Genomic DNA, 144,179 nt, shown 5'->3' on the forward strand with positions numbered 1-144,179 from the left:
TTTAAGCGTTTTGCAGCATGACTTGCGCTTGGAGTGACTGCAATGCCAGTTGCATCTTTCCCAAGCTAGGGTCAAAGTGATATAAGTTGTTCAGATAGGGACATGTTAGGAACGTGACACAAATACTCAAATGCATGATTCAAGAAAAAGGGAACAAATCTAAAGTGTAGTACAACAAAATAACTATTTTAGAGGCAAAACGTAGCAAAAGCAAACTGCCAAAACTTAAGACTAAATAAACTTGACAATGTGAAATAACAACAAGGGTTCTTGGCTTCAAACGCTTGCTCTCTTGAGTACACATTGAAAGAAGAAAAATTGGCACAGGACAAAGGGAGATGAGGACTTTATATACAAAAGGTAATGGGACTCAGGTGGCAACAATCATGTGTGGGGTTGACAATCTCAATGGTGGGAAATCACACAATGGCAGAAAGTCAAAGGCTCTGAAACGAGAAGGAAAGGTAAGTACAATATAAAACAGGAAGCACAATGACACAGAGCAAAACAAGACTAGACATAAGTGACTCTAACTTAAAGAGTGAACAATGAGACATGACTAAACTTAAAAACCTAATTCTACACATGGGCTATAAACTAAACATGAGAAAGAGCTAGGTCGATGCGGAAGTGGGCGTGGTCGAATCTAAACTGGGTTGAAAAAAAGATAGACGCGTCCCTGATCTTATGTTTCTTACTTGGTGTGTGAGGCTACTGTAGAGTAGATGTGTGTATGATGCTTTTATTCTCCTGTGATTGGCCCAGCGATCGTCCCCCACAGCTGGCCAACTCTGTCTCTGTTTCTTTCTGATGATGTGACTATGTCTCTCATCCCGCAGTTTGGCACGTCCTTCGCTACCTTCCGCCCTGCTCTCTCTCACTCTGGCTCCCCCAGGCCACTCTCTGTCATTCTTCCTGCCTCGTCCCCACCCTATAGTTGCCCCCCCGGATCCAGCTCCTCCTCTCCCACATCAAAGGTTCCGATGTGGAAGGTTTGTTCTCCATTCGCTTCCATTTTTTCAGTTGCACTGTTTTTTCTGTTTCTGATTCATACGTTTCAGTTAATGCCTTTTATTTTCACTTTCATCACCTTTTTAACTAATTCGTAACCACATTGCTTTGCTTCCTGTGTTCATCCCAACTTCTTGTGTGTACTTTGTTTTGGCCTCCCCTGTCAATGGTTTTGCAATCTGGGATCTGGAGATTTTCCAAAACTAAACAGGGTGTTGAAAGCTGGCCATTCCAACTCATCAAGATAAAAACACGGAAATACTCAAAAAGCCCCCTGCCCACATGCACCCACGCACACACACTCTTCCAAGCACTCCCACACAATCCACCCGTAAAGGCCCCCTCTCTCTGCACTCAGATGAAGGGCTTCAAACTGCTGGATAGTGGACAAGTCTCTCGTGCTAACCCTACCTACTACTTCCTGTTTCTTAAATTTGACTCACCTCTTCAGGATTGGTCCAAAGCAGGTCAGTACGAGCATGCGGGGGCAGCAGCGGTAGTTCAGAGAAGAAAGGAACCGCTTGATAGACTGAGGGAGAACGAGATGTCGCCGGTCCCCCAGGGATACGCCACACCTACACAGCCCGAGGACGCGCAGAGACACAGGATGACACCGGCCAACATGGCTGCCAAGGTAACGCCGAAACGCAAGGATATACGTGTATTAAATGTATTCATACACTATATTTATATGCAATATTATCAAGAGTAATGTGTAGCAAAGCCAAGACCTGTTGGCCCCCAGTAGAAGCAACATCTTGCAAGAAACAGCGTCTCAGGACATCTTAACATTTAACAACCTATATTTGATGCATACCCACTTAACAGGAAGAAACTCAGCTAACAGACGATATTAACCATTTTTACCTAAACGGAACACATTCCAACACCAAGCATCTAAATCGTCTAAACGGAAAACAAGCTAACGCTACATAAGCACATAACTGGCAAAAGTGATCTTTTCTACTTCATGCTATCTGCACAAACGAGATATCATATGAAAGCTGAGGTTCCACTGGTATAAGTCTCATCACTGTACGACCAAACTCACTGAACTAGCAGCAAGGGCGCCGGAAGCGGGGGGGCCAGGGGGCCATTGGCCCCCCCACTTTTCAGCCCTGCCCCACATTTTCGCAGCAGCAGATGCCGCGGAAAACTGTACAAATCCCTTTTCAATAATTCCCCTCTACTCTAAAGTCACATCTAAAACGCGATCTGATCTAGCTGTGTATATTTTGTTATTTTTTATAGTTATATTCAATCTCACTAGCTACAGGCATGTTTGAAGCTTGTAAAGGGAAGATGACAGCTCTCACTCGCCACTCTGCTGTTCCTCAGCGCCGCTCCCCCTCCCTCCTGCTGAAATTATGAATGTAAGGTGTATAGTAATCATAGATAACACGGCAGGGTCTGTTACAGTTTGTTTTTTATCTGATTTCAAATAAGCAAATTCTTGGCTTTCAGAATATTAAACTTGTTTCGGCAAATTCAGATGATAAATAGGCCTACAAATTTGAAGCTTGTAACAACATAATTACAAGCGGAGGAAAGGAGTAATTTAACGTCACTGCAGGCATAACAACAGCCGGTGTTTCTCGTGAGTGTTTTCCCCGGGAAACAAACACAATACACACAAACGCAAAAATACACAAAACACACGCGGCGCGGAACACTGTACAAATCCCGTTTCAATAATTCCCCTCTACTCTAAAGTCACATCTACAACGCGATCTGATCTAGCTGTGTATATTTTGTTCTTTTTTATTGTTATATATATTCAATCTCATTAGCTACTCATTTAAGCTTGTAAAGGGAAGACCACAGCTCGCCTCTCACTGGCCACTCTGATCTTCCGCAGCGCCGCTCCCCCTCCCTCCCGCTGAAATTATGAATGTAAGGCATATAGTAATCATATATAACACGGCAGGGTCCTTTACAGTTTGTTTTCATCTGATTTCAAATAAACAAAGTCTTGGCTTTCAGAATATTAAACTTGTTTCGGCAAATTCAGATGATAAATACGTTTGAAGCTTGTAACAGCATAACAAGCGGAGAACGGAGTAACTTAACGTCACAACAGGAACAACAGCCGGTGCTTCCCGTGCAGTAATCCAAACGAAAATATCTTTCCTCCGTAGTATTTTGATCATTTGCTCCGCTAATAATCAATCAGATCGATGGATTCCAGAGAAGAGAAAACTTTAAAGACCTTTTTCTCAAAATGATGACTCTGTAATAGTCATTATATAATATGACATATTTTGCTTAATATTTGGAGTAGACTACAAAAACAATCCTGATATCATTAGAAAGCTAGGAATCAAAATGTGTTTCGGGTCAATGCGACTGATTTCGATGGAGCAGGTCACTTTGCATTAGGTAAAATAAAGCAGGCAGACCTAACAGGAAGAATATGTACATTTTAACGCAATCAAATAGGACATTGTCACACCATTCAAATGTATCCATGTAAATTACAACCAATAAAAAAGCTTAGATTTGTTTATTTGTTACGTTGTTTACTTTATTTGTTACGTTGTTATTACATTACATTACATTGCATTTAGCTGACGCTTTTATCCAAAGCGACTTACAATAAGTGCATTCGACCAGGAAGATACAACCTTGAAGAAAACAGAATCATATAAGTACATCAGGTTTCATAGAGCCAAACATTTCAAGTTGTTCTGTGTGTCAGCCGTTAACCTAGATAGAAAGAATATATAGCCTACGCTTGCAAACATGTCAGAAGAACCAACGCAGAAGAAGACTAAATACAGTCAATCTAAACTTAAATTTAACAACTGGAAGGTCACATCCCTGACATCCACATCTCCGGAGCGTGGACCTTCTTCAAACAGCAAAGCCAGATGAACCCAAAAGCAGCAGCTCTGCGGCCGCAGAAACTGTCAAAACCGCCGCCGCCCCCACACAATTAAAGATGTTTGGAGTTTTATTTGAGTTATTCATTTAAACATTTTTTCAAACAGATGCTGATTTGAAGCCGTTGTTAGGCCTACATATTACGGTATTTCCTGTTTCTGCCGGAGAGAGGGGAGTTTGTCCCAAAGCTTGCCGCTCTATTTACTCCCTCCATCCGACAGGAGGGAGCCTCATGTGTCACTCCACGGAGTTCACTCCGTCACGGAAGGGGAGTGTGTAGGGGTAGGGTGTAAGGCGTGGTTTGGGATTGGGCCATAAAAACGCAATTTTTTTGGCCCCCCCACTTCTAAAATGAATCCGGCGCGCCTGACTAGCAGCCAGGAAAGAGCAAGAAAACAACTTCCGTTTACAGAGCCATATATATAAATACGTCTTACCTCAGAAAATGATGCTAGTACATCATTTTAATTCAAAAATAAAAAATGTTATAGATGCCATTGCTCCCACTAAGATAAAGGAAGTGACTGGCAAGAAAGTATCTCCATGTAGAAAGGCCAGGACCTTGAAAACTGAAAACTGAGAGTGTCGAAAAGCTGAACGCAGGTGGCGAAAAACAAATCTCCAGGCTCATTTTGAAATCTATAAAGAGAGATTGGTCTTTAGAATTTGGAATTGAAAATTGCACGATAGTCTTCCTTCGCTGACATCATTGCCAAAAACAAAAACAACACACGTGCCTTGTTTGCTACCGTTTAACAGGCCACTGTACACTTAACACTGTGCCTTGTCTTTTTCTTTTTTAGTGTAGGGGAGCCTCACTTTAGAGCGTTTACCGCAATCCGTCTTTGGTGTTATGAAGTGACTGAGCTCGTGAAGTGTCTACGGGAGGGCGGGGGGAAGCTCGCTGCGGGGCAACTGTGGACCTCTGTTGCCTGTCAGCGCAACTTACATGATGCCGTTTAAAAAGATTAAGGGCGTTGACGACCGGCCGTTCTGTGAGTCTCCAGAACACACATATGGCCAGTCGGCCCTTACCCTATATTCCACCGGGTCACTGCGGCGCAGACGGACCCGGTGGAATACAGGGTCTACCGTGTTTAGGTACCGTTAAGCAGAACCGAAATTGTGTATTTTGTATGGGTACCCGGTACTCGGCATATTTCTCATCGGTTCTCATCTGGAACCGAGTTTCGGTTCCCAACCCTAGTCAATTCAGACTGAAACACATTCACTAATGGGGATGGGGGATATTTATCAGCGACTGTTATGAGTCCTGAAAAATAGGCTCAGGGCTTAACAGGTTAAAGAGGCCCTATTTAGCTTTTTAGAGCCGTTCCTTTGCTGTAGTGTGTTATATAGGTTTCTGTGCATGTAAATGGTCTGCAGAGGCTTAAATCCCTGTTTTCCCTCCAGAGGGAGTTTCTCTCCCACACACGCTGACACACTGTCTGAAACGTCTTAATTGGACTCCTTTTTTTACTCCCGTAACACATGATATGCTAAGAGTCGGGACATTTCCTACACATTCCTAAGCGGTTGAACAATCGCAACAGCTAACCAATCAGAGAACATTGGGCTTCCGTTTCAAAGAGCTGTAGGGGATGTTGGATGGATGGGAGTGAATAAAAGAGGATCACATTGAATACATTTGTGTGATTTAGTAGAGAGATACAGTTGTTTTAGGGAATTATACTGTTTTTCAACTTTCACCAAAGTCGGGAGAGTAGTTTTTCCGTTATATAATTTAGGGACATAATGTTTGTTACCTCTAGTCTAGCTGACAAGCGTTATACTAAACTTCATTAATTAATGAGGATGACTAAATATAAAATATTTAAGTTTTAACAATATGCGAACATTTGTTCAAACTTTCAATTTCATTATAAATGTAAGTTTGGGAAAAAGGTATAACTAAGCATTAGAAGAGGTTTTACCGACATAAATTACATTTGTCATTTTATTGTTTGTGTTTGAGTATTATCTGTAACTTTGAACTATCATCACATGAATTGCCTGCTTGGATTGTGATCCACCAGTTGGTGACCACTGGCCTAAGCCAAACTGACTTGCTTATCTGATATTTGATCGGGACAAAGTTTGTGTTTAAACACCATTCTAATATTTCCTCTTTCTGCCCTCAGCATGGAGATGAGGTTTCTCCAGCAGCCAGTGACCTGGCCATGGTTCTGACCAGAGGACTGAGTATGGAGCAGCAGAAGAGCAACAGGGACTCTCTGCAGTACTCGAGTGGCTACAGCACAGAGACTACAACACCATCCTGCTCTGAGGACACAATCCCCTCCCAAGGTGAAACTCTAATCTACTATACACCTTTTGCCTGACAGTGCAAGTTTACCCATGATTAATCCTGATATTGCCTGCAACTATTGCTGTAAAAGCCGAGTTGTAGTGCAAATGGCCAACAATTAGAGATGGATACACAGTATGGATGTCTCAAAATGTGTTGGGAAGAAATTGAAAAATCAAAACCAAAACCTCTTAACAGGTTCAGGATAAATAGCTGGAGGCAGTTGGAGCCTGATGAGATAGAAATGTATTCACAAAAAAGAACGATACACCAACCTGCAAATTACATAATGCAGTGGTCAGTTCAATCAGCACAATACAGAACAACTACAGTATACAACATGAACTGTCGGCTGTGAAAACAAACCACGTCATCTGTCAGTCTTTCAAAAAAATATATAAACCTCTTTTTGTACACGAGATTACACTTTTAGGAAAGTGCTACCATGCTTTACACTCATAAGTACAGCAACTTTGACAGCTTTGAGTTATGAAAGACATTCTACCAGGCATATTTTGAAGTTTGTGAAGGAAAAGCAGCACAACTAGGATTGGAAAAGTGTTGGCAAAGTGCATCCTATTCATGGTACAATTGTAGGAAAATCACTAACATCTAGCTGCAAAAAAGGTTCAAGTACATGTAGCCACAATTTCAGCAACGACGGATTTCTTAGTGAGTACACACACACCCCTTTTTTATGGTAAAAGAAAGAAGTTACATATTGCCACCAAGAGGGACTGAACACTACTTTCAATTGCACAGTTGTGTCCGAGAGCCATGGCTCTTTGCAAGTCCTAATGGGGTCATTGATTCTTATTTGATTTTAAACATAAAATGTCCTGCGCCAAGTCCACACTCACTGACCAGCTTTCTCACAAATGCAAGGAAATCAAACCTCTAGATTAATTCTTACACCTGCAATTGGTCTGTTACATGTAACCCGCTCCTCAGATTCCTGTCCATGTTTGCTCTTACCTGTGAAAGAGGGCATTACCAATTTCTTTCAAAAAGCAATATATGTTTTGCTAAAGTCTCAAGTCATGGACCAACCTTCCTAGAGTTCATCAATCCAATAACAGATTATTTTGCTAGCCATGCTCTGTGATTTACAAAACTGCCTTCTCAGATCACGTATACTAGGTTGGTAAACAAATTTCACAAGATTCATGAGAACTTCTCGCATTTCTTGCAGAAACATGGTAATTGCATTGCTAGCATATCCATCTGGTGTTAAATGCTTCTAGTGCTAAATCAATGTAGAGGAAAACATTTGTTGAAGCATCATGTTCCCAACCTCTTCAAGGAAATTGATGCCAACATATGTTGTGCTGCATAAAACAGCAAGATAGAGTATTTAACTTTAATTTAGTAGGTCCATCTTAAATGTCTTGGTTCACGTTACCGTTAGTGTAGGCATAAGCCTGCTGGGTCACCGCTACCGTCTTTAGCTACCAAAATCCATCCATTTAATTATTCAAGCAGCTGGCACAGTATGACAGTTCTGACACTTTCCTTGACAGTAGCTGGGAGATGACAATTTATGTCAGGACTAAATTGAATATTATTAAATGTTTGTGCATTTCAAGACTGGCTGTCAGTTTCAGGCATCTTTTATCAAAATAGCACGCCATTATAATGTTGCTATTTCTGTTCTTATCCAATAATGTAACAACAATAAATTGTCTTTCTTGTCTTTTCTTTGTGATCCTCAATCACTTTGTGATCCTCAATCACTTGTCTCTCTTTTCTCCCTTACCCCCCCACATTAGGTTCTGATTATGACTGCTACTCAGTGAATGGTGATGCTGAAGGTGCAGATGGCCAGACAGAGTTTGACAAGTCCTCCACAATTCCTCGCCACTCTAACATCGCTCAGAACTACCGGCGCATGATCCAGACCAAAAGACCAGCGAGCACAGCCGGACTACCCAGTGGGGTTCTAGGTCCTGGGGGTCATCTTATATCCGGGGGAGGTGGTTCAGGTACTCCAGGCACTGCCACCATCCGCCGAACCCCGTCTACGAAACCGGGCGTGAGGCGCACACTGTCCAGCGCGGGGCCTATTCCAATCCGACCACCCATTGTGCCTGTCAAGACACCAACTGTTCCAGGAGACTCACATTCACCTGGGGCAAGTGGTGGGTACGCAGGTGGAGCACACTCAGGTGGGGTGCCTGTACGTGTGGGTAGTGAGGAGTGTGTCTTCTTTACTGGAGTTGAGGATGCACAGGGAGCGCTTGATTATGTGAAGGCATCACCGAAGCGCCTCAGTCTGCCTAATACCGCCTGGGGATCAGGGGCGGCATTAGAAATCTACACCCAGCAGCATGGAGGCCTTGCCATGGGAACAGGCTCAGGGGCCGGGTCAGAGGAGGATCAGATGATCGCGGCCAATCGGCACAGCCTAGTGGAAAAGATCGGCGAGTTAGTTGCCAGTGCACACGCCCTTGGAGAAGGGCAGTTTCCTTTCCCCGCCCTCCCTGATGACCCGGCCCTGCAGCCAACCGGCCCCACCGATAGTGAGATAGAGAGGGCAGAAGGGTCCGGCGACATGTTGACCACCATCAGGAGAGGGGTCCGTCTCCGCAAGACCGTATCCAATGACCGCTCAGCACCACGTATCTTGTGATTCGAGAAGAAGCAGGAATAAGATGATACTTGTCAGCCAATAGGGAGTCAGGTGTTGGTGTGGTGCAACCCAACAGCCTAGTACATACACAAACACTTAACTATGTAGGGAAAGCTATAATATAACAGATGATAAATAAAAACATACACAAAAAAAGTTTAATGACACCATTAGAGTAAATGATATATAATATAATGATAATAATAACATTAATGATGTTAACTCATGGTGACAAATAAAAGTGAAATACTGAATATTGACAGGCTCCTAGCAGGCCACTATAACTAGTGTATGTTGGATGCATGTTTGTCTTCTTTACACCTTCACCCAGGGACGAAAAACAGATACGTAAAAAAACATGCAAAGAAAGAGAGAAAGACTGGGTTCTGTTTGTCAATTACACCTTTCCCCATCCTCTTCTCCAACTAACCCAACTGTCTACTCCTAGATGAAAGACTAATGACTGATGGAGGTCCCTGTGGGGGTTGATTAAGAGGGGGGGTCAGAGTGCCATGTGACTCAGCAGCGACATACTGTATTTATTAGCCCACTGAACTTTAGCTTTGGTATTAGCACGGGGAGCTAACAGGCCAGAGGTCCCCTCTGGTTCATCCTAATGTAAAAGAGTGTTTAAAAAATACTGTTGGCATTGAACCGTGCTAGTTGCCCCTTCCCCTCTCTTGTGTGTGTGGTGCATTCATGTGTATGCATGTGGGCAAAGGCGAGTGTGTGTGCACGTGATTGATTGTTTGTGTGTGCGCGAGGGGGGTGGGTAGAGCTCTGCTGCAGGACAGCTGGTTACCCAATGAGGGCAGGGCTTTTCTCCTGTGTGTTGTACCTGTATTTTCTTGTTTATATCGTGACGTAATTTACCTTGTTACAACTGTACGAGAAGTAATCCAGGCGTATAGATATATTCATATATATTTTCTAGAACCAGAGAGAAAATGTTAAATCAGAAATGGAGCAATAAATGTGTTTTATTTTCTTGTTTCTAAGAAGAGGATAAATGGAGGACTGTGGGTTCTCCTTTATCACATTCAGGCAATCATCAGGAATGCTAAATTACATGTTGACTGTGAATTCATGCCTCACCACTTTGGTGTGTCTCTCTCTCTGTCGCTTTTTCTTTCTAGTGGAGGAAATGGATTTCATAAATGTTGAAAAACGCTCAAACTGTAAAGCACTTTGAAAGGTAGAGTATGTACAATAGCTGCTAGATGTTGCTGTAGTCATACCTTATGCAAGGGAGAGAAAAAGTGAAAGAGATGGTTGCCAATAATAGGGAGGGATATTATTTATAGTGTTATAGAAGACAGGGAGGGACAAAGAGGAAGTGATAAAGACCGGTGGAATTGAAGTAATTGGTGGAAGAAGGGCAGGGATGAGAAAGTTGGGCACAAATATTTATCTAAAACGTTGATTGAACGTCAGAGCTCTTCAGGGTTCTACAAGCTTCTGTGGATGGTGAATTAAGTGGTTGCACTCAACACATATTGCAAAATATACACAGCACAGATAGTTGAGAGTACTTTGGGATATAGGCTTTAGAAGGTCACTCGACCCGAATGACAAAAATAGTCAGCCCATAAAATTGATTATGGAAATTTCTAATGTCCAAAGTAAGGTAAATTACAAAATAGCATTCACTCAAGTTCATGTGCAAATAGATATCAGTACATTGGCTTATCCGCAAATGTATTCTTACCTGTAAATACTGTATATCTTTGCATTATGAAAAAGCTGAGCAGCAGCCTTTTGCCCAAGATTGGCTCCTCAAGTTTTATTTATAAGGACACCATACAACAAATGTAATATATCATACAGAGGATTATATTTGCAATAATGTTACCATAGGAGACAACAAATGACTTTGAGGGACAGCACGCACAGTTAGTTGCACAGTGTTGGGCAGTGGTTAGCTGAAAGCTAGCAGTTAGCAGCTCTGGCTTTGGCCAGGCCTTTAGTTGAAGATAGGCTTTATCTTTAGGTAAACAGAATGTAAAAGTCAGTGCTTATGATGATCGGTAATGTGTAGTTGAACAAAAATAAAACTTGCCCAACACTGTTTATTTAATTGAGGGATTTACCCTGTTTGTGTATGTAATGCTAAGCTAAACGTTAACATTTAGATTAGCATGTTTTCAGTCACAAACAGTACATACAGTTCCACTAATTATGTCCTTTAACTGAACCTGTGTCTCAATTTGGATACTTCCATTAGTGCCATGTACTTGTGTAGTGCTTGAATTTCAACAGTGTTGTGTTGCTTTAAAGCTAACAGCTGTTGTGAAGTAACCTAAATTGACTCACATTTGAACATCCCTTTTTATTTATTTTTATTTGAATCGTATATTGCAACAGGAAAGATATCTAGCCACCATATTGGCAAGTCTGGTGGTAACTGCCCTTTGACTAGATAGCCACAATAGCGACCAGTGCTCCTAGTACCAGACTCCTGCTACTTGGATGGGTTAAATGCAGAGAACACATTTCACTGTGTGTGCTGTATGCTCTGCATGTGTGACCATTAAAGAGGGTTTCATCCCTCCAATTCTATTATATTCTATTATTGAGGGTAATAATTATCCAGTGTTCCACACGTCACTTTTTGACAGTTATAAGTACAACAACCAGGCATTCATAGTGCACTTCTGCCACACTTTCAAAATATGGAAGTCCACAAATTGAGACACAGCACAAGTGTTTCTATCACAGTTTAGCTTAGCTTAGTGCTAATAACCCAGTTCAGCTCAGGACACGACTGCATGAAAGGATTATTTATGGACGATGTGGTGAAGAAAAAGGTGAAGCCTGTTTGATACGCTCTCTGATGACAAATAAGCAGGAGTGTTAAATTAGACTTTAGAAACTGACGGAGAGAGGACGAGAGCAATGAGCATTGCACTGCCTGTTCATACAATGTGTTGTACTTGTAAATGAGAATCAGGCGCGCATATTTGGCATTAATGGTTTGTTAAACACAAATGTACATTGAATTTTCAGTTTCAGTATATTATTCTTTTTTCATTTCGCAGTATTGTTTAAATATTTTTATCTTTCTTATTTTATGTAAAAGAATAAGAAATCACTCCACATCTAACACAAACTATTAAGCTGTGTCATATGTGGATGTAGGATGGGTGGGCCGAGTGTGAGTGTGTCCTTGTTTGGTCGGTGAACTCTTTACATCTGTACACTCTTCTAACAGAAGGCATCAGCACTCTTACAGTAAATGTCCTATTTTTAACTTATTTCTTAACTGTTTTAAATATAGTTGTGGCCCTTAAAAATAATATAATGATGATTCAATTTAAAGAGTGAGAGAGGATAATGTTTGAAATTTGTAAACACAATGTGTGTGTGTTGTCACATGTGGACGATGTGTGTTGTATCAGCTGGATGAGAGGGTAGAAGGGGAGAGGACCTCCCTCTTGAAAAAGAGAAATTGTTCTTCTGTAAGACCACCAATGGAAGTCAAAGTGCACATGAATATAGATATGGATACTGAATGTACTGCAATGTATAGGGGGGACATTTAACTGTTTGTGTTTGACTTGCTTGAACGATTGCAATGTCATGACTTTGTTATTGTACAACTGAATGAAGTTTAAACAGTAGGAAAGCAATACAGAGGTGGTGTGCATGTGCATACATTCAAGTGTGGGTATGTTAAAGGAAAATAGCTCTGTTTTTGGTTTTTGGTTCACCATCTTAAAGATTAAAGCTATATCACATTGTCATCTCTGAATGGGATGATATAGAGTTACCCTTCACTATATTTCCAAGGACACTGTTAGAGCCAATTCCAAGAGTCTGAATGCGTATGTGCTGTATGTTTATTAATTCTAGTGCACATTGAGTTCACTGCCAGTTATCTATATTAGTCATTGCTTCATTAAAGCGTTTATAATTCCCTGCAAAACAGACATGCTGCTTTATTCCAAATGATGGATTACAACTCAGGATAAGAGCAGGATTTCACATTGAGTCAGATGAGAAAAAGTCAGATCATATTGAACACACTGGCCTTTGATGAGTGTGAGATGAGTGTACAACACTGCTATTTTCCTTTAAAATGCCAAATTAACAGCACAAAAAGTTATCTAAACTAAAACAATGTCTTTTTTTAACATGCTGAATTAACTGTGTACTGAACTAACTGTCTGATCAAGCTGAAACTACTACTCTGCTACACATATCATTATGCCCATTTTTACGAGTATGTGTTTGTGGGTAGAAATAGGTCTACTGGCTACAATGAAACAGACATACATAAAAACATATCGGCAGATTTACATGCGTGCAGGCATGCGTGCGTACAACACAAACAAACACGTCATAGGATATACACAAACTACACAAACTAGGCCTGTGTATACACAAGTTACACAGGCCTAACTGCTGTACATCATGTTCAAAAGGAACTAGCACTGTAAAAATACATTTATTTACATTTCATAACTTTTAAATCAGTTAAAAAGTTGAAAATATCCCATCTCGACATTCAGTGATATTGCAACATTGTAAATTCTTATCTTGACAACATCTAGATAAGTACACACATGAAACATGATAGTTACATGCCATGTGCACACTTGAATAAAATGACTTCAGAAAATACTGTGTTTCTGAACAGACTGTAGTGCTGTTGAGTTATTATGCAAGTACCTACGACTACAACTGTCAAACTGATAAAGGAATAGTTTGAGCTACCTACAACGGCATGGTTAGCTTAGCCTACGATCAATAAGTAAGCACAGTTAGCCTGTTTAGCCCAATGATTACTAATACATCAACCAGGATCTAAAGTGAACTAATTAACATGCTATGTGTTGTTTGCTGAATCCACACGGAAAAACAATTATATTCAACTCATTTTTTGGCCAAGTGCCAAAAAATACCCAGTTGAAAACCAATTACTCCAAAGGAATACTTCTAAAACAAAATGACAATTTGTGACAATTTGTAACCCAATGTTACTATTGAGTTTTGAGAAAAATGCCTGCCTTTACGTTCTTAAACTAAAAGGCTTGGATAATACTGCAAGAGTTTTTATGGTGATATATTTTTGCTTTTGTTAAAAGCTGCCCCCATTTACTTAAATTCGTTTTTTGATTTTCCATTCACATGGTGACATGTGAGGAGTTTTCTTTAAGAACTCAAAGTAACACATGGTTTGTAATTTGTATACAAGTTGCAATTGTTGGCGTTTATTACTCTTCATATGATTAGTATATTGCCATTGTAGGAACGCAGTAGGGTTAAAAACTCAGCAGCACCATTGTCTGAAAGCCTGGAGGTGTACAGAATCTACTAATTACTATCAAATTAGTTTGAACACTCACGTTATGTACGGAGACCGTTTTCACACTCATGTATCCCTCTTTCTCTTTTCCTCTCTATGATCTTCCTCTTGTCTTACCTCCATCCACTGGCACAGTAATCCCAGGGATGCCGTCTGACTGATAGGTTAGAAAACAACATTTGTTGAGTCCCATCAGCGGCTGTACTCTTTGTCCCTCGCAGCCCATCAAAGCTAATGAAACATAATTCTGATGAAGTCTTTATTCACACCACAGCCAACATGAGCTCAGTTTCTCTCTCTGTTATATCCCATTCACTCTGGTCCTTCCTCTTTCTCCATGTCTGTGTGTTTGTAGGTTGGTAAGTATGTGTGCTACAGTTCAAATGTGGATGTATGTGGCTAACTGGTGGTTTCTGCGTGTGCTGTGTTAAGAGCCAGAAGCATTAGCTAGGGTAAACTACCCCGCTGTACAGGACTAGCTTCAAGGCACTCAGCTGACACTCAATCATAGCACTAGATTACATTTTAATAAATTTTTGTCTTTTAAGACATCTTATTGGGACCATATTACAGGCAGCTTATATTACTTTGATGGTTTCTTGGTGAGCTTCTGTCTCTAAAACCTACAAGACGCAAGGGGGAGCAGTATAATAACATGCAGTAGGAATTTTTACCCACATTGCCAAAATAAATTGTTTGCAGCACAAGTACAGTATATTAGTATTTGTGTTAAATAGGGCTAAAAATCAAACCAAAATGGACACAAGTGACAATTACAGCATAATGTTAAAATGTCACGGAACAGTAGCACATGAAAGGGAGGATTCTAAAGTCTTAATTCAAAACCAAACATCACCAAATCACTCAAAGTAAATGTTAAAAAATAAGAGGGTTTTTAAAAAGCATTGGTTTTTCAACTTGTCCATCCACAACTTAGTTACCCTGGTTACTTACTAGGACATTGGCAGATTTCCATTGTGGACATTTTCTTGCAGCGGGAACACATGCAAATCTATGTGGAAATTTAGCTGAGAACGGACTTATTTTGCGGTCTGAAATGCAACTTTGATTTCCTTCAAGAAAACACAGGAAACATACTGTCTGTCAAACATTCTTAAAAACAAAAACACATTTTTAAGGCTCCTTATGGCTGATTCAAATAGGAATCACCTTGTGGTGACCATTAAAAGGACAGATTGAGCTGCATTTATAATGAGAAGTATTGCACATAGGCAAATCCCTAGTGTATGGAACTGAGCTAGGGTTAGGGTTAGGCTTAAGCAAAAGACAAAACATATAAAGTGTTCCTACTCTAAGTAGGTATTTAAATACTAATATCAGTCTTAATTTAAATTATACCTTACCGAATACATTTAAAATTCTTTAGAAGGTACCAACATATGGGGTATTTAAAAGGGTCCTTAGGCTCAAATGCTGCATTACAACATACTCCCAAAGCCATCTGCCCAGGTTATACTGAATGTGTATGTGAGTGTGCATGAATGTGTGTTGCACTAGGACACTTGGTTAAGACCCCTACTGTTCCTCCCTCCCACCTCCCACGCACAATCTGCCAATCGTCTTTGCTGTCTATAACTGAAGAAACCCAACACACACATACACCAACAAGCACACACACAGTTGTCTGAAGCATACGTGACTAAGCTCCATTTTGGTCTTCTGAGCGATCATGATGAAACACGTTGTAACTTCCTGTCATATAGCCATGCAGAACAGAGGGGCCACAGTGGCCCCCGGTGCCACAGTGACTGAACTTAATGTCTCTGTCAGTTCTCCAGTTCTCAGTGGTGTCTCTCGCTTGCTCTCTCTCCCTTCTTCCTCTATAGCCTCCAAATGAAATCTCTCCACAACTCACCTTTGAGACATTGATATCATTTTCTATGGGGCTATTTTGTTCCAAGGATACCAATTTGGCCCAGTCAACATCTGCTTTATGTTTCTGTACAAACCAATCTTTTGCTCCTCTCTTCACCCCCGCCCCCCTCGTAGACCTGCAGGCACCGTGGTCTTTGTCTTTCTCTCTTCTTTCTGTCCCCTCTTCTTCTCTAATTTATTGTGAATTGATTTCTAAGGTTGTTTCGCCTCTGTCGCTGATGATAAGGTTTTCTTTTTCTGTCTTCCACTGTAAAATTGACCTTTTTTTGTTAACTTTAGTCACTGCTAATGTAACAAAACGCACTGTGATGATTCCAGTATTAATAAAAGTTGTACTTAAACTGTGCACTGTTGTGTGAAGCGATTATTTTTAATCAAGAATGAAACAAAGGTCAAGATTTTTTTTAAGTGAATGAATATGGATCTTCTTAAGCAAACTAGGGGTTAGCTAACTGTAATTAATGTACCAAAGTCATAATAACAGCCTTAGACTTTCACAATAAAGGTTCTTTATGACAAAATGTGAGCACATAAACAAGGAAGCTGTATTTTCATAAGCAACCATATTAACTTAGACTAGATATTGTTGATGTGAAAAGCTACAGTGTTCTTAATGTAAAGCTAAATGAAGATAGGGCTCAACATAACTCCCAGTAATTGATCTGAATCATCTGTATTTACAAAAGGCATACATGGCTTTATGTATTACTAACTCATTGAGCAAGAATACATTTAATGGATGATATCTTGATCTTTAAGGGAACAGACACCAGTTGAGGCAATTCTAACATTTTCAGAATGAAATATACACAACTGTGAGCCCTGGAGCGGTCACGTAGAGCAGGGTGGACCCAGGAGCAGGAAACAAAATCACTTGAAGAAAATACCTTTAATACCAGATGTACCTAATCCGGCAAAACTGAACAGAGCAAGACATACAAGCGGAACAGAGCGCTCCATTGTTCGACAAACAAGGATCTGACAAAGGTGACTGAAAACCAGAACTTAAATACATGCAGAGCTAATCACAAGGTCAACACACACCTGGAGAGGACACTAAAAACACAGGGGCTGCAGGTGACAATGATCTGACAATCAGACAGGATAGAAAACACAAGGAAGCTCACACAGAGATAACACAGGGGGCGACCACATTTCAAAATAAAACAAGAATCACTGACAGATCGTGACAGAAGATCACACCTGTCTGCACAATTAGATCTGTTGTCCATTACATTAATACTTACAACAACATTGTTTTATTGATTTACATTGTATAAGTTTGATAAAGGACATTTTATATATATAAAAAAAACGTTTTGCAACTTTAGTGATTTCTTAGTTGTATTTCATAACGTCAAACGTTGTTTTTTTGAATGTGTAGATTCCTTAAGGAATCAAAACATTAGAAAATCGGCATTATTTACTGTAAAAGTTTGTTTCCACGTGTTGATAGCACACCACTGTTGTATTCCTTTATATATATTTCCCACAAAAAAAATGTTTGAGCTGCTCACAGGGTACACACTTTGAGGAATATTGACTATACGGCATTTTTTATTCCAACATCTTTGGTAAATTAACAAAACATTAAAACATGGCAACTACAATTGGTTGTCTTATTAACTTTTAGTTTGCAAGTCAAAAATTCAGAGCAGCCTTATATCTGGGACTCAGAGGCCTTACATTTGAGGGGCCACAAGATGATGAACACGATAGAAGATGGGGGGGGGAAATATTTCTGCTCTCCAAAGCTTTTCTGACTAGCTAAAACTGTTTTGTGTTATTTATCTTTGGCATACTTGAACAGTTTACATCTCCAGGTCAGTCAATACTAACGATGCAATAAGTGAACATGACTCTAGTTGGACTGGTCACAACTTAAAAATTCATTATACAATTGTGTGAATTGTTTACAGGATGAAAAGGTTAGCAGCACTGCTGATAAAAGTGCTTTACTACAACTATACTATTGCAATAGTTGGTTTCTTGATAACTTAAATAGTGTAAAAAAAAGACACATGGCCTCGTTGTTGTCTTCAGGTCAAATTTGAAGAGTTTCTAAATAATTTGACATTGGAATAAGGGGTGATAGAAGATAAAAACTAAAACATGTATGGTTTCGTCCAGTTTTGCAAGAAAAAATAATGATCTCTACTTTGAATTAGGGATGTTTTACTCAAATGTATAGCATCCCGTGTAAATGTTGAAAAACCATACAAAATGTGTGCCTAATATTAGCTTTAAAATGTGTTATAGTATAGTTATATTGACCATACATTTCAACAAACAAGTAAAACTTGTGGTAATAATTCAGAATTAAGTCGGCTTCCAATAAGAAACAGGTTGAAGTTATGATTTATACTATATGCTTATAAGCAGCCAAACTGGGAGGACAAAAGTTGCATAATCGCAAAATCTTGGAAAACCCTTTTCAATTAGACCCTTGGAGGAACCTACTAAACGGAGATTCATCATGGTCTGGAGAAAAGAGAAAGTATCTCAGTCTGCTCAGACCTTATACAGTACATTACACTCTCAGTAAGTAAAGGCTGAGTGTGCGGTCTCCACTTCCATTTGTTTGCCTTTTTTCCAGGTCATTGCCCATGACAGAGTTGGAGAGCACTCACAAAGGTGAAATTGAGGAGAGGGTGAAGAGAGATGAGATGTGTTCTGTGCTGGTAGGGGGCGCCCAAGATCTTTCCTACCTTGCACATGGGAGGTTAGTCTGAGGCAGATGGAGCAGTGATGATACACTAATTACTGTGTATAGGCCGTTTCAATGCAGATATGTCAGGATCAGTGTTGTTCTAGTTACCGAAAACCAGTAACTAGTTATCATTACTAGTTACTTCATTTCAAAAGTAACTCAGTTACTTTACTGATTACTTACACCCAAAAGTAACGCGTTACTGTGAACAGTAACGCATTAGTTACTTAAAAAAGGGCTGCCATTAATGCCCTTATAGCCTTCATTTCAGTACTGTTATTGCATTGGAGAATAATACAATCTGTTGATCAAGAAATAGCAATAGAAATAGTAGAAATAGCCTGCATGTGTTACAACATACCGTGCAATGGCTTTATCAACTTTTCCTTCGGTTAAAATCCAGCCGCTGTTGCTTAGGTGGAGGTGGAGTGGCTTCGGATGAGTCTGGGTCTGTGGTCTTAGCTACTAGCTTCGTCCCAGCATGTTGTTTCTGCAGATGTTTCAACCTATTTGAATTGCTGTTTTGGGCAGTAGATAGGATCTTTGACCCGCCAAGACACAACTTACATTGAACTAAAACGTTCTTTTCTTTGTGCTCGACAAAAGTGAAATAGTGAGAATATCTCCAGGCGGAGAAACTCGACTTGAGCTCCGCTGCCGCCATGATAGTCTTGTTAGTAAACACAAACACGCCCACAGCGCGTCTCCGGCTCTGCATGTGACACAGGAAGTATCTAAGTACATTTACTCATGTACTGAAAAAATAACGGAGTAATGCACCATGTAGTAACGGTAACTGAGTTACTGAATTTAAAAAATAACGCGTTAGTCACAACACTGGTCAGGATACAGTCTGACAAGCATTATACATGTGCTTAGTGAGATGTAGCATTAGATCAGGTACATGTTTAAAATAAAGACCATTAAAAGGAGTTAAAAAGCCAATAGGATTCCTATTTTCAAGCCGTAAATAGTGCTAAATCCAGGAAAACTGATTCTGATATTCAGATTCATTATCTTTATTTGTATGTGCTCCTGGAGATGTATCTACAGTTAACAATGCAAGGCTTCATCTGCTGAATGTCAGTAAGTTAACTGAACCACATCTTGTCAGCCTGTCTTTATAAACCACAGAGCGAAGACAGTCGTCTTCTACTTAACACCTTGTCCCATGCTACCAGCATGGAACCACACAAAGAAACTTTAATTAAAAATAAGTGGGCCACAATTAATAGGAGGGAGGCACGCTTCATTCAAAGTCGCAGCAGCTTGAGACTGTAAGCCTGATGTACTGTCTTTGTTGTGTGTGTGTGTGTGTGTGTGTGTGTGTGTGTGTGTGTGTGTGTGTGTGTGTGTGTGTGTGTGTGTGTGTGTGTGTGTGTGTGTGTGTGTGTGTGTGTGTGTGTGTGTGTGTGTGCGTGCGTGCGTGTGAATGCTCAAGAAGAGAGTGGGATTGTGTCTCTGCCTCGCTGTCCTTCTCATGTTGGTGCTCTAATTAAAGGTTTAAATGGTGTGTCTCAGTAGTAGCAGTTCTAGTTTGGCACACTGAGTGACATACTGAAAAGACTGAGGCCAGAACACTTATTATAAAGAAGCAACACACAGACAAAGCAGGACATAAAGTTGAAATTCTGGGCCCATGCTGGTTTTTAAACAACAACTTCATAAACTCCTATACAATTGTTACAGTAGATGTACTATACTTGCTACACTCAGTACAACTACCTTTAAGCCTTTTCTTTTTGGTGTCTCACGTTCAACATTACACATGCTGTTGAAAGCAGTGTTAGTAACTGTTACGACCACAAGACAACATAAAGCATTAGTGGCTCAGTTGTGACCTGCAGCATGTATGTGATGCCTTACCGGAGACAGTTTACAACAATACTTTTATTCATACCAAAATATAACTTAAACTAAATCAAGCTATGCAAGTCTGGATGAACGTACAAAGAGAACAAAAAGATGAGGGTAGTCTGGGCCAGCCATACTAGGGGCCGTAGGACCCAGAACTTCCCGAAACTAAAAGGTGAATGCATAAAGTAACCTAAGAAACAAAGCTGCAAAACTTAAGAGGAACAACAGAAAGACATAAGGAGAAACTAAATTCATAAACTAAAGTTGACTGAGCGCTGCTGTGTGTGGCAGCTAAGAGACTGAAGGTGAGTCTCACTTCTCTTAATTTGCATCCCTGCTTCCCTCACTTGCCTCATAGTCCCTCCCCCCAGGGATGCATGGAGAGCCTGCATTGAACCCATCTGCTGTCACAAGGTTATGCACCTTGGTCACAAGAAGTTGTATATCCTTGTTTTCAGTGACACAGATGTAATGGAGGACAGAAAATGTGGATGCTATGTAGAGAGGGAAATGTACGAGTGTTCCATGGCGCTTATTTGTGCCGGAGGAGCGATAACCGAGGAACCACCAGACCATCCTTCGGTGAAATCCTCAGCCACTCGCCCCGCCCCCTTACTTTGTATCGCTTATTGATTGGAAGCTGCTGCGCATACCTAATCTGATGCTTCTTAAAATGAGAACACGTAACACATTTCACATCTCTCCATGCATCCCTGGTGGGAGGGACTAAGATGCAAGGAAACCCCGAGAAGAGAGAGGAAGCAAGGAAATGTGTTATGTGTTTTCATTTGAAGACGCTTCAGTTTAGGTATGCGCTGCAGCGTCCAATCAGTAAGCGATACACAGTAAGGAGGCGGGGCGAGTGGCTGAGGATTTCACCGAAGGATGGGCTGGTGGTTCCTTGGTTATCGTTCCTTAACTGAAAAAAAAAGTTCTTTGGATTTACTCGATTTGAATGTATACATTGGTCCCACACCATGAGAATGTGTAAAACTGACACATTTTTGCTTGTTAAACCATCATATACTGTACTATTCACATCAGACCGCTAGAAATAATCATGTTGATTCAACATGATATTTTTCAGTTACTGCAATCCCATTTTATTGAGAAATGTTAAAGCAATTTCATCACGTTCTGTTTATTACATTTTGACCTGTAATTCTAACATGATTTTTTCATGCTATTAATCAAATATATTGTCTATGTTTTAAGCTATTTCATCATGTTCTGGTTGCTAGATTTTGATCAGTAAATGTACCTTGAATTTTTCATGCTAATATTATTAAAACGTATTATGCGTGTTTAAAGCAATTTCAAATATGACTTGCTAAGTCTATCTCATTCAAATACATTGCACACATAGCTTCTAATGGAGGCAAATACAAACTCAAGCAATTCTGTATCAAAACACTTTATTGAGCTTTAAATAAGCAACAAGAATACCACTATACACACACGTATGTACATTCAAACTAGTTCTCCATTATGTGGTTTAAATCGGGGTTTTACCCTTTTCACAGTAACAATAGAATTTATCAAATATATATTTTTTAAAACTTTAAAAGAGGTGCTACAGCACAGGCAATATAGAAAAATACTGCAGCATGGAACATTTAATAATTAAAGCATGGAACTATGCTTTAACCTGAGCATTTGTGACATAAAATTACCTGTGGTGGCTAGACCAACATCAGTCTAGAACAGTGGTCACCAACCTTTTTAAGCCCAAGATCACCGACCTCGGCCTAGGTGAAAGGCGAGATCTACCTATTGCAGAATTGAGTGAAAAAGACGGCCCAGACAGTGCTTCCAATTTGAGGCCTTTTATATAGGCTAATTGCATCTGAATTACTGTTACAATGAAGGCTCCATAATCAGCTCACAGCATATAGGCAGGGGTAAAGTTCTATGTGCGAGTGGGGGGCGGACCTCACCTCCTCTAGGGGGGTCCTCACCTCCTCTAGGTCCTCACCTCCTCTAGGGGGGTCCGGGGGGATGGTCCCCCGGGAAGATTTTTTTTAAATATTGAAGATGAAAGCATCAATCTGGTGCACTTTGAGAGCAACATGAAGAGATCTATGGATACCTCTCTCAGCACACATATGAAACAGAACTGTAAACAGATTTTCTTTTTCTTTATGGATATTTTACAAATCACTCTTCCTTTTAAACTGTATTCTAGTTTTACTGCCATATAGTATTTCATACCTGTGTTTTATTTATTCTCTTATTGTTTGTATAACTATAATTATCATATGAAGGTGTACCGCGGAAATAATCTTTTGAATAATTTGTGACAAAACCGTTCTAAACACTCCGAGACTCCTTTAGCTCACCTGAGCCCCTCAGTCTGACAGGAGAGGACTCTCCTCCAGCTTGTTGTGGAAACAGCTCCTTATGTCCGTTAGTGCAGCTAGCTAACCAGATGCTAACATCACGGTCCCCGCTAGCACCGGTCCCTCTCTCTCTCTCTCCCTCTCTCCCTCTCGCCCTCTCTCTCTATCACACTAAATGCGCTATTGCCACACAAACACACACACACACACACACACACACACACACACACACACACACACACACACACACACACACACACACACACACACACACACACACACACACACACACACACACACACACACACACACACACACACACACACACACACACACACACACACACACACACACACACACACACACACACACACACACACACACACACACACACACACACACACACACACACACACACACACACACACAGAAAGATTGCCGAGCTTGAATGACACAAGCACACGTGTATTTCCATGCAACTCTCTGATTGGTCTGGGGACTTGCGTCTGTTGCATTCGAGAACACGGGAAATTGCAGTCCTGCCGTCGTCTCTTGTGTCATGATGAGGTTCACCTAAAGCACGGTTAATGTATTATATTATTGAGGTGTCTCAAATTTACGTCAATCAAGTGGCACCTGCTAACGGGGTGGTGGATGATATGTTTGCATCTAAAAACATATTTTTCAAACATTATTATTTTAATTTTATTTTTGTTTCTCTTTTTACTTTTTTTTGTTAACGGTCCGCGATCTACTCTCACCACACTCGCGATCGCGATCGACTGGTTGGTGACCACTGGTCTAGAAGTAATATATGAAGGAACAATAAGAGAGAACAGGCTGAACAGTTGCACAGTTCCTTAAATTCTCAGCAGGGGGAGGATGCTCGATAAAAGATTTCAGACACATGCAGGATTGAAAGGTTTCTTATATTAGAGTCTCAAACCTAAATACTAAAGACAGCAATGGCCTTTAAAATTGTCTCAGGTTAAAAACACAAGGTGTAACGAAGCATACAACAACAAATCCTAAAATGGTATTTCAATACCAAACATAACAGAGAAAAAATAACAGATTCAATTGTTTGGGGTTCCTTGCATGCAGCAGTCTCTGAAACGTTTTACTGAAGGAGCATGTTTTTCAGAGCAGCTGCTTTGTTTGAGAGCTTACCGCAGTCCAGTTCCATAATAATGCTTTGGACTACTTCAAAGGTGTAGCGGAGGTTAGCAGGCAGGGGCGGACTGGCCATCGGGACGTTCGGGACGAATCCCGATGGGCCGGTACTGAAGTGGGCCGGTCGGACGATGTGGGCCGGCCGGTAACCGGCCAGGGCTCGACATTATAAATGGCCCGCTGGCCCGGAAGCACTATTTAGACACCCTGGGCCAACATAACGTACTTTCCACTTGCCCGCTCGGGCCACTAAAAATATTGCTTTAAAAAAATTGTCCTGTGGTATTGGTATTTCGACTAGCAATTTAGTTTAATTGTTTCGTTTATCAACGCTACAACATAGCGTTCCGTGAGTCGGTTGTCGTTGTTGGGTGAAAAGCAAACAGCTGTTTGCTGCGGAGCACAGCTCGAGCAGGCTCCCGTGAGCGGGAGCGCGTTCCTTCCCTACAGACTATCGCGCCACCTAACCATTCGCCAAATTGTTTTTAATACCAGCGGTAACCGGCCAAGCGCCGGGCAAAAAACAATCTTCAAATAAAAGAAAGTCACCGGAGGAGTTAAAGGAGAGTGACAGGGAGCATGAGAAGAGGGAGAGAAAGTTTCAGCCAGCTTGATCGATGGAGTTAGCTTCTAGTGGTGCAGTGACGCGTACTAAAACCCTTAATCTATCGATTAGATTTATGATTCGAAAATTATAAAAGTAGGGTAGACATGTGGAGATTATCCGGCTGAACAAAACGTGCATTTATCAAACAGGTTTGTTTTCCACAGACCTTATTTCCAGCTATATTCCAAAACCCTGTGGAGAAATCCCATTGCTTTTTGTCGAGGGAACCAGCAGCTTACTTCTTGGTTTTAGGACGCGTCACTGCACCTCTCAATATGATGCCAATATAAACAAGTTCTTCTGTCGGCTCTGTACATCAATGCCGACCTATGCTGACAAGTAAGTGAAGAGTAGACAATATAAAGGTATTGGCTATAGGGAAATGTCCCAGCAGTTTAGGATAATGAAGGTTCTAATCAAATCAATTACATAGCCATTACATGTCTAACTCCTAATGACAGGAAGGCAGAAAGTGCATTATACAAATAATAATACTCATACTAATAGCCGACATTTTTTAACAATGACCACAATATCATTATTTTAATAAACCAAATATGAACAATTGAGGGAAATGAGGAAGAACTGATGATTCAAATGTTGTAGTACAAGTAGTAATGTAGTTAGTGCATAAATTACTATTGCAACAAATGTGTTAATTTTCTTCATTATTAGTCGATTTTTCTTTTTGGACGAATGCTCCGGGCCAGTGGTTACAATGGTGGGGCCAGTGATAATACAAGTCCAAGGGCCGTTGGACTTACCCTTAATGTCTACCTCTGCGGTAAGTCACGGCGGTACCGAAGTGGGCCGGTCGGGAGTCCCGGGCTGATTTGTAGTCCCAGTCCGCCCCTGTTAGCAGGGTAGCTGAAATTGCCTTCTAGAACGATCCCGATGTCCTCCGGTTCATCAGTGGAAGCATCTTTAAGAACATAAATCCCCACAGTCGTGTCCTCGATGGCACCTTCATCTGTGTCCTGTAAAAAAAAAACGGCAACATTTAAGCAAATAAGACCTAAAACCAAGCCCCATCAAGAAAAAAATAAATAAATACGGGAAGGCATAATATAGATCTAGCCAAGGCAAGTTGAACATTATAAATGAAAGTAAATTAAAGATATCAAATTAAATGTAGATAAAATAATCAAGTAATTACAGCAGAACATGAATCAATCTGGTGTTCTTTAAGCTGGATATGCCTTAGCCTACTGAGTATAAAAACTGGGACACGTCCTTGTGTGGCACTAGTTGCCGTGTTCACTTACTAGTTTGTTAAAATGCTCCAAGGATGTATGGAACTACTCCACAAGTATAAAAGGAAAAATTGCAATTGAATGAAAGAAAAAGAGACATGAAAGATTTAATTGAAAAATGACCTTGACCAAATGAATGTTTACACAAGTGGTAGATGTACAGGTGCATCTTAATACATTAGAATATCGTGGAAAAGTTGATTGATTTCTGTAACTCTTTAAAAAGTTAAACGCATATTACATGGATTCATTACACACACAGTTAATTATTCCAAGTGTTTATTTGTTTGAATCTGGATGATTACAATTTAGCTACAATAGCTAATAAAAACAAAAAATTCAGTAGGTGTTTGTGTTCCGTCTGAGTTGGATCACCAGAACCATAGAAAATAGATTTTTTTCCCTGAGATCCTGGGAGTCTCTTAACACATTGGGGACACATACATGTAAAATACATGAACATTGAAATTTATCAAAGAGTGTTGCATAATAGGGGACCTATTTCAAACAAAATTACTGAAATTAATCAACTTTTCCACGATATTCTAATTTATTGAGTTATACCTGTAATTGAAACAGTGGCTATGACAGAGACAAATAGAATGATAACAGAACAGTTATTGAGTTTGTGAAGATTGAGCATTTACATAGAGCTAAAACACTGATTGTTTTGTTATTATTCAAACAATCAATGATTTAGTTAAAGGTGGGGTAGGTAATTTTGAAGAAACCGGCTCGAGTGCGCTAGAATTTGAAAATACACAGCCGGAAGAAATATGCTACTTCCTTACAGAGCCCCTCCTCCAACACACACGAACGCGCACATGACCAATGAGGGCACGAGATAAGTTTGTGCACAGATGGAAGGCTGACAGGCAGGTAGGCCGTCCAGTTATTTTAGCCGGGCCGGCTCAGATGATTGGTCGTGCTTTTTACAGTACCACGGCTTCCACAGATGACATTTTTTTATGGATTTTTTGTCAAAGCACTTAAGATATTCATTGCTATCGGGATGTTAAGAGCATTCCATTGAATATAACAAACAGTGTATCTCGAGCCGGTTTCTCAAACTTACCTACCCCACCTTTAAGTCACGTTGTAAATGTATTAAGTTAATTCAAGCAGCAACGATGAAATATTGAATTTAATATTTCATAATATGAAACAAAGGAAACAAAAACCACCCACTATATTTTCAATGAACAATTTCAGCCCAAGAGATCATGTATGAAAACAAAAGTGAAGAGAAGTATAAAAGAAGCAGGCAGATTCATGTACATACCACATATTCTCGCACAAGGTCTTTTGGATCCTCCCCCAAAGTAGATGCATAGCCCCCTGATTATTGAGTCGCGTCCAGCATCTACATCATCACACTGAAAGTAAATGTACTTGATTAGTGTCTTGTTACAGGTCTTGTGCTTTAATTCAAGTCAACTACTGGTGTGAACTGTCATTTGGATACACGTTACTTTGAGAATACAACATCACAGTTCCTAAGAAAGTGCAAGCCCTGCTGTGAGCTCCACATCCCCTGGACATCTTTCTCAAATTGTGGTCAGTGGATATACGAGTTGAATTATTATATATCACATTTAAAATTGAGATGGATAGATGGCTCAAGACAGGGTCAATTAAAGCTACAATGTGTAGAATTAGGGTGTTTTAGCTAAAGGTGTGGTTAGAGAGGGAATGGCAACGCTCTACTCAATCAGAGAAGCTACGGTGGCACTGAAGGACCAAAAAGTAGCAGTGTGTTAGAGCTGCTGTCAGCCTGCACTCTGGTCACTTTCACTGCGGAGCTACTACACTACTGAAAGGAGAAAGATAAAAAAAAAAAAAAAAGCAAAAGCACTAATGGTCTCCTTGGCGATGAGTACTTTTTGTGTGCCATTTTTGCAAATAAATTATGTAATAACTAAAATGTAAAATATTGTAGCATCACTTTTCACAATTCTAAAATTCGTGATTCTCAAAAAACATTTTCAAAATCATTTATGTTTATAGGTTATTCATAATTGTGAGGATACTGTATCACTTACATTAGCCATTTGCGAAATTATTGTTTCCAGCCTTCCCCCAAGCTGTCCTCCTCGCTTTTGGAACAGCTTCATTAGGGTGCCAGAGTGAAGGTCCAGCTGAGACAGGAATTTGGATTATAGTGGCGTATGAGCCTCCCCTGTCATACTCCAATGTAACTCCAATGTAACGAAAAAAAACGAAACAAAAAACGAAATAGTAATAATAATAATAAAATGTCTCCACTGATCTGTGTTGTACATTTGCTTTATGTATGATTCCAATCGCTTTTTAAAGTCAAAATCAGCAAATTTGCCAAGCTCCGCTACAGCTACGGGTAGCGATGAGAAGTGAGGCAGGGACGAGCTCTGCCTCTCGTAAGCCCATAGTAATTTGCTGGAGCGCGGGCACTAATTTAAAGCGGGCACTTATTTTGTGAGCGCGCTCAAGCCAGTTATTGTGGGGTGAGGTGAGGTACAGATGAGCTCTGCCTCACCTCAGAATGCGTCACCCCACAGAAACTGGCTGGAGCGCGGGCACTAAGCGCATGCCTGTTACGATCTCACTCTATGTCACCAATGTAATGTTTGTAGATCCCTTTATTACATTTATCCTCGCCATCCATAGTCTCTAAATAACTTATTTCACGTACAGTATATATGATATTTAGGCTCGCTGGTCTCATCATACAACGGCAATGAAAAAAGCACCAGGGGAGGCAGCCATAACCTCTGCCGCACTGAAGGGGGCGCACATGAGCCCACAGGTTATTGTTGCTACTGTTATTCTACGCAGAGACGGTAGACACAAACAACAAGCTAGACTTTTCAAATTACAGGAAGATAAGGAGGACTTTTACAAAAAAGTAATAGAGATTGTTGTCCAGAAGGATAACATGGACTTCATTTTCAAGTCAAGGTAAGACCACAATTGTAATGAAAATGGGATCTTACTAAGAAAGAACAATCCAATATTTAGACGCTGGGTATCCTTTTGTTGAACGGTCTGTTTAAAATGAATTGAAGCATCAGACTAAAAAAGCTTTTGAAAATAGCCGAATATTTCGATTAAGGTCAAAATATAATATTTGTAAATCTGACTCTGAAAGAGTCAGTGCCTCACCAGCCATGAACCTCACCGCACGTCACTGATTAGCAGATTGCCAGTGTGCCCATAGATTTCCTTTTATCAACTTCAAAATTCAGGATGAAAAACCGAGCATGGGATAAGCCTTACCTCAGAGACTTCAAACAGAGCAGGCCACCTTCCCATGAAATCCTCCACCATTGGACCATCACGAACAACGTCGTGTCTTCTGAGTGCAAAGGTCTTTTCCATCTTTCCATCTCAACCAACACGAGTGAAGCCGTGCAGCCTGTCCGTCGTCACTGACTTTATGTTAAATCGGCAAAACAAAACTTCAGCCGTTGGCAGCACACATATCCCCACATTATCTCATATTTGTTCAGAACATGAATAATAATCCTTTTCACAGACGGTCCTTGGCATGCGGAAAACAGTCGATGTTTTTTAAAAGTTTATATGACGTTATTTTAAGTGTGGAAAGGGCACCAACAACTATAGCTTAGCCCGATCCGATCTCCATTCAGAAAATGGCTGCTTTAAAGTGTTTTGCCTGCAGTTTTGTAACTACACTTCCCACAGTAGTCAATTATGATTTAAATTAATCGGTGTCAGTATGTTGTTGATTCGGCCTCATTGTTATACGTTTATTACAATGAAATCACGGCAAATAAGCATGTGCGCCATGCCCGACACAGGCATGGCGCAAGTGATCACACAAACGCCACAGCAGTAACCGCAAAAGTGAAGCAGACTGAATACTTTCTCCACCTCTGCCGGTAACAATGGCCCGAAACCATAGCCTGTATATATTAGCCCAATTAGCGGGTATGGTGATAACGAAATTATTCTTAATACATCTATCATCAATGCTAATGTCAGCGGTAGCTTGATAGCTAACATTAGCAATACATGGTGTCATGTATATACACACGTCCCCGTAATTGTAACATACCGAACGAACACAGCACTATATTGGAAAGGGGTACAAACATGTATTGAGCAGAAACATTACATTTAATTAACTTATTTTTGGAGTCTCTCACAGAGGTTGGCTTTGTGTAACCAACTGATACTTTTCGCGGTTGTCGACACCTCTTCTTCTGTACTTTTTTTCGGCAGTTCCTGAGGACCAATAACAGCTCCGGACGCCATTTGAAAATATACTTCATTTCCGGTTCTAACCACACTCGATTACATTGATTAAAATGTTTCAATGAAATCACGTTCAGTCAAAGCGATTTAAATACGTAGATTTAACATTCTCAATAAATAAATGAAGTCTGCTTAATGAAATCACATTCAGAGACAAAACATGAACTAATTCCGTTGCATTTACTGTTTTTATTTGTGTAAATTCAAAGAACCCCTATGTCCATTTTTTTCAGTGTTGATCCTCGCTCCTCCGGCACAAATAAGCGCCAAAAACAACTTCCGGTGAGACAGAGGACCGAGGAGCTAGGAAATTACAAATAAGAGACTTGAGAGAGCTCCTTCTTGTTTTAGTTTTTAACGCCAGCTTACATTCTTAATTTTGCATTACTGCCTTCTTCTTCAGCTTTTCTTTTTATATGAGTTGTTTTGGAGATCAGGAACACCTGAGCAGAGGCGGAGCCAGGAGCAGATCAAAAACACCTCAGGAAAAGAGAGAGCAAAAGGGGGAGCGCAGAAAAATGTTTACTTATTAAAGTATATTTTCATTTCTGCAACTAATTCAGTGTCTCTTTCAAAGTCTCTAACCAGATTTGGGGATCCCTGGAACAGTGGAAAGACTAACAACTAACACGTTTTATTTGGTTAGTGTTGTTTTTCTATGATTGGTTACGATGACTTTTCTCTTACTGAGTGGTATGTGAATCAGTCCTTAAATCCAGAATTGAGTTAGCATTTACCACTCTCTATTCCCTGACATTAGAGCCTTTAGCTTAGCGTTGTTGACGTGAAGTAATTCGACCATGATGTAGTTTGTTTATGGCCTGACGTTAGCTTTTTACTGCTGAATATTGCATTTACGCTTACAAAAATCCCAAAGTGCAATTAATATGTGGAGATTATTTTACTTAACAAAACGTTCATTTATCATAAATGTGTTTTTGGCAAATATCTTGTTTTCTGCAATATTCTGAAATCCAATGGAAAAATCCCAGTGCTTTCTTTCAAAGGCAGCCCTTGCGATAGCCTAACTCCTGGTTCGGATTACAAAAACCTGTCATCACCAGACCTTATAGACAGATATCTGTGAGTCGTTTTTTGATGTGTTTTGTTTTGTTTTTCAGTTTACAGCAAAGGAAGAAATGTGTGACTTAAGGTGCAGAACATGTCCTCCAGTTAAGACAGTAGAACCTGTGATATCAGACCTTTTTTCCCAGGTGATATTTTCAATCCTCATATAAGCACAGATGTCTTTAAAAATGGTAAATCCTGCACAAATGTGAGTTGGGCTAATCGATGGTGACAGTTAAATGCTGAGTGAAATTTTCGTAACTCCAGCTGGCCAGTTTGGTTTTCATCAATGTTTTCTTAGCACTGACTTTGTAAGTAATTGGGACGGCCCAATTACACACAAAGTCAAAACAATGTAACCTGATCACTTTGTGTTACTTTGGATTACCTACATATCAAATGCAATGGAAATAAATACAAGAGAAAATAAATATCATTGAGATGTGTTTAACTTAAGTGTATTATGTAAGACAACCGGAAAATGCTCCGTTTTAGTTTAATACACACAGTTAAGCTCACACACACTATTTTATGAACGTAAAGGTTCACCTACTGAATAAAAAACAGAACAAATGAACCAAAGAAAGTGAAAACCATAAAGCAAACTCAGTGTATAGATTCACACTTTATTATGCAACGATAAAGGACTAAAGTTAACAAAAATATTGTATCCTGATAACATAATCTCGTTTCATGTATTACATTACATTACATTGCATTTAGCTGACGCTTTTATCCAAAGCGACTGACAATAAGTGCGTTCGACCAACAAAGTACAAACTTGAAGAACACAGAATCATATAAGTACATCAGGTTTCATAGAGCTAAAACATTTCAAGTGCTACTCAACTGGCTTTAGATAACTCAGTCCTTTATTAGTATACAAGTGCTTTGTTAATAGTTCTATTGCTCGAAGTGGAGTCGAAAGAGATGAGTTTTCAGTCTGCGCCGGAAGATGTGTAAGCTTTCTGCTGTCCTGATGTCAATGGGGAGCTCATTCCACCATTTTGGAGCCAGGATAGCAAACCCAGGTGTTTTTGCTGGTGGGAACTTGGGTCCCCCTCGCAGTGCGGGTGCAGCGAGCTGTTTGGCTGATGCAGAGCGGAGTGCACGTGCTGGGGTGAACAGTTTAACCATGTCCTTGATGTAGGAAGGGCCAGATCCATTCGCAGCATGGTACGCAACTACCATTGTCTTGAAGTGGATTCTAGCAGTTACCGGAAGCCAGTGAAGGGAGCGGAGGAGCGGCGTGGTGTGGGAGAATTTAGGAAGGTTGAAAGCCAAACGAGCCGCTGCATTCTGGATGAGCTGCATAGGTCGGATGGCACATGCAGGCAGACCAGCCAGGAGGGAGTTGCAGTAGTCTAGGCGTGAGATGACGAAAGCCTGGACCAGAACCTGCGTTGCTTTCTGGGTCAGCTGGGGACGTATCCTCCTGATGTTGTAAAGCGTGTATCTGCCGCAGCGGGTTGTAGCAGCGATGTTTGCAGTGAAGGACAGTTTGTTATCTAGGATCACACCCAGATTCCTTGCAGTCTGATGTAATCCGTGACTCCACAAGCCTGTATGTAGTCAGAGGTGAAATGTAACTAAATACATTTACTCAACAGCTGTACTTGGGTACAAATATGACGTTCTTGTACTTTAATATGAGATACTTGTAAATGGAGTTTTTCCATTTTATGAAACTTCAGTAAAATGCAGCATACATGTACACATTCATGCACAGGTACAGTATATGAATGCAAAAACGTCATATTATAGAAAAACACTGGACATTTTACACAACAATGAGTAATTCTTCCATTAAGAAAATGTTGCTCATACTATTACATCCTCTGACAGAGGTTAAGTTTAAAGGACTTTTACTGCAGTTGAGTATGTTAAATGAATTTGAGTAATATGAGTCTTACTTCAGATAGTTGTAGCAAACTTCCATCAAACACTCAGTTAGTTGGTACTTTTAAATTAAGGCAGAACGATACGCTACATATTCTTTAAAACAGTGGTTCTCAACTGGTGGGTCGCGAACCAAAAGTGGGTCGCGGACCCGTTTCAAGTGGGTCGTGGACCCGTTTCGAGTGGGTCGCAGATGTGTGAGTGAAAAATAAAAATAAAACGTTTATTTTGAAGGCCCGATTTTCTAACGCTGTGCATGTAGTAGTAGGCGTTGGACTGGAAGTACCGAAGACCATAAATGGTTTTGATGTTTTTTCGAGTCTTCTGGCCAATCATAATCAAGATTGTTGCCGGAAGTCCCCACGGAGAATAACTTTGCGGTAGATCTATTCTTTATACATCCATGGGTACAACTTCAGATAAAAATGAACACATAATGAAATATGACCCCCGGTTTTATGATTGACAGGTCACAGAACAATGGGAGCTATCTACCCTTACCCACAATTTAAAGTAATTCACACAAACTCTTCTCTCTGTGTGGAGCAGCAAGTTCAGCTGTCAGAACAAAGTGAAAAACAAACAATGGCATAAAATGTTATTAATATGTCGGGTTGTAATACATTTATTTATTTTCTTCTCAGAGTGTACCAGAATGCGTAGTTTATATGTTAGTATTTCTAAAAATCTCCTCGGGAGAATCCCCCCAGACCCCCCTTCTGGGGTTGGGTTTTCAGCATGTGTGCCTTTTTGTGTTACAGTTCAGCTTTAATTCCATCATCTCATTAAACCTTTTTAAAAGCATACTTTAGTCCTGTGAAGGGATACAAGGGATATGCCCTGTACTTCACTTTAATTAATATTGTATGCTGAAAAGCGTATATATTACAGCACCATTTTTTTGTTGAATAGATTTGAGTGGTTCAAAATTTCGGGTCGCGATTTATTGACAAAGGAAAAAGTGGGTCCCGAGGCCTGACCAGTTGAGAAACACTGCTTTAAAATATATCTTAATTATTTATTTATTTTTTCTTTCTATCCTGCAATTAGCAATTCCCATAAGTGTGTGAAATATGTACACACTTAATAAACGCCTCATATTTCAAGAGATGCCGTGCAGTAGGTGTGTGTGATGTCCATTGTGTCTCACTGAAGATCAAAGAAGGTTTAAAAGATCCCCTTTATCTGCCACAACACCCAGTGATAATGAGGATAAAAAGGGAGACAATTACTCATGAATAATGCATTGGAGGTTTCTGGCTTTTAACATGTACACACACCATGTGAAGCCTGTAAACCTGCTGACATCGTTTAACATGATTACTGTCATTACTTCATACTCTGAACCTTTCCAGCTTTCTTTGTTCTGGTGAACAAAGTAGCATCTGCTGTGTATAATTTCATGCACTAAGATATTGGAAGCCCAAAAAAAAAGCCCAATTCCACATCACACATCATTAGTCACACTGAAGATTTTACAATTTTAAAGCAGCACCTTCTTTCCAGGCTGTTGAGCATAAGAGTTTTACTGAAAGCTGTACCACAAACTGACATAAAGTTATGTATTTTTATAGGGAAAAGTAAAATATCGGAAAGAGAAGGCTCTATCCCCCCAGGTCTAAACTGTATTCACAAAAGTACAGAAAGGAGTGGGAATCAAACCCTGAGTTTAAAGGATGGTTGAAGCCATTTATTGGAGATGACGGGCATACTATAGCCTACTGCCTTTATTGTAAGGGCTATTTCTACTAAAAACTATTTCTACTTTTTCTAATAGAGACATTTCTGATCTACTGTTGTCTGGATTTATTCTGGTGGTTTCAAGTTTTGATCCTTGAAGGGGGTGGAACGTTATTTTACCACCATTACATGATATGCAAATTAGGCAATGAGGTCATTTAGGGACTTCTGGCGACTTTTCGGACAGCCAATAGTTACTTTCCTTACTATGGAGTTGGCAACACTGCATTTGAAAAAAGGCGCATTTGCGTACCAACATTGAGAGAGAGAGAGGGAGAGAAAGAGAAAAGAGAAAAGAGAAAAGAGAGGAGAGAGAAGAGAGAGAAGAGAGAGAGAAAGATATGAGTTGCATATGAACTCAGGGCCGGCCCGTAGCACTGACGTTGATGGTCGCCTAGGGCGCCAGATCTGGGGGGAGGGGTGCTGCGCTGGTTGTTCTTGGAGGGAAACATTTTTTTTTTACCGTTGGGGCTCATCCTAATTTTTGGCCTTGATGTAACAATATTCATAATTAAGTAAATGTAACACCCTTTTCACGATGGGCGCTGTAAGTGATGGAAATGGGGGATGTTGGTTTATCTGGCGCCCGCAGCGAACAGCCAAAGTGCGAGTGAGCGAGGGAGAGAGGGAGGTGTTTCAGTCTGCAGCTTTATTTCCGTAACTCACAACTCCATCACATGTATAATTCCCGCGCTTACGGATATAGTACATCACAGTGTAAGCCTTTGTCAGCATGCAGTTTACTAAAGCGCCAACAGGCGTCACTATATAACAGGCATGAACAGATGCCCATATCTGTAACATCTCCTTTCCCTTAGCTGTAAACAACATCAGCATGTCACTTTAAAGTGCAGGTAAGTGCTACAGTGTGTAAAGCTAACACTTTAACATTGTCAACCTCCAAGACATGAAAACAATTACAATACTGTTTAACCATGCAAGTACCGATACAAAACTATAATAATATCCAACAATACTATCCAACATTTCTTTTTCTTTTTCTTAACAGTCCAACAGACTTAGTGACAATGTTCCCAGTTGTATCACAAGTTAAGTCTCTGCGGCGGCCGTAACAGGCGACCACACCGCAAGTATACAGCTTGGCTCTCTGTACTCACTGGCTTCCCTGGTGTCAAACCCCGCCCTTGCGCCGGGACCCCTGGAGAGTGAGGAGGCTCCCCCAAACCTGTGTCATCCTGGACCGGGTCGGTTCTGGCTCCACCTGCAGCCCTCTCTGCGTTGACATGGCCCCGGTCCCTGTGGCTGCACTGCTCCGGCGCTACCAGCTGTCGCATCTGGGCTGAGCGCTCCGCAACCCGCAGATCCCCCCGGTTTCTCCTGTAGAGCGTGCCTTCCACCTCCACTACGAATGAGCGAGGAGCGACTTTCTGGAGGCATTGACCCAGTTGCCAACGGCCTGTGCGATCTCCTGGAAGAGGCTTCATCCTTATGTGTTCCCCAACATTCAGTTCTGGTAAGTCCCTTCCTGATATGTCGTAGGCGGATTTTGCAAGCCGCCGTTTCAACCGCAGCTTCTCCGTCACTCCAGTCACTAACCACGGTTGCAGCAAGCTGTCCGCAACCGGCAGCAAAGTCTTCAGCCTTCGTGACATTAAGCGTTGGGCTGGACTGCTGTCCAACCCCTCTGTGGGCATGTTGCGCCAATGGAGAATGGCCTGCCATTTTTGTGGTACTGACCGTTGAGCGGCCCGACCAAGCTAGGAGGCAGAGTCAGAAGATCCAAAAATATAACCTGATGGGGCATTTATTAAATGATCACACATAATGACACAGCCTCAATAAGTGGTTCCTGTTGTAAGGCGTTGGTCCGCCCCTACTCCAACCCAGGCTCCGTCGCCTCCTCGTGGGTCCGTTAGCTAGTCCGTTAGCTCGTCCGTTAGCTCGTTCGTTAGCTCGTCCGTTAGCTCGTCCGTTAGCTCGTCCTCTTTGTCTCACGTCTCCTGCGGCCTCAGCAGCCGTGGCCCGCTGGTCAGTTCCAGGCATAGCCACCCCCAGCCGCGGTTCCTCTCTTTGGTCCCTCTTCTTTCCTCTCGTCAATTTTACCTCCTCACTTGGTCGAATCCCACCACTGCCACCATTTGTGGTACTGACCGTTGAGCGGCCCGATCAAGCAAGGAGGCAGAGGCAGAAGATCCAAAAATATAACCCGACGGGGAATTTATTAAATGATCACACATAATGACACAGCCTCAATAAGTGGTTCCCGTGCCCAGCCTGCGGCCACCAGCAGCTCACACAGACTGACCCTCAGCACAACAAGAAACAGCACTTAAATATACAGACTAATTATACACAGGTGAGGGGGAGCAATTAAACACAGGTGAGGGGGGAGGAGACAACCCAGGGCCCCAGGGGCACACAATCATCAGCCAGACATTCAACATATTATTTGCACCCTGATTACCCTCAAACGCTGTCACCCTTATACCAGCGTCCAGACGACATTTCAATAAATACGGTTTATGTAATACATTATGTGCAAATACCAATCCAATGTTAACTGTCCTGTGCAATCCCGCTAATAAAGTGCAATATTACCCGGCCCGAAGCCGTCAGTCCATAGTGGCGAAGTGACCTTCTTCACACCGTGCCATCCAACTTTGCCCACTTGCAGAGTGATTTCACTATCTTGACAGCTGACTCAGCTTTGCCGTTTGATTTTGGATGTCTGGGTGAGGATGTGACATGGTTAAATCCCCACTTTGCTGCAAACTTCCTGAACTGTTCACAGGCAAACTGTGGGCCATTATCTGTGAGCACTTTGTCTGGCTGTCCTTAGCGTGCAAATTGAGATTTACAGCGTGTGATGAGAGTGTCAGCTGATAGATCCGGCAGAAGATCAATCTCCCAGAAGTCTGAATAGTGGTCCACGAGGACGATGAAATCTTGGCCAGCATAAGAGAAGATATCCATACTCACTGTTTGCCATGGACGTGTTGGGATTTCATGCGACATCAATGATTCCTTCTGCTGGGCTCGTGCATATTCATTGCATGCATAGCAGTTCGACACATAGTCTTTTATCTCTGCTCTCATGTTTGGCCAGAACAGCGTATCCCTGGCGCGTCTGTAACATGCCTCCCCCCCCGATGTGGCTGGTATGCGTCTTAACAACTCTGCCCTCAAGGCCTTAGGGATAACAACGCACTGCCCTCTGTATAACACACTGTTTTGCACGTTGAGCTCATCCCTGAAGGGCCAGTATTCTCGCACCAAAAGGGGGGTGTCCTCTTTGAAATCAGGCCATCCCCTGAGGATTACTGATGTCAAAGCTTGTAATACATCGTCCATCTCTGTGTGCTGGGCAATTTGGCGAAACCTGAAGTCAGTAACATCCAGACGCTGTGCCTGATCCAGCTCTGAGTCCTCCGCCTGAAAGCTGTCCATGGAACACACCGCCTGTCGTACATAGGGGGTGTCGGAACCACGACACGGTGGAGTGGCCCTGCTTAGAGTGTCACTGACATACATCTCCGTGCCTGGTTTGTAAACAACATCCAGATTGTACCCCTGGAGCTGCAGTAACATGCCCTGAAGGCGTTTAGGCGCACTCATTAGGGGCTTCTTAAAGATGGTGATCAGTGGTTTGTGGTCTGTTTCTGTGGTGATTGTGTCCCTGCCGTATAGGTACTGGTGAAATCTCTGGCATGCAAAAACTATGCTTAAGCACTCTTTCTCTATTTGAGCGTAGTTTTGCTCAGTCTGTGTCAGTGCGCGTGAGGCAAAGGCTATGGGCTGCCCCTTTTGCAGCAAGCAGCACCCCAGTCCATTCATGCTGGCATCACTCTGGATCGTTACAGGCTTTGTGACGTCATAATATTTGAGAACCGGCGTGTTGGTGACCATCCGCTTTATCTCGTGTATTGCATCATCGTGTTTTGGCAGCCAGTGCCATGCCGTGTCCTTATCCAGGAGTCTCCGAAGAGGCTCACAGATCTCCGATAGCCTTGGCAGGAACTTAGCCAGATATGTCACAAACCCGATCATGCGTTGCACTGCCTTAGCATCCTTGGGCATCGGCATGTCCAAAACTGCTTGAGTTTTCTCTGGGTCGATTTTCAGTCCTTCTGTAGACAGTACATGGCCGTGGAAATGTACAGCTTTGAGCTTGAACTGCAGCTTGCGTTCACTCAATCTGAGCTCCACAGCCCTGCACCGTTGCATGAGAGCTCTGAAGTTGGTGTTGTGGTCCTCTTCAGCCTCTGCGTCCGTATCGCCACACCCGACCACCAGGATGTCATCCGCAATAGGCCTTATGCCAGCCAGGCCTGATAGCAGCTCATGTTGCTTGCGCTGATAGATCTCTGGCGCCACTGAGACTCCAAACGGGAGTTTGAGCCATCTCATCCAACCCCATGGGGTCCAGAATGTCGTCAAGCGGCTGCTTTCCTCATCAAGCTTGCAATGTAGAAAGGCGTCACGAGCATCAACCAGTGTGAAGACAAGAGCCTTGGGCAGTTTGTACAAGACGTCTTCTAGCGTTGGCATGTGGTAATGGGACCTGAGAAGTGCCTGATTGAGAGGCTTTGGGTCAATGCAGATTCTTATCTTGTCCGGTTTAGTTACTGTCACCATGTTGCTTATCCACGCTGTTGGCTCAGTCACTGGCGTAAGGTTGCCTGCTTTCACATGTTTGTCCAGCTCTTCCTTAACCCGGGCTTTTAGCGCTACAGGGACATTTCGTGGTGAGCACTGGACTGGTGTCATTTCAGATCGAAATGAATATCACCGGGGACTGAAGTATTATTTGAATTATTTGAAGGATTAAAGTAACGTGTTATGGCAGGAAAGTTCAATCTGGTATATTCATTTTAATGTCACCTTATATAGAATGTGTGTTAAACTTGTGATTTCTGCATTGAGTGACTTCTGCCTAGCAGATACCAAGAAGAGGCCCCTAGGGTCTCTCTGTTAATTATCAATAGTCCTTGCAATCAACAGGGGAATTCCCAGATACATTTTCAGATATAAGGCAGTTAAAGTCTTGTAGAATTAATGATTTATCTCCTACACATCCTGCAGGCCTTGAGACTTGGGCCACCCAGCAGTAAACGAGATAAACGTCCTTTTGAGCTTATCAATCAAATGTATTCATTCCTAGTAAGCTGACTTTGGGGTGAAGGAAAGTTCAGGGAAGCCATTAAGCCACAAGAACAATTAACTTATGTTGGTTGACTGATGTTGCCATTGACGATGGCGTTTGGATATTTACAAATATGGCTTTCATAGAGAAAAACAGTTGGCTGTTGTGTGAAAAGATACATGATAGGATGTTTGTATGTGTTGAAGATGTTTAGGGGGAATGAGTATGTGTCCTCTCAAAGAGTCCTCTGTCATGACTCCAAATCATTGATTGGGGGATCTGCCTGAGGGCAGAGGGACAAACACACACACACACACGCGCACAGAAGCAACAGATGGAATCAACAAACTGCTGACTCACTACCTGGGGTCCCGCCCAGAAGGGAAACCGACCAATGGAACACTGCCAACTCACTTGCTAGCTCGCTCAGAAGTGAACTCGCCAATAACAAATAGCTTGGGAAGAGCAAGCGATAAAACTCCTTCCCACCTGTGTATAAATGTTGTGATCATTTTGAAGATCGGCGCTCTTGTTTTTGACTTGCCGTTCCTGAGACGTGTCTCACACGGTGGTAGAACCTGAGCCCGGAGTACTCTGCAGAGTGCTTCGTGATTAGGTGATTGGGTGATGTATTGTATTTTTTTGCCATTAAAGCAGATTATTGTTTAACCCTTATCCTGGCTGCTTTGACTTTTCCTTCTTTTGAGAACCCGCTCATATAGGAACGGCGCGGAGCAGAGATTCTGCCCCAACAAATGGTGTTTCCCCGACGTGATGGTGTCATGACGTGGCGACGTACCGACGTGGTGACGTCATGAGTAGGGTTTTTGAGAGGAAAATCAGCAGCCAGCGGACGAATGGTCCGAAGAAGAGGCCTAGAATAATCTCTGACTACTAAAACGAGGATCCTACAATTGAAAGGTGAGCAGACGAGCCTGTTTCTATCGCAGGTCTGTAATTGGCTAAACTACATTTTAGAGTTGTCAGAGACATATTCCGGTATCATAGTTGTTGCGGTGGAATATACAAATACATATTTTAGATAGGTAGGAAAGTTATATAACATAAAAGTGAATCAACGAGGTATGTAAGACGAAGGTGAAAGGCCCCGTACTTTTTGCAAAAAGGAGACGGCTGAAGACTCGTTGGGGGATGTTCAGTGGCTGTTTTCAGACGCCATCCGGAACAAATCAGAATAACAATTCTTAGGTTCATAGGAATCAAAGTTGAGTTATAAGTAAATCCAAAGGAGAGTAACGCAACCTTCAAAATGCAATTTTGAAGTGACCGGACCTCATTAATCCTTTGTTCTGTGGGGTTGAATCTATAAGGCCAAACGTCACGATAAAGAGTTCTGTAAGCCTGGGTTAAGACTCCATGTCAGCGTCACATCATTGAAAGACGGTGTTGAAGCACGCTGAGAGGCTTGCTAAACTTGTTGGAATAAACATCGGACAATAAAAGCTGAATAGACTGTACGGGGAATTTTTTCTGTGAATATTTATACATATAAAAGTGAATCAGCAAGTATGTCAGCGTAGGGTATTGAGTCTCTAACGGCTGGAAGGGTATAGAGTCCCTGGCCTAGTGGAGGTATGGGAGTCCTCACAGGCTATACTTGCTGGGGAAGCCAAGTAGAGTATCGAGTCTCTATCCATGGCTAAAGTGAATAACAAATCTGAGGTTCATAGGAACCAAAAGTTGCGTTATAAGTCAGTGTAGTGTTGGTTGCGGGTATAGAGTGCCGCACGGCAGCTAGCTGAAGGTGCTAGTATTGAGTCTGCATCTAAGACTAAATTAAATAACAGATCCGACGCTCATGGGGCGGGAGGTGCGTTATAAGTCTGTTGGGTTTTAACTCCCATTCTGTTGAAAGAAATATCGCATCTTAAAAGCTGGACAGATAGTAAGGAGGATATATTTATTGTGAATAACTTGCTAGCTCGCTCAGAAGTGAACTCGCCAATAACAAATAGCTAGGGAAGAGCAAGCGATAAAACTCCTCCCCACCTGTGTATAAATGTTGTGATCATTTTGAAGATCGGCGCTCTTGTTTTTGACTTGCCGTTCCTGAGACGCGTCTCACACGGTGGTAGAACCTGAGCCCGGAGTACTCTGCAGAGTGCTTCGTGATTAGGTGATTGGGTGATGTATTGTATGTTTTTGCCATTAAAGCAGACTATTATTTAACCCATATCCTGGCTGCTTTGACTTTTCCTTCTTTTGAGAACCCGCTCATATAGGAACGGCGCGGAGCAGAGATTCTGCCCCAACCGGACTGACTCGATCGGGTCATGGAAAACATCATGAAAGTCTTTCAGTAGCATTTCTTTTGTGAGTGGCATAGACTGGCTTGCATCAATAGTGTTCACCTCCGCTGGCAGTAGTTCTCTTGGAATAGTGAATTTCACAAGGCCCAGATCAGTGCGTGCAGCACCACCTAGCAGGGGCTTTTGTTTGGTGTTCACTATCTCAAACACAAGGCTGTGTGTTTTCCCCCTGACCACATAGTCAGTGCGAAATTTCCCCAGGGATGGCATGTATGTGTCAGAGTACAGCTTTAGCCTTGTTCTGGTCGGCTGTAAGGCTGTCTTTGGTGACAGTTTCTCTTTAAACTGGCGGCCCATAACATTGCAAGTGGCCCCTGTATCTAGCTGGCATAACTGTCTTCTCTTATTCAGGTGTAGGTGCACAAACAATTTGCGTCCTGGTGCTTTCACATTCCCCACATATTCAGTGACATTGTATAGGTTTTCACTTGTATCTGAGTCCCCTTCAGTTTGCCGGACATCGTCAACAACATTAACTTTTCTTGTTTTCTCTGCTCTGCTGCTGGCCTGACATACTTTTGCAAAGTGATTTGAAACGCCACATGCTTGGCAGGTCTTACCATAGGCTGGGCACTGCTCTCTGCCCTGTTTGTGTCCATTTCCACAGTATTTGCAGGTCCACTGCTGCTCTCTCTCAGCCGCTGTGTTTCTTTCCGCTGTTTTCCACTGTGTTTTGCGTCGTCCGCCTTGCCTGTCCACCATAGCATTAATACTGTCCACCTGTGCCTGCGGGCTCTCAATAAGCCTCATGCGTGACTCCGTCAATTCTGCAAGGCGGCAAATCTCCACAGCTGTTGGCAGCGTTAGGTCCCGTTCATGCAGCAGTCGCCGTCTGGTGCTCTCGCTGGCAATACCGAGTACCAGCCTGTCCCTAATCAGTTCACCTTTCAGGTCACGGTACTCACATGATGATGCTTTTTCCCTCAGCTTTGTTATAAAGCTATCGATCGGCTCGTCCGGTCCTTGTTTGCAGCATCCGAACGTGTATCTCTCATAAATCACATTTTTTGCCGGCTTGAAATAATCCCCCAACGCATACAAAATTGTTTTGGGGTCTTTCTTTTGTTCCTCGGTCAGCGTGAAGTTGTGCATATATACAGGACTGTCTCAGAAAATTAGAATATTGTGATAAAGTTCTTTATTTTCTGTAATGCAATTAAAAAAACAAAAATGTCATACATTCTGGATTCATTACAAATCAACTGAAATATTGCAAGCCTTTTATTATTTTAATATTGCTGATTATGGCATACAGCTTAAGAAAACTCAAATATCCTATCTCTAAATATTAGAATATCATGAAAAAGTATACTAGTAGGGTGTTCAACGAATCACTTGAATCGTCTAATTAACTCGAAACACCTGCAAGGGTTTCCTGAGCCTTGAAAAACACTCAGCTTGGTTCAGTAAACTAAATCACAAGTATGGGGAAGACTGCTGATCTGACTGCTGTCCAGAGGACCGTCATTGACACCCTCCATCAGGAGGGTAAGACACAAAAAGAAATTTCTCAAAGAGCAAGCTGTTCACAGAGTGCAGTTTCAAAGCACATCCACAAAAAGTCTGTTGGAAGGGGGAAATGTGGCAGGAAACGCTGCACAACCAAGAGAGATGACCGCAGCCTTAACAGCATTGTGAAGAAGAGTCGCTTCCAGAATTTGGGGGAGCTTCAAAGACAGTGGACTGAAGCTGGAGTCCAGGTATCAAAAGTCACTGTTCACAGACGTGTCCGGGAAATGGGCTACAATAGCCGTATTCCCATGGTCAAGCCACTTCTGAACTCAAGACAACGGAAGAGGCGTCTGACTTGGGCTAAGGAAAAGAAGCACTGGACAGTTGCACAGTGGTCCAAAGTCCTCTTTTCAGACGAAAGCAAGTTTTGTATTTCATTTGGAAGTCAAGGCGCCAGAGTCTGGAGAAAGGCTGGAGAGGAGCAAAATCCAAGTTGCTTGAAATCCAGTGTGAAGTTCCCACAGTCAGCGATGGTTTGGGGAGCCATGTCAGCTGCTGGTGTTGGTCCAATGTGTTTCATCAAGCCCAGAGTAAATGCAGCTGTGTACCAAGAGATTTTAGAGCACTACATGCTTCCGTCTGCTGAAAAGCTCTATGGAGATGAGGAATTCATTTTCCAGCATGATCTGGCACCTGCCCACAGTGCCAAAACCACCAGTAACTGGTGTACTGACCATGGCATTACTGTCCTCGATTGGCCTGCAAATTCCCCTGACCTGAACCCCATAGAGAATATGTGGGGTATTGTGAAGAAGAAGCTGAAAGACACCAGACCCAACAATGCTAATGAGCTAAAGGCCGCTATTGAAGCATCCTGGGCATCCATAACACCTCAGCAATGCCACAGGCTGATTGCCTCCATGCCACGCCGCATTGATGCAGTAATCCGTGCAAAAGGATTCCCAACCAAGTACTGAGTGCATTAATGGACATTTTCAAATGTTTGATTGTGTTTTGCTGTTATAAATCTTTTTTTTTTTACTTGGTCTGAGGAACTATTCTAATTTTTTGAGATAGGATTTTTGAGTTTTCTTAAGCTGTATGCCATAATCAGCAATATTAAAATAATAAAAGGCTTGCAATATTTCAGTTGATTTGTAATGAATCCAGAATGTATGACATTTTTGTTTTTTTAATTGCATTACAGAAAATAAAGAACTTTATCACAATATTCTAATTTTCTGAGACAGTCCTGTATATGCCGGCACTCGTTCCCCTTAAGCCGTCTCAGTGTGGCTGCCTGCACCGCATCCGTTTTTTCGGTCAGACCTGTAGCGAGCAAAAAGTCCTCAAATTCCGCTCTAAAAACCTCCCAGTCTTTTGCTATATCACCAGACATATGCATGCCCTCGGGTGACGGAATACTGTTTGTCGTCATGACGTGAGTTTTCTTGAGCTTTTAGTCCAAGAAGACCGCTTCTGACACCATGTTTCAGTCTGCAGCTTTATTTCCGTAACTCACAACTCCATCACATGTATAATTCCCGCGCTTGCGGATATAGTACATCACAGTGTAAGCCTTTGTCAGCATGCAGTTTACTAAAGCGCCAACAGGCGTCACTATATAACAGGCATTAACAGATGCCCATATCTGTAACAGGAGGGTGCACCGGTACCGGCGCTGTTGTTATTAGAATCTGGTGCTAGCTGCGCTAACAGATATAAGAAGAAGATGTTTTTACAATAATGTGGAGGGAGATTCCTCTCCAGTCAGACTGAGAGGCTGATAACTACAGCTCAGTGAGGTAAGGACTCAGAGTGTTTAGATAGTTAACTTTAGTCTAAGTTCAAACGGTTTGGTCACAATTTATGTAAACGCATATTTCCAAGGCACTCCTTTATAATTATTGGGATAAACAGGTTTGAAATCATTCGAATGTATACTATAGGACAGTAACCAAAAATATCCTTTAAAACTGGAGAGATAAAAAAAAATGCATAAATAAATAAATGTTAAGGTCAAATAAGATATGAATGAACAACACAAATAAAATAAGTTACATTAATTTGTTATTGGCTATGGGAGGTTATTGGTTATGTTCACATACTTATTTGATTACATCCACTTGTCTAAGATGACAAGAGACTTTCGACCCAAAACCAGCTGTTGACTTGTGGATGCAAGCAGCTAATCGCAGACTCAACCAGAGAGAAAGTAGTAGGCCTACATCATCAGCTACCATGTCTGACAGAGAGGAAGACAGTGAGGAAAACAGTCAGAAAGGTAGTGATGACAGCTTGTAGGATTACTGGTCGTGCTAATGTTTACTTGTTTTCACCTCTGCATGTGTGTTCAGTGCCGTGTGTCAAATAAAGTCAAGACCCCCTCAAAAGTTACGGTTTATTTCATTTTAAGGATGAGCACCAAGCAACATCTCCAGGTGCTCCTTTGAGAACCAGGGCAAAAAGGTTATGTGCACCCCTGAGTATAACACTCATTATGACTTTTCCCCACACTCGAAGACAACTCCTACCGTCCCGTACTCCCTCCACACACACCGGAAAACGCAAACACACACCTGGAAGGGGCGGTCTCTCCCTAACTCCCACCAACAACATTGTCTAAATAACTTTACAAATGTACTAAACTGTGCACATCTGATAACTGAAGTAACTATTAACTTGGACACAACTACAATATTATCATTAATATTTACATTAAAACATTCCTTTGACACTTATAACATTACTTTGCAAGGTAAGCACAACCAAAATAAGTTTGTAAAAGCTAAATTTGAACACCGTTTGTGCTCCTACAATATTTGTGTATAATACCATTACACCCATAAGCGTGTACACAATAGCGATCGTTCACTGTTTCAACTGGCATGCTGTGGCATTTAACCTCATCACCACACCGCAAACACACACACACACACACACACACACACACACACACACACACACACACACACACACACACACACACACACACACACACACACACACACACACACACACACACACACACACACAGGGTTGACCGGCTCCGTTGGAGATCGCAGTCGTTTACGCTGACTTTCGAGAAATCTTTCCATTTTCGATCTGTATTTACATACTGAGAATTATAACAACATTAGCCAAGTAACAGTTTGCGCTTTAACTTACAACGACCCATGATAGATCTCTCGAGAATGTGTATAAATATATATAGATACATTTTCATAACAAAACAATGGGGTTGCTAAGCCGTTGCTAGGCCAATTGTTGGAGTTGCTATAGCAACTATAGCTACCCCCTGGAGCCGCCCCTGGCCGTAGCAGTGAAATTGAAGGTTGTGGCGACGAATGATTTTGCCATGGGGGAGCATGTAAAGGATGAAGGGGTCAAATTAATATCCTGGTCCACGATGTGGGCGCCGCTGCTTGCCGTGAGATGTCCCTGGCCACAGTGGGATCACGCAGCAGGTGGGCGCACGCACGAGAGTGGAATAAACCGCAGTAAGTGCTGTCAAAGCACTGTGCGGGTTCAGAGATGCTAAAGCCGGCCCAACCTGATCTCACCAGAATGCGTGACTCCACCACGACTCCTTAACACCGCATTGCGTGCTGGAGTCACGCATTCTGCTCCATTTACGTGTCGGCACCACGCAAAAAACCCCAATGTAAAGTGAATGAGGCTCTTTTGTTGTGGTGCACACACGCATTTCTTCAACGTCCCGCTGTGAGCTTTTATTCTATAAAACGTTTTTAAAATCTACTTTATAGCTTGTAGTAACTCACGGGAGGCTTCTTTTTTATTCGTAATCATTTAAATTTTTCGTCAGAATGTAAAAATTACATTAGTTACGAATTTTTGTTCTCAAAAAACAGTGCATTGTGTGTAATACAACTGTGATTTTTATTAAATTAGTTCAATCAGGAGAGACGTGATGTATGAAATACATGTTTATTATCGGGACACATGATATGCAGGAATAGTGATTGACGTATTACAACAAGTAACTGTAATGATGTTTTGGCGATTAGGCCCCGGGTTTGCAGGATGATCATTCAGGAGGGAAAGAACCGCTCTGATGAACCCCCAAAATAAGTGAAGTATGAAGTACTGAGCTGTGAGCAATTCTTACCTTGCGGCTGGCTGCGGAGATCTATGGATGAAAAACAGAGATTAACATGGGGACGTGATGAGGCGCCGGAATCGCTTCCGGGCTGCGGGGTTAGACATGCGCTGACCCATTGGCCGCAACCTGCATTCGCAGGGTTAAACCTACCGCAGACCCATGTCCGCAACCTGCACCCGCAGGGTTAAACCTAATGCAGACCCTCTGGCCGCAACCTGCACTTGCAGGGTTAAACATAACGCGACCCACTGGCTGCAACCTGCACTCGCAGAGTTAAACCTAACGCGACCCACTGGCCGCAACCTGCACTCGCAGGGTTAAACATAATGCAGACCCGGAGGTCACAACCTGACGTGTAGGATTAACATGAACAGGGACCCGGAGGTCACAACCTGACGTGCAGGGTTAAACATGAACACGGACCCGGAGGTCACAACCTGACGTGCAGGGTTAAACATGAACACGGACCCGGAGGTCGCAACCTGACGTGCAGGGTTAAACATGACGCAGACCCGGAGGTCGCGACCTGACATGCAGGGTTAAACATGAACACAGTGACACGTATACATGCTGACGTGCTTTGAAACCACCACCACCAGTTATAGGCATAATTACCATTTTAGTGTTTGAGAGACCTCGGATAGCCAGCACGCGCCGTTGTCCGGTGAAGAGGGAGATGTAGACAAGTAATGCACGAGACCTGTTAGCTGGAGTACAGTGATGCTTGAATATCATAACCTGGATTGACACAGCCAAGTGAGCATGAACCCGAGAATATGAATGAAGTGCAGGATGCACGCAGAAAAACCATACACTTGGTTAAATACTGAGACATGACCCGTGATATAGTCTAGCTTAATTAGCAGTTAAGTGCGCCAGGATGAGTCATAGATGCTGATAAGCTGATTGAGTGATTAAGAACGTCTTCTATCATCTGAGAAGAGGATGATGGAGGGACGCTAGTGTTAGATCCAGCGAGTGTGATAATAAATGTGTAAGCATTAGTGGAAATCTGAGCGTGCCGCTATGGCGGATGATCTCGTGCAGATATTCCCCCCAAAACGGAGGATGTGCAGTGCACGTCCTTAGAGTCGGGAAAACGCGGTCGCTGTGAGGCCGGCGGATGCCACGTCCAGGAAACGGGAGATGATGGCGTGCCGAAGATTATCCGCATGCAAAGTACGGTTGCCCGGTGAGGAAGAGCAACTGTCGTTGAAGATGTTTGCTGTATATGCCTTGACGTTTATGTGGATGCACGCAGTTTAGTTAGAGGAACATTAATACCATGAGATTGATGTGATGCCTAGGCACTCCAGGTGTGTGACTGGGCCTATAGTTCCTCATGATTAGGAACGCTGTGCTCCTGGAGGAGTCTCTTCTTCTTTCTTCTTCTCTTTTCCCAGTTGAGCGGAGTTATAGGTTAGTAATGTTGTATTTGAACACTAGATGGCGTAAAGCAACGCATGAGGGGATCTGCCTGGGAAGTGGGTGATTTGAACTGGGGAGAGACAACTATTAATATTATTTACCCGAATAGCCGGTGCGCGCGTGGTTTCTCCTTACTTGACTCCCGCTTAAGGCTGAAAGAGTTCCGCTGAACGGATGATGGGAACTTAAAGCGCGTCGTTAATATCTGTTTGAAGAGCCAGCCTTGGCCTGCACACTATTAAGATACATATCTCCGTGCGTAGAAAGGGGGAACATTGACCTTTGTCATCAAGATTGCCCTAAGCAATACCAGTCATGCTAGTAGCCTACGCTAAAGCGAATAGAGTTGTAACGAGCAGTGGCACTTGAACAAAGTGACAAGTCGGGCAGCACTAAGAATCTGTTATTGTGTAGGAAACGGTTTAATGCCGCAATGATAGTGACAGTAGTCAAGATGACTGATTAGCTCGGTTGCTAAGCAACATCACCTTATGACGGTGTTGTAGGGGTTTCACCAACTAATCGACTAGTCGACTACCTTTACCACTAGTCGGCGCTGTAGGCCCTAGTCGACTAGTCGTGGAAAAAAATGGAGGTAAACGAGGTGCTGCAAAATGCTACAAAACACGTCCGACATTCTTATGTATGGCAGTACTTCAACGAAGATGTAACCAACTCCACAGTGAAGTGTCAGTTGTGTACAGCTGTACTGAAGTACAATACAAATGCATCTGCTATGCGCAACCATCTGAAGATGAAACACAAGCTGCCGACAGCTAGCACTAGCAGTAATGCTAGCACCAGTGAGCAACGGACCGGCGTCAGCACTGAACAGAGGCAAACGAACAGCAAGAAAACACGGGTCAACAGTGATGCGGATGATGAGCTACGGGATTACTGCCAGCGGACACCGCATATCCCCACAATGGATAATCCACTGGAGTGGTGGGCAGAAAACGTGCACCGCTTCCCCTGCTTTCGAGGAGCTACCTGGCTATTCCAGCCACAAGCACCCCGAGTGAGAGGGTTTTTTCCCTGGCAGGCAACACTGTCACCCGAAAGCGGTCAAGCCTCCTTCCCTCACATGTCGATGCGTTGGTGTTCAAACCAAAAATATGGAAAGGTGGACGTTATCGTGGAGGACAGCGAAGTGTTGCGCACTGGATTTACGTGGCATTTATGTAAACAAGAGTTTTTTGCTGTCGATTTTGGTGAGTCCAGTGTTTGTTATTTACTCAGCCATGTAACACAAATTAAAATGCAGTGTTTAATGTTACTGTATGAGTTCCAATAGAAAATACAGTTGTAAACCTCTCTTTGTGTGTCTCTATTATGACGTAACGACTAGTCGACTACTATTTTTAAAAACTAGTCGACTAGTAAATATTGGTAGTTGTGAAACCCCTACGGTGTTGTGATGCTGACGGCATAAATCCATACTGAAACACGTCGCTAAGAGATGGGAAATAATTATCGATTGCTTATGTGACAGACGGACAGTGAGTGCTTAACGGTGACCGCTGGCGTGTGAGTTAACAAATGAAATAAGCTCCGGTGCACGCGCGCTGCAGCGGCCTTAATGCCGCTGAACCACATGATAACCGATGCATCACAGCGTTCTAGAAAAATATAGTTTGAAGAAGTAGTTCTGATTGAATCTGGCTCCGTATGATTAAAACTACCCGACGCAATCCTCGATTGATGTTTGTTTGACAGCGGTATAGGGAGAGAAACGGCGATGTAAACAGTTACGTCATGACGCGATATTCCAGCTTTGAACCTAATTCACCTCTGTAATGTGTAAGGATTTAGTGGATCAGAGGCTGTGAACGGATTGGACAGTGCTGCCGAGGAGATTTTGTTGTCGCAGATCCAGCCGTTGGTGCACCGAGAAACGGAATATTTCTTAGTGGAGAAGAAAAAGAAGAAAAATACGATCATTCAGTCAATATCACTAAATTAATATTGGGAGTAAATTCCTAATTTATTTAGTATCTGGTCGTGTCATAAACGGGATAATGGGTTGTGGTTGAAGCCAGAAATGGGTAAAGCTTTGCATGCGAGGAGGACCCGTTCCGCGTGAAGCCGGAAGCGCCGTATTTGAGCGGCCCTGATGCCAGTGATGCCCTCTGGAGAGACTGAAGGCGTGCGTCATTGTTTGCGTGAAGTAGCCCATTTCCATTAAGCCGGAGGAACTTCCGTGGAGCCCGATTTCCTTGTCTTTTCCTCCCGCGTCCGGGTTTGCGGGGCGGGCGGCTGGAACCGCTAGCCGACTGGGGAACGCCGCCTGTAGCTTAATCCGCAAGACTGCGGAGCTGATGAATAATGCCTGGAGCTGGGACGAAGCCCTGCTACTGCTTGTGCGTTGACACCTAAAATGACAACTTACAGGGAGGGGAGAGCATATTTTAAGGGGTTAGCAGGTGCGATGATTGCTAGCAGGGGCGTGACGCCCCTGATCACTTATTGAGATAACGTGTGACAACAGATGATATTGTCTTACTGATTGAACTTGCGCTGAGCTACATTTAGCGTCCATTCCCATTGGATAACGAAGCATTTTACACCCAGAAGTAAGTATTCTCCTTACTCTCGATTGATTTTACAGTGATATCTGCACTACTCATCAACTCAAAAACACCAGATTATCCTTGTTAATTACCCAACATTGATTGGTTTAAATTGTGTACAATGCTTTTGTGTTTTTCCCCTTCGATTCGGAGAAACAAATATGTTTTCGGAGTTTTGGGATGGCAGAAGACACTACACACTACAGCTATCGTTTGGGACTACACCATGTGCTTAGCTTGACAAACCCCGTGATCAGTCCTCAAGCTCTGTGATTGGTTGACCTCCAACTGCATTCCGTATAAAAAAAAAACGTTTCGTAAAAGATAAAATCATACTTTATTCAGCAGTGCTTGCTTTATTCTTTGAAAGTCATCACATGAATGCATTGTAATAAATGGTTTGGCAGCATTAAATACTACACACCTGTCGTAGTTCTTTATTTATCTACAGAGATCGGGCATCAGAATAGACCAGAAACGATTCTTTTACCGTTCTGTTTTAATTTCACAATAAAGTTAGTAGCAATAATTAGTTTTGATATTATTGTTTTTTATTAACTACTAGACCGCTGGGTCATGTTAAGACCAAATGTTCTGTGTTGCTGTGGGGTTTTTCCATCGCTTTTGTGTGACAAATATCAAAACAATAACAACATATATCCGTCCTAAACTAAACCAGAAACAGCAGTATATTTTATTTTGTTACTGTAACACTGTAAAATTGACAGCTTTTTAACCCGCACCTCCTACTGGTTAAAGCGCGTTTTCACTACCCGATCCGTCCCCCTGCCCGATCGGTACTGCGCATGTGCGAGATGGTCCGCCATATTGGACAACTCCAGACGGCAACACAAGATGGACACTTGACACAGTGGCTTTTAGCAAAGCTGAAAAATAAAACGAGTGAGAGATGAGTTATTGTTATTATAACGTCACTTCACTATTATTTAACAACTATTTTTATTGGGTTCATTTATTTGGGGTTAAGTACATTATCAGAATAAGAGAGAAATGAATTTAAATTCTGTTAGACAGCCATATGCCATACATTTTTGCATACATTCACAGTAAATATTTATTCAGTATGATAGCTGTCTAACAGAAGTTAAATCCATTTCAAATTCATTTCATTTCCTAACCCTAACCCTAACCATACTATGTTTAGGTACTAATGAATTATATCCTCAAAACAAACGCACACATAAATAACAAAGGAAAATACATAATTTAATAAATCCACAATATGATAACATTAAGTTGATGTTATATCGGGGGGGAAAATACATATTTAAACATTTAAATTAGTCTCTGCATATTTAAGTAATGCTAGTTTATATAACAGATGAACAGATGTACAATATCCAGAAAGTAGATGCAAAAAATAAATATAATGTTTGCATTTCCAACATATCCTCTGAAAGAGTGTTAGTCGTTGAGTTGAGTAGTGAGCCATTCGTTTTTTTTTCGTGGTGCGATGTCTGCTGAGAAGTCCTTGTATGCCTCGCTGACTTTGAGGACATCTGGGTCTGGTAGCTCCCCCCGCACGGCCTTGTAACGTGTAGTCCTTTGAACATGTTTATATGATAATTAGGACTTTAAGAACAATTTTACACTCAGACAACAATCACAAAGTTGTAGCAGGCTACATACAATTACTTAGGACAATATATATCACCTTACACCGTCAGCAACTGTAAACTGCTTTGGCTTAGTGGAAATGAACACCATGTCACTCACTCTGCCTGGTTTCACACCCTATTAATTACACAGAAGAATTGTCAAATTAATTGAAAAGGTTGTTGATGCAACATACTAAATCAGCTCTTGGCACAAAGGAAATACTCATTAAACCGTGGATTGGTTGTGAACACATACTGTACTTACCATGGTTATTGGCTTGTGCCATCGCTGCTCTGTTTCAGTGCAGCTGAGGACAGGGGGTACAGCAGCCAGGTTGAGTGTGGAGTAGTGTGCGGTCTGGAACAGCAGTGCAACATTGTAGTTGCAGAGTGCTGTTCCAGCTACACAGGAACACTATGCCACTGCAATCTCCACAGGGGAACAGTTCTTAAAACAAAATGTCAGTCATTTTACATTAAGGACACTGCTTCAATACAAAACAGACAAATGAGAAAGCTGAGAGCAGGCTGATCAGGCAAGTAATAGGTGTGGGAAAAGGTTAAAGGTTGTCAGTCACATCACATACACAAAAGTTCTGCTGTTTGGAATACTGTAATTTAAGGACATTCAAACAGATACGCTTGTATAGCCTGTCTCAGCTCTCTCAATGTATTATCTTATATTATAACTACATAAAATAGTGTTAGTAGAACGTTGAACAGCTTAACATAGATGTAGGGTACAAAACCAGCACTTACCTACATGGCCAATACAAATAATTGGACCCTACATGGATTATACTAACCATTCAGTAAAGAACAGCAGCCGTCACAACCAGTTTCTGGGGTTTCCATGAAAGCAGAGACGGTTTTCAACCTCTCATTAAAAATCTTTGATGAAAGCTAAGTTTGGGTTTAGCTAATGTATTTATCATTTTACACGAGAGGGTTACAAAACGAAAATAAATCTGTAGCCCCTTCATGCTACACACACATAGCTAGCTACCAGTTGATGTGAGCAAATGTATTGTCACTATGTAATCTGTTGCAACACGTCAGCTAACTGGGCTTATTTGAATCCTAAATCACAGGTTACCTACTCTAGCCACATCAAAACCCCAGAACATGAACCTGATTGAGGCTTTGAACCGATGAACACTTTTTATTTTCCTCCCTACTCTGAGATCGTGAGGCTTTTCATGCTTTCTCATGGACCTGTAACAGCTAGCCCTGATGCTCACTCTCCCTGAAGGTAGATCTTTGTTTGAAACTGTGGGGAATTGGATATCATTCATATTATCCAAAAAAACGTAATAGTACATCATTAAAACACTTTACACTGTATCAAGACTGTCAATTTGTCAAAGTTAGCCAGTAACTACTGCTTTGTTTGTTACTTACCTTCATAATTGTCGACGTCCCTGGATATGTAGCTACATCTTGAACCCCTTTTCTCTTTTTCTCCTCGGGGCTGAGCCTGCCGCTTGTACCAGCCGATGTACATCACTGATGTTAACCTTCGGTAGGTCTTGGAGACATCGAGTGTAAAATAGTGCCTATATAATATCTATACGCTATCTCTCTCGCTATCTATTGCCATCTATACGGTATCTATCGCTCTTCCCTCTACCGCTCTACCGTAGACTGGAAGTTTACAACCGCACACTCAATTAACCGGAAGTTGATAGACGCCATATTGTGCAACTAGCCTATTGCAATGTAGGGAGATTGTGTTGCTTTTTAATGACTGTTTTAAAATGCCTTTTTCTTAATGTCTTTCATTTTTGTAAAGCACTTTTGAATGTGTTATATTTGATGAAAACATTTAAATATTAAGAGTAGGCCTACATACAAAATAGTGGGAAAGTATAAGGTCAATTATATAAATATAGAATAGAAAATATCAAGAAGATATTGTAAATAATATCAACAATAAAACAGTTCAGTGCCTGATAGGAGGATGTGCAAAACAGACAAACTAATAAGGCTTTATTTAAACATTAAAGAATACTTTAGGTTAAGGTCTTCTTTTAAATAAGAAAAAAGCTTTGGGGGTATCTATCTACAGATACATATTAAGCCTGACAAAGTACTTAACGTCTAATATATTGCATGGTTTGTTTTGGAACTTGAAAAATCAACTTTCCTGCAATGTTAACTATGTTGAAGCACTTATTTTAACCGATATTATACATATTTATTATACTCTTATAAGATGTATGTAGATAGAATAATACATGTGCAGAATACGACAGTTTAATGGTGGAGTATACACACATATTGATAGATGTCTTGTAATGCTCTGTTGAGGAACCTGTGACCCACGTTTTTCATTCATTGCATAACTACACCGTAGTTGTGTATTATGATATGTCAATAAACCTTAGAAAATCTTGAGATCTTGAAAGGGATGTGCAAAATGGCAATTATATACAGTCTTTAATGAACGATTAGAGAATAACGAGTAATGAATATGCTTTATACAGATCTGCAGATAAATATTTAGTCTTCTCAAGCACCAACTATCAAATATCTCTCCTGATTGTTGGTACTTGACAATCACCTTTCCCTGAATTTTACTCAGGTGTAACTAAAGTCTGATTTAAGGGTTGTTTATATTTCACACCATTAATCCAAATCTGTAAAGTCACTCAAATAAATGTAGTGGAGTAAAAATACCATGTTAACCTTAAAAAAAGCCCTCAGGATTATAAAAGACCCCCATCACCCCAACCACAAACTGTTCTGTTTGCTGCCGTCTGGCAGGCGGTACCGCAGAATCCGGACTAAAACCACCAGACTCAGGGACAGCTTAATCCCACAGGCCATAAGACTATTAAACACCTGAACTTAGAAACAACATCCATAACATTCACAATGTAGTGACTGCTTTTTTGTCTTTTGTTTTCTTAGTTATGTTCTCTGTATTTTATATGTTTGTGTTATGTGTAATGTTGCTGTCTTCTTGGCCAGGTCAGCATTGAAAATGAGATTGTATCTCAATGCTTTTATCTGGTTAAATAAAGGTTAAATAAAAAATATATATATATTCCAATCACTTGTATATAGACTCTTATTGCACTATTTCACTATATTTTCTGTGTATCTGTTTTATTGTGTTGCACTGTTGGAGGAGCCTACGACCTAAGAGGGGTTGGGGGGGAGGTAGGACAGTTTATATATACAGTCTATGGGTAGGACACGTTCGATTCCTGTTTTGAATAGTGTGCCGTCGATGGGTTTCATTCCATTTCAAAGTGCTTTTTGAAGCTCTGTGTAAACTTTGCGCACTGCCAATCCAACATCCAATCACAGAGCTTCAGGACTGATCACGGGGTTTGTCAAGCTAAGCACATGGTGTAGTCCCAAAGGATAGCTGAGGATTCTGGGTAGTGTAGTGTCTTCTGCCATCCAAAAACTCCGAAAAAATATTTGTTTTTCCGAATCGAAGGGGAAAAATACAAAAGCATTGCACACAATTTAAACCAATCGATGTTGTGTAATTAACAAGGATAATTTGGTGTTTTTTAGTTGATGAATAGTGCAGATATCACTTTAAAATCAATCGACAGTAAGGAGAATACTTACTTCCGGGTGTAAAATTCTCCGTTATCCAATGGGAATGGACGCTCGTAATACAATAAAGGGGATATTTTAATTACCTTTTAAATAACGTTAACTAAAGGGAACAATCTATTTGACGCAGCTGAAGCTCTGGCCTTCCTTAAAAACTAACTAATTTAATAACAATCACAGTTGTATTACACACAATGCACTGTTTTTTGAGAACAAAAATTCATGACTAATGTAATTTTTACATTCTGACGAAAAATAAAAATGATTATGAATACAAATAAAATAAAAGAAGCCTCCCGTGAGTTACTACAAGCTATAAAGTAGATTTTAAAAACGTTTTATAGAATAAAAGCTCACTGCGGGACGTTGTAGAAATGCGTGTGTGCACCATGACAAAAGAGCCTCATTCACTTTATTTTGGGTTTTTTGCGTTGTGCCGACACGTAAATGTAGCAGAATGCGTGACTCCAGCACGCAATGCGGTGTTAAGGAGTCGTGGTGGAGTCACGCATTCTGGTGAGATCAGGTTGAGCCGGCCTGGTATACAGATGTAGCACTCCAGATAGGACTCACATGGGTGTGTCCCAGTCAAAAACCCAGCGGATCCCAGTGGCTGGGGGTGTTGCCAAATTACTAGAGGGCGTTGCCAAATTTCCCAATTTGTTCAATTACAGGATTTAACCATGAGATGGCGCTTCATTCACAAATACACAAAGACAACTGGGTGTTGTAGAACTTAGTCTGTTTGCAATGTTTGCAGCTCTGCAGTTGTGTTTGTTGAATACTGTAGTATTTAATAACTTATTTGTTATGGTTTTCACAGGCTACTATAATGAAAAAACATCAATATTTTAGATCAAATAAAGTATAAAGTTTGCTTTATGCAGTATATTTTTTGTAATATTGTTGGGGTGTTTTTACACAGTACAGTAGATTGAAGTAAATCAATGTATACATTAAGATAAGATAAGATGGACCTTTATTAATCCCGTGGGGAAATTTAGTAGTTCAAACAGCAACAGGGTAAGAGTGAAAAACAGGATAGCACAGATTCACACAGATTAATAAAATCAAAAATAAGATGAGCGATAAAAATAAAAATAATAATAATGAGAAACTATGAAATAAGAAATTAATAAAACTAAAATATAATTATCATATCATATATTATAATGTATTGTTATGTAATATAATACATTAACCCCATTATATAGATGCCACATGGAATGGATGAACACATTTATGCATCAATAATTACAACAGAGTATTTCTAAATATAAGTTGTTCAAATACTTATATGTATTTAATATGAATAACATAATGATTAATTTCAGATGATAATACTTTTCAGGGTTAGGTCCGGTCTGACAGCGCTTAGCTCTCTGCTGCAGAGAAGATCACTGCTCTAAACAAAGTCAAAAATCCAAAACGGAATAAATATAATGAATTATTATTAATACGTTAAGTCTTGTTCATTGTTTTTCACTTTTATTAAATTAAATTAAATTAACATTTAATAAACACTTTTATTAAATGTTTGATATTTCCGCACAGACCCGGGACTAAGGTGTTAATGGTGGACTATCGGACATTCAAAATGCAGCATATTTTCCTCCAAGTGTCCATCTTGTCTGTCAAAATGCATCTTACGTTTCTAACTTGCAATATCATTATTTCCGCTCCCTTCACTCCAGAAGAGCGGTCTCTCTGTGTGCGGGGGATCACAGGAGGGGGGGTGGGGGGGGGGCAGAGCTGTGGAATGTGACCAATCCCTCCTGGGAGACTTCCTCCACACGTTCCGATGGCCAATTCGTTTTAAACAAAGAGTTTAACGAGTTGGCGCCACCTGCACTTGCGAACCTGACGATGCCCATGAGCTGCCTTTTAACTGGACACAGAAAAGATGGAGTGAGTGGAATGAAAGGCATCCATGGCTTTTCATAAGTAAATACAAAATAGCAGTGTTTTTATAGCAATTGATTGCATCCGCCCTGCTGCGCCAGTCAACAGAGCGTGCGTGTGACATATTTAGTAGCAGGATATGCACTGAAAAATAGGGCTCCCCCGAAAGCCAATTGGTAATTCGAACACTGCTGTTAATACTGTTAATACTGCTCACAGGCTGGGCTGCTGTGTATATCTAGTGTATTACTGCACCCCTCCTCACTGTTTATTCATCGTTCAATTCATTCTATATTTTATTCTGTAGATTGTGTACATTACTTTTCACTGCTTGTTGCACTCCTGGTTAGAAACTAAACTGCATTTCGTTGTCTCAGTACCTGTAATATGTGCAATAACAATAAAGTTGAATATAATCTTGAGCAGGAACAAATGTATTTACTTATCTGAGATTAACGATTAAACACATTTGTGCATTCTTTATGAATGCAAACCGAGTCAAGCCGACTCCGGAGGAAATCATATTTAGTTTATTTTTAACGAAATAAATGTGGTTTAATCCACACAATTTACTGTGTTAATTGTTTACTGTAGTATTGTTTAACTTGAAGGTGCCTGATGTGAACATTTCCAGAAAAACGTTTATTAAATGGCCTTTGTATGTATACAGTAGGAGTCTAGCCCAACCATTTACACCTTCCTTTTTTCCCGTCAAGAGTTTGAATAGGAGAAAGGTAATGGTTATCGATGGCGCTTTTAAAGCCTATTGCATAATAACTGTGTGATTTATATTGCTTTTCAAATGCATATGGACACGCATTTACACTGCTCTTCCCGTCAAGAATATGAATAGAGCTTAGTTAGATCACTTTACATTTCTGCGAATGCATTTTTAATCACACACGTCTCCCCACCCCGAAAATAAAAAGAGGAAACCATTTTCAAGTTCAGTTTTCACTGAAAAGTCTATATTAAAAAGCCTCAGTCACCTCAATTCATGTAATAAAAACAAAAGCATGTTGGCTGATTTTGGACCCCCTCACTTGCCCACTTTAATTAAATGTTTGATAAGTGCATGCAGATCACAGTATGCGTCAATAATATGAATAGAACTCAGTTAGATCACTTCACATTTCTGCGAATGAACTTTTAATCACACACGTCTCCCCACCATATTACAGGACTTGAGACAACGAAATGCAGTTTAGCTTCCAACCAGGAGTGCAACAAGCAGTAAAGTGAAAAGTAATGTACACAATCTACAGAATAAAATATAGAATGAATTCAATGATGAATAAACAGTGAGGAGGGGTACAGTATGAATAGCCCAGCTAACAATTGCACGTGGCTGCCACGTTACAGCCACGTGATGCTGTTGTTGTGACAACGTGGCAATTTACGTGGAGGCCACGTGATTTTGTATGGTTGAAATAACGTGGTCACCACATTGAAATGTAACGTTGAAATGTAACGTTCACACCACCTTTAGACCACTTTCTATTTGCAATTATATTTTCTTTCGATTAGCTTTAATTATGTCAAAGTAATCAACACAACTCAAATTTTAATAATACACTTCTTAGACAATTTTATTTGCATTTCAATGGTTCAAATGCATAATACATCATGACATGATTCAAATTGACAGATAGATATATATCAATAAGAAATTCCATAAACCCATAATTAATTTTAGGACATGTAGACAGTAGAATGATATTTTTTATCATATTTCTACAATTATGGACATTTAAATATTCTCTGCAAACTTAAGGTGTATAAGTAACCAGTTTAATTTGTATGTTCCTGAACAAAAGAACATAATGAAGCCATGGTCAAATGTAGTAACACAAAGAGGGATATAAATGATATCAATTGCAATCTCTTTATATGAAGGCATAACAGGTTTACCTAAACTACTTTCTAAGTACCTCAAGGAAATAACCTAACAATAGATAAAACATTGTCCAAGGTAATACAATAATAGCTGGCCAGCTGAACATTTGTGGCTTTCGAACCGAGACCTTGTAGACTAAATGAACATTTACGTTGGTGGCGCTATATGTATTTTTTCAGTTATTATATATATGAATGGCAGTAACATGTATCTACTACGTAGGTGAATTTAAATGAAATAAAATATTTATTTATTCAGTTATTATATTTTTTGTACAAGCTGGCCGAAACGTCCGCCCCGACAAATATACCTGGCCAAAACGTCCGTTGGCCGAAACGTCCGTGCACCAATGACCAGGCATAATATGTGAAATGTTAATCTGAATCTGTATCTGTATCGACATCGACTGCAGATGCGACGCTCTTCCTTCTCTTTGCAGCAGGTTCCTAAAAAGCAAGAACGCACATTAGGGAATACAGGGTATATTAGAAAATAAAATCCTTAATTGTTCCTAATTGATGAGTAGTGATAATGATAACTAACTTTGTGAGAATGCAAAGATTTAAGTACTGATGACACATACTATATGTCAAAGTGGTAAATTTATGTGATATGTAAATGCTTTATTGACAGACATTTGGAGAGATGGACCAAATATTTAAGTAAGTCACTAGAATCCACTATCACCTTGTATTTTGGCCCTCCTTTTTTCTTCGGTGCATATTTGAGATTTTCGGACAGTTGCTCCTCCACCTCGGAAGCCTTGGCTTTAGGATGGTTTTTCAAGCATGCTCCTGTAGGAAAAGTAGCACAAAACTGCTAACCCCAAGCAATGCACGGAAGAAAGGAAGAGTAACAAGTATATGTACTGGTGAAAGAATTAACACTAAAACAACTATTCCTCACAAATCTAAACTAAATAATCCTAAGGCAGTTTTATATTTTAATATTTGTAATTAGAATGGTATTCACAGACGAACACAGGATACATCCCCCAAATCTTTACTGGCACCAAATATTCAAGACGGCCAGACAAATGGGTTTCTTGCTGAACCATTTCCCTCATTATCATGATCACCCACTGGGGACCAGTATCTCGCACTTGGGACCAATATCCCCATTAGCGCCGATGTAGGATCAATATCCCCCATTATCACCCACCTGGGACCATTATCGCTAACCGAGATGATTACCCCCCATGAACAGCTGAAAAATTTACGCGGTAGTATGGCCAAACCCCGGAGAAAATTAAGAAAATCCAAGATGGCCACAACAATAAAGATATAAAAATAGAATCAGCACCAAAATCATGAGGGTTCTTGGCCCATGGATGACCAATACTCATACAAATAAGTACATTAGAATGTCACATAGTTTTTGAAAGATCCACTAACGAAGATGCAGACCCAGACACGTACCCACTCATGCACATGAAACATAACATCCCCAAAATGGTCGTTTCGGTTATAATAAATGATAATCAACATGTTATATTGAGTATCTCTGGAGTGCATCAGGCGAGCTTCATAAAATACTGAAGAAGCAATTGCATACCATTTATGACTTAAACACTTACTGATGAGGACCTTGGTGACCGACAGGTCAATCAACGCGTTCTTGCCCTTCTTTCCCTTGAGGCTATACGTTGACCATAAGGCATTGGTTCCCAACTTGGAGAGCATCCTCCGGATGGTGTCTCCGATGTTGTGGCCACCCAAGGAAGTCATATAGCATGTCTGCAATGTAGATAATTAGTTTTCTTAGTAAAAAACCCTTGAGTACATCCAAGTGAAAATGCTAAATTGTCAGATATATATTACAAAGGCAGCATTGAATATAACTACTACAGTTTTGAAATAATTCAGTGGTCCCAATTATGTCTATCTATCTATCTATCTATCTATCTATCTATCTATCTATCTATCTATCTATCTATCTATCTATCTATGCCTGCCTGCCTGCCTGCTGCCTGCTTAGGTGCCTGTCTGCCTGACTGTCCGTCTGCCTGCCTGTTTAGCTGTCTGTGTGCCTGCCTGTCTGTCTGCCTATCTGTCTGTATACCTGTCTGTATGTGTGCCTGCCTGCCTGCCTGTCTGTCTTGGTGTCTGCCTATCTGTCTCTTTGGAAGATGGAGTTACTTCTTCATAAAATTTAAGCGATTCTTAACAAAATAAGTTTTTCTTTCACAATGGAACATACCAATTGTCTCTTGAAGGCCTTATCTGTAAGCCTCTCACAAAGCCTATCCAGCTCCTCAGTACTGCTGACAGGGTCTGGTAGTACATCGTCCAACTCCTCTCCTGCTGCTCTGCTGGCACTTGTCAAGAAGCGCAGCATTCTAAGGATTTCCCCCTGTGACTCTTCAAGGTTTTGCATACGCATCAGCATCCTGCTCTGGAATCCTGTAGCAAGATAACACAATTCCACATTTTTAAATACTATGCTTAGAATTTGCATCTATTCACCCACATACACGTATAATGCATTAAGGCAATTGCGACAAATGATTCATTACATTTCATGTTGCGTTGAAGTTAAACACATATTTCAAGCAACGGCAAGTGCTAGATCCCAAGCTAAACGTAAATGGAATGAGAAAAAAACGCGAAAAGGATGCCATAATCATCAATCAATTTGTCTCAAAAGAACACAATGTTTAGAATGAAGAAATCAAAATTGAATATTTTCTGGATCACAATTTTGAAAAATATTCTTGAAGTAAAACTGTTACATTAGGCTTTGTTACCTGTTGGCTCACTTTCAGGATTTATTGCAGCAGATGTAGAAGCTCTGGGTGTTGTGGGGGTGCTGAAAACATAACATGAAATTATTACTTCACTGCAGTACATGCCAACAGTAAGCCATAGTTACATGGCATGAGTAGTAACAGAGATTCGCTACAGCTTAATATCAGATTGGTCTAATGTACTACATGTACTAGTCTAAATGCTTTAGCACAGGGTGACTGTACCAATGAATGGCCTAGACCAATCATGGTGAGCAATGAGATATACATGTACGTACTACTCTCAGTAAATACTTGGGTAAAACTACAAAGCCTCAGATTCCTTACCTGGTATGGAAGGGTTGCTTTCCTCCACGATGATCCTCAGACAGTCGTGCACTTGAAGTCATCACTGTATACAGAGATAGTAATGTAATTAATTTATAAATGTCTATATCAGAATACTTAAATTAATATAAAGTGAAAGGCTAAATGGAGCAAAGTGAAAACAGTGGTGCCCCTTTTGAGTGACCTCATTTTAAGACCACCTCTCTTGGGAGACCACTACAGCATGCACCAATGGCTACACATCCCGTGCTATCAATTTGTCTCAAAAGAACACAATGTTTAGAATGAGGAAATCACAATTGAATATTTTCTGGATCACAAATTTCAAAAATATTCTTGAAGTAACACTTTTACATTAGGCTTTGTTACCTGTTGGCTCACTTTCAGGATTTATTGCAGCAGATGTAGAAGCTCTGGGTGTTGTGGGGGTGCTGAAAACATAACATGAAATTATTACTTCACTGCAGTACATGCCAACAGTAAGCCATAGTTACATGGCATGAGTAGTAACAGAGATTCGCTACAGCTTAATATCAGATTGGTCTAATGTACTACATGTACTAGTCTAAATGCTTTAGCACAGGGTGACTGTACCAATGAATGGCCTAGACCAGGGGTGCCCACACTTTTTTGGCTGGTGAGCTACTTTTGAAATGACCAGCTAACCGAGGTCTACCAACCAAAAATAAAATCCCAAATTGCAAGGGTTGCTGAATAACACGTTTTATTTTTACATGGGATAACTACAATAGGGCTGCAACAAACGACTAATTTGATTATCGATTAATCTATAGAATAATGAAACGATTAATCGAATATTCGGACTACCACTGTGTGCCTTGCACAATTTCTCAAACGCTCTTATTTAGCCGTCAACTTTTAGATTTAGTTTGAGGTTGTTTTAGGCATGTGGAAACTAACAATGAAGACAATAAAGATGAATACTTGATTCAAAAATACATATATTATTAAATTAACTTAACAAATTGTGAATAAAATTAACATTGCTTTTTATTTGAATTAAATAAATAATATTTCACATCAAAAGAAACAACAATGTTTTAACAAATCTTATTAAATAATCTGATGACAGAACTGGAAACAGAATAGCTGAAACTTTAACAAAATAAATAACTCAGTTACCTCTAATCATTAACCCATGTTTGTATAATGTAGTTAACCCCGTGTGTTGCTGCTAGCATACATAACACCTGACGTGGAAACGTTACTCGTGGATGGGGCTACAGAGCTACTAGAAAGACAGTCGAACCCGGTGCATTCCTCCGTCTGAATGTGGTGCACTTTTGCTAAATGTTTAGACAAATTGCTCGTGTTACCGCCCTTACATGCTAAACACTTTTGGTGACGAGCATTGTCCACCTCAAGACGGGTAACATGTAACCACACCTTGGAGCGCTTCTCTCCACCATCTCCTCCGTGTGTTGCTGCATGTAGCAGATGCGTGTGTGTAAACTGCCCCGCCCCCTTGCAAACAGACGGGGGAGAGAGAGATCTCTTCTGGATTGGAAAGATAGAAAATACACCGACCATAGACGCATTTGTTTGTCTTTTTGCATGTTAGAAACGAGTTGGCGACACTAAGACTAAGAGATAATGTTTGTGCAGCAATAATACATGTCCTTTCTCAACTCGCTACTCGGAGGGAAGTCGCTATCATATGCCTTGTACACTCCGATAATGCCTCTCCACGTTCCATTTTTGTTTGGCAGAGCGACGCTTGCTTTACAAATAAGGCAAATAACCTTTGAATGTGACATCACAAAAAAAGATTCTCCCTCCCATTCTGTGTGGAAGTGGTATGTCTTTAGCTTTTTGCTCGTTCCCGCACTCATTTTGTTGTTTGTCTCTCCCGGCACTTGACTGATTTTGTATCGCTTTGCATTCTGGGTTAACAGACTGGAAAGCAATAGGTCGCTTTTTCTGTCAATCAAGTCAACTCCTGAATTAAGTGGCAGGGAGGCCAAGGGAGGAGGGATCAAAACCTGTTTTGTCTATTTTAACGGAGCTGGATTTTTTTTAATTTATGAATGACTCGCGATCTACCAGCATTGCCCCCGCGGTCGACCTGGGCACCTCTGGCCTAGAACAATCATGGTGAGAAATGAGATATACATGTACGTACTACTCTCAGTAAATACTTGGGTAAAACTACAAAGCCTCAGATTCCTTACCTGGTATGGAACAGTTGCTTTCCTCCACGATGATCCTCAGACAGTCGTGCACTTGAAGTCATCACTGTATACAGAGATAGTAATGCAATTAATTTATAAATGTCTATATCAGAATACTTAAATTAATATAAAGCGAAAGGCTAAATGGAGCAAAGTGAATACAGTGGTGCCCCTTTTGAATGACCTCATATTTAAGACCACGTCTCTTGGGAGCCCGCAACATCATGCACCAATGGCTACACATCCCATGCTATTGAACCTCTTATGAGAGACCACCCTTTATGACAGATCGGTTTGGCTTGGCAGATGGGGTGGTCTCTCAAGAGGACCAATGTATATCATTACTCGAAACCGTTTTTTTTTTAAATATGAAGACAAATGCACAATGTCAATAGTCCTAAATACCTGATCTTGTGTCACTGTTAGGACACACAGGAGACTGGATTCTATGCCCAGAAATAGACCTGGAAGGGGTACTGGTACTTGGTGATATCGCTCTCGGTGCAGAACAGCCTTAAACAGAATTTAATGAGTGTGGTTATCGATAAAACATTATTAATGCATTTTTGATTAGGACATGAAAGCAATACTTTATTTTCACTGCAAGAAGATACTCCCAAAATATCAATTTACCGGTACTGATCTACCTGGTACTGCATAAATGTCTGTACCAAAAAGTAATCATTGTTCTATAGGTCTAAATAGCCCATAGTTAGCCAGTTAGATACTGTGTTTAAGAAAAGGTTGGACCTCCTGGGAATAAAATTAGCATACAAGCAAATGCTGTTTTTTTTCTTTTGTGACTCAAGCTTCATGTTGAAACTAAAATAATTGAAATTAACAGTTGAGGATATAGCTCTACTTGATCCTTGTGCCAACCTCATTTACCATTTGTCCGTTGAGGAGGTGTTGGTAGCTCGGCCAGAACTAGAGCAGGGACACTGTCACTTGCCTCCAGTATCTCCCCTTCTTCGTCTGTATTAACATTATTTAATAAAGATTAACAGGTGAAGTGAAGCACCACATTAAATGACATTTAATAAAGAAAACTGAAAGGGTTAATATTTCTTATTCCGTTGAACTGTTTTTCTATTAATTTGTTCCCATAGAGTACGTTCGTCTATTAACTGGGTAGTCGCTATCTATTGAAAAGTCGGGACATATCTCAACCAGATATAGATCTCCCACGGATTTAATGTAAGCTTTGTTCACACAGCCCAGCGGCCCTGCTGAAAAAAACAACATGGAGGCCGAGTCCGAGATTAGGCCACACATGAGGCCACAAGGCACCTGCTTAATTTCGGCAGAAAAAGTGTAAAATATGCTGAGAGCTGTGCATAGAACACTCCCCCATATGTTTATGACCCGAATTACAAAACTTTAAAAAAGGATGGCTTCCTTACCTGCAAGTATATATTGACAGTTCTTGACTTGAATAAAAAAAACGCGGTTTAGGCCTAACGTTCCAGAGATTGACAGCGTGTCCTCGTTTTCGCAGATCCGTTTAACCGTTTGTAGGTCGCTGAACGGCATTAATTTTAACCAGCGCTAGTGGGGGCATCGAGGGACAGGAAAGGGTGTCGAACTGGGAAAAACGATCGAATAACTGTCTGTTTTGCAAAATACATCCCGTCTTCTGGGAGAATAGATGGATATTTGAGGGACTATATAATTTGTATGCGTATGGATCGACCAGGATGTGAAGTGGTAAATCCAGAACACTGAGAAAAGGCGCGAACGAAATTTGCCGTGATTGGTTGAATTCTTAGGCTGGTGAGAGCATATACAGTTATAAACATCAACCAGTAGCGTGGCGTGGGGAAAAAATTAGGGGAAGCCAATAATACGTCCTTTCTTTTGGGTCGGGGGTGTGGTGGTCAATGTAATAACGTAACCAGATGAGTGATTACAGCGCCCGGTATCATTTTACACACATTTGTATCATACAGATGCAGGACTTACACACGCCTGTTATCTGACCGACAGGTCCGCACGCACTCTCCAGCCGAAACTCTAATAAGCATTCATTCACAAACTAAATCAGGAGACCTTTAACGTTTTACGTCCGGTTCGCTCCTTTGTTCCTCGCTGTACACAGCTCCAGTTTGGGCATTGGCCTGTCATCAGATTGTATTTGTTGTTGCTGCTGCAGCGGAAGTTTAGTACAATTATTTTTGATTAAATACTCCGAATCTCCACCCTCCATAATTGCACTTGCTTCAGTTGCTTGCTACTTTCTAACGGCGGTGAGAGTGGTGCAGTGACGCTATCTATCTTCTATCGATTAGATTTATGATTTGAAAATTATAAAAGTAGGCCAGACATGTGGATATTATCCGACTGAACAAAACGTGCATTTACCTAACAGGTTCGTTTTCCACTGACCTTTTTTCGAGCTATTTTCCAAAATCCTATGGAGAAATCCCATTGCTATTTTGTCGAGGGAAACCGAGCGCAGCTTACTTCCGCTTTTTGGGACGCGTCACTGCACCACTAAATTGATGCGATTTGATTGGATTGTGAGGCAAGGGAAGCCAGCTGCCTCTGGCTTCCCTTGGCATGGCCCTGACCAATCGCAGGTTGGCAGGGGCATGACGTGAGCCTCATCTGATTGGTCAATCCCTCCATTTTTTTTCACCAAGGGAAGCAAATTTCGGCTGGCCTCCTCTCGCAACAGAGAGTGCAATCTACTGTTTCACCGTAACATCTAGAGGGGCGCTGTTTCACTCTTTGTAAAATACTCAATGAGAATGGGGGAGAGACGGGCCGGCAGCAACACACAACAAAGAATTTCCGAAACTAAACGAAGTTTTTTTATTTATTTATTAAAATTATAACTACAATCCGAAAAACAGGGGAAGCCTGGCTTCCCTTGGCCTCCAGGAGAAAACGCCACTGACATCAACAGCAACAAATGGACGAACAATATTCAACTACATAATAGAGTAGACTCCATCTATTTGCATACAAATCATATGTATGTGCACCCACTTGCATGGAAAGGAAAACGTTATATTTCAACGTGGCCACAACGTGGTATTTATACGTTATATTTCAACGTGGCCACAACGTGGTATTTTCTTTGTAAAACCACCCAAGTAATATTTTTTGCACAAATTACTATCCTTCAAACTCATATTCTGACAAAAAGGAAATAAATAAATAAATCTATAACATTAAACAAATCAGTATTTTTAGACGGGTGCTTGTGGTGAACCACAACGTTGGGGCCACGTGGCTACCACGTTGTGCACAGTGCCACCAAACTACCACTTTTAGGCCACGTGGTGGCAACGTGGCGTGTTAGCTGGGAGGCTACACTAGATATACACAGCAGCCCAGCCTGTGAGCAGTACAGTGTGTATGAATATGCTAAGATATAAAAAGTATGAAAACGGTAAGCAGTGCAAGTATAGTATAAAATATATAGATATTAATTTCATGATAAACATTGTGGAACAATGATGAAAATGTGAATGGAAGTGGCGATGTAAAACTGACACAAACAACAACAAACTTTTGCCGAGCCAATGGAGAGTTTCATCAGCAGCGCAGGATACAAACCACCAATGAGCGCTCAGCTCGAGATACCAGCGAGTTGAGAGAGAGAATGATATCTGCATTTTCTCTTTTGGTTTGATTAGAACTCATCCTTAGGACCATCCCATTTAAAAGCCCCCACCCCCCATGTTGCCTATGCTGTTGGGAACTCTTTGTTTAAAACAAATTGGCCATCGGAACGTGTGGAGGAAGTCTCCCACGGGGGATTGGTCACATTCCACAGCTCCCCCCCCCCCCCCCCCTCCTGTGATCCCCCGCACACAGAGAGACCGCTCTTCTGGAGTGAAGAGAGCGGAAATAATGATATTGCAAGTTAGAAACGTGATATGCATTTTGACAGACAAGATGGACACTTGGGGAAAATATGCTGCATTTTGAATGTCCGATAGTCCACCATTAACACCTTAGTCCCGGGTCTGTGCCGGAAATATCAAACATTTAATACAAGTGAAAAACAATGAACAAGACAACGTATTAATAATAATTAATTAAATGTATTCCGTTTAGATGTACGATTTTTGACTTTGTTTAGAGCAGCAAATATGATTTTGTTTGAATGATTAAATGGGTGAATTGCACTAATGTGGGACCTTTTTGCATTTCAGACTTTGGGAATATATTGCGATATGAAGCAGATACAATACATCAAAATCCAGTACCATTGTAAATGTATTAACTTTATATCATCGTATCTCCGTGTTTACTGGGTCTTTTTGCATGAAACAAAGACTGGGATATAGTTTCAAGCCACTACTTTCGACAGAAACACACGGCAATGTTGTCCGGACTGTTGTTTTTATGCAGCACCGGCTTGAACAGGTCATGTGAACTGATCACGCCGGCGTGACGGTCGGTCGACTCCAAAGGGTTAAATGCATCAATCTGGTGCACTTTTGAGGGAAAAATTAAGAGATTTGTGGATACAGCTCTCAACACTCATATGAAACAGAACTGTTCTTACAATGTGTGTTGGAAGGATTTATTAAATTACTATGCATATTTTATTGTGTAAACACACAGCTGATCACCTGAGAGCTGCCGTTTCATTCAGACTATTTAAAAAAAAAAAAACGGTCTGATTTTAACAACTCAATGTGTGATTGTTATAGCAGTAATATTAGACACGAATAATACTGTAAACTATTAACACTGTAAATATTATTGTTTGTTTGCCCGTGGGTTTAGGATTATCGGTAGTGAGACCCGTGCTGCATTTTCCTCCGGTCAGATGTGATATAAAAACAAAGCGATTATTTTTGTTGTTGTAAAGTCACGTGGATTAAACTACATATATTAGTGTATTCACTTCAATTCGCGAACATTATGATACATTAAATGATCGTGAGGATGATGATTGAAAATCGTTTGTTTGAGCCGGGCTGCATTTCCTGATCTAAAAACATAGCGATGGTTTTGTACTTACGCCAACGTGAATTAAACAACATTATTTTGTTAAATAAAAAGATGGTGATGTTTTGTAAATGATTACATGTCTCTTATTTAGCACAGAATATTATCCTATCCGTGACATATGGATCTTAACAAATATCTGCTATATCAGATACCTGTAGATCTATCAGCTGTTTATTTCACATGAGTTCTAGTGTGGCAGCTTTTCAAGTTCTCATTCATAACACTCCGTTCGATGTCTCACTATGGGATGCGCCTCATCGCGGAGCAAACAGAAGCATCAATCTCATTACGCCAATCCTGATTGGCTGGTGATCTTGACGTCAGCGTCAGGGAATCCACCCCCTATAAGTGGCTTGCGCTACGCCGCATGCGTCATTCAAACACCTCTTCTCGCTTCAGAGCACATCTCTATATTGGTAGCCGGGCTAGCTTAACAGTCCACAGACTGAACCAAGCTATCCAAGCTAACTTCGGTCGACGGGCGCTCGCCGGCTACTTCTATATATACTTCTGCAAGAAGACTGTTAATACTAACACTCCAGTTAGTATTGCAAATCGACCTCGCCGTTTTTTCTTCGGAAATAAAGGTAAGGTTTTGATTTTTTCAAGCTAGCAACACACGTGTTGCTAGTTTGTCTTCCCTCACTACCGACAACACGGTAGCGAGGACGTTTTTTCTTTTTCTCTCTCACACCAGAGGAGGGGAAGATAAAAAGGGTATTAACACACCAGTTAATATTCTTTGAGAATAAAATTCTACACCGTCGTTTTTTCTCCGGATTAACGACAGGTGGGGAAGGATTTTTTTTCTCAGCAACGTACCTGTTACGAGCGGGTCCTCTCCACTCCGTCACCACGGCGACCGAGATGGACGCTTCTCTCCCTCACACCAGAGGAGTCAGGGACTCGGAGGCTCGGCTCTGCGGCTGCGGGTTGAAGATATCAGGCACAGACTCACACCAGGTCTGCTCGTCCTGCCTCGGGCTGGAACACGCCCAGGAGGCTATCGACAACCCCGGCTCGTGCGGACATTGTGCCCGCTTCACCATCAATAGCCTCCGCCGACGGCTAGCACACCAAGCTAGCTTGTCGGGTCAGGACTCCCTCATGTCCTCTGATTTACCGGACGGAAATCAGGACACGGGGGCGTCCGCCACAGAGATGGAGCCCCGCACTGTGTCGGTCTGGGGCTCATCAGTAGTGACAGCTGCAGAACCGGATCCCCGTGCCGTGTCAGGCTGGGACTCGGTGGCAGCGAGGGACGTGCGAGCGGAGCCCCGCGCTGTGTCAAGCTGGGGCTCCCAACTGGACCTCACCATGGTCTCGCCTGCGAATGATGTCCTGGAGTTGGACTACATGGAGGACGAAGAGGATGAAACCTCTGGATTCCTCCTGTCCGACTCTGATGAGCAAGACGATGATGTCTTCATGTCATCAGCTCAGGCTGCAAAGCCGGGAGCGATGGCTGCTCTCCCGGGCGATAGCACACCAGCTTCGCCCTGTCTGAGTATGGACCTGCAGGCCGTGTGTCAGCGTGCCGCAGCCAGACTAGACATCCCATGGCCCGAAATGGCCAAGGAGACCTCCAGGTCCCGTTACGAGGGGAAAAATTTGCCCCAAGCAACGAGGACAAAGAGGCAACTCCTGCCGGTCTTCCCGGAGATGTTGGATGAGGTGTCGGTCTCGTGGAGAGACCGGCCCTTCAGCAACAAGGCCCCAATCCAGGGTGCCTCCTCCCTAGACTGCGACGGTATGGAGAGGCTCGGCCTGCTCCGCATACCGCCGATGGAACCGCTGGTGGCAGCTCACCTCCTCCCGAGGATGGCGACTACACCGAGCAGTAACCCCACGCTGCCGGCAAAGGCGGACCGGTTCCAGTCAACCATGACTGAACGGTCCTACAGAGTCGGCCCAGAAAATCTCCGGTTCCGGCTGCAGCCCAGGCCCAGCCAACCCGGAATTTCGGCCAGCAGGCGAGGAAGAAGAAGCGGGCGGCCTGACAGCCTCCTCTTCTTCCCTCGGTGACGGAGCTGGAAGGTCCCCCAGCTCCAGATGTGTTCCCGCTGCCTCGAGAGATGCCTCAAAGCCATCCTCAAGTGCACCAAAACACATGTCACAATATTGTTCTGTTTTCTCGGATAAAGCATTTTCCACTGACGCATCCAGGCCTCAGGCTGAGGGCGCAGCTCAGAAAAATGAAAGAGAAAACAATAAAACCAATAAACAGCCCGCCATTTGTTCCCCTTTTGAGAGCAGCTACGGCCTCTCTCAAAAGGCGGACGATGAACGGGTCTGTGAAGGCACCGCCGCCACGAGCATGCACAGTGACGACTGGGGCTGTGAGGCTACCACCGTCACGTGCAGGCGCAGTGCCGGCTGGGGTTGTGAAGGCACCTCTGTCACGCGCATGCGCAGTGTCGGTGGGGACTGTCAAATCGGGGTACCACCGTGTTCAGACACTAGAGGGCCCCATAACACAACAAATAGAGACTCAGAGGGCAAAAGATGTGACATCTCCGCTGGCTCTAAGGAGCGAACAGTGGAAGATGCTCACAACGTCTGCTTGGGTGTTCAAGACAGTTACACAGGGCTACAGACTCCAATTCGCTGTCACCCCCCCTCGCTTCTCGGGCGTTCTGTATTCACAGGCCCGAGGGGAGTCAGCCCACATTCTGGAAAGAGAGATTCTCTCACTTCTAGAAAAGAAGGCTATATCTATAATACCCGCCGAGCGGAGTCAGAGCGGCTTTTATTTCAAGTATTTCCTCGTTCCCAAACGGGGAGGGAACGGAATTCGGCCAATACTAGATTTGAGGGCTCTGAACAAATATCTAAGAAGATACAAATTCAGAATGCTCACTCACACATCTCTGCTGCGTCTCGTGCGACAAAACGACTGGTTTACATCAGTCGACCTGAAAGATGCGTATTTCCACATCCCAGTATATTACCCATACAGGAAATATCTGAGGTTCACATTTCAGGGGATCTGTTACGAATACAGAGTACTTCCCTTCGGTCTGTCTCTAAGTCCAAGAGTGTTTGTACGATGTACGGAAGCCGCGATAGCCCCGTTAAGACAACAGGGTATTCGCCTGGCAACCTACCTAGACGACTGGCTGCTTCTCGCACAGTCGGAACAGGAGGCTACTACGCAGACAAGTGTCCTCGTAAAGCACCTGCTCAACCTGGGTTTCATAATAAACACAGAAAGGAGCATGTTGTGCCCGGCACAGACTGTACTCTTCCTGGGTTTACACCTGAACTCGGTGCCCAGCCCGCCTGTCAGCGGAAAGAGTGAAAGCTTTCAGAGCTTGCCTCGCTCATTTCCAGCTGCGCAAAAATGTTCTTTTCAGATCATGCCTGCGGTTACTTGGTCTCATGGCGTCAGCCATCCTGGTTGTACGACTGGGACGGTTACACATGAGGGAGTTTCAGCGCTGGGTAGCCGCTCTAAAACTAAACCCCGCGCGTCATGGCGCGCGGAGAGTGATGGTTACTGTGAAATGCGTAATGGCACTGCGCCACTGGCTGCACCCGACTTTTCTGGTACGGGGCGTGCCTATGGGTGCTGTCCTTTCACGGAAGGTGGTCACCACAGACGCATGTCTGACAGGCTAGGGAAGTATTTACGAAGGTCGTCCGGTGAGGGGTCTCTGGAGCAGAGACCTCCAGCGGTCGCACATAAATTACCTGGAGATTTTAGCGGTGTTCCTCACCCTAAAACGCTTTCTGCCTTTTCTCAGAGGACACCATGTCCTCGTGAAGACGGACAATACGACCACAATATCGTATATAAACCGACAAGGGGGTTTGCGCTCTCTCCAGTTACACATGCTGGCACGCAAACTGATCTTGTGGAGCTGCGGTCGTCTCCTCTCTCTGAGAGCGACGCACGTACCGGGTGTGATGAACCTCGGGGCAGACCTGCTGTCCAGAGGTGTACCACTATATGCAGACTGGACTCTACATCCAAATGTTGTGAGCCAGCTGTGGGTGCGTTACGGCCGAGCCGCGGTAGATCTGTTCGCATCAAAAGAAAATGCTCACTGTCAGCTTTTCTTTTCAATGCGGGATCAAAACGCACCATTAGGCGTGGACGCGCTCGCGCACATTTGGCCTCCGGTCCTCCTGTACGCGTTCCCACCCCTGGCGCTGATACCCCCAACTCTGGCCAGAGTGAGGGAACGGCGACACACAATGATCCTGATAGCTCCGCCATGGCCTGCAATGTACTGGCTGGCGGAGATATATCAGCTGCTGTGCGGTCAGCCGTGGCAGCTCCCCCTACGCAGAGACATACTGTCTCAGGCGGGGAGGACGATCTTTCACCCACATCCGGAGCGCATGGCCCTATGGGCCTGGCCCGTGAGTGGTATAATCTGAATGCAGTGGGTCTCCCGCAGAAGGTGATAAACACTATTCAGAGTGCAAGAGCTTCCTCCACTAGGTCTCTTTATGACTGTAAGTGGAGGGTGTTTGAGGACTGGTGCCTTCAAAAAGGGCACACCTTCTTTTCAATGCCCTGTGGGAGTGATTTTATCATTTCTACAGGACCTAATTGATAAACACAGAGCTTTCTCCACGATCAAAGTCTACCTGGCTGCTATTGCTGCATGCCATGTGGGTTTTGAGGGTAAGACGGCCGGCCAACATCCTCTGGTCTGCCGTTTTATGAAGGGAGCTTGCAGGCTCCTTCCTGTTTCCAAGTCACTGGTGCCCTTATGGGACTTGACAGTGGTTTTAGATGGGCTCACTCGAGCCCCATTTGAACCCCTGGAAGAAGCTGACATGAAGCACCTGTCACTCAAGACAGTGCTGTTACTGGCCCTGGCATCCGCCAAGCGAGTCAGTGACATTCATGCGCTATCTGTACATCCTTCATGCACTCAGTTCGCCCGAGGGTTAACGAGAGTGTTGCTGAAGCCCAACCCTGCCTTTATACCTAAGGTGGTTGGTTCATGTACCCCCATTGACATTGAGGCATTTCCTCCGCCACTGTTTCCCTCCGGGGAACAGCAGCCGAATTTGCTATGTCCAGTCCGTGCTTTACGCACTTATATGGACAGATCAAAAGAGTTTCGTCATAATGACCAACTCTTTGTGTCCTGGGCTAACCCTCAGAAGGGCAAGCCTGTTACTAAGCAACGGCTCTCTCACTGGATTGTGGAGGCAATTGCTTTGGCTTACACGAGTCAGGGTCTGCAGGCACCTTCGGGTTTGCGTGCTCATTCGACTCGTGGTCTGGCTACATCCTGGGCTTTGTTCAGGGGTGTTTCCATCCAAGACATTTGTGCAGCAGCGAGCTGGTCCTCGCCGCTCACTTTTGTCCGCTTTTACAGATTAGACGTCTCTGCTCCCAGTGTGGCCCATGCAGTGCTGGGCCCCCTGCTGAGTTAGAGCTCTAACTGTTAAGTTTTGGTTGGTCTTGGTGACTTTCGAGATAAGCTCGTCTGGCAATACGGGAGCTACAATATCCCATAGTGAGACATCGAACGGAGTGTTATGAATGAGAACTATAGGTTACTTACGTAACCCCAGTTCTCAGAGTAACATGAAGTGAGATGTCTCACCAGACGGCCCTCCTTGCTATGGTGAAGCGAGAAGAGGTGCTTATTTTGAATGACGCATGCGGCGTAGCGCAAGCCACTTATAGGGGGTGGATTCCCTGACGCTGACGTCAAGATCACCAGCCAATCAGGATTGGCGTAATGAGATTGATGCTTCTGTTTGCTTCCCGATGAGGCGCATCCCATAGTGAGACATCTCACTTCATGTTACTCTGAGAACTGGGGTTACGTAAGTAACCTATAGGCTCCCCCTGGTGGATCCATGATCCATTGCAGCTAGTTTCATTTAGACCCTCCAGAAAAACGCGGGCAAAATTCCTTGATAAATTGCGGGAAGTTGTGAAATATGCGGAAAGTTGCGAAATATGCTAAATATGCGGGAAAAAATTATAAATGTTTTTAAAAATATTGGGCTGTCTTATTTATTCTCTCTCACACACGACCTGCCACTAACGTTAAACCCCATTTACTATTCAATTAAACACATTCAATGTTTATTTATTGTAAAAGCAATTGGGCTATTTTAATCTCACACACACACACCCACCCACCCACCCCCCCCCCCCCCACCCCCCCCCCCCCCACACACACACACACACACACACACACACACACACACACACACACACACACACACACTTCTCCACCTCATTCTGTTTTCATTTACTCGTTCGTTATCTGACCAGATTCAATCTTGTAGGCTACTCAACTCGTTTCTTGTAGCCCTCGAAAGGGTTTCGGAGGTTGATGCCTCGGTGAATGTGAGTTGTTTGGCTTTCTTGTCCGCAGCAGCGGAAAGCATTTTCGAATGTTTGAATGAATCAAAGTGGGTCGTCACGTCGATGTTCTCTTATGCTCCAACACACAGTTGCACGGGGTGCAGAATAGTTTCCCCCCACTTTTTGCCCGGTCTTTAGTAGAAATGTTCGTCGGTAAATGAGATGGATTAGATTTTTTCATCTTGGTGTTTTCTCTATCGTGTGAGCTCCACACGTTCATACAGTGTTGTTTACATTCTGTGATGTGCGAGCTGATGACGTCACGTCAAGACGAGTTAACTTTTTTTTCTTCTCAACTTTGTGTGGAAAAATGCGGGGATTATGCGGCCTTTTGATAAATATGCGGCCTTTTAAAAATCCGCGCCATTTTGCTGATTATGCGGTAAATTCTGCGATCGCAGAATCGCGTTTTTCTGGAGGGTCTATTCATTATAATTACATTTATTTATCAAGGGGGCGTATCAAGTCCTGCGGGGGGGGGTTTCCTTTTCAGCAGGGGCCCACCCCGTGCAGATCACCGACCCGCACGGGTAGGCGCCTGAAATGAAGCGCTACATCTGTAACAGCTCCGATTAATGCATTTCACCATTAATGTGAAACACAGCGTTAATTCTAGAGATGGGTGAGTCCTGATTCATCCGGATCATTAACCCGGATCCTAGTAATAAGCTGGTCGTGACGAGTCTCCCTTCTCAATTAACCCGAGTCCTTTGAGTCCTACTCCTGGTGACGTACAAATTAAAACTATAAATTGTGTCACTCGCTACTCTCCTTATAACATGTAAAATCACATTACGACGTACCCCAGTCCATCTGCCTAGCCTTTAGCAAGTAGTAGGATAGCTGCCAGAAGTTATCGTTTGGCTCAGGGGAGTGGACGCGGATCAGTGAAACTTCCTGCAGACTCGTGCGGACTCAGAGCCGTAACCGTAGCAGATCCAGAGATCCAGGAAGACTCATCATGCACGAGTCAATAGCAGACTCAGATTTGCAAATCCTGACTCACTGAATCAAGGGAACTTCCTTCACTTTCTGCAGACTTGTGGGGACTCAGAGCCGTAACCATATAGCAGATCCAGAGATCCAGACTCATCATGCACGAGCATAGCCACGGGAACCGGGAAGTCATTTTATTTAGGGGGTGCGGACAAAAGTGGGGAGAGATTTCAACAACAGTAACATGAAGTTTTTCAAATGTACACCATTCGCAGCCCCGCCTCCAGCACCCATACTTTCCGCGGCTACTCAGAGCCGTAACCGTATAGCAGCAGATCCAGAGATCCAGCAGACTCGTCGTAATGCATGATTCAACAGCCAATCTTCCTTTCATGGAAGGTTTGGCGGAGGAGAGTGCCACCAGAGAGAACCACAACTTCTTAGCTGCGGCTCCACAGCTCCTTGCATGTCCCCTAAAACACAGTTGTATGGGGAATGGAAGCTCAGCTTTGTACTGACAGAATGGATGGACAGGATACTGGGTTACTCACTTCAGTTCTGCAGAGTCACTCCTCCATTCAGGGGTTTAAGAGAGGCAAATCTATCATCCCAGGAGGAGATAGGTTTCCTTTCAACAGAAATGCAGGCCCTAGTTCTAGAGTGATGTGTGTGCATGGGCGCGGGAAGGGGGGTGCTGAGGGCGCTGCAGCACCCCCTAGCGGCAGGCAGGGGGTGCGGAGCTCCCCTGTCTGAATTATTATTTGACGGTTATTGCTGCTCCCGCTGTGCATAATCTGTGTAATATGTAGCCAATAAATTCCACATTGTTTGTAAAATAATATTTTGGCCTCCCCCGAATGTTTTTTCTGTAGCCCGGACAATTCTACCTCAATAATATAATACATTAATCCTGCTTTACGTGAACCTCATCAAGACACTAGAAAGGACGGGCAGGACTGTCATTTCCCGTATTCAGTGAATGCAACAGAGGCAAGACACCAGACCAATCAGAGAGTTGCATGGAAATAAAAGTGTGCTTGTGTCATTCAAGCTCGAGGCTCTCTGTGTGCGGAAATAGCGCATTTAGTGTGTGTGAGAGAGGGAGAGAGAGAGAGGGACCGTGTTGTTAGCAACTGGTTAGCTAGCTGCACTAACGGACATACGAAGCTGTTTGTTCCACAACAAGCTGGAGGAGAGCTCTCCTCTCAGACTGAGAGGCTCAGGCGAGCTAAAGGACTCTCTGAGTGTTTAGATAGTTAACTTTAGTCTAAGTTATCTCAGTGGGTCTCAAACGGTTTGGTCAAAAATTATTCAAAAGATTATTTCCGCGGCACACCTTCATATGATCATTATAGTGATAAAAAAAATAAGAGAATAAAGGAAAAACAGTTATGAAATACTATATGGCAGTAAAACAAGAATACAGTTTGAAAGGGGAGTGATTTGTAAAATATCCATAAAGAAAAAGAACATCTGATTACAGTTGTGTTTCATCTTGTTGTTGAGAGATGTATCCATAGATCTCTTAATGTTGCTCTCAAAGTGCACCAGATTGATGCTTTTAACTTCAATATTTTAAAAAAATCTTCCCGGGGGAGCATCCCCCCGGACCCCTCTAGAGGAGGTGAGGTCCGCTCCCCACTCGTAAAAAATAGCACTTTACCCCTGCTGCCTATATGCCGTGAGCTGATTATCGAGCCTTCATTGTAACAGTAGCGGGTGTACTGTGTGTTTGCGCGTGGGGAGTTTTTTTGTGCGTGCTCTATAGTAACCGTAATAGTGTTCACTGGAGTCCAGCACATCAGCACCCCCACTCAAAATACCTTCCCGCGCCTCTGTGTGTGTGTGAAAAATGCATTCAATAAAAATGATCGCATTTATCCCGGAGTAAGAGTCACCTCTCTCCACAATTCCACATTTCCCCATAATGTCTTGTTGAAATCTGCAAGATCCGTTTCATACGATGTTAACTGGGCACCCATTATGAGACACGATTCCCCACTCGCCGCCCCAGTTGTAACTCCAGTAAAGGAGGCAGCCAGTGGGCGCGCGCATGTGAGTGTGATAAACCGCAGGAAGTGCTGTCAAAGCGCTATGCGGGTGCAGGGACATTATGGCCGGCGTGTTGTTGTCAGAAAACAAACCTCATAGTCATGGCCAGATCCAGGGAAGGGGCAAACACAGCCCAATTGATCCAAGTGGGGATTGCGGTCAATTGGAAGAAGAGCAGTCCCATACCTCACCAGCAGGTGGAGTATCTGGGGATTTTGCTCGATGAAGGCAGACTACGTGCCACCCTGTCAGAGAGCAGACAGGCATCCCTGCTGCAGGCAGTTTGCAAACTGCGACAGGGGGCAACGGTGACAGCTTTGACCATAATGCAGACTCTGCGTCTCATGGCGGCTGCTCACCCACTCTGGGCCAACCTCTCCAGGCTTGGCTCCTGAGGGACAGGCCAAGAAGGGGTGGGATCCACCACAGCCTGTTACAGGACGAAGTGGTTGGGATTCCAACGTTGGTGCGAGGAGGAGAGTCTAGAGCCTCTGCCCAGTACATTGGGCTCTATTCTGTCCTATTTACATGCTCTATGCCTTTCCACAGCTGCGTCTTATTCTCCCCCTCCTGGAGAGGGTGAGACGAGAACGATTGTCAGTCATCCTGTCATCGCTCTGCGCCGTGGTACGCAGAGGTGACACAGAGGATGGTGGGCCAGCCCTGGACGGTTCCCCCGGTCTGGGGGGCGTTGTCTCAGGAAGCAGGTGCAATAGGGGCGTTACCCACTCTGGGCCAACCTCTCCAGGTAGGTAGGTATACCGCTCAGTAGGTATCTAACCCCCCGTTCTCACTGTAAACATCTCGTCACAATGAAAGCAGTACAAATAAAAAACATCCTGGGGAGATGTGATTAGTGAGTAAATAAAGGGTAAAGGGCAGAAAGTCTCATGTACATTAATCATTTTAAATAACTTATAATCACAACGGGAACAGTTTGTAGAGCTTTGCTTCATTGACATAAGTCAAGCCATGCATCACGCCTCTTTTAAACATCACTGTTGGCTGGAATCGACTCCGGAGAATACATCAGTGTACCCTCGGTTATAGCTCCTCCAGAGACACTCCTCTCTCCTCTAAATCAGTGTACCCTCGGTTATAGCTCCTCCTGCTTTAACCACTAGGTGGTGCGGTTTAAAAAACTGTTAAAGGCCATGTAATGCATCTAACACAGGTGTTTTTTAACATGTAGTTTAGATATCACCAGAATGAAAATAAATAAAAATGTTTAAAGTTTCGTCATAATTAAATGACATATACGTTAAAAACCGATGTTAGTTCCGAAGCTTGCCGAGTACGCCCCCGATCACTCCCGAACGAGCGGTGACGTCACACGTGGCAAACATTGCCATTTGATCAAATCAGTCCAAATGGCAAGCAACGCGATAACTTCAGACAGCGACAGCGACAGCGATCATTCAAGCTCAGATTCGGTGGGTTATCTGGATTCAGTTACAGAAGTAGAGAGTGAACCAGCTAGCCTTTCACTTCAAGGCATCTTGCCTTATAAGTACGAGCCTCCTGCCCAGCAATCGAACAACGAGGCAGAAACTTGTGAAAGAGAAGCGGATTCCGCAGCCGGCGAGACTCGACTCGGCAATACTGAATGGTAAATTCTGTTTTATTTAATTTTACCTGCACTAAATGTCGATCTTAATTTGTCATCTGTTCCTCACACGTCCGGCAGATATTGTTTTGTTTTTTAATGTTATGTACAATATTCAGGTGTACATGTCAATGCTGTGAAAGCATGCCCACTGCAGATGAATGTGTATGCTGCAGAGAGATCTGGCAGGTGATGGAACAAATAGACAGTTTGCAACCTACTGACCAGATAGCAGAGTCCTGCATCGGGTCAGGTATCCGCGGGTACCCGACGGGTGACCCGCAAAAAAGGTGATTTGCAGGTGGTATTTTTTCAAACGCTTTTTTCCGGGTTCGCTTCTGGGTAAAACAAAGATGATGCGGGTCCGGTTGCGGGTGTTGCATAATAAATATATTTAAACAATAATAATTTAGTTTAATGTTTAAATCCTCAGACCTCTCCTCCGCGGTACCGAGCATAATCATAACCTCTGCAGTGCATCTATCTGCTGTTGAGCGCACCACATTCTGAATGGCTGAGGTGAAGCTCTCTAGCGGAGAATACAGCATTTTCAATAACTCTTCCTCAAGAGCGAAATCCAACGTCTGGGAGGCTTTTGGTGTCATCCTAGATGGAGAAAATAAACAACATCCCAGGCTTTTTGAGCCAAATATGCAACTGCGTGTGTTAATAATTGCACGTTGTCACTGCTTATATGCGGGTTCGGGTCGGGTTGCGGATCATGTGCCGGCGGGTCGGGTCGGGTTGCGGAACTAATTGGCAATATGTGCGGGTAGCGGGGCGGGTTCGGTACTGCACGTCACGGGTGCGGGGCGGGAGCGGGTCTTGAAAATCAGACCCGTGCAGGACTCTGCCAGATAGAAGACACCGACGAGAAACCAAGGTGCATTATTAGCCACCCAGGCTTTAGAGAAGGCTGTCTCAGTGTTTGGACACTGAAAATAGCGTATCTTCAATACAAACAACAACACAGAGCAGTTGATGGCCCACTACACCAGTAAGTAAATATTGATTGACCCAACTGCCTATTGCAGCTTTGCTTTCATATAATACTTTTAGTCGCTACAGATATGGTACACTTTTAAAGATACCATTAAACTCTTTCAAGCAGTCAAAAACAGCTTGGCTTTTATTTTTTCTGTGTATGCAAGTTCAATGTATGCTTGGGAAAAGAAACAACTACACAGGTGAGGAAATATATAAGAGGTCTATGATTCTGTCAAGCAGTCATGTATAACCTCATATTTATTTTGTACAAGTAAAATACAAATATCATGTTATAAGCCAATTTGTAACCATTGCTACATAATAGTACTACATAACATTTTATTTTTCTCCAAATATATTTATAATCTGTATACTTTTTTTTCATTAGGAAGCATCGATATACAGCTTATCAACAGTTTGTACGTTGGTGCTGGGGTGTACTCGGCCCAAAAATCTGAGTCCCGCTGCCTGCATGTGCAGTAACCGAGATACGGAAGACTTACCCTGAACCGGGAGGCCGCTATCAGGGATTTCAATGGCCAAATCTGTAATTTGACATAAGTCATGCAGCTGAACTGGTTAAAATGGTTTCGCATGATGTAAATAATTTACAAAGTACATCATTTACAATATTATTTTTCCAAAGAAACATGTAAATATAACAACATTTTCCAAATCACAAATTTGTAAGATAGTATTAATTTACTGTTTGATAAATAAAAAAGGGTTCTTTTGTTAATTTTTCACTTGTAACATTTTATCTTTATTGCAGTGTACATTAGTCTTTTTGGTATATGTGCGAGCCCACAAATAATTAAAAGTGGTAAAAATAATAAAGATATTCAGACGTAATTCATTTTTGGCCTTACTTATTTCACTTCAACTTTTATATATTTCAGTCACTAGGCAAGTTCACTGTACTCTGGTGACATTTAGCTCAAGCTGGCATAACACCTGTAGTAACTTAATTCTGACCCGAGTTTTGTGCACAATCTTCCAGCACCCATGATCAATGTTTATAGCAATCAGGAAACATTCACAGCTCACAACTACACATCGCTTCCCCATCATGAATTGTTAGATAAAAAAAGTTTAGCGAGGTCCGGTTACACATATGTTGAGCGAAAATAGCGGAAGGATACAAAACAAACAATCCAGACGAGGCTGGTGTTTGCCACGTGTGACGTCACACAGCTGGGTTAATGGCTGGCAAGCTTTTCGCTACCGGAGCGGAATAACACGGGAAAGTGGCAAACATTTCATGTTATTTGGGGGGTATTTATGGAAAGAATCATTGATGTTGATATGTCAAATGAAACAGTGGAAAGTGATGAAGCGATTTATTAACACAGAATAACATTTATTTTGGACATTACATGGACTTTAACACAATAAATTATACTTTCCAGTAAAAGTTTCCAGTTTAGTTTATGACGGATGTATTTTGTTATCCAAACATACTCTTTTGATATTTTTTGTAACACTAAACCGACAGAAAAGATCATCTTAACATGACCCAGTGGTCAAATAATAAAATATAATAATATCAAACATAATATTACTATTAACTTTATTGTGAAATTAAAACAGAACGGTAAATAAAAATACAGTTTCAGTCTCTCGGTTTAAAGCTTATGCATTATACCATGAACCTGTATACACCTGTAATAGTCAACTGGTGAGGAGTTGCAAATAACACACAGCCTACAATGCCATAATAACTTTGTATTATTATAGTAGGACACTTATGTATGTAAAACATCTGAAGGTGTAGTTTTATTCATGTTTTCACATAATTGTACTGGATATTGTTATATTATTTCACATATTGTAGTTCTACGCCTTAATATCTGATTTGTAAAACATCACAGACAGCAAGGTATATCCGTCATTTAACGGTAAGGTATTGAAATTCTGATTCCATAGATGTGTCTCCCATCACACAAAAGCCCTGACTATTCTCTCAACTCAGTATTTACATTCTTATATTCACAGAAAATCTGTAATATATTTAAAAACTACAAGTCCTTTTCTATCAGCTCTGCACCGTTATGGTGTAAATACAGCCTATCTAACAATTGGATCAAATGTAAAAGTCAGCCGAATTGGTATTGATACTGCAAGGAGACGTATTGTGTGAAGAGAAATTGAAGATGTAGTTTAATTGCTGATATATTCATGATCCACGTCACATATTCAGTTTTGGTGGCAGTTCTTCCAGTTTGTCAAGAAGTCTTCCAATCAGGACTCTATAAATAAAGAACTACGGCAGAATTGTAATATGTAATGCAGCCAAACCGTGTATTACAATGCCGTTATGTGATGACTTTCAAATAAAAAAGCAAGTACATGCAGAATAAAGTATTATTAAAACATTTGAAATGTTTTCGCATTTCATAAACACCATATCCCAACGTGCAATGAGGCTGAAACATCCAATCACCGAGCTTGAACGATAGCTGAGGATTATTGGTAATGTTTTAGCCAATCAAAACCTTGGAAAAAATAAATGTGCACCTACAAGGCAACGGGAAACGCCAAGGCCTGCGCTCGGTAGTGGCCGTGAGCGTGGGCACATCCAACCGGCTTCTGTTCATCAGGAACACCCTCTCTGGTCGCTAGGGATTGGAACCAAGCCCCGGTATTAAACGGGCCCCAGGGCTGAATTATTAAAGACCGTGGTACCGTTAACCTCCGACGTTAGCAGTCTTTTTATCGGTACTGGAGACATTTACAAAATATATGTCATGTGTATTGCTACACAAACATTATATTGCAGTTTTAGTGTTGCCAACTCCGTTTATAATACGCAAAAAGACTGCAAAATGCGTCTATGATTTATTTTTAGTATTTTCGATCTCTCTCCCCCGCCTGCTTGCGAGGGGGCGGGGCAGTTTACACACATGGAGCTGCTACATGCAGCAACACACACACACACATGGCGGAGAGAACGCGCTCCGAGGTGTGGTTGAACTTTACCCGTCTCGATGTGGACAATGCTCGTTACCAAAAGTGCAATAAGAGTTGAACATGTCAGGGCGGTAACACGAGCAATTTGTCTAAACATTTAGCAAAAGTGCACCACATCCAGACGGAGAAATGCACCGTTTTTGACTGTCTTTCTAGCAGCTCTGTAGCCCCCATCCACGAGTAACGTTTCCACGTCAGGTATTATGTATGCTAGCAGCAACACACAGAGTTAACTCAATTACTGTATACAAACATGGGTTAATGATAAGAGGTAACTGAGTTATTTATTTTGTTAAAGTTTCAGCTATTCTGTTTACAGTTCTGTCATCAGATTATTTAATATGATTTGTTAAAATGTTGTTTCTTTTGATGTGAAATATTATGTATTTAATTTAAATAAAAAGCAATGTTAGTTTTGTTCACAATTAGTTTAGTTAGTTTACCTTTTTTCTTTCTCCAAAAGAACCGATAAGAGTACCGTTAAAAGACCGGACCGATAAGCGGTATCGATACAAGTAGTAGTACCGTTAAAACCTTAACGATACCCATCCCTACTGGTCGTAGACTCCTTTGTGACACAGGAGCCCAGCAGAGCGTCCTGCCGGCTACGGTGGTGGACGCCGCCGGTGGAGGCCACGGCCCACCTTTAACGTCCGCTAACGACACCCCTATCCGCACCTATGGCACAAAGACAGTGGACCTGTGTTTCGGGGGTCGGCGGTTTAAGTTGGATTTTGTCACGGCTGACATCTCCTTCACCCTCCTTGGCGCAGACTTCCTGTGCGCTCACGGACTGCTGGTGGACGTCAATAACAGCCGCCTGGTGGACGCACTGACATTTGCCTCGTTCACATGTACCCGCGGCGAGGCGCCATTCAGCGGGCTCTCCAGCTCACTCTCACAGGGTGACAAGTTTCAGCACCTTCTCAGTGAGTTTCCCGACTTGACGCAGCCCACCTTTTCCGCTGTCACTTCCAAACACGGGGTAGAGCACCACATTGACACTGAAGGACCCCGAGTCTACGCTAGGGCCTGGCGGCTCAACCCTGACAAGCTGGCAGTCGCCAAGTCGGAGTTCGTCATCATGGAGCGTCTGGGCATCATCCGCCGCTCAGACAGCTCTTGGGCTTCGCCGCTCCTTATGGTCCCTAAATCAGCCGGTGGCTGGCGACCGTGTGGTGACTACCGCCGCCTTAACGACGCCACTACGCCAGACTGCTACCCGGTCCCTCACATCCAGGACCTCTCTGCACATCTGGCGGGCAAGTTGGTCTTCTCCAAGGTGGATCTGGTGCGGGGCTATCACCAGGTTCCGGTGCACCCCTCGTACGTCCCCAAAACTATAGGTTACTTACGTAACCCCAGTTCTCAGAGTAACATGAAGTGAGATGTTTCACTATGGGATGCGCCTCATCCGCGGAGCAAACAGAAGCATCAATCTCATTACGCCAATCCTGATTGGCAGGTGGTCTTGACGTCAGCGTCAGGGAATCCATCCCCTATAAGTAGCTTGCGCTACGACGCATGCGTCATTCAAAATAAGCACCTGTTCTCGCTTCACCATAGCAAGGAGTTACTCTGAGAACTGGGGTTACGTAAGGAACCTATAGTTCTCATTCGTAACACTCCGTTCGATGTCTCACAATGGGATATTGTAGCTCCCGTATTGCCAGACGAGCTTATCTCGAAAGTCACCAAGACCAACCAGAACTTAGAGCTCTAACTCAGCAGGGGGCCCAGCACTGCATGGGCCACACTGGGAGCAGAGACGTCTAGCCTGTAAAACAGGACAAAAGTGAGCGGCGAGGACCAGCCCGCCGCTGCACAAATGTCTTGAATTGAAACACCCTTGAACAAAGCCCAGGATGTAGCCAGACCACGAGTAGAGTGAGCATGCAAACCCGGAAGTGCCTGCAAACCCTGACTCGTATACAGATGTAGCACTGAATTTCGGACTCCAGCTTACAGCTTCCTGCCTACGACCTGCCAAAGACCAGTATAGAGGAATGTTAAGCCCTCCCACTATTTTCCAAGAGGGCGTTGCCAGATTTTCAATTTCAGGTTTTAACCAGGAGATGGCGCTTCATTCACAAATACAGAAAGACAAGTTTCATGGACTTTCAGTTGTGTTTTGAAGAGCATTTGAACACATCAATATTTTAGATCAACTAAGGTATAATCTTGTAATTCAATAATATATAGTCTTTATATATAAAATAATCATAATGTAAATGTTTACATTACACTTCTTTATTTGTTATGCTCATACTTTAACCTTTACAATCGTTTGCTTTAATATGCAGTATATTTTTGTGTTTGCTTCCTCCTGCTCCCTTTCGGACACATACTGTATGATTTATTATTATTATTATTATGAAGATATTATTAAGATAAGATAAGATGTTACTTTATTGATTGAACATTTTAGTTTAGAATGTGCTGTCCCACGGTAATTCAGAAGGCTCACATGTCACATTCCGACCATTATTTAAAACAATAGGTGCTTTCACACCGTCTACAGTTTGATTTGTATAGAGGGAGCTCTGTCAGTTTTCGAGTTACCCATTTGCTTTCGGGGAGCCCTATTTTTCCGAGCACATCCTGCTACTAAATATGTCACATGCACGCTCTGTTGACTGGCGCAGCAGCGCGGATGCGATCAATAGCTATAAAAACACTCTTCTACTAATACAGACGGTGTCACTATGCCGGCGGATGTGGCCGTTGTTGAAGCCTCTTCAGGCTCCGCATCGGCAGGCTTTTCCCTCGGTGTGGAGCTGTCAAGCTCGACCCTAACGCCGCTTACAGCCGGCCAACTAAAAGTTGTTTTCCGTTCACGTTGTCATTTTTAGACTCCTTCGCTTCTTTGCTTGTGAATCCAAAAGCTGTGACGATTGGCTGTTTTCGTTTTGCCATATTTTTTTATTACACAGCCAGAGTTAAAAAAATATCAATATGAACATTTCAAATACCGCGCCGGCATCAACGCCATAACCATAGCAACGTAAGTAAGAATGCAGCGCCGCCAAATACAGATGGCAACACCCAGACATATTCACAAATATAAAACAAATATTCAGAAACTGTAATGAACAATAACTATTATTTATTTCAAGAACTGTTATTTACAGAAACTCAACATTTCTAATCTGTGTGACACAAATATGCACGATTGTTTTGGGCTCCCCCTAATTATCTCAAAGTCAGCCTCCTCCCTCTTCGGAGGAGCCAAGCTCCCCCTAGCTCCCCCCCATTTCGAACAGTGTCTGTGGCTGAATGGCCAGCGATTAGGTGCGGCGCATTTATCATAGGTGATCAGAGCTAACTGCCTGCCGTCAGATTTCATTTAAAAAACAGATCTGATTTTAAGACTATTTCTGCGCTCATAAAGAATGATAAGAATAAGAATAATGCGTATTGAACTGGTTTCATTAATTAGTGAGTTTATTTAACACTAGAACCGCCAATCGGGTCAATTTGTGTGATGTGTGTTGTGTGTGTGCAATGTAACTTTTTTTAAATTAAATATTAAAGTCTCCCAGTCCGTGACTTTTCCTGAAAGTGTGTTATGTAGCACCCTATGTTGTTAAAAATTGCATTCTAATAGCGGGATTTGACGGGTTTAGGTAGGCCTATACAAAAACCTCTGGCGGTTCTAGTGTTAAGGTAATTAGGTACAGAAGAAGCCCTTTTTTATGAGTAACGAATTTAGCAGTTGAACATAAAAGTCAACTAACTGAGGTTCACTTGCAATGACAGTGTTGTGTCTAATTGTAAGCTTGTCACTCAGAGTAACCTACCGTTAATTTAGCTGCTGGAGAAGAAAGATCAAGGGGGGAGGGGGGGAGAGAGCTGTGGTTGATGGGCCATTAGTTGTGTAAATACACAGCTGAGAGCTGCCGTTTCATTCAGACTGTTTAAAAAACTGTAACAACGGACTATTTTTCTTAGCGGATGCATGTCAATTTAAATCAATAGATACAACAATTTTATAAATCAGTACAACTATTTTTTAAATAAATAAAAACATTTTCTAAATCCGTAAAAGCATTTCAATTAATATAGGGAGTCATGTCGTTACTTTGTTGAGAATGTGGCCGTGTAATAAGCGGGATAATTTGCAGCGACTTGTTCCTTATGGGGAAAATAACACCCGTCATGTGTGTGTAGAGGTGTGTGTGGTTAAAACACTTTCATGAAGTGAAGGAATTTCCTTCTATAAAACAGCTGTAGGCAGCAGTGAGTGTCACGGACATGAATTCATAGATCAAGGCAGACTGGTGCACACACTCTCCTGTCCTGCCAGGCGACACGCCCGTTCTAAGCCGTGTCCCTCACTCACATCCCAAGCATCCCCGAAAAGTGTATTATGTTGTTACATCTCAGATGTTATGTTTCAGTTGTGCTCTGTCTATGTTCAGTGATGCAAACTTGTCACCTTTCGGCGAAATTCGCCGATTTGAATCCAAAATAAGGAGCGGTCATCTGACCACGGGGTCCAGACCCTCAAGGCCTCGGTCACGGGATTACGGCTGGAGGAGGTCTGTGGTGTAACATCTCCACGGGCCAGCCTCGGCCGCTAGCGGACTGGCGCCAACCCGTTTTTGAGGTGGTTAACAATCGTTCCCACCCCCGTAGGAAGCCGTCCGTGAAGTTGGTGTCGCAGAAGTTTGTGTGGCAGAGCTTAAGAAGGACGTGAGGTCCTGGGTCGACTCATGCGTGGCCTGTAAACGGGCTAAGGTCCACCGCCATACTACGGCCCCTTTTGAACTTTTTGCGGTTCCTGAGAGGAGGTTTGACCATGCCAATGTCGACCTCGTAGGTCCGCTTCCCCTCTCTCACGGTTTCACCTACCTGTTTACGATGGTGGACAGGACGACCCGCTGGCCCGAGGCCGTTCCCCACACCTCGACATCAGCTTCCGACGTCGCCCGCGCTTCCATCGGCATGTGGGTGGCGCGCTCCGGGACCCCGTCTGACCTCTCCTCTGACCACGGTTCTCAGTTCACCTCGGACCTCTGGAACGCTGTTGCTGTGGGTTTGGGGGTCAAGCTGCACCGCACCACCGCATATCACCCCCAGGCTAACGGATTGTGTGAGTGGTTTCACCGATCCATGAAGGCGTCACTGCGTGCCGGCTTGACAGAGGGCAACTAGGTCGATAAGCTCCCGTGGGTTATGCTCGGCCTCAGGTGTGCCCCCAAAGAAGACCTGCAGTCCTCGTCGGCGGAGCTCGTCTATGGCCAGACGCTACGGGTCCCCAGGGAATTCATACCCACTGCCACTGTGCCCTGGTCTGCGGCCGGGCAGCGCTCCTCCCTGCTGGAGACCGCCGGGACATTCATGACCGTCCCCACGTCGCAGCACAGCAACCCAGCTTTCCAGGAGTCGGAAGTTGACATTATTCACTGACGGATCTATGGGTTGGGGTATTGTTCCGCAGGGACATTTTAGTTAACCGTCATCCTGTTTCCCCCGGTCTTCGCTTCCCAGGCTTGAAGCTGTTTACATGTTGTTCTGATGCTAAATAAAAGTCTAGCTTGTACCTTTGATACCCCGCCTCCGACTCACGTCTCTCGGCACTACAGGGTGCTATTAATTGTTAGGCCCACCTTTGGACAACCGGTCCTGCTGTTTTGGCTCTTTGCAGTAACTCACTATTGGAGTAAACCTGCCGTTGCTTTGTGAGCTTCGTGGCTCTGGAGCAGATCGGGCTCTCGGGGAACTCGCCGTCCGATTCTTAAAAGATACACTGACTGTTTATTTTGTGAAACTGTTTTTTTGTGTTTTGTATTTTGTTGTTTTTGTACATTTATATAGTAGTATTTAATGGTTATATTAACCATTGTGTGAAGACTTTATCTGGATAAGTTAATTAATTTGGTTGTATTTGTTTTATTTTGTCATTTACATTTACATACTAGTATTTTTCTTATTATTTTGAATATGTGTCAACTGCATCCAATGTGTAAGGTTTTAACTGTCTTCCTTTTGTCCGACAGGTGCTGTGGGCCCGAGGCGGCAACCCCAATCCCTGGTGGTGGTGTTCATCATGAGTCCTTTTGTTTGGTGTGCGATGTCACGGGTGGTTTTGATTTGGACCCTTCCCCCTTTTTGATGTATTGCCGCCTGGTAAGCCCCATCCCTGTCCTCTACATCCTATGCCCCAGTGTTAACTTTTAGCTGAGTATTTAATGTGTTTTTGGTGCTTTTAGAATAGTTAATTGATTATTATGAAATAAAGTTAACGTGTTATCTGTAACTGAAACTGTCTCTGGCTCGTTGTGTAAAACGAACGAGTGTTCCTTGTGGGTTAAATATTTTATTAATAGTTAGTTCCTAGGAGTGAAATTCCCTTAGGTGGCGTTGTTGGCCACACAAACCCTTACCTACACCACACCATCACACATAGAAACACCAGAAACCATCAAACCTGGAGAGCCTTTTTACAACGTATCATGTGAATGCAGCCTTAGGGAGAATCCTGCTACCCTCCTGAGTGAACCCATTTCAGCCATTTGTATCCGCAATCTCCTACTGTTGGTAATTTCCCATCCTTCATGACCATAGGTGATGGTATGAAGGAAGAAGGACAGGAAGAGCTTTGCCGTCTGGCTCAGCAGAAATCATGCCTCAAAATAGCAGATTTGAAAGAAATAATTTGGTTAGTTTTGCACGCCATTGTGAAGTTTCTGAAAAATCCTCGCATCTTTGCAAATACACCATCACAATCTAATTTATCTTGAACCCAGCCAAGGCAAGGAAAACATCTCTATTGAAAGCTAGCCATTAGTTACTCTACTGAATTTTTCCTGAGAAAATAGCACCCATAGGCACCTAAGCAATCAACAGACAATTTGTGTGCTTGATATGGACCGGGAGTAGGTCTCTAAAAGAAACATTCCTTTGCTTCCTTTCTAAACTAACCTAAGAAGTGAGTTCACACTGTTGTGCAAATGAGTGTCAACGGTAGCCTGCATTGGACCCAGGGACGTGCACAGGTACGGGCTAATGTTGCCCGGGCAACGGCCCGTTTGGCCTTTTTGGCTGACCTGTCCCCTCTGGAGAGAGCAAGAGTTTGTTTTTTCTGTTGTGGCCGAATCAACATGATAAGCCCACAGTTAGTAGTGTAGGTTCTCGCTGCGGGAAACACACTTTGTCAGCGCTGTCATCTGCCAGTGCGTTAAGACCACCTCAGTGTCGGATTTTGGAAACTTGACTTTGAGTTGTATCATGGCAGTTAGGGTATAAGGGACAAACCAGGGGCCTTTACTTCCTCTTGATACCATTGGTTATTTACACAAAAACACCTAAATATAGCCTACTTGTTGTTATTGTGCTTCTGTCTTTCTGTGTCTTTTCATCTGTAAACTCCCTCAACGGGGCCATTCGCTCTCTTCTAGGGGTGGGCGGATCGATCCCAAAATATCGATACTTCCGATATTACGTTACGTTTCAAAATATTGATACTAGAGCCAATAGGATCGATACTTTTATACTTTTTTTCTCGTCTCCTCTACTCGTCAATTTCTTCAAAAAACTATGTGCAGACGAACACAAGTATATGCTCTTTTCTTCTCTCTCCACTGCTGTCCTCCTCTCCTCGAGGCTCGCGCACGCACAGCGCGCTCCTTGCCTGAACGCCGATCATCAAGCTGACTGACAGCAGCCAGCAGGACAGGACATCAGCAGCGAGCGACTCGCGAGTGCAACACACACACGCGCATGATGGCTGAGAGAAAGAGGAGCGTTGTGTGGAGCAATTTCACAACTGGCAATTCAAACTTAGCGAACTGTGATGTGTGCAAGAAGACAGTTCGCTACTCTGGACACTTTGTATTGTTATTTTTCATGTTTGCCCTTTAAATTTGCAAAAGTAAAACCTTTATTTGTCTATAAAAAACTGTCCTGTCTTTATTCATGAAAATGAATTCAGATTTAGTCTATTTATGATGATTTCAGCTCAAAAATCATGTCATGCTGCTTTCCCCTATATGAAAGTATATAAGACGCTTTTCATTAAAAAAAAGTATCGATATTGGTATCGGCGATAGTGGCCCTGAAATACTTGGTATCGGATCGAATCCAGATTTTGTGGTATCGCCCACCCCTACTCTCTTCTCTTGATCGCCCTCTCACGGGTGAACAGTTCAATGTCCCGCTTCATTGTAGGAATTCTGCCATGTCTCTACCACTTTAGTTTGACCATCTCTGTTATTAAGTTATGGACTACTAAGTAAATAAGTAATTAGATACCTTACCGTTACTGCGCTTATAAAGAATGATAAGAATAAGAATAATGCGTATTGAACTGGTTTCATTAATTAGTGAGTTTATTTAAGTTAGAGGCCCTATTGTATCAGTATGTCTAGACTGCACAGCAGTTACAATGGTCAAACTACATTAGAACATAATTGTCCCCATTTTGTCTTTAATAGTTACTAACATTAGATATTTTAATGATATATGGACCGCAAAACAAAACATTTCCCTGGTTTTAATTTTTAAAATCAAGTCACAGAATGAAAGTAGTCACCTTAGCTTATTTTGTTATGATATGTGAATTACTGTTCAATTTAGTAATAATCGTTTGGTTTCTTTTACATTAAAAACAAGTTACAATTTTCAAAAGTCTTGTGGTTTTTTTCGGGGGGAGGCCCTTTTTCCAGTTTAGAGCAATAGCCCCTCCAAATGTCTGTGCACGTCCCTGATCAGACCCATCTGCTGTCACAATGTTATGCACCTTGGTAACAACAAGTTGTAAATCCTTGTTTTCAGTGACAGTGGATGTAATGAAGGGCAGCAACATTGGATGCTAGGCAGTGAGGGAATTGTACAGTTTGTGAAAACACCCACCATTACATAAACCATCTGATTTGTAAATCCTTTTAGAGTCTTATCAATATATATGACGTTTCGCAACCAGTATGTCCACCTTTTGTAATCTATAAAAAAAGGTTTATGAAAATCTACAATTAAAAAAGCAATCATTGTTATGTCTAGATTTTCCAAAGTCTTGATGGGAGATCACTAGATATGGTTTCGACTTATTTGGAAATAACATTCAGGTACAAACCTCAAGAGAATGTAGTCTATAAATATATTTGCCAAACACACAATAAATAAATATTAGGGCTGTCAAGTTAACGCGTTAATAACGCCTTAATGCAAAAAAAAATTAACGCCACTAATTATTTTAACGCGATTAAGGCATGTGTATTTTTTTTCCTCGGCCGCCCCGTAGTTTCATAGCGCATCGAGTTTAAGATTCCGTCTACAAGCTGATGCTGACAGCCCCGCTCCTGCCGCCCGCTTGTGGCAGACCACACTTCCACGCTCACCGGCAGGCACCGACTGGCCATCGGGAGGACCGGGAGGGAGCGAGAGAGAGACCTTACGTGTATTGTTGTTGTTAGCATCTGGTGCTAGGTAGCTGCGCTAACGGATATAAGGAGCTATTTAAATGAAAACAGAGGAGCGACATGTCGCCGACAACTGCGCCGAGCACTTGACTTTATGCAGGTAGCCAGACAGTGGGACATTGTACGAAAAGTCAGCACACTCAGCACGGATAGTGCGCGCAACATGATTGCAGCGTCCAGGCAGCTCCCGTTCGAGCATATGCCTTGAGTTTGTTAGAAATTAAAATCAATGTTTTGATGCTATAATGTAGCTTAAACATACCGTCAGTTTAAACGCTCTTTTATACTGAAAAACCAGAAATTCTTGTGCACAAAGCAGTTAAGCTTTTATTCTGAAAGTCCTTCATCTACGGTTAGCATTTAGCATGTGGCTAATATACGATTTCCTAAAGAGGTGAATTGAGAAGCGAAATGACTTGGAGTGGTGAAAACCGAAGCCTACTGATTTAACACTACAACGATAGATGTCGAGATACTACCATGTTGAATATTAAATGAAAGTACAGTTTATTTGAATACATTATTGTTTACAGACGAGAGTAGCATGTGACAACATCCGGAATGACCGGAAACCAAACGAGCCGAGAAGTATTGTTTAGAGTATTGATTACAGCGTTTAGAATGGGTTAAATGAAAAGTGATGAAAGAGAATATGAGGAGAAACGGCGTGTTAAGCATATATTGAATGTGAAAAGAACCTATCCTCTGTTTAAATGCAATAACGGACATTGGAGACGAGGTGAGCCGGCTGGCGGGGAGGAGCCAGCAGAGGATATATATAGCAGCGCCGGAGGAGAGATCCGCTGTCTTCTTCTTGCTCAGGAGAACCAGAGCACAGCTGTTTTCTGCCGGAACAATATTCTGTCTGTAACACTACCGCGCCTTTTTTAATTAAAGTATCCCATTTGAATCTTTTCAGAGACTCCATTTAGTCTCATTTTAAAGCTTCTCTCCTGGACGCGAGAATAAAGAACATATTTAACAATTGGCGAGCTAGCCAGGAGCTCGCAAAACCGGGAGAGACTACAGCAGGCTGCTTGCTGGACCCGCTGGCATCCGTTCAGCACACAGAGAGCTCAAATCAACTAGGTATGGAGAAACCTGTTATATCGAATTCTTCAATAGTTAATGTAGGACAATGTTAGTTCTGTGTGTTTGACGGCGGCCAGCGGATCCTGAAAATAGCTGTGCAATTTAAGTTAAAACAAGCCTAAATTGATAAATATTGGTAGCATACCACGTGGCGTTGCTTTGTTGCAGGCAGGGTGAGTTCAATTTCTTTTTTTCTATTTAACCCTGCATGCTATTCGTTTGTCTGTTAGTACATGTCGGCTAGAGGCCAATCACTATATGTGTCTTTTGTGGCGTTTTACGTTTTACGTGAATGGTTTTAGGCCATTAAGCAGTCGGGACTGCTTGAGGCAAAGACACAGCCAAAGTTTGAAGCTAAGGTTATTGGAGTGAGTGTTTTGTGTAACAACAGCGTGAGGCTGTTTTAAAAAAGTCCTATTTCAAGGAAAAGGCCTGAGTAGTTTGAAGCTCTCAGTGGTTACACCATTCTGTTTTTCAAGACATTGCGTTGTGGATTACGGCAGGAAGTGCGACATTCGTGCGTTAGATAGACGATATTCTTCTAATTGTGTTTGCTTAGCGTCCTATTTGTCCCATAAATAGCGTGTTTAAACAGAAGAGATGACCATACTGGCTCTTAAAGTCAAAACATTTACGTACATGGGTAGAGGGCTATGACGTAAGGGTATGAGGCCCATTTATCATTGTAAACTAAATGGAAATGTTATTTTAAACTACAGTGTTGTGTGTAGAATTTACTAGACAAAATATCACCTTGTAGTGCCGAGAGACGGGAGTCGGAGGCGGGGTATCGAAGGTACAAGCTAGACTTTTATTTAACATCAGAACAACATGTAAACAGCTTTCAGCCCGGGAAGATAAGACCGGGGGAAACAGGAAGTCCGGTCAACTCACTAATGTCCGTGCGGAACAATACCCCAACCCATAGTTCCGTGGGTGAATAATGTCAATCACCACACAAGCCCCCCCAGAATTCACCCATAGTCAAAACCCTCGCGCCTGGGAGGAAGTACCGCCCGACCCCGGCGCGTACGGACCACAGGGGCTGAGGAGGGCGGGGCCGCAGGTGAGGGCAGGGGCAGGGGCGCCAACGAGGGCGAGGGCATCCCCACAGGGGGTGGGGGGCGGGACATGGGAGGGCGGCCCCGACGTGGGGGCAGAGCCAACTCCAACGGCCTGGAAACGTCCACGTGAGCAGGCTTAATCCGATCAACGGACACAGTCTCAGGCCTGCCACCAACGTCCACCACGAGGCTCTTGTCCCCGTGACGTATGACCCTGAACGGACCGTCGTAAGGGGGGCGCAGGGGACCGTGGTGAGCGTCGTGGCGAATAAAAACGAAATCCGCCGACCGTAATCCGGGGGACACCCGGAAAGCTGGGTTGCTGTGCTGCGACGTGGGGACGGGCGTGAATGTCCCGGCGGTCTCCAGCAGGGAGGAGCGCTGCCCGGCTGCAGACCAGGGCACAGTGGCGGTGGGAATGAATTCCCCGGGGACCCGTAGCGTCTGGCCATAGACGAGCTCCGCCGACGAGGACTGCAGGTCTTCCTTGGGGGCACACCTGAGGCCGAGCATAACCCACGGGAGCTTATCCACCCAGTTGCCGTCTGTCAATCCGGCACGCAGTGACGCCTTCATGGATCGGTGAAACCGCTCACACAATCCGTTAGCCTGGGGGTGATATGCGGTGGTGCGGTGCAGCTTGACCCCCAAACCCACAGCAACAGCGTTCCACAGCTCCGAGGTGAACTGAGAACCGCGGTCAGAGGAGAGGTCAGACGGGGTCCCGAAGCGCGCCACCCACGTGCCGATGAAAGCGCGGGCGACGTCGGAAGCTGACGTCGAGGTGAGGGGAACGGCCTCGGGCCAGCGGGTCGTCCTGTCCACCATCGTAAACAGGTAGGTGAAACCGTGAGAGGGGGGAAGCGGACCTACGAGGTCGACATTGACATGGTCAAACCTCCTCTCAGGAACCGCAAACAGTTCAAAAGGGGCCCTAGTATGGCGGTGGACTTTAGCCCGTTGACAAGCCACGCATGCGTCGACCCAGGACTTCACGTCCTTCTTAAGCCCCTGCCACACGAACTTCTGCGACACCAACTTCACGGACGGTTTCCTACCGGGGTGGGAAAGATTGTGAACCGCCTCAAAAACGGGTCGGCGCCAGTCCGTAGGGACTAGCGGTCGAGGCTGGCCCGTGGAGATGTCACACCACAGCTTCGCGCCCGAGTCACCGACCGTGACCTCCTCCAGTCGCAATCCCGTGACCGAGGCCTTGAGGGTCTGGACCCCGTGGTCAGAGGCCTGGTCAGCGCCCATGCGGAGGTAATCGAGGCCCAGCTGCACAGCTCCGATGACCGCTCTGGAGAGGCAGTCCGCGACCACGTTAGCCTTGCCAGCGATGTGTCGTATGTCCGTGGTGTACTCGGAGATGTACGAAAGCTGGCGTTGCTGTCGGGCGGACCACGGCTCGGCCACCTTGGACATGCAGAAAGTAAGTGGCTTGTGATCCACGAACGCCACAAACTCCCGGCCTTCCAGCAGGAAACGGAAGTGGCGAACAGCCAAATAGAGACCAAGGAGTTCCCTGTCGAAAGCGCTGTACTTGCGCTCCCTGGGAGTCAACTGGCGGCTGAAAAAGGCAAGCGGTTGCCAGGCGCCGTCGACCCATTGTTCATGCACCGCGCCCACAGCGTAGTCAGACACGTCGGTGGTGATAGCGATGGGGGCCCTGTGTGACGGGCGAGCCAACATGGCGGCTTCGCTCAGGGCGGCTTTGGTGGCATCGAAAGCAGCTTCCCTTTCAGCCGTCCAGTCTATGACCTGGCCGGGGGACTTGTCCTTGAGGGCCTCGTACAGCGGGCGCATGGTGTGGGCCGCCCGGCGGATGAACCGGTGATAAAACGTCACCATCCCGAGGAACTCTCGGAGCGCCCGAGCTGTAGACGGTCGTGGAAAGGCGGACACGGCCTCCACTTTCGATGGGAGGGGGGCGGCTCCATCTTTGCTGATGAGATGCCCGAGGAAGTGGATGGAGGACAACCCGAACTGACACTTTGCCGGGTTGATAATTAGGCCGTGTTGGCTGAGCCTCGCAAAAAGGACACGGAGATGTGCCTGGTGCTCTTCAGAGGAGGAGCTGGCGACAAGGATGTCGTCTAAATAGACGAAAATGAATGGCATGTCTCTGAGCGCCGAATCCATCAGCCGCTGAAAGGACTGAGCTGCGTTCTTAAGTCCAAACGGCATACGCAGGAACTCGAAAAGCCCGAACGGCGTAATCACCGCAGTTTTGGGGACGTCTGAGGGGTGCACCGGAACCTGATGGTAGCCCCGCACCAGATCCACCTTGGAGAAAACCAGCTTGCCCGCCAGGTGTGAAGAGAAGTCCTGGATGTGAGGGACCGGGTAGCGGTCTGGCGTAGTGGCGTCGTTAAGGCGGCGGTAGTCACCACACGGTCGCCAGCCACCGGCTGATTTAGGGACCATGTGGAGCGGCGAAGCCCAAGGGCTGTCCGAGCGGCGGATGATGCCCAGACGCTCCATGCTGTCGAACTCCGACTTGGCGACCGACAGCATGTCAGGGTTGAGCCGCCGGGCCCTAGCATAGACTGGGGGGCCTTCAGTGTCAATGTGGTGCTCTACCCTGTGTTTGGTAGTGGCAGCGGAAAAGGTGGGCTGCGTCAAGTCGGGAAACTCACTGAGAAGGTGCTGGAACTTGTCACCCTGTGAGAGTGAGCTGGAGAGCCCGCTGAATGACGCCTCGCCGCGGGTACATGCGAACGAGGCAAACGTCAGTGCGTCCACCAGGCGGCTGTTCTTGACGTCCACCAGCAGTCCGTGAGCGCACAGGAAGTCTGCGCCAAGGAGGGCGAAGGAGATGTCAGCCGTGATGAAATCCCACTTAAACCGCTGACCCTCGAAACACAGGTCCACTGTCTTTGTGCCATAGGTGCGGATAGGGGTGTCGTTAGCGGACGTCAAAGGTGGGCCGTGGCCCCCACCGGCGGCGTCCTCCAACGTAGCCGGCAGGACGCTCCCCTGGGCTCCTGTGTCACAAAGGAGTCTGCGACCAGAGAGGGTGTCCCTGATGAACAGGAGCCGGTTGGATGTGCCCACGCTCGCGGCCACTACCGAGCGCAGGCCTTGGCGTTTCCCGTTTCCTTGTAGGTGCAGGGGGGACGGCACATCCTCGCTTTCGCCCCATAGCGTGCATGGTACTGACACAGGCCAGGGCTGGAGTCGCTGACGTCGGCCCTGGAGCTTCTGCTAGGTGGCATGCCTCTACCAGGGAAGGAGCCGCTGCGTGTCGGGGCCAGCACCTCAGGGGTAAAACGCTGGGTGGCCAGGAAGAACCGGTCAGCTTCTTCGGCTAAAGCGCGTGGCTCAGTAATAGCCGTGTTAGCGAGCGCTGTCTGAACATGCGGCGGCATGTGCCGAAGAAACAGTTCTATGAACAAAAAATTGGGTTCTTCCGTACCTAGCAGGTTGAGCATCATTTCCATGTGGTCAGAAGGCTTGCTGTCTCCCAGGCTATGAATAGCGAGCAGGCGTCGGGCCCGTTCCGACCGAGACAGCTCGAAAGTCTTTAGCAGGAAAGCCTTGAACGCTGCATATTTATCCTGGGCAGGGGGAGATGTAATAAAGCCCACCGTCCGGGTCGCAGTGGAGCTTCCCAGTGCCGAAACGACGTGGAAATAGCGTGATGCGTCATCAGTTACTCCGCGGAGGGCGAACTGAGCCTCCGCCTGTGCGAACCATGCAGCCGCAGATGTATCCAAAACAACGGCAGTTTGAAAAAAACGGCGTTATTTGCCATGCTCGGTTCAGTCTCGGATCCTTCTACGAGACTTATGTCGGGGTCACCAATGTAGTGCCGAGAGACGGGAGTCGGAGGCGGGGTATCGAAGGTACAAGCTAGACTTTTATTTAACATCAGAACAACATGTAAACAGCTTTCAGCCCGGGAAGATAAGACCGGGGGAAACAGGAAGTCCGGTCAACTCACTAATGTCCGTGCGGAACAATACCCCAACCCATAGTTCCGTGGGTGAATAATGTCAATCACCACAACCTCACCAATTTCAACTCCAGGTGTTTTCTCAAATCCCTTTGTTCTTCAGGTCAAAGGTTGGAAAACCAGTTGCCATTTTGTCTTGACCTCATGTTCACGGTGAGCCACACGGCAGTCACCATTTCATGAAATGCTAATTGAAGTACTCTGTTTGCTTTAACACACTGAGGCTAGGCATTCCATCTCCTAAAGAACATCATACTTCTTGTTAGAGTTAGAACTATTGGAAGTACTTCTGCTGGTAAATGTGTATTGGCGGTTTTGTGAATATTCTTCTTTGCAAATGTGTTTTGGCGGTTATGTGTTGTGTTGTTTAACCATAGTGTAAATTCCTATTTTAAAGATATTTTTGAGGAAACTAAGTTTCTCCTTTGTTAAAAACGAGTCAGTTTTGAAACAGCTATTCCCTAGTGGATTAAGCTGGAATTTAAAATAGCGCACTCTGGTGGTAGTACAGAATTATTACCCAAATAGCGGAAACACCATAACATTGTGAATATTCTTCTTTGCAAATGTGTTTTGGCGGTTATGTGTTGTGTTGTTTAACCATAGTGTAAATTCCTAATTTAAAGATATTTTTGAGGAAACTAAGTTTCTCCTTTGTTAAAAACGAGTCAGTTTTGAAACAGCTATTCCCTAGTGGATTAAGCTGGAATTTAAAATAGCGCACTCTGGTGGTAGTACAGAATTATTACCCAAATAGCGGAAACACCATAACATTGTGATTTTGAACCAAATTCATATTTCAAAGTCAAAACCATACACGGTACAACTTTATTTTAACATTTCATATTTTAATTTTGCATATTTTTTATATATTAATTAACTTTATTAATATTTTACCTTAAACTTAAAAAAAAAAAAAAAAAAAAAATCTATAAAAATAATAAAACTTTGAGCAAAAAAAAAAAAAAAAAAAAGAAAAAAAAAAAAAAAAAATTAAAGTTCGGACGAACAGCAACGAAGGTGCTAGTCAGAAGATTAGTGCTTCATCTTTGATAAGTTCATAAATAATTAGAGAACATGTCACCAAAACAAACTAAGTTGAGACTAGACGCAGGGCCAGGCTCAACTGCAGATATCAAGGAAAGGGTAAAAATCAGATCCGATGCTTTAACAGTTTCAAGTAAAAGACAGAGGACATGGAACCAAATGGAGAAACTGTTAGAACAGTGGCAAACGAGAGGATTGATTCCAGCAGATGATCAACCTGGACCAACGGAAAAAGCTGTAGTTGAACATGAGAATGCTGAATATCTACAACAGGAAAACGCATGGATCAAAGCCGGACAACCCTCTTGGTATGGACCTGTAAACATTGCTATGAACAGAGCTGAAAAAAGAAAAGCTATGGTTGCAAGTCTGGTATTCCATCTGGAAGATGCCAGCCAAGGATTGACAAACAGCTTACATGTGGAAGAACTCGGCAGAATAATGAAAAAGGAACTCAACAGAGGAATGGAAGAGAGACGAAAGGCAGTTGAAGCCCATAATGACATTGTTGCAGATAGACAACAGAGAGAACAAGAAGAACGAAGAACCGGTGCATATACCTCCATGCCATTGATAGCGGCTGGAAGAGGAGGATTTCGATACAAATCATGGACTCACAGGGACATGGAAGCATTAGTGTCAAAGCTACCTCCACTCACGAAAGGAGGTCAGAAGTGGGCGAATGATCTGAAGAGATACACAGCCCAGGACCACCTGTGCTTGGGAGACATGAGGGCCCTGCTCGGACGGATTGAAAGACGACTTGAAGTGAGAGCAATAGATTCCGAGGCCAATTGCACAAATGACCCAGATGACACTCCATTCAACTACATCAGGTCGAATTATTGGGCTGCTATTCGTCACATCTACCCAACAACACGGAGTTTACATGCCCTCAACAGCCTGAGAAAAGAACCGGGGGAAGACATGTATGCCTTCCTGAAGAGATGTGAAGGAGTGTGGGAGGACTCCACTGGAGAACGAGTATTTGGAAATCCAGCTACATAGAGCCACATATGTCACCACAGGAGGGAGAGGTTGAATGTTATTTAAAAGATAGTGAGTAGAATATTGCATTTACACAGAGCATCCACAGATTAGAAGTAGCAGAGTAGAACATTTAGTAGACTATTTTTGTAATTATGAGAAGGAAAATACATTACGAGTGATGTTGTTCCCCCACACAGAAAACTATTGTGTCCACACAACTAGTGAGGCCAAGAAGACGGGCTTCCACCCAAAATATGCAAGGGGCGGCGATACACCTGACGTGAAGCTGTCCAGACCTGAAAACAGAAACTCGATTCTGCTGTGGTGAAGTCTGGCTACAAAGGGAGGTGTCCGATAGGGTCGCTTGTCTCAAACCAGTGAAGAAGTCAACAAGAACCCAGCTGAACTAGAGAGTGACTGTTAACGGGAGAACAGTGACGGAGCGACGGAGACTGGCCCAACATTTTCCAGCCAGTACATAGATGGACCCCGTCAGAAGACCGGGGCTGTGTTTAAAGGGGAACTTCATTTATTGTTAGCCAGAAGTGCAGTTTTTAATCAAACAATTATTTGATTTATGGAGTCAGATTACATTTTTCTCATAAACACAATTTTATAATCGGTCTGAAGTGTCTGTTTTAAGGCATGAGCCGCAGATTAAATAACATAACACTGATTGAGAGCTTGGATGAAGAAGTTGTAGGGTTTTTACAACAGTTTCAAGAATCAGTCTTTATTTATTTATTCTTGAGTAACTTTACTGATTTGTGGTGTTGTGCGTAAGGCAATATCTCATTTGAGTGAGGGGCACCAGCCCTTCATGCAGGTCACTCTCTGAGAGAATAGTTCATATTTCCCCTCCAGTTTGGAGAAATATTATTTTATCATATGTTCGTTCAGCAGTGTCAACCAATCCTCTAATCCTAGAGTTATCGAGACGCATTAGCGACACCAGAGGTATTGTTTTTCGCAGCAACGATGACGCATAATACCATTACAAAAGCCATTATTGAAACAAGTAAACTATTAGAAGTGCTAATTGCTGATTTTTTTTATAGTGAATATGCATTTATACCATCAGAAAACCATAAATCATACGATATTTTTGTACCCCTTGTGGGTACACGGAGAAGTTATATTTATTTAATGCAACGTTATGAGTTTTACATGTCCTGTACAGAATAGGGTAATCATTGCAATATTAATTGAGCATTTTATGCTCAAAGGAGGGAGTGTCATGATTATACAGATATGTTGATTTCAGAGACGTTGTAGTTAATAAATAATAACATGTAGTCAACAAGAGGTATGCCGAAGCTCGGGCCTTCTCCAAGGAGGGAGTGGTCCAGTTTGAGATATTAGACAAATAGAAGTGGATGAATATGTCAGAACTCTGAGTAATATTATGCAAGTTTTGTCTACACAGCAGGCTAGGAAAACTACAGAGATACCAGACGAGACACCAGAAGAGACTCCTGTTCGGCCAGGTGAATGAGTGAGGGTGAAGGTTCACAAAAGACAGTGGGCTCATCCCCGGTGGACGGAAGCGTGAAAGGTTGTAACAAACTTCACACGCGCTCCGGTTTAAAGGTAAAGAAAAAGGAGCAAATTGACACCACCTCACACATTGTCACCCTTCACTGGCAACTTCCAGAACATTATTGGGAGTTAGGACTGATTTGGCAGAGCTGGAACAAAACAATAAATAGAAATAAGATAAAGATAGAAACAGCTCAAAAGACAAATTGTCTATAGATTTTTATAGATTGTACATTAATGTGAATACCTATTTTTTGTTTTACATCTGTAAAAAGAGTCCAATTTGTTATGTTATTTTTGTACTCATTATTTAAATTCTGTAATGGACACAACCAGGTTTAAAATAGAGATGATGAGAACAAAGCCAAACCAATTGTGGGGTCCCCTAGGGATAAGAGTCAGAATAGCATTGTTGATTGTGCTCATTACACTTGGCACCTTTCTGGTTGGAAGGGGAGTACAATATTATGTAAGACATGGATCCATTAGTTCACTCATAGAATGCCCACATCACTAACAAGACTCCAGCTGTGTTTCAGAGACTTTCACTTATCCCCAGAGCCAAAAGATCAGCTGAGCAACAAGAGGAGGAGTTAGAAATACTCGGTCCCAAACAAGAGGCGGTTATAATCAAGATGATTCACCCCCTTATATGCAGTTCTTGTATCAAATGATGAGATGGGTTTAAGTGATTGGGATATGTAAGTGATGGGGATTTACAGATTAGGGGAATCTCTAAATACACTGGATCCATGTTTTAGTCTGTACCAGAAACACCCCCTGTTAAGCTATGAACAACCGATCGGTGACCTGAGCACAATTATTGAAAATGATTGTTAGACACAGGCTACTAACCCACAAGTACAGCTTTGTACGTACAAACTCTTTGAACAAGATTCCCCAGCAGATAGTGGTGACATTGCAGATATGTCCAGTCACAAAAGTTACTACGGTTCTAAATAACAGTGAGATTTAAAGTGATGGAGAAAATATGGAGACGTTCTTTTATAGTGTGTGAAATTCGTGGTGCTTGAAACATCTAGGTATTTAAATTTATAGAAGAAAATGGTTTCCTGAAAGAGTTAATTGGAATAAACATGTTACAGTGGGTGAAGGCAATGTTTAGGGATATGGTAAAATTATTAGTAGACATGAATTGTGTTTAGATGACATTTAACAACTAAGATGGATAGTAAGATTAGGAAAATAGAGTGGAAAAGGTTGGATTTATTTTACCTCAGTGTGTTAGAATTAACTATAGATAATGCGTCCCGAGATCTCTCTCTCTCTCTCTCTCCGCCTGTCAGAACGCTACGACCCCATCGTCCAAGCAGACAAAAGACCTCACCACGGAAGACTCCTCCTCCTCCATCGAACAGACAGAGAACCAGAGCTGAACCAACAACTCCAACGCTGCATCCAGAACTATCTCCACCTGAGGCACCAAGAACCAAAACCAGGTGACATAAAAAGGCACACTCTCATCGGTCCCCCACAGGACATGAAGTTCCAAGCTGAGCCACAAGATTTGGGCACAAGAGCAGAGTGTGGGACATGAGAGCAGAATACGCCCTCCATGCAACAAAGTAGAGACTGTAAAGGAGGAGATGAAAAGCAAAGCAGATGGGACACTGAAAAGAGTTACAGCGGAAGGATCCAAGAGCAGATGGACTGAGGAGAAGGTGGACGGAGGAGAGGAAAGAACGGAGGAGTTGGCATGGTCCGGCAGAATGTGAGGGGGTCGTGGCTTGACAACCAGAGGGGGAGAGAAGGAAAACGGGAGTGAGTGAGTTTACACATAAACACACTTATTCACCAACGAGAAATACGTAAAGAAAAAGGTTTATTAGCCATGAATTAATCAATTGGTGAATTTATAAAGAAAAAAGAGGAAACTATTAAATAACCCTAAAAACACACTGAGGGTAGAACATATTATTCAATCTTTTCATCATATGAACAAATTATTCTTTAAGAGTTTTTTATTCATGTGTGAATTTGGGGAAGATTGAACTTGTTACAGTATAGACCTACAGTTTAAAGGGATGGTTTTAGTAACCACTCTATAAAAGCAGACAAATCTTTATTTGTATGGAAAATGTTAAAGGTAGAGCTAGTACCAAGCCAAAGATGGTATTCCAATCTAGAGTATTGATTTCTCCATTGTAGCATGGTTATTACCTCAGGAGGGAAGATTAAGGTGGAAATAACATTTGTTTTTCGTCCAAGATGTAGAGTTTTAAAATGACACTGGGCAAAGAGCGAAAGCAAAGTTTAATTTAAAAAAAAAACTAATGTAGTTGGGAGTAATACATGCGGGGCCTTGGATCACTCACTGTGATGGTGCATATTTGTTACAACAAACATCGTTTAGGGAGAAGGGGTCGCTCAACCCACCCTGCAGATGTTTTAAATCTTACTTGCAGCTTCAGAGGGAGTGCACGGCACCAGAGTATGAGTTTTAAAAGACAAGCGCCACCAGCTCCTAAAGGTCATCCATTCACCAGATGACCTGACGTTTAGAGATGTTATTTAAAGGAGAAACATATCTGCCATAGGTGTAAATTCCTGAATTAAACTACAAACCATTAATGAAATGACTTCTGTTTTTAAAATCCTTGTTAAAGGAGGGAGTAATTATCACATGCTCGGGCACCCAAGGTTCCACACACTGTAAAAGGGGTTAGCATAGTTATTTAAGTAGACCATAATTGAAAATAAATTGGTATAATGAGTTATTGATATTCCACCGGTTTTCACACCATTTCAGGGACTTTATCACTGCATTAGAACAGACCACCCAAAGGTACTGAGTAGGAACTTTTAAGTGATGAAACTCTACAACTGTTGTAACTGACCAAAATCTTCTCCCAGAAATGACTGTCTAGAATGCCGTACCCCAGAGTAGAACGCACAACGGCCCCTTCTAGAGAACATATTACTTTCATACCTTAAATGGTATGAAAGGAGGGAGGGTAAATTTCTCAGGAGGAGACGGTTACAAATGCTGGCAGAACAATACGACCCACCCCGTATACAGATGTGGATGACAATGATGAGTTAGTTTAAATGATATGGATGTTCGGAGATGAGATTGATCAATGAATGTCCAGCCGATGTGATTCTTTAAATTATGAAATCATGTGAAGAAGTGAGAAAAATTAAAATGGAGTGAATCCATTTCAATTTACTTCATACTATTCCAAGATAGTATATTTTTAATATTTTTATTATTCCAATTAATTTTACACTATTCTAAGATAGTCCATTTTATTTGACTTTATTATTTTATACTATTCTAATATGGTAGATTTCATGTTGTATAAATCATTGCTATTCTAAAATGGTTTGTTTCTTTTCACTTTGTAAAAACAAGTGCCTTAACACTGAGCGTGGTATGAGAACGGTTTCTGTGAAAGGAGGGAGGAAGAAATGTTCTGATACCAAGCCATTGCTGCTATTTTGAAGAATGATATTGAATGTAAACACTAGAAGTTATGCACAAGGGAAAACTTTTATGTTTGAACACAGACAAGAATTTATTTTGTATTTTTGTAAAGTTAAGCCTATTGAACCATTCCATTTAGATTGTATGTTTGTAATATGAGATATGTACTATGCGAAGTTCAGATGAAGAACTCATTGATTTCAGTATTATACACAGCTTTTAGGTGTGTAAGGAGGGACTGTTAGAAATTAAAATCAATGTTTTGATGCTATAATGTAGCTTAAACATACCGTCAGTTTAAACGCTCTTTTATACTGAAAAACCAGAAATTCTTGTGCACAAAGCAGTTAAGCTTTTATTCTGAAAGTCCTTCATCTACGGTTAGCATTTAGCATGTGGCTAATATACGATTTCCTAAAGAGGTGAATTGAGAAGCGAAATGACTTGGAGTGGTGAAAACCGAAGCCTACTGATTTAACACTACAACGATAGATGTCGAGATACTACCATGTTGAATATTAAATGAAAGTACAGTTTATTTGAATACATTATTGTTTACAGACGAGAGTAGCATGTGACAACATCCGGAATGACCGGAAACCAAACGAGCCGAGAAGTATTGTTTAGAGTATTGATTACAGCGTTTAGAATGTGTTAAATCAAAAGTGATGAAAGAGAATATGAGGAGAAACGGCGTGTTAAGCATATATTGAATGTGAAAAGAACCTATCCTCTGTTTAAATGCAATAACGGACATTGGAGACGAGGTGAGCCGGCTGGCGGGGAGGAGCCAGCAGAGGATATATATAGCAGCGCCGGAGGAGAGATCCGCTGTCTTCTTCTTGCTCAGGAGAACCAGAGCACAGCTGTTTTCTGCCGGAACAATATTCTGTCTGTAACACTACCGCGCCTTTTTAAATTAAAGTATCCCATTTGAATCTTTTCAGAGACTCCATTTAGTCTCATTTTAAAGCTTCTCTCCTGGACGCGAGAATAAAGAACATATTTAACAAGTTGCACGTAGCTCCAACGATCCATCACACACACACACACACACACACACACACACACACACACACACACACACACACACACACACACACACACACACACACACACACACACACACACACACCTCCCCACACCCCCCCCCCCCCCACACACACACACACACACACAATTTGTATTGTATTATTCAGGGCCGGCCCTCGGCATAGGCAGTATACAGATGTAGCGATTCATTTCAGACAGTTTGAAACGCGAGGGCCGTGATTGGTACGTGATCTGCCCTCGCTCAAGGGAAAACCTCCGGCTTGACTTGAGACACCCCCGTGATAGAAAAATGTAATTATAATGAAGCCAGCTGCGATGGATCATTGATCCACCAGGGGGTGCAGTGGGGTTCCACACTGGAGCTCATGTGAAATAAAGTGAGATACAGTATGCTGGATGTAGCAGAACTTTGTTAAGATCCATAGCCTATGTCACGGATATCATACTACTGTGCTAAATAAGAGACATGTAATAATTTACAAAACATCACCATGTTGTTATTTAACAAAATAATTTTGTTATTAAAAAAAACCGAACGGGAGGAAATGCAGCCCGGCTCTCGATTTTTAATCCTAATTTAATCATCATCTTCACCACGATCATTTATGTTTATGTTCGCCGAATTGACATGAAATCACTGACACATATGAATATACTGTATTGAACTTCATTAAAACGTTATTAACGTGCCTAAACTCAGTAATTCACCAAAAATATGTATATTTTAATGGAGCTTCGTTGGTCGATCAGGATCCCAAAGTGTAGCGGAGGGATCCTCATCTGGATGAAGGGTGTTATTTTCCCCATAAGGAACAAGTCGCTGCAAATTATCCCGCTTATTACACGGCCACATTCTCAACAAAGTAACGACATGACTCCCAATATTAATTGAAATGCTTTTATGGATTTAGAAAATGTTTTTATTGATTTAAAAAATAGTTGTATGTATTGATTTAAATTGACATGCATCCGCTAAGAAAAATAGTCCGTTGTTACCGTTTTTTAAACAGTCTGAATGAAACGGCAGCTCTCAGCTGTGTATTTACACAACTAATGGCCCATCAACCACAGCTCTCTCCCCCCCTCCCCCCCGTGATCTTTCTTCTCCAGCAGCTAAATTAACGGTAGGTTACTCTGAGTGACCATAGACTGGACCCTCCAGAAAAACGCGATTCCGCAATCGCAGAATTTACCGCATAATCAGCAAAATGGCGCAGATTTTTAAAAGGCCGCATATTTATCAAAAGGCCGCATAATCCTCACATTTTTCCACACAAAGTTGAGAAAAAAAAAAGTTGACTCGTCTTGACGTGACGTCATCAGCTCGCGCATCACAGAATGTAAACAACACTGTATAGAGTGAATGTGTGGAGCTCACACGATAGAGAAAACAAAAAGGGCAAAAAGTGGTGTGAAACTATTCTGCACCCCGTGCAACTGTGTGTTGGAGCATAAGAGAAAATCGACGGTGACGACCCACTTTGATTCATTCAAACATTCGAAAATGCTTTCTGCTGCTGCGGACAAGAAAGCCAAACAACTCACATTCACCGAGGCATCAACCTCCAAAACCCTTTCGAGGGCTACAAGAAGCGAAGTGAGTAGCCTACAAGATTGAAGCTGGTCAGATAACGAACGAGTAAATGAAAACGGAATGAGGCGGAGAAGTGTGTGTGTGTGCGTGTGTGTGTGCGTGAGATTAAAAAAGCCCAATTGCTTTTACAATAAATAAACATTGAATGTGTTTAATTGAATAGTAAAGGGGTTTAACGTTAGTGGCAGGTTGTGTGTGAGAGAGAATAAATAAGACAGCCCAATATTTAAAAAAATTGTTATTCTTTTTCCCCGCATATTTAGCATATTTCGCAACTTCCCGCAATTTCACCGCATAAAATCACATAAAAACCCCGCATTTTTGATCGCATAATCAAGGATTTTAGCCCGCATAATCAAGGAATTTAGCCCGCATAATCAAGGATTTTTGCCCGCGTTTTTCTGGAGGGTCTAATAGACTGTGTGACAAGCTTACAGTTAGTGACGTAACAACACCATAAAAGCTGGTGGGTTGAAAGCAATACGGGAGGTAAAAATAACTAGAATAATTGTGATTTATTTATTGTGGCTTTTATGTTTTTATGTATAAAATGTTATGTAATTCAGGCTTATAGTTCACCCTTCTCTAAAAGCCTTAAACAATGACAATATTCATTGTAATTTAATAAATCCTTCACACATTGTAAAAAATAGCCTACTGTAAGTTAAGAAATCATTTCAATATGTACATCTTCTAATGTAGCAACAATAACATTATAAATAGTAACATAGCTGAACATGGTATTGCACATTTAGCTTTGAGTGTTACTGACCTGAGATGTTTTTATTACATGAATTAAGGTGACTGAGGCTTTTTAACATACAGGGATGCAAATTCATCAGGTATGAAAAAGTTGACAAGGATCCGAGCCCCCGGCTCCCCCACCCCACAGAATGACAGAGGATTTTAGCAGTCAGAACAACTAAAGCAGCAGTGTTAATAATAACAGAAATGCCAAAGAGTCACATCTAATAGAAATATATAAAAGCATTTATTTTAAATTGTGGAGCAGTCAGTTTATAATTTTGGCAGCACTGTTGAGCATTTTGAAAATGTATTTTCATGCCTCTGTGCAAGGCTTAAGTCTTTTTATCTTTATAGCCACATGGTGGAAAGTAACTAAGTTCATAAACTCAACAAGTACTATACTTGGGCACAATTTTGAGATACTTGTACTTTATTTAAGTATTTCAATGTTTTGCTACTTTGTTCTTCTACTCCACTACAGTTCGGAGGTACATGGTGTACTTTGACTCCACTACATGTATTTAATATCTTTAGTTACTTCACAGATCTGGATTAATTAAGTGAAATATAATCAAGTGTTAAATCAGACTTTAGTTCCACCTGGAGTAAATCCACAAGCTACCCTGCAGTATACAAAGTCATTCAAACTAGCTGCACCTTTACCAGCTTTGAGAACACTTTCATGATCAATCATTATAAAACATATCATATCTATTATTCTGAAATGGACCAATCTGCACAATGACTACTTTTACTGTCGCTACTTTCACTATATTTTGATGATAATACTTTTCTACTTTTACTTGAGGAACATTTTGAATGCAGGACTTTTACTGTAACAGAGTATTCCTACACTCTGGGACTATTACTTTTACTCAAGTACAAGATCTGAGTACTTCTACTTTTACTCAAGTACAAGACCTGAGTACTTCTACTTTTACTCTAGTACAAGATCTGTGTGCTTCTACTTTTACTCAAGTACAAGACCTGAGTGCTTCTACTTTTACTCTAGTACAAGATCTGTGTGCTTCTACTTTTACTCAAGTACAAGATTTGAGTACTTCTACTTTTACTCTAGTACAAGATCTGTGTGCTTCTACTTTTACTCAAGTACAAGATCTGAATACTTCTACTTTTACTCAAGTACAAGACCTGAGTACTTCTACTTTTACTCAAGTACAAGATCTGAGTACTTCTACTTTTACTCAAGTACAATATATACTTATACCACCTCTGTTTATAGCCTATGAAAAAAACTATTAGAAATAGAAGGCTAAAGCTAACGTTAGCAGATAGTGACAATGTATGCTAGCTAGCTAGCTCAACGATTCCTTAAATAATATTGCCACAGAAAAACTTTTCAGTTCACATCACGCTCTGCCGCTCCGACAGGCAGTTCTGCTCTGAACACCTGAACAGCCCATTCTAACAGCCCGTTCTAACAGCTGTTCACCAGCGGTCCAGTCTGTGCCACAGTGACTCCGGACGCACAGTTAATATTAACGAACGCACCCGTAGGTAATGTAGCTGCTGAAGCTAGACAATCATCTCGGATCAGCAGAGCCTTATTATACATCCATGAGCAGAGCCGACAGGCAGGAAGACTCGAGCAGACAGCTCTTACTTCATTATAATATATAAAAAAAGAACACCATGCGTGTCATGATGGCACATAACAGCTCACGGCCGCATATTACTCCGGGTCCCAGCCCCCCCCCATACCCCAAAAATATTTGTATTGCAGATCTACATGAATCACACAAAAGACTTATTTTGGATTCAAAACGAATTAGAATGCAATTTTTAACAACATAGGGTGCTACATAACACACTTTCAGGAAAAGTCACGGACTGGGAGACTTTAATATTTTATTGAAAAAAAGTTACATTGCACACACACAACACACAACACACATCACACAAATTGACCCGATTGGCGGTTCTAGTGTTAAATAAACTCACTAATTAATGAAACCAGTTCAATACGCATTATTCTTATTCTTATCATTCTTTATGAGCGCAGAAATAGTCTTAAAATCAGATCTGTTTTTTAAATGAAATCTGACGGCAGGCAGTTAGCTCTGATCACCTATGATAAATGCGCCGCACCTAATCGCTGGCCATTCAGCCACAGACACTGTTCAAAATGGGGGGGAGCTAGGGGGAGCTTGGCTCCCCCGAAGAGGGAGGGAGCTCCCTTGATGGCTGACTTTGAGATAAATAGGGGGAGCCCAAAACAATCGTGCATATTTGTGCCACACAGATTAGAAATGTTGAGTTTCTGTAAATAACAGTTCTTGAAATAAATAATAGTTATTGTTCATTACAGTTTCTGAATATTTGTTTTATATTTGTGAATATGTCTGGGTGTTGCCATCTGTACGTGGCGGCGCTGCATTCTTACTTACGTTGCTATGGTTATGGCGGTGATGCCGGCGCGGTATTTGAAATGTTCATATTGATATTTTTTTAACTCTGGCTGTGTAATAAAAAAATATGGCAAAACGAAAACAGCCAAGCGTCACCGCTTTTGGATTCACAAGCAAAGAAGCGAAGGAGTCTAAAAATGACAACGTGAACGGAAAACAACTTTTAGTTGGCCGGCTGTAAGCGGCGTTAGGGTCGAGTTTGACAGCTCCACACCGAGGGAGAGGCCTGCCGATGCGGAGCCTGAAGAGGCTTCAACAACGGCCACATCCGCCGGCATAGTGACACCGTCTGTATTAGTAGAAGAGTGTTTTTATAGCAATTGATCGCATCTGCGCTGCTGCGCCAGTCAACAGAGCGTGCGTGTGACATATTTAGTAGCAGGATGTGCTCTGAAAAATAGGGCTCCCCGAAAGCAAATGGGTAATTCGAAAACTGACAGAGCTCCCTCTATACAAATCAAACTGTAGACGGTGTGAAAGCACCTATTGTTTTAAATAATGGTCGGAATGTGACCTGTGAGCCTTCTGAATTACCGTGGGACAGCACATTCTAAACTAAAATGTTCAATCAATAAAGTAACATCTTATCTTATCTTAATAATATCTTCATATTAATAATAATAATAAATCATACAGTATGTGTCCGAAAGGGAGCAGGAGGAAGCAAACACACAAATATACTGCATATTAAAGCAAACGATTGTAAAGGTTAAAGTATGAGCATAACAAATAAAGAAGTGTAATGTAAACATTTACATTATAATTATGATTATTTAATATATAAAGACTATATATTATTGAATTACAAGATTAGATATACTTTAGTTGATCTAAAATATTGATGTGTTCAAATGCTCTTCAAAACACAACCTTAAGTCCATGAAACTTGTCTTTCTGTATTTGTGAATGAAGCACCATCTCCTGGTTAAAACCTGAAATTGAAAATCTGGCAACGCCCTCTTGGAAAATAGTGGGAGACCCTTTTTGTGTTTGTATACAATGATGACGTAGAACGTATGCGCGCGCATGGTGGCAACAGAAGGATGGCAGAGATAAACAGCTTGTCAAGCTGCGCAAGGGGATTATCAACTAAAGATCGTGAATGTTACCTTAACAAGTTGACTTTGACAAATGGTGTCCGACTTCCAGATCCGTGTTCTATTGATGAGTGGGTTGAAGACGTTAGCAAGTGGCCGAATATACAGTGGCCAGATATATTTAATTGAGAAACCGAGCGTGTACACCAGAGAGAAATTACGAGCCTATAAGTCAGTGGATGCTTACGAATACGTTGTCTGTGGTCATGTACAGAACTTCAAATACCATGACATAGACTCAGAGTTTTGTATTTTGAGATCAGAAATTCTCGCTAGTCAAAGACAAGGACACAAGACAACGATGTATGAGGCTTGGGTCATAATCAACCAACGAGAAAACTACGTCCTCACAGCGAATTGCACCTGTATGGCGGGGTAAGTAGCCTATTATTTGGTGTTGTGGGCTTGTAGGTAACAGTTCAGGGGTGTGTTACTGTCCTTTCAGCTGGCTATTACTCTCCTTTCCATATCAAAAATCGTATGCCTTGCCCTGTAACTTTCTCATCATAACCAGGGTTTGAAACTAACATTTTCATGAACAACAACACAGCGACAACAGGGTTCAAAATGTCAGCAGCCAATATCATTCAGTTACATTCAAAACCTGATTAAGCTTAGGATACTCACATGTCTAGTAAGTTAGATGTTTACCTACTTCATAGCCAGAGCCGAGATTTGTCTGAGAGCAAATGTTACTTTCAAGCCCAGTATGTTTATTATGATTTTTTGAAATTTCAGGCTTGGGTCATGCTGCAGCCATGCAGCTGCAATATTATTCAAAGTTAAGCTCTATGTTAGGATGGGAAGGACAGAGAAAGCAGCGGTTACTTCTGGAGTGTGCATGTGGAAAGACATCAGCAGGAAAGAAGTCAGACCAGCTCCATTGAGGGAAATCAGCTTCCACAAACCAAAGAGGCTTGGCAGGCAACTTCCAGCAGCTTCGCATGTAATAGTTGACAGAGCCGAGATAAGTTTCCTTTTGCCATAGTGCATTTAATTAATTCTCAGGATTTCTCCTCAGTGTTTTGACACCATAATGTAGCCTGAGAAAGGTGTTACTTGGTGATGCAGAGATGAAAAGGCCTACAGACCAACGTGGCATCATGACTTTTTGTAAACATAGACGCTCAGTTTGAATAGTTTCAGTATCATTTGTTATGTTAGTTTGAATATGTCTGTCCTTTTGTCTTCAGATTACTGATTCTAGAAATTCGATTGTTTGTTATCTACAGCTTAACTGGTCTGGTTTTAGAATAATTCAGTCATTATTCTTAAAATGTGAACATTATGCAGCACACTAATTGTGTCTTTTTGTTGCTCTATTATCAGTGTTGACAGATGATGACATCCGGGAACTGCGGGATGTGAACCCAGGTGCTGCAGTGCTGACGAGCCTGGAAAACAGTGACACGGATAAGGCCAGATATGGTGTTAGATGTCGGTTATGGATTGTCTTTCCCTGGTTGTTAAAGTTGCATTACAGTTGAAACAATGAATTCATCATCAGCCTTTTCTTTACATTTGATGTTGTTATTGACAGCCGTGTCTAGATGCACTTCAGTGCAACAAGATATTTTAAGTTTTATTCTGTAATGCTATATATGTATCCATAGAGATAATTTGCGACCTAAAATTATTATTTACTGTTTAAAACATACAGAACCCGTTTGATTCTAATATATTGTACATACTCCTACTTTTTATGTTGTTAATGCTTAGTGGCACTTTAATGGCACCTGAATGGAATGAAACTCTGTTAGTAACAACATTACAAATAAATGTGATACTGCACTCTGAATTGTTGAGATCATCTGGGGGGGAAAGGACCATTAGACACACCAGTGGCAGCCAATGTGGGGAAGTTTATTCAAATGCATTCAGTTTTAAGTACAGTAGGCCTATATACATGTTTTACAAATGTAAAATCACTTTATAAGTCATACATGGTTATGTGTAACTCATTTGGGAACAACACTCTTACAGAGGTTTGTGAGGGCACCACATACAATAACAACATCATCTAGTATGTCAACCTGCGACAAAGGAATAACTGTTTGTAAAATCTTAAAGTTTTTCCACCGACCAATAACTCGCTCTACATGGATCCTCACACGAGAAAGTTGTCTAGATGTGTCCACTTCCTGTGCAGAAAGCTGCTTCTTTCCTTTTGTGAAATGAGGGATACGAAGGGTTGCACCATAGGCCGCAAGCTCATCTCTGATGAGAAATCCTCTGTCTGCTAAAACCTCATCCCTAGGCTCCAACAGTTTGAGGAAACCTGACTCCTTAGTGATCTGCTTGTCTGAAACCCGTCCACCCCACCCAGGAGACAGAAATGAAATTGCACCAGCTGGAGTGATGCCGATCAAATATTTAATGGTGTTGTTGTGTTTATAGTTTGACCATGTCTGGGCCCTGGAAGTCAGATTACTGGGTCTAGCTATGAACATTTCTGTGCAATCTATTATGCACCGGCATCTTCTAAAGTTGCGCTTGAATATTTTTGGCATATTTTTAAGTACTGCACCCTTACTTGGCCATTTAATGAGTGGCTTGAGGACCAAGAACATAGCAGGGACCCAGCTCTGCAAAATATTTGATAAGGTGGTTTTTGATACCTGAAATCTATAAGCCAAGTCAGTATTACATAGACCCAACCTTAATTTCATCAATATAATCAATAGATGGTCCTCTACTGTAAGTTTGTTGTGAATTCTTTCTACGCTGCCCATCATTTTTGTAATCAGCCACTCAAAGACCACAGAGGTCAGTCCTGTGAGAAAAATCAATTTTCCAATGTTGCACTTAACAGTGGTGTAGGAGAATGTAGATTTGTGCAGCTCCTCTTTAAGCTTTACATTTTCTGCTCGTAGTGTGTCAAACTCCTGTTGCAGGTTGACATATTCCTCCTGAAGTTGACTGTATCTCAGGTTCAGATCATCGTACTCTCTCTTTGGAACTGGGATATCCTCTTCAGCTTTAATATAGAAAAGTGAAAAATTAGCATGTGCTGCAACCAATGCAAACAAATTCACAATTCAGGGGTTCTCACACATTTTTACCAATGAATTTTCAAAACTTTTCCATGACAGAAGAGAAGATACATTATCGATCCCAGGGGGAGATTTTTCCTCTGCATTTGACCCATCCAGGGGCCAGTGTACACGTCACACACAGACATACATAGCAATTGGAGCAGTGGGCCTGGCAGGAGCACACACACACTAGGAGCACACTGATTCTTCCAGGGAGGGTGGGAACCCTGACAATCAATCAGTTAATTGTAAGATGATATATTCATAAATATATTCATACCAGGACAATGATCCATGCTGCATTCTTGTTCTGGATCCATGCTGCAGTCTTGTTCTGGAGTTTCAGAAGTAACACGTTGATTTGCTGCAGTGTCAGCTCTCCTCCTTTTCCAATGGTACCTACAGTAACAGCAGAAATTCATAGTTAGACTAATCCATATCTCAAAACAGCAGCTGTAGGCACCAAAGCTTATGCAAGAGAGGTAAACAAAACAAAAAACGACTGAGAGGATGTCAACTCTAATCTTACCTGTCCATCTTTGAATTTGGGTTCTAGCTTTGTTTTGTGTACATGAACACAGATGGCACAAAATCAGGACTACTAGAGTCCAATGATGCCTCGCCTGCAAAAATAAAACACAAACACGTTTGTTTAGCCTAGCAAGCTACTAGGCAAATCTAACGCCAGCTTATCAAACTTTAGCTGCATTTGATTATTATTCTACATCGTACAGACAATCACTAATGTAAACAAGGCTCTCCCGTAAAATCAAAGAGTAGGCTAGATAACCTCATTACCTGATATAAAGCGGGCGCTGCAGACGCGAGCATTTTTGATTATGTCCTCATTCCACGTTTAATCGCCTGCAGCCACAGACGCCGCCGGTTGCTCTGAAATGGTCGTGGTCCTCTCGGAATCCTATAAAACTTTAGTCCGCCGGTGGAATAGCGATTCGTACAACCGTATACGCAACAACCAGACATGTTGATGCTGGGTACAGTTTGTAAATGCTTGCTAACCAGTTGCTACCTCGTCTTTGTCATTCAGAACTGCTTGAAAACAACACCACTTCCGTTGCCCACATGCGCGCGCAACTTTTTGATGACGTTGGCTGTAAAAGGGTCTATACTGGTCTTTGGCAGGCCGTAGGCAGGAAGCTGTAAGCTGGAGTCCGAAATTCAGTGCTACATCTGTAGGCGAATGCTAAGGGCGCATCAACCTATAGGGGGCGCCGAACATTGGGGAGAAAAAAAAGAAAAAAAGTTAGAAATTTAAAAATGTCCAAGCACAATTTCCCGATTTTGGATCAACAAAGTAAATCTTATTATCTTATACTAAGAGAACTACGCATATATTGCATACAGCGCCCATAAACTATGGCACCCCCCCAAAAAAATCTAATTGAACCGCCCCAGCCCCAGTAAAAACCAGAGGTTTATGTGAAATTGTTCTTTTTTTGAAATAATGGTTTTAGTGTGCAATTATAGGTTTTAATTTTGTGTTTGTGTTAATTTAAAATGAATCAAACTCCCCAAAAACATACACAGCTTCTGTGTGCTTTTATTAACATTGGAATTTACTGTGTAAGCGTCCGCGGGGGGGAGAGCTTTAGAAAGCTCTCTCCTGAAAGACTGAGCGGCTCTGATAACCTCAGCTCAGTGAGGTAAAGGCACCCCTTTATATGATCATTATAGCTATAAAATATCTTGCCTACGGCAGCAAATTGGTCAGGGCCGGCCCTGGTATTATTGCATGAGAGAGGTTCCAGGTTGAATTGAGGCGAATATTTGTAATGTTCAGAGGTTGTTGTGTTTAATATTCATGACAATATTTGTCATTGTTCAAATGATAAACTAACATTTGCATAAAGCATATTTGTCCACTCATATGTTGATAAGAGTATTAAAAACTTGAAAAATATTCCTCTAAGGTACATTTAGAACAGATAAAAAATGTGCGATTAATTTGCAATTAATCACGATTAACTATGGACAATCATGCGATTAATCGCGATTAAATATTTTAATCGACTGACAGCCCTAATAAATATCTTACATTTGAAAGACTGAACATTGTTTGAAGCGTCCCTTGGTGTTGTCGCCAACCCTAACCCTAACGGATTCCACAGATTTTAGCAGATCAGTTGTTACAGAAATATTTACTTGGCCAAACAAATCACACGAGGGCCTTCATATCTAAAATAATGTTTCTTTAATGATAAAAAAAAGCCTCTACCATAATAAACAAATGCATCTTTGATGATACCTGATAATGGACACCTACTCTGTTCAACGTAATAAATAAAGGGTTGTGGTCTGCCTGTTGTCCATTAAATCCGTATCATTGACACCTCATGGGGCAATTTACATTGCATACATGTAAACGTATCTAGCCGCTCATGTGATAAGCAGATAATGGTTCAATGACCTACTAGCTCATTATCTTTACGCATTAAACACCAGTTATTGGTATTTCATCTGTTCTTGGCTTATACCTGGTTGGGTTCCCTTGGTAATTGGCATTGGGATACTTTATCTTCTATATCTGACTGTGATATCATGCTGCTGCAATGCCATTTAATTTTGTAATCTGATGTGGGTATGAAACTGGCTACTTGAAACTGTAAGATATTTTTATGGATTGTTTCTCATTATCCAATTCCACCTTGGCACTGTCTCTCAAAACTATGTAATTCCCTTGCTTCTTTTTTAGTTCCATTATTTGTCTTTCTCGCTGTCTTCGTCATTAAACATATAACTGTTGTTATTTTAGCTTGCGGTACTGTAATGCATATCACACTTGACCTTTTATGATGAAATTGCTCAGGCAAGTGCAGTGGTCGAACGTCTTTTATTTAAAGAAAAATACGGTGAGGCTGTGGCTCAGTAAGTAGTTGGTCGTTCTCCAATCAGAAGGCCAGTGCCCCTGCAGGCAAAATGTTGATGCATCCTTGGGCCAGATAAATAATTGCTTTGGATAACGAATAGTGTGTTTGAATGTGTATGGCGGCCTCCAACACACTCTCACTCCATAATCGTCCAGGAGCAACGTTTGGTCAGGGTCCCGTGGCGTGCAGTTGTGACGCCCCTAGGCTCCTTCAGCTTCATAAAGGGACGCAAATAGCTTTCAACTGATTGCAATCTATTCCCATCTGCAGCGGGATTTGACGCTCATGGAAGCATGGCATTCGTTTGTGTCGGTTGCCCTTAAAGGCAATGTGAGCGTCCATTCCCATTGGATAACGGAGAATTGTACACCCGGAAGTAGGTATTCCCCTTACTGTCGATTGATTTTTCAGTGATATCTGCACTACTCATCGACTAAAAAACACCAGATTATCCTTGTTAATTACACAACATTGATTGGTTTAAATTGTGTGCAATGCTTTTGTATTTTTCCCCTTCGATTCGGAGAAACAAATATTTTTTCGGAGTAAAGGATGGCAGAAGACACTACACTACCCAGAATCCCCAGCTATCGTTTAGGACTACACCATCTGCTCTGTTTGACAAACCCCTTTTTTTTGCACCATTCATTCCAATGGCTGGCGTCTATGTCACGTGATCTTCACATTTCTCCCTGCAGAAAAAAAAAACATGGCCGAACTTCGTTTTATTCTCGTTGGAAAATGCTTATTTTAAAGTTAGTTTGGCCATTAAAATGCGTTTTGATGTCATTTGATGCGAGAAATATGAGTTGTTATTTCAGATTATGTGTGCAGTGGATGTGCATGATCTTTAGTTTGCTAGTTATTACGAAGATTACTTCAGGAAATTGCGTCCATAGAATGTTTTCATTGTTACCAAGGTGGTTGCTAGGGACGCTGCTATCGATATTATTTCTGTTATGTTGTGTAACTGTTTAATGGTGTTATCTTTATTGCTACCCCTTTCCCCGTCAATGTATAGTGTTGATCCACAGCGCAAATGTATTAATTTAACAAAATCTGGACGATTATGGAGTGAGAGTGTGTTGCGGACTCTGCCTCCATGTGTGTGAGGATGGGTGAATGCTGACTTGTATATAAAAGTGCTGTGGGGTTTTAAAGAGTGGAAGAAAAGAGTTACATAAAGGCAGTCAATTTATAGAGGTTCTCTTTTGCATTTATCATATTACAGCCAAGGATAGATATTGGGGGAAGAGAGGGGTTGACATACAGCATTCACAATCCGGGCCGATGTGGTAATGGGTGCCAATGCACTCTACCAGATAAGCGTGGTGGTATGTTTAATAATTATGGGGTTGTCTATCAGTCCCATTATTTTGAAAATCACATTTCTGGCCAATAGTCATCACCGAGTAACTGATGAACAGGTGATGGGAGTTTGTGGGTCAAAGCTTAAAGAGGCCCTCCTCAATCTTTTTGCGGTTGTCCCTTTCCTGTAGTATGTTATATAGTTTTTAGTGCATGTAAATGGTCTGCAAAGGCTAAAATCCCAAAGTTCCCTCCAAAGGGAGTTTTCTCTCCCACACACCCCCCATTCACCCTAAACCCCCAATAATCAGTCCTCTTCACTTCTCTGTTAAAAATAGACTCAACGTATAGACAGCATGCTCCTCACTGGTATCATAGATTGTTGTATAGTGATAATGTCCATTTCACAAAAAATACCCATAATACATTTTTATTAAATTGCTGTCCGAAAAAAGTTTCGTCGGTTGAGGCATACAGCCACAAGGCTTTATCTTAGGGTATTGAAAAAAAGTCTTGACTTCAGAAGTGGATAAAGTATGGGGATCAAGTTGATAACAGGCAGATAAAGAGACTAAGGCAGAGGACAGAAAGAGAAAATACAGAGTGATAGTTGTGTTATGATGAAATTAAATTATAATCGTAGAGGAACAAGGCTACAGAGTGACATGTTTTCATTATCCCACTGATATGTGGCCCACTGTGAGACCTCAAAATGAATCAGGCAGTTCTCATGTTTAAATGTATATTTAAAAAGAGAGGGAGTGCGTGGGGGGAAGAGAAAGGGAAGAATCAGTGGAGAGAATAACAAAGCAAGATTGCTGGAGATGAAAAGGATGTCTGGAGTTTCAGTGTCTGAGAAGATGACAGAAAAGTGTCTGTCTGCTCTGCATTTTTGTGGCTCTCATCATATCCTCAAATGGCTGTCAGGCTTCGCTGACAATGGCGGCTCCTTTGTCTGAGCTCCTAAAAAACCAAATCAGAAATCAAAGAATACCTCAACTCACAGCATATAAACCATCAACTATCTCGTCTCAATGCCGAATGGCCTCGAGGAGGACTGGGGACAGGAGAGGAGGGAGAAAGACGAGAAGTGTGATGGAGGGAATTCTGTTTCAGTAAATGATGGGCTGTATGCTCTCACAGCATGCCGACAACAGAGTGAATGACAAAACAAAAAACAATTCAAGAAAGTACTTTTATCAAAAGTGACAATGAAGGATGACAAGAAACAAAGAAACATGAATAAATTATAACGGCATATAAAGTGTCTAGCGTCCATTGAACAACTTGGATATTTGAGAGAAACTTCCGATGTGTGGAGGCCTTCGTAGGACATCTCAGGGTTAGCTTATTAGACTTTACTGGTATCAGCTTCAGCAGCACTCTGTCACACATGTTTGTGTACTTTAGTTTCACTTTACTGAGTAGATACACCAACAGCTCTTGCATTGTGAACTTCCCAACTTGGTTTGGTCAATCATATCTCGGTTATATCTGACCTGTTCATAGGATGCCGTATACCAATGGAAAGCTTGTTCATTTCCCTTTACATTAGTGTCTCACATAAGTGGTTATGTGTGTCAAACTGTGTATTTTTATTTGGTATTAACTGAGCTTCACCAGTTGATCTCCGGGGGAGTATTTGTTGCCGCAAAATCTCATAAGCTTGTGTTTACCACAGACCTTATATCAGACTTCTAACCACAAATCTTTGACTTCAAGACGAGGGAACCATAACTGGTAAGACCCTAGGTCTTTTCCTGGTTTTAGGACTCATTCCTGCACCACTCTATGAAGCTGTGCATGTTAGAAGGGTGGTGGCTACAGCTAAAGCCAATCGCAGTTATTGCAGCAGTATCCAACATTGATCTGGAGCTTTAACCCTCCTGTTGTGTTCGGGTAAAATCTTACCGATTTACTACTTTCATCAATCATAACTTTTTTGTTTTAGATTCGATTGCATTAAGGCTTTATGATATCCTTCGAAGTAAACATTTGAACATATAACAATTGCTGATCACCACTTTCATTGAATTTTGGATGATTTAGTCAACTTTGTAACACCCATGGTGTTCCCGGTCAAAAATGACCGCCATAAAGAAAAGGAATTAGTAACCATCCGGATCAGATAAAACACCCACACACACACACACACACACACACACACACACACACACACACACACACACACACACCCCTCCCTACAAGCAGATCACGCAGATTGCGTGGGGTCTCATCTTGCGGAGGGGGCCTCATCTTGCGGGGGGAGGCGCAAATGCTGCGCAATTAAGCAAGTTGGCCAGGGGCAGCACTGCACACACACCATCACACACACACACACCATCACACACACACACACACACACACACACACACACACACACACACACACACACACACACACACATACACACACACACACACACACACACACACACACACACACACACGCTCATGTTCCTATCCCAGTTAAGTGCAATTAATGTCATATTGGCATTCTGGAAATAAAAATAAGCGGAAATAATAAGGATTTGAAATAAACAAAACAATAAATAAATCATGGAACATGCAATGCACCTTCTCATCTTGCATAGTTTTATGTTTTCGGAAATTATTGTTCTTAAAAAATATATATATAATAGACTCAGCTAATAGATGAGTTGCCATGGCAACAATACATATAATTCTCCCCTATCTTCTCTAAGTTTGGCTCCTCATTACCACGGTAATAAACATTGCAGTATCGTCTGGTCTTCATCACGAAGACAGATCGGCGGGAGCGATGTCTGTTCTTTTGCAAAAAAGCGGCTGGTGGCGGTGGGTAAAAGGATCCATTGAAGAACTGAGGATTGATTGCAAGACAAAGGAGAGTGGGGCAGATGAGGGAGAAGATATGGAAGGCAAAGAGAGGAGCTGTGATGTTCAAACTGGGGCGTTCAAAGCTTTAAACAGTTGCTATCGATATCCAGATGTCATTCCATCGAGGCGTTTCATTTCAAATATGTTCAGCGGGATCTGCACAGTTTTTTTGGAACTGTATAAAAGAGAAAAGAAAGTCTGTGATATTAAATTTGAATGAAATATTAAAACAGCCTCAAGAGTGATAGATACTGTTTCACTGGAATGCTGCAATCCCCCAACCATGTTTTTAACAGACATCTTTCAAGCAATTGACTTCTTTAAGCTATTATATTATATTTATTTACGCTCTTGGGTTAGGGTTAGGGGTGCTGCTATCGGTATAGAGTGGTGCAGTGACGCGTCCTAAAACCCGGAAGTAAGCTTCTTCCGGTTCCCTCGACAAAAAAGCAATGCAATTTCTCCATAGGATTTTGGAAAATAGCTTGAAATAAGGTCTGTGGTTGACACACATTTAAGAGACGGATCACGTTTTGTTCAATGGGATAATTACTGCACCACTCATATGAATTACGCTACTTCCTTAGTTTAAACAATTCTGGTTGGTTGGGAACCTTCATCCCGTGTGACGTATCCGGTTTGAGTACCACTCTGATTGGCCACTGTGAATGCCACTCGTCATCTCTCCTAACAAGTCTCTTATTATTGTGAGACTCCCAGTGGCAGACGCAACATCTTGCAAGGAAAAGCTTCTCAAGGCTTCTTAACATTTAACAACCTATTAATGATGCATACCCACTTAACGGGAAGAAACTCAGCTAACAGATGATATTAACCATTTTGCCTACACGGAACAGAAGTCCAACACCAAGAGTCTAAATCAACACTTAGCGAAACGGGCTAACGGCTACTTTAGCACATATCACTTTACGTAGCCATGATGATAATTATGTCTTACCTTTGCTGTTTTATGATCAAAAGTTGTGTTCAAGGGCATAGAAACGGTTAATCCAATGTCTCTGTGTAACTTTAAAATGATTACTGATAATCTATCATTACAATTATAAATAATAAACGGATTATAATGGTTAGCCGACCGGAGCTTCCGGATTAGCAGCGTCTCGTTTTAACTGAATAATGGTCATGTTTTCATGGATTTATGAACTGCCCCTAATTACCGTCCCCCTTCCAGAGACACACTGTCAAACAGTCTTTACCTGCTTCGTATGACATTGAAAAAGTTATATTAAATAATAAATACAAATAAATTACAATAAAATTACTGTTTAATTTTCACATCTTGTAATCATGTCTATCATTTTGAGCACCAAATTATTGCAAAGTATCGATAAGAGTATTGATGATTGTGTTAATTATACTTGGCGCCTTTCTGGTTGGATGGGGAGTACAATATCATGAAAGACATGGATCCATTCGTTCACTCATAGAAAATGCGCTCATCACTAACAAACAGCTGTGTTTCAGACACTTTCACTTATCCCCAGAGCCAAAAGATCAGCTGAGCAACAATAGGAGGAGTTAGAAATATTCGTTCCCAAAGGTGAGGCGGTTATAATCAAGATGATTCCCCCCACGCTATATGCAGTTCTTGTATCAAATGATGAGATGGGTTTAGGTGATCGGGATATTTAAGTGATGGGGATTTACAAATTAGGGGAATTTCCAAATACACTGGATCCATGTTTTAGTCTGTACCAGAAACACCCCCTGTTAAGTCTATGGACAACCGACTGGTGACCTGGGGCCTCATTTATAAAGGGATATACGCTCAAAAAATGGCGTACACCAGTTTCTACGCAATGTTTGCGATTTATAAAAAACTAACTTGACGGGAAAATGTGCGGTCCTCCACGCAAACTCTAAAACCATGCGTACGCACTAAGCGCAAAAACGGTAGAGACGAGAAACTGCGACACCGTTGGCAGAAGAAAGAATGGAGAGAAATATGTGGAAATAATACCATAAATAAAATGTTACCTCTCATTTATCATATATGAAGAATTCATTTTCAAAAATGGATTAAAGCCAATCTTAAAACGCCTGTTTGAGACTCCTCAGTGCACACAAAAACATCACTGGGAGAAATAAATAATGACGGATATGTTATTTAAAACCACCTCGAATATGTTGTGTTAATGTTATGAAATGTTTTCTCATAAATTATGCGGTAAGCAGGAGGACATAATTAATTATGATTAATAATCATGTTTTATGCCATTTGCTAAGACTTGATAAGTCGCTCGTAAAACAAAGGAGGGATGGAAACTAAGAACACTGTACAGCTAATATAAGGGGGGGGGGCGGCGGGGTTGAGATGCACAGGCTGCAGCGGAGACGCAGCGCACAGCTGATCGAAAGCTGGAACACAAACCATCAAATACAAAAACATAATTCAGATCCAGTCGTCATGACTCCACTCCGGAGGGATTCCCTGATCATTTCTTACAGTTTCTCATCAAGGGGGGGTCTCCTGTCCCCGGTACAAACACACTGCCTGAGGAAGGCTATGTGTATTTATTTTGTCATTAATCTTTTTCGGACCACTTATTTATTTATTTTGGTGACGATCCGACCTCCATGCTGCTACTCTGGTTCAAACTGCATCCACCAAACAATATGATTTATCTCGACCTCCCCAAAATAACCAAAATCTGACACGGTGTGAGATGTTTTTTTTAGCTGTTCTGTCGTCATTTCCTGCTATCTTCTTCATAAAGTCAGTCAAAATGAATGAATGAATGGGCGTTTCTTTGACTATTTATAGGCAAACATGGGCGTTACGTGAAGCCCGCAAAAGCTGCACCGCATTTCGAGTTGGTTGTGATTTATAAAGGGAAACCGGTGTAGGAAGTGCCGTACGCACTTTCCTCGCCGGTACGCAATGTTTGGTGAATCGGAAAATGTCATAACATTTCTGTACCTATTTTTTGGATTTCTACTACGTAAGCAACCTTCCCACGTGAATCCTACGCACGGCGTTATAAATGAGGCCCCTGAGCACAATTATTGTAAAAGTTATTGCAGTAGAAACAGGCTACTAACCCACGAGGACAGCTGTGTTCGTACAAACTCTATGAACAAAATTCCGCAGCAGATTGTGGCGACATTGCACAGATATATCCAGTCACAGAACTTACTAATGTTCTGAATAACAGTGAGACTTAAAAAATTGGAAAATATATGGGGATCTTCTTTTATAGTGTGTGAAATATGTGATGCTTGAAACAAGTAGGTATTTTAATTTATAGAAGAAAATGGTTTCCTGAAAGGATAGCATAGGGGTGCCCAGGGGAGTACTAGATGTTGTTGTTGCATTCCATGTACCCGCACCCTAACGAAACGATTGATCACCACGGCCCATTCTAGAGAACATATTACTTACATACCTTAAAAGGTATGCAAGGAGGGAGGGTACATTTCTCATGAGGAAACAGTTACAAATGCTAGCAGAACAAGACAGAACAAGACAACCCACCCCAATATACAGATATTTATGTAAATGATGAGATTGTTTAAACGATATGGATGTTCAATGATGAGAATGTTCAAAGAATGTCCAAATTATGTGATACTTCAAATGATGAAATCATTAGAATTAAGAACTAGTTACAATGCTAATATGGAGTGAATTCAATTTATGTTTCACCATTCTAATAGTGTATTCTGTTATCATTGTTACTTTTCTCGAATGGTTTGTTTCTTTTTTATACTTTGTAAAAACAAGTGCCTTATTGAATGTACTATAAGAAAGATTTCTGTGAAAGGAGGGAGTAAGAAATGTTCTAATACCAAGCTAATTGCTGCTCCGCAGCTGAGCGACTCATTCACACCTTCATCTCCTCCCGCCTTGACTATTGCAACTCACTCCTCTTCGGCATCAGCACAACATCCCTCAACAGACTCCAGCCTGTCCAGAACGCAGCCGCCAGACTCCTCACCCACACCAAATCATGGCATCACATCACCCCGGTCCTCAAAGAACTCCACTGGCTCCTCGTCTCACACCGCATTCACTACAAACTCCTGGTCCTCACCTATAAAGCCCTCCACCATCTGGCCCCCCACTACCTCACTGACCTCCTCATCCTCTACCAACCACCCCGGTCCCTCTGATCCACCTCAGCCGGTTTGCTTTCAATCCCCAAGGCCAAACTCCGGAGCTTCGGGGACAGAGCCTTCTCTGTGGCAGCCCCGAAGCTCTTGAACTCCCTCCCCCAAGACCTCCGTCAGTCTGATTCCCTCACCCTGTTCCAGTCCCGTCTCAAAACCCACCTCTTCAACTCTGCTTATCCTTAAACCCGCCCCTCCCCCCTCTGAACCAACATCCTCCTGACTGCTTTTCTGTTTTTGTTTTGTTTTAGTTCTTGTTTTGTTTGTCGACCTTACTCGTAATGTAATGCGTCTTTGGGTCTAGAAAAGCGCTATATAAATCCCATTTATTATTATTATTTTGAAGAGTGATATTGAATGTTAAAACCAGAAGTTATGCACAAAGAAAAACGTTTATGTTTGAAGACCTACCAAAGTATTTTTTGTATTTTTGATGACGGATATTGAACCATTCCATTTTTGATTGTATGTTTTTGATATGAGTTATGTACTATGCAAAGTTCGGATGAAGAACTAATTGATTTCAGTATTATGTACATACCTTACAAAGGTATGTAAGGAGGGATTGTTAGAATTTAAAATCAATGTTTAATGACGTAATTTAGTTTAAACATGCAGTAAGCTTAAAACTGTTTTATTCTGAATAACCGGCCGCCATTGAAGAGGAGGAGTCACTAATAAGATATATAGATAGGTGACGGAGCTTTGTTCGCGCTTCCCACCGGAACCACTGCGAGACAACAGCTGCTCTGTCTCCACCTCTACTCCTCTGTTTGTTTCATTACCACGCTACTTAATTAAAGTACCAGTTTAAACCTTTTCAGAGACTCCATTAGTCTCTTTATTTTAACTCCTCTCCTGGGATGCGAGATAATCAACACAAATCAACAGTATCGAAAAATACCGGTATCGATAAGCAGTATCGGTATCGATAAAATCCTAACGATACCCATCCCTACTCGACTGTGACATGTTTACATGCTTTAATGTTCAAAAAGCTCTTTATTTTTCTCATACAATACTGCAGCACCACTTTTCACCTTCTGTCTGAAACCAGAGCCCAGTCTGCTCTGATTGGTTAGCTGGCCGGCTCTGTTGTGATTGGTCAACCGTTTAGAAATGTGTTGGAAATGGAAATCAAACAGGATGTGAGTGCTAGCCAAAAGAAGTGCAATATTACATAGTGAGTCACTATGTTACCGAAGTAAACAAAGGAGTCCAATGGATACGTTTCAGGCAGGGGGGAACTGTGTGGGAGAGAAACTCCCTCTGGACCGTACACACAGATTTTTTCCTTTGCAGACCATTTACATGCACTAAAACATATAACACACTACAGGAAAGGGACAACCCCAAAAAGCATAACAGAGCCTCTTTAAGATGGGTTGTTGTAGATATTGGGCCTTTCTCACTTCGGTTAAATGGATTCCTTGCGTCCCTCACTTGTGTCGTTTCCCTGAGACTAGTCCCTTCCACCAGTGAACCATGGAGGGACGCAAGGAAACCACAAGAAGCAGGGAAATGAGTTTTAAGAGCAATTGGACGTCCTTCCCTCTGGAGCGTCACATGAAGCGACGTCCGTTTGCGATGACGCTGCACAGCTGATCGTCTGACAGCAGCCAGCTCTGTCCCCGTTATTTCCACACACACACCCGCCTCTGTTAGTACACATTTACTGACACAAACATTTGTATCATCTGTTAACCCAAATAAATAAAAATAAAATAAGAACTAATTCTCAAAAAAGATAAACGCCATTCTTAAAATGTATAAACGAACAATAGCTTGATTGATATTGAGTGCACAAAATAAATAAAATAATAAAACCCAGTGAGATTAACATTCATTGGATTGCACACCTTGTTTGTTTGTTTGGATATGTAGCAAATTAACATTTTAAATAGCACTTAATGACTGACTGAATGGAAATGATAATAAATGAAAATTTAAAACGAAAAAAGCGATAATGAAAATGTTTCCAAAAAATGAATAAAATGATTTTTGACCACTTTGTTGTTCAGATATATCACATATTTGTAACTAAATGATACATTTAAAAAAGACAGTATAAACTGAGGAGTGACTCCCGTGAGGTTCATGTATTTTCTTCACTTCGCTGGGAAACTGCTCTCATGTCAAGAAGCATCACATCAGTGCATGCACTGCATCGTCCAATCAGTGAGCGATACACAGCAGTGACTTGCGGTGAGCTTCATGGCTGGTGAGGCACTGACTCTTTCAGAGTCAGATTTACAAATATTATATTTTGACCTTAATCAAAATATTCAGTTATTTTCAAAAGCTTTTTTAGTCTGATGCTTCGATTCATTTTAAACAGAACGTTCAACAAAAGGATACCCAAAATCTAAATATTGGATTGTTCTTTCTGAGTAAGATCCCATTTTCATTACAATTGTGGTCTTACCTTGACTTGAAGATTAAGTCCATGCTCTCCTTCTGGACAACAATCTCTATTCGTTTTTGTAAAAGTCCCCCTTATCTTCCTGTAGTTTCAAAAGTCTAGTTTGTTGTTTATGTCTCCCGTCTCTGCGTAGAATAACAGTAGCAACAAGAACCTGTGGGCTCACGTGCGCCCCCTTCAGTGCGGCAGAGGTTATGGCTGCCTCTCCTGCTGCTTTTTTCATTTCCGTTATATGATGAGACCAGCGAGCCTAAATATCACATATACGCAGTGGTGGGCCGTCAGGGCCAGCAAGGCCTTCTCTGCTGGCCTAAACATCATCAGAATATAAATTAAATTTTGATATATTTTTTCCACAAATATGTATTAAATTATTCCCTGTAGTCTATTCTCTTCATTTCATAGCTTTCCTCTTGGTTGCGCTGCTTCCAGCCTCAGAACGAGATTTGGAGGGTTGGCCTTTATGTTAGAGCTTTTATCCAATCATATTTCAGCCATAATGTGTTGCCAGGGTCCAAGAAATCTGCCCTTAGGCCTTCAGAATCAACAGTGCGGGCGCCTGTAGATTAAAGTGAACGGAAACAAAACTGTGGCGTTAACCAATCAGATTTTGAGTTGGCGACAACGGGCCAGCTAGCAGGCGTACGATGACGTTAGCACGTGCACGTCTTTTGATTGGATACGCACTATTGAGAGGCAGAGCTATGTAGAGCTAGCAAACTGAACTTGAATTTGAACGAGCTAATTTGTGTAGATTTCTACAAGCTGTTTTTTTTCAACCCACAATGGCTGAAGGAGGAGAAGAGATCGATTTGGTCGCAGATATAATTACAACGCCATTTTCAAGACGAACTTTTCAAGAAAAGCTAGACATCGTGAGAAGAGAACGGCCAACCCCGACGCTAGCGAGCCTATCACAGCGGGGGAAAGGGTTTGTCCGCCACTTTCAAATCACTAACTACGAGCGGTACCCCTGGCTCACAGCCTCCGAGAGGCACTGCAAATTGTACTGCTGGGAATGCCTGCTATTTGCAACTGATCGATTTGGTGTTTGGAGCCACACTGGATTTGCAAACTTGAGTTGTCTAACCAAGGCAGCAACGAGACACCAAAGCACGGCTGGGCACTTACAAGCAATGGTGCTTTTGAAAACCTTTGGGGACACCCGAGTGGATCTACAGCTCAACGAACAAGTGCGCCGGGAAACGGAGCTCCACAACGAAAGGGTGAACAAAAATAGGGAAATATTGAAAAGACTGATTGATTGTGTCCTGTTTTTGGGTAAACAGGAACTTTCATTTAGGGGACACGATGAAAGCGCCGAGTCCAGAAACAGAGGAAACTACATGGAGCTTCTTTCTTTGCTTGCTGAGAACAACACAGACTTGCATTACCACCTGTCCACAAACAAAGTGTTTACTGGGACGTCAGGCAAAATACAAAACGACCTGATTTATGCTATTGCTGAAGTGATGGGAGAAGAGATCAAAATGGAGATTAAAAAAGCACCCTTTGTCGCTGTTATGGTGGACGAAACGACAGACGTGGGTAATGTAGCACAACTGGCACTTGTCCTGCGTTATGTGACGGACACAGGTGTCAAGGAGCGGTTTGTCAGATTTGAAGATGTTACAAGCGGCAAGCGAGCTGATAACATTGCCGCTCTTATTTTCCGTTTCATGGAGGAATATGAATGTAGTCTGGATAAAGTTGTGGCACAGTGTTATGATGGCGCAGCGGTCATGGCATCTGGACTAAACGGGGTGCAGGCTAAAGTTAAGGAGAGGGCACCTATGGCCTTATTCATTCACTGCTATGCACATCGACTAAATTTAGTACTGACTCAAGGGGCCTCAAAGCTTAAAGAATGCAAGGTCTTTTTTGCCAGCCTCAATGGCCTTGCAGCATTTTTCTCCAGATCCCCTAAGCGCACGCAACTGCTGGATGACATTTGCAAGCGTCGTCTTCCTAATGTTGCACCAACGCGGTGGCAATATACATCGAGATTGGTCAATGCAGTCTTTGAGAAGAGAGTTTCCCTAAAGGAGGTGTTTGACCACATACTGGAACATCATGAGGAGTATGATGGGGATACTATGCTTAGCGCTGATGGATTTAATGCACGTCTGGATGATTTTGAGTTTTGTTTTTTGCTTGAAACATTCAATGGGATTTTTAAGCATTCAGATGTGCTCTTTGGAATACTACAGAAACAAACATTGGATGTACAATTCTGTCTGACAAGGGTGAACGAGTTTTGTGACACAATTGAGCGAGAGAGGTGCCAGTTTCGTCAGATCTACGAGGACACAGCGCGGATCTCAAGTGGTCCGAGCGCACGCAGAGGCCCACGTACAGCACAAGGAGACCTTCGCGCATACTACCAACAACTCCACAGCAATATTCTGGACAACATTCTTTGCCAGATACGGAGTAGGTTTCAAGACCACGAAAAATTAATGTTTCTCTCCCTCCTGGACCCCCAGCACTTTCAGACCTACCGGAAAAAATTCCCGCATACAGCCTTAGCCAAATTAACACAGAGTCACGGAACACTGTTCGATCTGTCCCGGCTAAAAACAGAACTGACTGTAATGTATGCCATGACTGATTTTGAAGGGAAAAGTCCCATTGATCTCCTTGATTTCCTTAAGCAGAAAAATCTGAGTGAGAGCATGGGGCAGCTTTACACATTGGCATGTGTGGCAGTGACTATCCCTGTGTCCACTGCTTCTGTCGAGCGGTCATTCTCGGCCTTAAAGCGAATTCAAACTTATGCCAGAAATTCTACTGGACAGACTAGGCTTTCATCATTAGCCTTCATGTCTATAGAAAATGACTTATTGGTGGAACTGAAACGCACAGATAAACTGTACAACAGAGTCATTGAAGTCTTCTTGAGGAAAGAAAGGAGGATGGATTTTGTATTCAAATAATCAGTTGTTTTGCATTTTATTTTTTATTTTATTTTAATATATTTTTGTCATTTTATGTCGTTAATATTAAATCAATATTAACGAATTAATATATATGTAATTAAAATGACAAATATATAAAAAATAAATGTTTGATGCTTCTGCAAGAGATATAGAGATGTGTGTGGCGCACTGGCTCAGCTGTGCAGTAAAAGTACTCAAGGAGACTTGTTGAATTGTTTTGGTTTAACCTTTATCAAAGTGGACATTCAGTGCTAGGAATACACTTTCACCACTGTCGCAAATATATCCTCATGAACAAATGCAAATTATTTGTTTGTTTTCTTTTATTTTCAGTGAATAGTTTGTGTCTTTATCGTCACGTTTCTTAAATGAAACTGCTTTGGGTGCGACAATGCGCTGTTTAGTGAACAAACTTGGTTTGGTGGACTTAATAAAACTTTGTAGACTAATGCCTTAAAAGCCCCTTTTATTTTTAAGTTTTGACCGTATCCAAGCGATCTTAAAGCTGGTAGTTTAACACTCTTAATTGTAAATGCGGATATATTGATTATAAATGCTTCGGAAATATTAATATAACTCTGTTGTACTTGACTATGTTAAGGTGATGCAACGCCCGGTTATACTGCGTTTCTGTCTAAATGTATAGTTTCTAGAGCCATGGCGTCATAATGATGGTATTAAGAGGTGGAATAATTCAGGTAGGACTGTGTAGGACATCACTGAAGGCCTAGGTGTGAAATGCACGGCCCGCCACTGCATATACGCAGTGCTTGAATTGGAATAAAAAAGGTGCCAGTACTCTAAATCAGCAACAAGTATTTCGCACAAAGTCATAGTATATCCTATAATGCTGGTGGGTTTGTCTCTTTACTGTATATTTTAGAAAGGCTCAATGTACTTAAACAAAATGACTCAGGGTGCATCTGAGATTAGAGGGGGTGCAGTGGTAAAGTGCTATTTTTATAAGTGGGGAGTGGACCTGACACCCTCTAGTCTAGGGGGGTCCGGGGGCATGCTCCCCCGGGAACATTTTTTTTTAAATATTGAAGTTAGATGCATCAATCTGGTGCAATTTGAGAGCAAAATGAAGAGATATATGGATACCTCTCAACATCCATAATGAAACAACTGTAAACAGATTTACTTTTTCTTTATGGATATAAAAGAAAGTAAAGCTTGACTCCTACTGGCTGGTTAAATGACTCCTCGTCCCTGAGGCCACTACCAGTTTTTTGTGCCATTTTGCTGTATTTATTTGTCAATAGCATTGCTGCAAAAAGTGATAGCCCTCTAGTTTAAATCTACTACCCCAAAAGAAACATATGGAGATGGGTTACTATTTAAAAAAAATTGCAAATCTATTTGGGAACAGTGGGGCCGGGCCTCAAATCCTATAGGGGGGTCCGGGGGCATGTTCCCCCGGTAAGATTTTTTTTTAAATGTTGGATTTAAATGCATCAATCTGGTGCATTTTGAGGGGGAAATAAAGAGACTACACCCATATGAAACAAAAATGTATACATTTAAATAATCATAAAATCATAAGTACATGGCCATAACCAATAACATACAATATCCAATATGAAAAAACATTGAAACTTGTTTATTTATTTGTTTTTGGTTCATTTATAGTTGTGAGTGTGTCTGGGCTCCTGAATCGGCCTCTCTTGTCTCCCTCCTCTCCCCCCTGCTCCTCTTTGAGGCAACAGCAAAGACTAGTTTTAGCTCTCAACAAGTTTATCTTACCCTTTTCCACCTAGTTAACATTTTGTTTGTATTATTCATGCATATTTTACTAATCACTACCCCCTCAAATGGAAATATGTGTTTACATAAATGGTGACCGAACCGTTTGAGACCCACTGAGATAACTTAAACTACGTTAACTATCTAAAGACTCAGAGAGTAATTTACCTCACCAGAGCTGTAGTTATCTGCCTCTCAGTCTGACAGAAAGGACTCTCCCTCCACCTTGTTGTTGAAAAAGCTCCTTATATCCGTTAGCGCAGCTAGCTAGCACCAGATGCTAACAACAATACACGTAACCGGTGCGCGCGCTTTCTCGCTCGCTCGCGCCACACATACACCAACACACACCCTCCCGAGCTTGAATGACACACAGAGACCAATCGAGGGCATTAGTATGATCTGTATGAAAGTGGCAATGTCGGCAGGCCACGTCATGTAGACAGCCAGTCACCCTCTGTGAGGCAGAGTCAGACCCACATTTGCGCTGCGTTGCGTTTACAATATATACGTATATTGCCGGCGGCTGAGTACCGACATTTTACTGAGTACCGGCACCTTTTATTATTACTATTTAGTTTTTCTTTAGTTGTTTTTCCGTTACATTGGAGTATGATAGGTGAGGCTCTGCCTCCCCTGTCTCCCCTGACTGACTGCACGTCGCTGATACACAGTAAGGGGGTGGGGCGAGTGTCTGAGGATTTCATCGGAGGATGGTCTGGTGGTTCCTCGATTATAACTCCTCCATTATCGCTCCTCCGACAAAAATAAGATGGCGCAGACAAATCAACTTCCGGTGAGACCGAGACCGAGGAGCGAGAAAATGAAAAATAAGAGAAGTGAGAAAGGCCCATTGTTTATAATACTGTGATGTGAATGCAATGATTAAATGAACTGAAACAGGTGTGTTAATTAGCTGAGGGACTCACAGCTCGGGGACTGACAGCTGAGAGAGAAAAAGGCAGTGGAGAACGGTGAATGGAGGTTGGGAGACGCTACATGTGACTCGGCACTCTTTTGGGTGGGAGGGTGTCGTTCGCAGCGGATAGAGCTGCCGGTGACGAAGACAGCCAGACAGGAAAGAAGTTCAAGTGTCAGGATCGGGAGGCCTGTTACCAGATAGTCAGGGCCGGGGTTTTAGTGAGTGCGAGCCGCGATCCCTCCTTATGTACGGCGGTGCCCAAGCAACACGGACACTAGCTGTAGTAATTCAGTTCACGTCTTCCAGCGAAGCCAATCCCCGGGGAGTTGGACGGCGTCCCAAGCGTAGACCCCGGGGGAGGGTCTCGCCAACTTACGAGTTACGTACATCCATTTGTATTGTTGTATATGTCTGATTTTTAGAAGTGTTTTACAGTGTATGGAAGGAGAGCAGCAGGGGAGAGGCGACCACAAATTGGAGCTCTCGTCCTAAATTGTTGGTTGGGTCATTGCAGTATGTGTGTGCTGTGTGTGTTCTTAATTGCCTAGTTGTGTGCCTCCGGCAGAGGGTGTTTGCCTGCCGTGTTCTTGGTTACGGGGTGCCGTGTTAACCGCTAGTAAAACTAGTGTTGTTGAGGTGTATTTAAAAGTGGACTCCACAGTCTAGTGGGGGTTTCTGGTGCCCGTGGACTCGCTTCCTCTTGTTCTCTCCTCTCCTCTTACCCATAAACTGTTGTTAAAATAAAGATTGTCCTGTATTTTGTACATAGCTGCCTCTGTATTTATCGGAAGGTTCTGACAAAGTGGTAGTGTTTCCTGCCACACCTGCTCGAATCCAACATATATTACAATACCAAAGGCTCAGTCACTTTGCAGTGAGTTTCTGACTTTCAGAAATCAAATCTTGACCGTTAATCCGTTTTCAAAGTCTCTCTGTGCATCGGAACGTCTCCTTCCAATTCCCCCTCTCCACCTAATTGTATTTTTACCCGCTTGGTGGTTGAAGATGGTGCGACGAGCGATCGAGGCGCAGTCAAAACACATTCCAGCAACAAAAGCAAAAAAAAAATGTCATGCCAGAAAATGACAAGACGTATTTTGTGTTTTGACACAATCTTTTCAGCAGATGTTTCTGTGGGACTCAAGCTCTAATTAGTTGGATTATTCATCTCTATTTTGATGCTGTGACTGATTATTTGTGTCAATTACCGCTGTGGCTCCAGGAGAAAAGAGATGTGTGTGGGAAGTGTATGATCAAGGATGTAAATGGTAAAAGTGGATAGAGGTCAATTGAAGTCACGTAAAGACTGCCAGTGTGGAATAACAATTAAAAAAGTTGTATCAAATGGCCCTGTGGTAATTTGTCAGTTATGTCTGGGTGGCTACCAAACATTTGAATAGAACATCTATTATGATTATGATTTGGAACTTGGTGGTGAGTACAGTAATGTATCTAATTAAATGTGAATGAAGTTAACTAAGCTTTTTTACTTCTTTACAGAAACCGAAAGGCACACCAAAATGTCAGGTTCTTATCTTATTCAAAACACCTTCACATTTGAAATAACTGAATTTACAAAGTAATCCAACCTTGGGACAGTATGTTGTGTTGTTTACTCAGTATGTCCAGGATATCTCTGTGTTATCTAGCTTAACTAACCCTAACACACCCTGTCAGTCGGGTGTCACATTACACTAATGAAAAGTAAACTATGATATCATACAAATACAAAGAAGTTAAAACTTATCTATGCATGAGTTAAACTCAAAATCCAGACTGAAAGCAGCATAATTGCACTGGCAAAAAAAAAAACTCAGACTGCCCCATCTGAGGCATGAATAGATCTGACTTTAATTTCATTTGTGTAATCAAGTCTGTGGTGCTGTAAGGGCACGACTCGGGTGTGTTGCACAGCATCGACTCAACAAGCTGACACAGATGAGTGAATATAGGATGTGAAATGAATCATAATTGGAACATGTTGGAGACTGTATAAATTACTTTATTCTTTTTACCTATGTTGTGGGTGATTATATAATTTTAAAATAAGCCTGGTCACTACTTTGAATTACGTTATTTTTATATATATATATATATATATATATATATATTGCATTATTTGGACCCACCTCCGTTTCTGGAATAGTAGACAACCGGGCTTCAAGAGAATCCGACTGCATTGACAATATCAGACAGATTTACGATGCGCCAGCGGATGGTAGTAATGTCTGCCGTGGGGAATTTACAGTTTTCTGTACAGCGGACTGTAAACGCATCTAGATACTCAGCACTGTGGGTTTTTATGGTGTTGTTTTATGAAGGCTTTATAAACAGTGAAAAATATACTCTTCATTACCAAGGTTGGAATTGAAATAAAAAAGTAAAGTGAAACGTATGGTTGTCCCCCTCTCCCTCCAGTCCAGACGTAGTAATCCACCTTAATCCCAATACGTATGATTATATGAAAATATTTCATAGACTAAATACAATTGTATTTATTATAAACTTGTATGGCCTTAACATCTATCAATCTGTATATCACCATTCAAACATGTTTAAAAACGTTTAAGATCCCCATACTACTCAGTAGCCACTGTGAAACGTTGACGTTATTTGTAGGGCCGGGACTCGATTAAAAAAAATTAATCTAATTAATTACAGGCTTTGTAATTAATTAATCGCAATTAATCGCATTTTTAATCACATAGAAATATTTGACCTGAGAACAGTGAGAAGGAATTTTTTTCACATGGATTTTAGTATACCATTGAATAATGACTGAATACATAAGCTTAAGCAACAAAACATTGTTTATTTTTTTCAAGGTGGTACACTGGCCATAAAGTGTAGCAATAGCATATTTAGGAATATAGTACATTTCAGAGATTCAGGTAGCCTATAGGTAGGTAGACCTTCTGTAAACTATAACACTTTGTTTTTTAAGTAAAACACAGTACTTTCAAGTATATTCAGAACATTGGAAACCCTGACTATTAGAAAATATCTCTCTGTTGCTTCAGAGGCCATAACAGACTTTGTTGATTTACCAACAGTTGATTTAAAAAATGTAATACATTTCAGTCCAACTCTCTCAATAACCTTGGCCAAAACAATAAACAGTTCAACATAAAGTGCCAGTTGCACCAACAACATAATAAATAGTTCAACATAAAGTGTACCATTTAAAATAAAATTAAAAAGTGCCAGTGATTGACCTCAATCCCTCCTATTCTTCCAATATCCTGATGAAAAATAAAATCTCTCTGTTGCATAGGCCACTGTTTGATCAACGCGAATTGGGTGTGGGTCCTTGTACTCCGAGTCGGGCTAACGTCCACGCTAGCTTCCACGCTAGCTGCTATAGGTTTTGCATTGAGGTGATACTTGAGGCTTGATGTGCTGCGGAGATATGCAAATTCCTTTTTGCATAATTTGCAAATAACCTTGCTCTTATCGACGCTTCCATCCGTCCGTTTTTTAAAACAAAATGTCCCATCCACGGGGCCAACTAAAGCGGTCTCATCAGCTTCTTTGTTCGACTATTGTTCACTGTGGTTTGTTGTTGTCTGAAGTCATGAACGTTAGTTGGTGCTCCAGTATAATCGCTACCCCTGAAACTCATCCAGTGAGAAACGTTCCGCGGTACAAAAATAAGTGCGATTAAAATGCGTTAATTTTTGTGTAATTAATTAATCTTAATTAATGCGTTAAAGTCCCGGCCCTAGTTATTTGATCATTCTACAGTGGAAAAGTAACGTTCATATTTCGCCGTTTCATTATTATAGTGTTATGGCATAACTTGTAAACCTCTTAATAAGCACCGTAATTCACGCAATATCATTTCTAGTCCATAATCAGTTGTTTCCGTGAACGGCCGAATGATGTGTCACAGTAAATGTTACGGCCACAAGGTATTGTGGGACAGAATTTTCTCCTTTCCTTTCATAAATGAAGGTCCAGTGTTTCCTAAGGGAAAGGAGGTTGTAACGACGAGACGCCGTTACTAGAGCTATTTATTGGGTGGCATTGGTTGTATAAGTGTTCAACCCCATCTTGTCTGTTGTTTCCGGTCATCTCTGTGTTCCCTCCTGCTGATTACCCAATTGTGTTCACCTGGTGCCCTGTGTTTGCTCCTCCCCCCCCCACCTGTGTCTTGTTAGTCTGTGTGTGTATTTAGGTGCTGTGTCTTGTTAGGAAGGGAGTGGGTGTGAGATATTTGTGGCTGCAGGATCTGTTCACCGAGAACAGCAGGATTGAGGCTGTGAACTATGTGCATATGATTTTAATAAATGCCCACGTCGGGTTATATCTTCGGACGTTCTGCCTCTGCCTCCTTGCTTGGTCGGGCCGCTCAACGGTCAGTCTCACAGAGGTTATAAAGGAAGTTTCAAAGCTCCTTTCCTATCTAGAGAATCCGAACAGTTCTCATTATGGCTGACACTGATGTACTTCCGGGTCCTTTCACTCCTTTAGGAAGGTTCCAAAGCTAAACTGACAATTCAAATGCAACCCCTATCTTTGTGTTTTTTCCAACCCTTATAATTGTTTGCCCCGCCCCACCTGTGTCTCCTTGCTGCCCTTGTCTATGTCCTGCCGTCTCCAGCTGTGCCTTGTTAATGTAATTAGCCCTGTGTCTAAATACACCTGTCTGCTCAAGTGTTCTTTGTCCGTCTGTCGTCATGGGTGTGGTTCAGCTTCCCAAGATTCCCGTGAAGTATTCATTGTGTTATCCTGGTTTGTCCCTCGTTTTATTTGCCACTTTCCCTTTGTTTTACCACGCCTGCACTTTGCGTTTTGTGTTTTTGGTATCAGCTTTAATTGATAAAGTTTGCTTTTGGTTCTTCATACCTGCCTCCCTTCTTTCTTACTGCATTTGGGCCTGATTCCCTTAACCACGTGATAACAACAGCATTCAAAAAGCAAAGATTATGTAGAAAAATCCAATAGCATTGAGTTTTGGTGCTAGGGGAATATGCCAAAATGTATGAGTTTGTACAGTTAACAATGCGTCTAACTTTAGTAAGCTCTGCTACCACTAAGGGGAAATTCCCGAATGGAAAGAGGTTTCAGAGCTTATTGGCAGTGTTGCAGAGACTCTGAATAATATATAAGAGGTGGCTGGGGCTCAGGTGTTAGAGCGGTTGTCCGCCAATCTGAAAGTCATGGTTGGATCCCCAGACCCTGTGGTCAACATGACAGATACTGAACCCCAAATTGCTCCCAATGGCCCCTTGTATGGATCCTCTGTCTCTGTGTGAGTTGGTGAATGCTGACTTTGTGTTGTAAAAAGCACTTAAGAGTTGTCGCAAAGACTAGAAAAGTGCTCTATAAATGCATTCCATTTGAATGTACCAAACATTATTGTTTCCATATGTCCTATTTTAAAGAAACATGGTTTAATGTCAGTAACAGAAGCTGTAGAAACCAAAAGGCACTGAAGCAGGGTGGATGCCAGCTGAAATTAGTAAAATACAGAGTACACAAACCTAGGGCAGTGCAATGGTTTATTAAAAATATATTGATATTTTTAGGCTATGATATAAATATATAGCACCAAATAAAAAGTGACAAATCATACTTGATGTTCTCCATTAAGTTATTTACTCCATTACATTGCATTTAGCTGACGCTTTTATCCAAATCGACTTACAATAAGTGCGTTCGACCAACAAAATACAAACTTGAAGAAAACATAATCATATTTTTAATTTCTAAATATTGCATTTACACTTACAAAAATCCCAAACTGCAATTAATATGTGGAGATTATTTTACTGAACAAAACGTGCATTTATCATAAATGTGTTTTTGGCAAATATCTTGTTTTCTGCAATATTCTGAAATCCAATGGAAAAATCCCAGTGCTTTCTTTCAAAGGCAGCCCTTGCGATAGCCTAACTCCTGGTTCGGATTACAAAAACCTGTCATCACCAGACCTTATAGACAGATATCTGTGAGTCGTTTTTTGATGTGTTTTGTTTTGTTTTTCAGTTTACAGCAAAGGAAGAAACGTGTGACTTAAGGTGCAGAACATGTCCTCCAGTTAAGACAGTAGAACCTGTGATATCAGACCTTTTTTCCCAGGTGATATTTTCAATCCTCATATAAGCACAGATGTCTTTAAAAATGGTAAATCCTGCACAAATGTGAGTTGGGCTAATCGATGGTGACAGTGAAATGATGAATGAAATTTTCGTAACTCCTGCTGGCCAGTTTGGTTTTCATCAATGTTTTCTTAGCACTGACTTTGTTAGTAATTGGGACGGCCCAATTACACACAAAGTCAAAACAATGTAACCTGATCACTTTGTGTTACTTTGGATTACCTACATATCAAATGCAATGGAAATAAATACAAGAGAAAATAAATAT

General features: G+C 42.2%; 3 protein-coding genes and 2 long non-coding RNA genes across 17 annotated transcripts in view; 3 read left to right on the plus strand and 2 right to left on the minus strand.

Annotated features, from left to right (window-relative positions):
* Window positions 1-16,381, plus strand: part of LOC307028263 (protein MTSS 2-like) — a 105,656-nt gene extending 89,275 nt beyond the window's left edge. For 5 of the 6 annotated variants that reach the window (XM_079663126.1, XM_079663127.1, XM_079663124.1 and 2 more), the window contains 3 exons: window positions 1,463-1,645; window positions 6,036-6,201; window positions 7,972-16,381. In XM_079663126.1, the coding sequence (XP_079519252.1) occupies window positions 1,463-1,645; window positions 6,036-6,201; window positions 7,972-8,831 (1,209 nt within the window). In that variant the 3' untranslated portion in view covers window positions 8,832-16,381. Of the gene's footprint in view, window positions 1-839; window positions 993-1,462; window positions 1,646-6,035; window positions 6,202-7,971 lie in introns of all 6 variants that reach the window. The other variant, XM_079663129.1, reaches the window with a different exon arrangement.
* Window positions 16,382-22,077: 5,696 nt separating this feature from the next.
* On the minus strand, window positions 22,078-34,854 carry LOC307030698 (uncharacterized protein). Of its 3 annotated transcripts, XR_013805760.1 has the most exons (4): window positions 29,230-34,854; window positions 28,017-28,112; window positions 27,257-27,350; window positions 22,078-25,698 (listed from the first exon to the last, which is right to left on the minus strand). XR_013805760.1 is itself a non-coding variant. In XM_079667297.1 (3 exons), exons 1-3 carry the CDS (start codon window positions 29,329-29,331, stop codon window positions 25,495-25,497), a joined length of 402 nt encoding a protein of 133 aa, XP_079523423.1. In that variant the 5' UTR covers window positions 29,332-34,854; the 3' UTR covers window positions 22,078-25,494. The 3 variants fall into 3 exon arrangements, 1 of the variants encoding a protein (XP_079523423.1); XM_079667297.1 differs by lacking the exon at window positions 27,257-27,350; XR_013805759.1 differs by lacking the exons at window positions 27,257-27,350; window positions 28,017-28,112.
* On the plus strand, window positions 28,451-96,414 carry LOC307030702. The gene is made up of 2 exons (XR_013805763.1): window positions 28,451-28,911; window positions 92,081-96,414. It is a non-coding gene; the product is annotated as an uncharacterized lncRNA (long non-coding RNA).
* Window positions 60,446-68,999, minus strand: LOC307029242 (uncharacterized protein). Of its 6 annotated transcripts, none has more exons than XM_079665009.1 (11): window positions 67,608-68,999; window positions 67,093-67,179; window positions 66,610-66,717; window positions 66,205-66,268; window positions 64,382-64,443; window positions 64,013-64,076; window positions 63,686-63,747; window positions 63,139-63,341; window positions 62,516-62,675; window positions 61,627-61,733; window positions 60,446-61,385 (listed from the first exon to the last, which is right to left on the minus strand). In XM_079665009.1, the coding sequence occupies exons 1-11, from the start codon at window positions 67,735-67,737 to the stop codon at window positions 61,314-61,316; spliced, it is 1,119 nt and encodes a 372-aa protein (XP_079521135.1). In that variant the 5' UTR covers window positions 67,738-68,999; the 3' UTR covers window positions 60,446-61,313. The 6 variants fall into 6 exon arrangements, with proteins under 6 accessions (XP_079521135.1, XP_079521136.1, XP_079521137.1 ...); XM_079665010.1 differs by having other exon boundaries at window positions 60,449-61,385; window positions 68,590-68,647; XM_079665011.1 differs by lacking the exon at window positions 67,093-67,179 and having other exon boundaries at window positions 60,449-61,385; window positions 67,608-68,996.
* A 17,591-nt stretch (window positions 96,415-114,005) lies between the features above and the next one.
* Window positions 114,006-117,356, plus strand: LOC307030704. The gene is made up of 2 exons (XR_013805765.1): window positions 114,006-115,933; window positions 116,888-117,356. It is a non-coding gene; the product is annotated as an uncharacterized lncRNA (long non-coding RNA).
* Window positions 117,357-144,179: the final 26,823 nt, after the last annotated feature.

Source organism: Notothenia rossii (genome assembly GCF_949606895.1).
Source record: "Notothenia rossii genome assembly, chromosome: 2".
Lineage (NCBI taxonomy): Eukaryota > Metazoa > Chordata > Actinopteri > Perciformes > Nototheniidae > Notothenia > Notothenia rossii.

Coding starts and splice junctions, on each gene's coding strand:
- LOC307029242 (XM_079665009.1), bottom strand. CDS start 67,737: ATGCCGTTCAGCGACCTACAAACGGTTAAACGGATCTGCGAAAACGAG. Junction 64,077..64,381: donor TCCTGAAAGTGAGCCAACAG/GTAACAAAGCCT, acceptor CTCTGTATACAG/TGATGACTTCAAGTGCACGA. Junction 61,386..61,626: donor AAGGAGGGCCAAAATACAAG/GTGATAGTGGAT, acceptor CTTGCTTTTTAG/GAACCTGCTGCAAAGAGAAG.
- LOC307030698 (XM_079667297.1), bottom strand. CDS start 29,331: ATGGAAAAGACCTTTGCACTCAGAAGACACGACGTTGTTCGTGATGGT. Junction 28,113..29,229: donor CTCTGTTTGAAGTCTCTGAG/GTAAGGCTTATC, acceptor TTCCTGTCTCAG/CTGGACCTTCACTCTGGCAC. Junction 25,699..28,016: donor TAATTTCGCAAATGGCTAAT/GTAAGTGATACA, acceptor TTTTTTTTACAG/GACACAGATGAAGGTGCCAT.